The 144,179-nt window shown below is 42.0% G+C and overlaps 1 protein-coding gene and 1 long non-coding RNA gene across 2 annotated transcripts; one reads left to right on the forward strand and one right to left on the reverse strand.

Moving 5' to 3' along the window:
* Window positions 1-5,332: 5,332 nt before the first annotated feature.
* On the reverse strand, window positions 5,333-109,091 carry CLIC4 (chloride intracellular channel 4). Its single transcript, XM_056795529.1, has 6 exons — window positions 108,767-109,091; window positions 51,701-51,810; window positions 34,168-34,293; window positions 19,112-19,218; window positions 10,637-10,818; window positions 5,333-9,050 (listed from the first exon to the last, which is right to left on the reverse strand). Exons 1-6 carry the CDS (start codon window positions 108,836-108,838, stop codon window positions 8,886-8,888), a joined length of 762 nt encoding a protein of 253 aa, XP_056651507.1. The 5' UTR covers window positions 108,839-109,091; the 3' UTR covers window positions 5,333-8,885.
* On the forward strand, window positions 31,929-36,007 carry LOC107649042 (uncharacterized). Its single transcript, XR_001622392.2, has 3 exons — window positions 31,929-32,183; window positions 32,724-32,845; window positions 35,657-36,007. It is a non-coding gene; the product is annotated as an uncharacterized LOC107649042 (long non-coding RNA).
* Window positions 109,092-144,179: the final 35,088 nt, after the last annotated feature.

A 144,179-nucleotide genomic window follows, 5' to 3' on the forward strand; every position in this document is an offset into this window, starting at 1 on the left:
CTCATCATTGTCATTTTCTTCAATTAAATTATAAATTGTTTCTATGATTTGTTCTTTAATTGATTTTGGAGAATCATATTATTTAGTTTCCAATTAGTTTTTGGTTGGCCTCTCCATGTATGCTCAGTAATTATTATTTTTATTGCGTTATGATCTGAAAGGGTCACAGAGGGTTAATTCCAGTGACCATTTTGTACCTAGCTGAAGGAGGTAGCTGAGGTTCCCTGATCCAATCTTCGAGGTTCCTGTGAGCTAGAAGCGACATCTTTACCTGACAAACTGTATGCTGTTTCTATTCATTAAGAAGACCAGCTAGTTAGATTTAGGGAGAGAGGGGGAGAGGGAGGGGGAGAGGGAGAGGGAGAGGGAGAGAAGTTAGTATAGCCCCAACTTTGTTGAGGACCAAAGAGATCTTTGCATGTCAGATTGATTGGGTAGAGATAGATATTTTTTGATTCTAGGGAATCCTGCACCCTGACCCACTGGCCCATTCTATTTGAGAAATAAATCAAGTTACTTTTATAACATCAAGAGAGCAGTCAGATTGTGTTAATCTGTGAGATTGCTGATAGGCCTAACATTTGGGATCAACTACCTTTGGGGTTCAACACTGGTCCAAACTTATTTATAACAGTTCCCAAAATTACTTATTTCAAAACTTTCTGGGCATGACTCCAAATTGCTTTGTAGAATTCCTGGACCAGGTTATAGATCCACCAACATAACCTATATTCTTGATGCCCTTTCATCATTTTTCTTTCTTTTTGATCGACTTTGCCAACAAAATGGGTGTGAGGAACCTCAAATGTTTTGATTTGCCTTTATATAATTATTATTGATTTAGAACATTTTTTTCTATTTGTAACTTCTTATTCTTATGAATTGGAGAATGGCTCTTATTCATAAATTAATTACCCATGTATCTTCAAACGACTTTTACCAGAGAAACTTGATGCAGAGATTTTTCCTCCAGTTACCTTCTTCCTTTCTGATTTTAATTACATTGGTTTTGTGAAAACTCTTTTAATTATGTATCACCAAAACCGCCCATTTTATCTTTTGCAATCTTCTTCATCCTTTCTTTGGTCATGAATTCTCCCCCTATCCACAGATCTGAAAGGTATTTTTTCTTCCTTGTTCCTTTATGACATGAAATTTTATATCTAAGTTATGTATCCATTTGGAGCTTACCTTGGTATTCAGTGAAATGTAAGACAATATCCATTATCTGCCAGACTACTTTCCAGCTTTCCCAGCAACTTTTATTCTTACCCCAAGAGCTGAATTTACCCAATACTAGTCTTCTATGTTCATTTGCTTCAGTATGCTGTATATTTAATCTGCTCCTAATGCATCTATTTCTTAACCAGATTCAAATCCCTTTTAACTATGCTTTTGTGGTCTAATTTGAAAGCCAATATTAGATCTGTGCTCAATGGTACAATGGACAAAAACACTGGGCCTGAGATCCAAGTTTAAATCTTATCTCGAACCTAAGCTGTGTGTGACCTTAGACAAGTCAATTATATGCCTCAATTTCCTCATCTGTAAAGTTGGGATAATAATAGCACCTTCTTCTCAGCATTCTTGTGAAGATCAGCTGGGATATTTATAAAGCGCTTGACAAATATTGGTCCCTATAGAAAAACTAGCTATTATTATTTACTAGTAATACTATTACTACAATCATTTATATAGTAGAAAACAAAATTCTAGTAATACTATTACTACAATCATTTATATGATTGTAGTAATAGTATTACTAGAATTTTGTTTTCTAGCTCTATAACATATCCTTTGGTAGCTTGATTGGCATGGCAATGAATAAGTCAATTTCGGGAGTGGTCATTTTTACTATGTTGATATGGCCTATCTATAGGTGCCTGATATTTCTTCAGTTATTTTGATCTTTTATTTGTGTACAAAGCATTTTGTAGCCATTTTCATCTAGGACCCATTTTATCTTGGCAGGCAGCCTCCCAAGCCTCTGAACATTCAATGGCACTTCTTTCTGCTGGGGTTTTGCTTTTACTTGTCTTCTTTGTTGTTTCAACCCTCACTCCCACCCTAGAATGTAAACTCCTAGACAGTAGTAATGATTTCACTTTTGTCTTTGTATCTCCAGTGCAAGTGCTGTTTCAAAAAGTGCATGTTAATCGTAGTAAAAACAAGTGCTTTGAAGATCTCCAGCAATTACTCTCAGCAGTACAATGATCCAGGACAATTTGGAAGGACTTATGACATAGAATGCTCTCCACCTTCAGAGAAAGAACTGTTGGAGTCGGATGGATGCAGATCAAAGTATCGGATGTCTTCATGTTAGTTTATTTATGGTTTTATTTGGGGCTTTTGGTCTTATATGAGAATTATATTACAACAATGATCAATATGGAAATATGTTTTGCATGATAATACATTATAATCCAGATCAAATTGCTTACCATCTCCTAGAGAAGGGAGGGAAAGGAGGGAGTCTTGTAATTTTGGAAGACAGATGTTGAAAATTGTATTTGCATGTAATTGGGAAAATAAAACATCTTTGAATAAAAAATTAAAATGTAATTTTAAAAGTACATGGTAATTGTACTTAAAAAATACTTTGAAAATCTCCAGCATTACATGAATAGGAAACTATAGATCAAAGGCTAATTCATTACTTAATTACTGCTTATATTGGTTCACAAGACTTTTCTTAAAATGAAAGGAACCAATTAAAGTTTTTCTACCAGTTGCAGCAAAGGCTTCTGAGAGGGAGCAAGACAGAGAGACAGAAATAGAGACACAGAGAGAGACAGAGAGAGAGAAAGAGATAGAGTCAGAGAGAGGAAAGAGAGGCAGAGAAAATGCAGTTAGTAAGCCAGAAAGAAGCACTTCAAGAACAACATAACCATGTCCTAAAATTTATTGAAGGAAGTCCCTGACAACCAATCAAGTCTCACGAGAGTTAAGAGAAAAGGGATGTTCTAAGTCTTTGGGCCTTCATCTTAGAACGTGGCTCCACTATGTGAAAAGCTAGCTGTGATACTGAATCAACTCAGGGGATGCAGCAACAGTTAGCTTCTCAGACTTCCTTTTCATATAGGAAAGGTCTCCGATGGCCATGAGTGGTGTTTCACCAGTCTTCATTACTTCCCATAGCAGTCTTTAGTGGGGAAGCAAGGGATTACCTGTTCCCCTCTACACCACAGTTGCAACCTTTGAGGATTGTAACTAGAAGGAAGGATTCAGAAAAGAAAGCAGGGAGGGAGTCTGGTTCTTCCCATGGATGACTACATATTTATTGGGTCCATTCTTGTGGTCTTTGCTCAACTCTGAGAACAATTATTTGTAAATTTTCCAGATTCCAGAAACTTATCCTTTTTTAGAGGCAGTACATTAGGTAAAGGGTTCCAGAGAATCTAATATTAAAAGGGAAAAAAAGTACCATCAGGTTTATTCGTGGTCCAAATTTCTGATTTTAATTTTCCTGAATCAGTCTCCAAACTATAAAGCATGCTAAAGATGCAGCAGACAGGTGAACATTCACTCTAGGACATCTTCCCAGCTACCCAAGCCAAACCATTCTTTTACCATCATTCACACCAAGAACTTGGACTCTCCCATCCCCTCCTAGGAACTTCCTGGGCTCTGAAAAGTAACCCTGTTTTCTCTTGCCCAGAACCAAGCCTACAACCTCACTTCCCAGACACCAGCTCCAAACCATTCCACTGACCACCTCCCCATGCTGACCACCTCTTCCCTTGGCTTCTGTAAGGGTTAAATTAGGAGTTTTAACAAAATAAGAGAGCAGATTTTAATAATTTAAGTTTTAATGAGAATAGTAGAGTTGTAAATTAATATTATCCTTTAAAGTCAGAGAAAACTTCTAGCAGCTTTTAACAATTAACAATTTAGTTTAATTAAAATAGAGTCAAAGAATATAGTAAAATGAATATAGTAAAGGAGAGAAAAATAGGAAAGCGGTAGAGAGAGAAAAATTTCCTAATGTCTATACTAGTTATCCTTTAATTACCTATAATTCCTACCTAAAGCTGTCTATATCTACCTATAACTGCCGCTAATAACAACCACCCTACAAAATCCCAATGCAATCCAATCAAAACCAACCCAATCAATATTTAATCCAACCCCAATTAGGTCTGTCAACGAAGACCAGACACCTCCCAAAGTTCTAGGAAAAAAAAAAACATAACAGCCCAAACCAAAAGCCAAAATGCCCTCTAAAGGCTATAGCCAAAAGCCCTCTAAAGGCTAAAGCCAAAAAGCCATCTCAGTAAGCTCAGGCCCACCTTTATATTCCAGCAACTAAATGCCAACTACCAACTCAACACACTCCCAGCAGCCAACTTCCCCACAACTGCCAGCCCTGTTTGCAACTGACCCCCAACTGTCATTGGCCCCCTTTAAACCCATTTCCTACCTCACTTCCCATCTCTATGGTTCCTCCTTCTGTCTCTATGGTTTCTACTTCCTGTCACTATGGACTAATTAATCCCTACACATCTCTATGGTAAGAGGACCTTCAGGTCCCCCATTAAATTAAAAAAGGAATAAAGAATTCCTTTTTTACACTTCCTTCACTGTGCTGTCTTTCCCCACTAGAATATAAGTTCATGGAGGACAGGGGCTGGCCTGATTGCCTCTAGTTGCAGCCCCAGTACTTGGCACATTCAGGTGCTTTCTCCAGTGCTTCAGGGCAAAATCAGGGTGTTCTGCATCTATTAGATGGATCTGTAGACAATTACTGAGAGCTAGAATGCTTCACAATCCCATCCCTGCTATAGAAAAACCTGGGGGGCAGTTGGGTAGCTCAGTGGATTGAGAGCCAGGCCTAGAGACGGGAGGTCCCGGGTTCAAATCTGTCCTCAGATACTTCCTAGCTGGGTAACCCTGTGCAAGTCACTTAACCCCCATTGCCTAGCCCTTACCACTCTTCTGCCTTGGAACCAATACACAGAATTAATTCTAAGACAGAAGGTAAGGGTTAAAAAAAAAACCTGTTAGGGTTCATGCTTCACCCACTTCTTAAGACAAATGATGGCTTATTATCAGCTTGATTCTTATAATTGTGAATTGTGGAATGTTACTAGTTATTCCATATAATGTGGCAGATCCAATCCCAGGGGTAGGAGGGAACCTCAGACTATACTTAGCTGGTCTCTGTCATTTTACAGAACCACAGAAAGGTGACTGCACACTTAATTACAAATGGGCATCTTATACTTAAAGTGTATCTTAATCTCAGCTCCTTTAATCACTAAACAACACTTTGAAAGATTTAGGTGGTTTGTGGGGGGTTTTGCTCTTTGGCCAAGGAAAGAAGAAAAGAGGCTTTTCTGGTAGTGAAAATATAATTTTTATTTTTATTTTTTAAACAATAGCTGCCAGCAGGGTACTGGTCTATCTGTAAAAGAAGTTCCAGAGAGAAAGGAAGACAGAGGCGCACTACAATACATTTTTCATCAAACTTTTCAAGTAATTCTGCAGAAATGATTCCAATTCCATTCAATGCTATGGTTTCAGGAGCTGAGACTATTTCCACAGTGAAAAATAAAAGCCTAGATGCATGAGCCTTGCTTGGCCGGTGGAGGGGCCCAGACACGCACAATCTCCTGCAGTGCTACAAACTTGCCTATCTCTGAACAAAATGCTCATTATAAACAGGCCCAAGACCAAATGGGTATAAAACAAAATCGACTTCTATTTGCTTGAAATTCTGCTTTTTTTGGTTTTTTCTGATTTCTAAATGGATGTTAACTAAGTGAAATAAAAACTGTCCAACAACTGCATTTAGCCCTGGGGGAAGTTAGCAACAGCACAGAAAGAAGGACAAGGACAAGGACAAGGTCAACAGCTGCTGTGCTGAGAAGATAAGGAGGCCCCAGCTATGGGCGCCCAGGCCTGAAGAGCTTCAAGAGAAAGCTGACAAAGTGAAGGTAGTCAAGAAACATAAAGCCATCTTCAGGAAGCCGGTGGGCAGGCCGTCCAACCCGAGGACATTCCTCCTCCCCCATGTGCTGGCTGGGCCCAGGCTCTCTCTATATGGGCTTCCAGGAGGAGGCGGGCCGCTGGGTCAATCTGCACTGCCCCATGCCAGGAAGCCAATTTTCACTCAGGACCAATCCTTTTAATAGACATTTCAGAATAATCTACTAGGGAAAAGTTTGGGCCCAGTCAGCAATCCTCCTGGCATTTAGCCACAGACCTTTCGTGAACACAGAGATGGGCCAAAAGCATGGCACAAGGCTCATGGGCAGGACTAGAGATGACAGTCCAATAACTTTCTGTTTCTCAGCTTGAATTCATTTGCCATAATCTTAGCTTTCCTCAACTATTTAACACTCTTGTTTAGACAGAGAACTAAGCGATGAAACCTATGTTCTTATATAGAGAAATCTGGATTCAGCTGGATTCTGAAGTCAGTCGTGTTCAGTTAGCGGAGTTCTCATGACGAAAGGAGGATAAGAAGTGATGAAAAAAGTCTGGGATGGAGCCATTTAATCGAAATAATCAGGGGTCTCTCTTATAAGCAAGCTCCACGGAAGCCATACCCTCTTTCACTTGATGTGTTCCCTCATGCCTCATTTTGCAGAGCTCCGATTCAATCACGGGGATGACCCTGGGCTCTCCAAGGCTGTGCCTGGGGACACAAGCTCTGACTGGCTTCTCTAGGACCATATGCATCTGCTGTGCTTCAAGGGCAAGTTTATCAAAGGACGATAAAAAAAATTCACCACTTCTAGCCATGGCAACCTATGAAACCACTTATCTCTCTCCCTTTATCTTCTCCAGTATGGTGAGAAATAACATGGCTTTCTCCTCCTTCCAGTCTCTCTCCTAGTTCCCTTATGATTCATGCTGAGGGAAATGCCACACTTAGCAGGGAAGGTGATGCTGTGTGGAGATGCCTTGGTGCAGACACAGCCCTCTGACCAAGAGCCTAGGAAGGTCAGGGGTTCATTAGTCCTTGAGAACTGATCTGCAGTTTTTCCTTCTAGAACTACAAGAATCTTCACTGTGTGGTTTTTGAAACTGAAAAAAAAATTGATTTGCCAACATTGCTCTGCAATGGGGCTAACAATAAAGGCAAGACCAAGGCATCTTCCTGAGCCAACTGGACAAAAAAATAGGTCTTTTTTTTCATCTTCCTATACCGAGTTAGCTTCATCGTATGCAAAGAAGCCAAAACAATATTTTTAAAAGGCAAGATACTCTGAAGAGTCAGGCTGTTTCCATAAAGCCAATCCTTATGAAATGTTAGCATATAAAAGGGAGAGAGCATTGGCATCTTAAGCAGGGAATTTGAAAATTGCCACCATGCAGCCTATAAGAAATAGTGCTTCAAAATTTTATGAACTAGAAAAAGCTAATACCAAATCATTTCATAACCATAATCATATTCTCTGGAACAGCAACACTTGTGACAGCTTTGAGAAAAATAATTAGATTAATAAACACTGCAAATATTCCCCTTTCCCCAACCCACTTGCTTTTCATCCCTCAGGAAAACAAAAAGGACCCCTGGCTTAAAATAACATCCATTGTTTCAGGCTGGTGGTGGGTTTTAGAGCGGTAGGACTATTTGTCAGTGTGCTACAAGGGAATGAGCCACAATCACGAATACACTAGACTGCCATTTCCCTCTGTTCATGCTCACACACTGATGGTAGCTACCACGATGTCCCCAAAGGGTGACTAGGCCTCTCTCCTATCAATGAGCCTGAGCCAGGCTCATTTGAGATCGACAACATATCCTGAAATGGCAGGCAAGGCCACTGATACCCAACACACTCCCCAAACCAAACCAGAAGAAGAAACTTCCTTCGGGGTCCTTCTGGTGTTTCGCTTAAAGGTCCAGTCTCATGTTGCTTATCATTGCACTTCTATCACTACATATATTATCTACATTACCTAGATTCTAGTTTATGAGTGAATTTATTCACAAAAATTTTCATGAAAGACATAGAAAGAGTAAAGGTTCTTTGCCATCTCAAAAGAAGCCTGTTTCAATTCAAACCAAGGAGAAGACTTCAATACTGTTTCCAGACAAATGGCATTGGGCTCTACTGTTGGGACTAATAATGTAAAGTTAGATTTAGCTAGAGGACCTGATGCTCACAGGATGTTTCAGGAAGATCTCAACACCACTAGTCCTCCCTACAAACATTCTGTTTATACTATATTGTCAGGTAGGTTACAACTTGAATAAAGAAATTAATAAATGCTTTTGGGGGGGGGGAGAAAAAAGGTTCCACTACAAAACAAAACTGGGAAAAGCTGGTCTGTAAAAGGTTCTCTTCCTCTAGGAGCAAGGAAAGTCCTTTAATACATTTACAAGTAGACTAACTGGGTACAGCTGGATGTCGCTGGTGCAGTAGCAGCCCTTCTGCACAGTCTTGCTCATAATTAGGAATGCCCAAATCCATAGGTATCCCGTGTATCAAGAGTTCAACACTTTGGGGCTGACTTGTGAAGTTCCAATCACCACTTTAATAAAGGTAGATCCTATTCTTTGTAATTGTGTCACTGATAGGGCACAGACACAAGAGTGAATGTCCTGAAAAGGGGATAAACTCCTGGAGATGAAGACGTTGTTGTGACAGAGTGTCTCCATACTTAACAGAATTTGGAAGGAGCAGGAAAAAATGGGGTTAAAAATAAAAAAAAACCACACACACACTGAAAAAGACCATTTAAACACTTTGTAGGAGTATGTATTTCTGATAGCTACTGTACCTGGTCTATCCCTTCTCCTAATTTTGAGTAACTGCATAGCCACGCAGAATAAGAGGTCTGCTTTAGAGGAAGAGGAGCTGTCTGTTAAGAAGCGTGTTCTGTTAAAGGGAGGAGGGCGTGAAGGCGTCACTCTCCTCAGCGCTGCGTTACTACTTAGTGAGTCTTTTGGCCACATCGCTGTATGCGATTTCCACTTCCTTATCACTAGGACAGGTGTTGGTGAACTCATCCCTGCTGTACGCATTAGTTAAGTAGCGCCAGATGCCAGTCATGTCCTTCGGGATAACAAAGTTGCGGTATTTTTTGGCTACAACCTGAAACAGAAGAGAGAGAGATCACCCGTTAGCAGGTTTGCTCTTCCCACATCCTACAGGGCAGACCACTGACTTTCCCCTCCTATGACCCCTCACTGTGGCACGGAGGTGACCCTGGATTCCCTGAGGCCATGCCAGAGACACCAGCTGTAGCCCCACAGACCAAGTGAAGAAGGTGTTGAGAGCTGGTTGAACACCAGTGTAACTCGTGGGGAAAGGCTTGAAATCAGGGAGCTGGCCCCCAGAGCCTAACTTTTTTTTCACCCAGTGCACCCTATACAGACTGTTGACTAAAGGGTTGGGCTGTCTGGAACACACACTGATGAAAAGCTATATTCTTGAAGGACTCAAGTACCCAAGACAACCCACTTTCCTGTTGTTTCTCCACATCAAAGTATTAAGACTTGGTTCTGCTTGGAGAACTGAGATTCATTCTGGGCGAGCAGGAACCCCATGGAATCAGGGGCAAGCACAATGATTTCCCTCGAACATCTAACTGGGGTAAAGCAAATAGATAGGAAAATACATGTCTGGAATGGAGGGTTGTAATGATTTCATGGCTTTTTCCATTCAGAGTAGAGGCAAACACCTCAGAATAAAGATTTATTCCTGATGGTGATAGAATATCATGTAAAAATAACACATTTATGAAAAAAAATACTTAAAATGGACCTCAAAACTAACTTAGCTCATGTGTATTTGATGTGGGAGCCCAGGGAGACCTTAGAATACTGCCATCACCTTCAACCCCTCATTGGACAGTGGAGGAAACTAGGCCTGCTGGACGTTGAGTCAAGCCATGCCTAAAACCACTAGGCCAGTTAGGAGCGGGGCCAGGCCCCCAGCCTGTGCCCCATCCCTGAGGTCACCCCAGCACACATGCACGCAGTTTTGAAGATAGAAGGGTCCTTAGACAGGCCATCTAAACCATTCTCTACAGAGGATGGCCTGAAGTCCAGAAAGGTAAAGGACTTAGCCATGCCATAGCAGAGAAAGGATTTGAATCTAGGTCCTCCAATTCAAATTTCAGGGCCTTTTTTAATCTTGTGCCACAACTTAAACCCTCTGCATTCTGGCAGTAAACAGACTTATACTGGCCCTTCCTCTGGGGACCCATCCACCTGTGGCCAGGTCTCAGCATAGCTGGCAACAGCAGTAAGTACATGGGCCCATCTTCTAGTTCTCCATTGAATATCTGTGCAAAGCCAGGATGTTCTCCAGGGCCTCCTGACCAAGTGATCACCCCACTGTTCCCAGAGCTCCTCCAGGAAGGTGGGGAGGGCAGAGCAGTAATCCAGTGGGAAGGGCCTTCACTTATCCTGGAGTTGAAGGTCTCAGTCCTAGCTCTGGGCCAGTCATCCAACCTCTCTGCAACTTGGCTCTCTCAGCTATGAGATGGATAATAATCCCTGGACTTCAATGCTTTACTGCAACCATTAAGAGCATTCTTTCACACTTTTAGACACGGCTAACAAATAGGAGATTAGGAGTCACTCTCTGCGAGCCTGAGGTCTCCATTTAGGACAACATCTAACAGAGAGGCAGGAGGGTCTAGTCCAGTTCACTGGCAGATGGCCCAGGCTTACCTTGACAATGTGTAGTTTGGGCAGCAAGTTGCAATCAGCTAATGTCATCTCGTTGCCATCCAGGAATTTACGGGTGGAAAACTTAATGTCTTCCATGCTGTTCTCATCGATTTCATCCGGAAGGGGAGAATTCAGATAATCATCCAATTTCTGCAGAGTTTTCAAGAGTCCCCGTTCCAATGCTACAAGAAGAAAGGGATACTGGGCTTTTAGGAGAACACAGCAGACCCTAGCAACTTCTCTATAGAGAGACACATTGTGGCCTAATGCCATTAGTACTCAACATGGCAAAGGGCAATGCCAATACAGGAAGATAAAAAAGTAGGAATGAGTGGGACATGTGGCATCTAAGAGCATTCTAGGCTCATTGACAGTATGCAGGCCTTCTTTTTCCCCATTCCCACTTTGTGTTCCTCTCCTGAAATAAATGACTTTTTAAAAAAGCATATTAAAAATGTATGATGTTAAACAGAAACAAGCCTAATAAAAATGTAAAAATCAAAGAGTAGGATCATAGATTGGTAGAGCTGGAAGGGGTTAGAATCTACTCCAATTCCCCCATATTACAGAAGAACGTGGGGCTCAGGGGAGTCCAGTGGCTTTACCCACAGTCCCAGCACTTGAGGAATGCAGGTGGGCCTAGAACTCACCTCTCCTGACTCCTTGACAGTGCCACTCCCAAGAGGTTTGATTTGACCAATGGCACTGTCCATCCCCAAACTGGTCAAAAGGCTCACTGTACAATAAACACAAGATGACCTGAGTCAGCATTTGGATCGTCCAGTCATGATGGCCATTGGCAATACAGATGCTGCCTCACCTCTACAACTATGCAGCATTAGAGCTGGGAAAAGGTCTTAGAACAGATGAGGAAACTGAGGCCCCAGAGGGAGAGTAACTTGTCTAAGGCCACCCAAGCCTGGGCATCACAACCACAGCCTTAGAAAGATGCTAGGCACAGCCAGGAGCACAGCAAAGAAAAAGTCAACGTCTCCATGCTTCCTTCTTTCTCTCCCACTTCACCCCTGCCCCATTCCAGATGAGCATGACAGACCCTGGCCCTCAACCAGAAGGGCAGAGTTATGCCAGAAGGGCAGCACAACCCAGTGACCAGCTGAGCAAGCGGAAACAGCAAGCAACCCCTTTGATTTCTCCAGACAGTAAAATTCCAATGCAGCAGAGGGCACTAGAGATCACTAAATAAACCCGCCTTAGAAAAGACCTCCAAAAGGGGAAAGTGGCTCTCCTAGTAGTCAGACTGTCCTGCAAGCACAGAGGAACTGAACACCCTCCATGGCCTGGAGCTGCTCCTCCTTCACAAGAATCCCTGCCACACACCAGGTTGCAGCCATACTGACCTCCCGGCTGTCCCTGGCTCTCCTCTGACTTCTCCCCCCTCCCCCCATCTCTACAGTCACACAGGCCATCCTGGAGTTCTGTGGCACACCTCCCCCTCACACCAGATGAAATCTTTCTCTTCCAAAGCCCAGCCCGGGTGCCACCTGCACCAATCCATGGGCCACCTTGAGTCTCCCAGGGTTCTCCTGGGGCACTGAGACATTTCAGGGAATTGTCACTAGAGACATGAGTGGTCCTTGGCAATGGTAGGACACGCAGCAAAGGGACATTTTGTTAAGGAGGCAGTTGGGGGTGCGGGTGGAGGACAGTGTGGACCTGTGATCATGGGCACAGCAACTCCGTGGTAGAAATTCCCTTCACAAATCCAAGTCAACAACTTTCCTCTGGGAAATGCTCCCTTCTTTTCTAGTAGGACACAGCAGCTGAAAGACATTCTGGCTGGCTGTGTCACTTAAGCTGTTTTAACTTCTTAGAACCTGTAGGCAACTCTCGAAACAAACAAAGTATCGGCTCAGGGTTCGAGATTCCACCGTTCTGACCAGCAGGAGCAGAGTCCTGAGCAGTGACCGCTGACACAGACACTTCACCAATGTCTATGGAGTGAATGACGGACACTCTCCAGGGACAGTTATTTGAACTAGGTAGATAAAGCGAAAAGACCTCAAAACAGAGGGAAGAAAAGGAGCTTTGTACAGCGAGCACAGCGTGAAGGCTGTTTCCAGATGGGCATCAGAGGAAAGAGGATGCCAGGGCCCACGTGCGATTGGTCTGGGCTGGGGGCTCCCTCATCCCCCCGGGGCAGGGATGCTTCTGGCCGCAGCGGCAGCAGCAATGAGCAGCTGACAGAAGGGAGGCAGAGCTGTGGAAGAGAGTCCGCCCGGCTGGTCGAAGCCCAGCTAGGCAGGGGCTAACGTTTCATACCCTGGAACATAAGTAGCACGTCCCAGGCCGGCAGCTGTCGGCTATGCCAGGGATGCAGGGGACATGCCTGAATAAGAAAGCCCCGTGGCATGCTGCAGAGAGCCAGGGAAACCTATACCTTGGGCCTGCGCTCTGCCTCCTATGGCAGATGTGACCTTAGGCCAAGATGCTGAATCTCCCCTAGCCTCCATTTTCTCCTCAGCAAAATGGACTAATTGATTTCTGAAGTTTTTCCAGTTTATCTCCTCTGAGTCTAGGCTCCGCTTTTGACCAGTCTGGGGGCCTTCCCTTCACTTAGAATGAAAATTGGTCCTTATAACTCTCCAATTCAAAAAACAATTTAATCCCTTTGACTCCTTCTGTCCTCAACTCATATAAATCAAAAGGTGGATTCTATTGCGTGCTGGGTACTCCAGCAGATGGTTTTTATGACCAGTTACCAAGTCTGGTGCTCAGGACAGGCACCATGGAGACCCAGCTTGAATCAGACAACTCGAAGCTTGTGGGCTGTAGTGTGGCCTCCTGGAGAGAGCCCTAGAGGGGAATATGGAGTCCTGACCCCAGCACCCACCTGCCTTCCTGGCCCTCAGTTTCCCTGAGTATAAAATGCTTACAGGCCTCCACCCACTAGTCTTTAAAACAAAATGTTTGCGATATCAATCTCTTTTGCCCAGAGAAAAGCTCACAGTGACTTCAAGTATATTTTAGTTGACTATCAGAGGAAATGGCAAAAACACAGATGATGAGCTTTGGGGTGGACCAGGGAAATGGGGTTGGGGGAGAAGGAGAAGGGGGTCTAGACCTGTGATTCTCTCTTTATAAGGAACTCCCAGTGAAAAACCTCTTTAATTCGGAGGCATCAAACAGCCAGCCTATCCACTGACACTTCCCAGATCTTCCTGAACTAGATTAAAATGTCACTGGAAAATTTTTTTAAGAAGATAAATAAAAATACAATAAGACACATAATATTAAGACATGTTCTTTATATGCAGCCTGAGGCCTTACTTCTATGTGAGTGTGATGCTCCTGCACTAATCCATGGGCCACCTTGAGTCTCCCAGGGTTCTCCTGGGGCACTGAGACATTTCAGGGAATTGTCACTAGAGACAAGAGTGGTCCTTGGCAATGGTAGGACACGCAGCAAAGGGACATTTTGTTAAGGAGGCAGTTGGGGGTGCGGGTGGAGGACAGTGTGGACCTGTGATCATGGGCACAGCAACTCCATGGTAGAAATCCCCTTCACAAATCCAAGTCAACAACTCTATAATTTGAGACTTTAAGCAACTTGCCGACAGCTGCACAGCCAGGAGGATCTGAAGCAGGACTGGAACCCAAAGCTTCCTGACTCCGAGGGCAGCCTTCTCTCCCTGGTGGCGGCAGCACACTGCTTCACAAGGGCCCAAGTATATCATTTAAAGGTAGACCAGTGTAGGAAGACTGAAGAGTAAAGTGAAGATGTAACCACTAATGACTGTGAGCTGCTGGCTCTTGGATGGCCCTTGTAATCAGCCCAAAGCACAGCTGTTGCTGCCTCTCTGTAGCATCTCTGCTACAAGTCACAAAGGATAATGATCTGGGTGGGCAAGATAAAAGTCATTTAGGATATGCAGGTCTGGAATGGAGGCGGGAGATTCACACACAAAGGGAGGAAGGAGAACCAGCTGGAACAAGGCCTTGGTGTCCCCCAGAAAATAACGACAGCCCAAGCCTTTCAGTGTATCGAGTGGCTGCCTCGAGTGAGGCCAGATTTCAGGAAAGTCACAGCAGACTCCAATGGGATGGGAGGGCTCAGAGGGCTTTGGGCGACTAGGAGCAGAGATTTGCCCACTTTCTACAAGACCACCTTCCAACCGCCCCAACCCATGAGGATACGCACGGCTCCAGGTTAACAATAAACAGAAGCACTTAGCAGTGCATGGAAGCTGGCTCCCCTCCCTCACCCAGGCTTCTATCTGGTTTTGAAGAATGAAGGGTAAGGACGCAGCGCCTTCTGAAGGGCCAGGCGACGTGGGAACACTGGCAGTGCAGTCATGGGCCACTCTAAAAGCTGGGAGGGAAAGAAGGGTTGGCCCCTCCCAGCCAGGCTTCCATCCACTTCAGGCATCACAGAGCGCCATCAGACTTCCCGAGAAGTCACCACAACCTGGGACAGACCCGTCAGCTCCCTGTGGGCAGGTCCAGGCTCTGCCCTTCTTGGGGACCCCAGGGCTCAGCGTGGTCTGTTGGAGCGGCTGATGGGCAGCGTCTGAGGACGCGGGTATGAGTCCTGGCTCTGCCATTTACTCCGAGGGGCTTGGCCGAAGTCATTTTATCTTCTCTAGGCCGGCATCTCATCCATAAAATAAGGGAGCCCTGAATGAGCCCCCAGCACCTGTTCCTCAGACCTAGGGTATATCCCTTTGCTTCTAGGCAAGGACACTAAATCCAGCCCAGAGAGGGCAACTATCCACGTGTTCTTTAAACACTCCAGTAAGACTCCACAGTGTCTTGTTCCAGAACTCTTCTCCAACAAACATTTATGAAGCTCCCGGTGTGCACAAGGCATCAGACTAGGTGGTAGAGATACAAACACAACACTAAGGCTGTCCTTGCCTTCCAGGGGCTTGTGGGGACACAATGTGCATCCTGAAATGGACCACCCAAGGCTGAGAGAGACGAGGCAAAGGAGAGATCCATAAAAGCTGCTGTGAGACGTGTGGAGGCTGGAAGGAGGGGAGAGGCCAGGGAAGGCTGGACAAAGGCAACTATCAGAAGCTGAGCTGTGAGGAAAAAGAAGCATTTGGGAAATCTGAGATGAGGAAGAAGAGTTTTTAAGAACAATTCTGGGCAAAGGCAGGTGGTGAAATGTCAGGATGGGGCCACAGGCCCTAATTCACTTAGGCTGTCAGATAGAGAGCGTGAAAGGGAATCATGGCATAGGGCTAAAGGGGGAGGGGGGGATAATGGAAAGAAGGCCTTGAATGCCGGGCTCAGGAGAGTCAATGATTTTCCTTGAGGCAACAGGAAACAGCTCTTGCATGTAGGGAGCTTGTGTCAAGTCCCCATCACATCTGTTTTTGCCACACGAGCCTCCCAAGTCAGCAACCCTCCTGAGCTCTGCGATATCTACTCCATCCCTCAAACTTTGGGCCTAATTCGAGAAGGGCTATCCGGTGCCATCAGCAAGGGCCACGAGATCATGTGCTATAGAGGAACACGTCCCTGCCTTGGAGTCAGATCTAGGGTCCAGGCCTAGCTCTGCTATCTCCTGGGGACGACCAGGCAAAGCACTGCACACAAGCACCTCATCCTGGTCCAGAGGCCGAATGTCCCTCCAAGGCCCTCGAGGCCCACTCCCTCATTTCACAGATGCGGGCATCGAGTCTGAGAGGTGAGAGGGCTTGGGCCGGACCACAAGAGCCCCTGAGGAAAGAGCATTCGCAGTTTACAGGGTCATACAAAAGCAAGCCGTCTTTATTGGAAAACAGACGGGGCTCAATTGGTTCAGGTCTGACTGTTGTGCACCTTGTGGCCCTACAGGAACACCATCCTCTCTGACTGTTCTTGGTGTGCTGGGAATTCCTGGATTGTCCAGCTTAGGAAAGGGTTCTAATTGCGTTTCAGAGAGAGACCTTCAAACAAAAGTCCACCAGGGAGACCCGTTATGCTCCAGAGTGAGCGGGAAGATTGTTTCCTGAAGTCTCCCTGCAGTTAGCAGGTCCCTGTGGTGGGAGGTTACTTAGCAACTGTGTGCTCTTATTTACCGCTAGGTAATTTAATCTAAAGGTCTCTAAGTCCTGCACTGGGTGGCTCATTGTGCCGGTTCTTCCCCCTGGCTGTGGCAGTTTGAGGCCAGCCAAGGTGGGCTATCTACTTCAGGCAGCAGCAAATTAATAAGGGACAGGGGGAATAGAATATTGTAGAAAGTACAGTCACATGAGTCACTTCCTCCAAAGACATACAAAAAGGCAATTATTTTTAAAGGGGGAAAAGGCTTTCTTCTTTAATATCAGATGAAATTCAACTACCCTCCTAACCACAAACACCATTTTAACATTCCAGAAGTGAAAGTAATTAAAATGTAAAAAAAACAAAAAACAAAAAAAACTAAGGCTGAACAGTTGAGATTTTGAACAATAATGAATAGGAATCAGAGAATTTTTAGACTGAAGGGGATCTTACTGAAGGCTCCCCCTCCTTCCAGTTAGGAAGTCCCATGTCCATGGTCATGAAGTTGTGACGGTTCTGGGAATGAAACCTGGATCCCCTGTGTTAGAGTCTAACAGAGAAGAGAAAGGGCAGAGGGAGGGGGCTGAAGAAGACAGAAGCCACAGGAGGAAACAGCCCTGGGACTAATGGTAAATCTGTGTCAGGGGCCTGGCATCAAGGCAGGATGGTGGGTGAGAGCAGTGAGCCCAGGGTGTGGAAGGAGGGCTCCAAGAGATGGCGGCTGACTTGTCAGCACACAAACGAACTTCATCAGAGAGGTAGGTCAGTGTTAGTCAACAAACAAACAAATGACGCAAACTAAAGCCACTATTTGAGCAAGCTGAATAAGTGAGAGTCAGGCCTGGCCTCTAGAAGCTCTTTCCTAATTTCTTCTAATTGCAAGAAAACATTTCATGAAATAGATTTCTTAAAACCCAGATAAAAGGCTGAGCTTTGATCTCCCAATTGAGAAGTCCTCAAACGAATGAACACTACTTAATAATCAGGACAAGAACTGCCCGGCTCCCTTGGCCATCTGCCTGCCCAGTGAGTAGCCTAAGGCCCAATGGTGCCAAGTGGCAAAGCTGAGTTTCCTTTAAAAACCACCCCTCACTCCCTGTTGTTGCCTGTTGTCCCTCTTCAGTATCCTTGCTCCATTTATGGCCAGGAATAATGCCACAAGCTTGTATCGGAGAGGGCTCCTAACTAGCTCATCCTCTGGATGAAGTTGAGTGTTTAAAATCTAAGATGAAATGAGCTGATTTTATCCTGTCCTGACCAATAATTACATTTCCCATGCAGGGGTCTTGGAAAAGGAACTGAAGCTAAAACCATGAAAATGAGATTTAAAAAATGATGTATTGAAATGGGGTCTATTTTTTCAAATCATAGGTTTGAGAGATAGAAGGAACCTTAAAAATTAGCTGGTCCAACTCCCTCATTTCACAGCAGAAACAGAGGCTCTAGGGATTGGAGTGGCTCACCCAGGGCCCCATAGGTGAGCTGGGATTCTCTCCTCCATGTCCTGACTCCCAAGCCAATATCCTGCCCACTCTCCCACAGACTTCCTCGCACGCCTCATTAATATTGTCTAACCAAATTCTACTGACCCATTTTTAATCTTTCCCATAACACTGGTCCTATGGAACTAATGCTTTGGAAGAATCAGTTAACATGAGACAGAACAAAAAACAGCAGGGAAAAGAAGACAACAATGCTGGGGCATACTGGGCAAAGCCCTGGCCTGGGGGGTAGAAAGGCCCAGTGCTGTCCTCAAAGACTAGCAATGGGATTTTGGGCAAGGAGCCTCCCCTCTCCAGGCCTCAGTTTCCTCCTCTCAATGAAGGGGTTCCATATGAAGTTACCCAGACCCTTCTGGTTCTAACAGCCAACTTGCACATCCTAGAATTCTAGAACTTTCACTTACAAACCTTCTTAAAGGATAATATATTGGCATTTAGCCCCAAGAAACCATCATCATAAAAAAGAGGATCCTCAAAATTGTGACCTTTCGTGTGGGTGAGAAGTTCTATATCTTATGTGCACACTGAGGCAAGGCTTAATATCACTCAACCCACAAGCTGAGCAGGCCGACCGCTGGTCTGGCCGATCCCCATTCGGGCTGATGTTGGGTCTGCTCCAATTCAGTCAATAGCCTGAGCTGGGAGTTGAACCCCAGTGTCTACTGCCAGGAGGACAGTCACAACTGACTCAGTCTGTCAGCTGGCAATGCCCTAACAACGTTGATCATTCTAATTCGGGGGCTGCTGCTGAATTTTGTACAATCCACGAGCTAAGAACAGTTTTTACATTTTAAAATACAACCTAATTCAGGAGCTCTTTGACCTAGAAGGGTGCTAGGCCTGGTTCCCCAGCTGGGGGGGGGGGGGGGGCGGAGAGAAAGAGAGATCATCTTAGAAAACCAGCTTTTAATAAGCCATTAGACACTTTGGATACAAAGTATAATCATCAGCATTATCATAATAATTGGGGTTTTTTTTTTACCTTCATTAGCCTCTGGCCTTGAATTCTTAATAAATGCAGAAAATTTGGCAAAGATGTCCATTCCAGCAGTGTTTGATTCTGGGTGTTTTGGTGAAAGCTTTAAGTACCTATGTGGAAAAAAAAGCAGCATTTTTTGGTTAGCCTTGGGTGCTCTATTTCAGGTAATAATTTCATTTACAAACATAGCCCGTGCTCTCAGGCCTCTAATCACTTTTCTACCCAAACTATCTCTAAAGCAGCTCAAATATGTTCATTCTGAAGCTTTCCCTAATTCTCCAGCTGAAAGTGACCTTATTTGATTTTTTTAAAACTTTGAACTTAAACACCAAAAAAGAACATTTCTATATCCACAGAAAAATGCAACAGAGATTATATATTAAAGTGTGAATTCTCGTTTCATACTGCTTACTTTCTTTAAAAAGTATATAATTAATTGCATGTTACTTTCAAAACTGCCCTTCTTGCTATAGTTGGTGGTACAATGGATAGAGCACTAGCTAGGCCTGGAGTCAGGAAGCCCTGAGTTCAAATCTGTCCTCAGACATGGTAAGTAGTTAAATGGAATTGGGGTGTTAGTCACTTTTGGTTATCAGTAAGGAGCTTGCATCATTAGTAATAAACATTCCAACCCATCAAGGGTATCCCAAAAACTCTAAGGAGATGAAGGAAGCCTTTGCTCTAGGAGTCGAATGAGCTCAGATCATACTCACAACACTTAAAATAAGCAGAAAACTTCCCAGCAATTAGAGCTGATTGTCCACAGGTGGGAAAAGTATCTTAGAAGTACTATTTAAATGTGAATTGTTATCATCAAGGTAATAAGGTAATTATACCCTTTGTAAATTGGGTGAGGAAAAGGGATACTAAGAATTATAAGGGTCAAGTCCAATCCCATAATTTAAAAGAAATGGTGCAATTAAGGCCTTGAGAAGGTAAGTAACCTGTGTGAGACCATAAAAGACTTTTCCTACCTCAATTCTCCTTTCCTCTTTCTAGAATTCATTACCACCTCTGATAAATGTTATTTATCTATGTAGTGCCACTGAACCTAAGGCAAAGTGGTGAGTAGAAAGTGGGAAGGCGGAGGTAGAGAATACACATTTCTTAAACACCTATTATGTGCCAACATTGTGAATTATTATTTCATTTGATCCTCATAACCATCCTGAGAATAACTAGGTGTTATTATTTTTTTTAAACCTTTATCTTCTATCTTGGAATCAATACTGTGTATTGGTTCCAAGGCAGATGAATGGTAAGGACTAGGCAATGAGGGTAACGTGACTTGCCCAGGATCAGACAGCTAGGAAGTGTCTGAGGCCAGATTTGAACCCAGGACCTCCCATCTCTAGAGGTACTCTCTATCCACTTAGCCACCCAGCTGCCCCCATGTGCTATTATTATCCTCATTCAACAGTTGAGGAAATTGAGGCAGGCAGAGTTGTTAAGTCACTTGTCCAGGGTCACACAGCTACTAACTGTTTGAGACTAGATTTTAATTCAGGTCTTCCTGACTCCAGATCTAGGGCTTTGCCCATTGCACCACCTAACATCACCAGTTATAAGACCTGAATTCAAGCCCTTACTTTACTGTTTATTATGAGACTCTGGATAAGTCCCTTGGATAAGTCTACTTTATAAAATGGGCATATATAAGATACTCCTGAAGGACTTTTGTAAAAGGATGCTATCCACATTGAGAGAAAGAACTATGGGAATAGAAATGCAAACGCAAAACATATGACATCGTGTAGCACCTGTGTATATGGGGATGTGATTTGGGGTTTAGCCTTTAAAAGATTGCTCTATAGCAAAAATGGATAATATGGAAATAGGTATCAAGTAATATCATTTGTACAACTCAGTAGAATTACTTGTTGGCTCTGGAAGGGGAGAGGGAAGAGGGGAAGGAAAGAAAATGAACCATGTAAACATGGAAAAATATTCTAAAATGTTAAAAATTTTAAATTAAATAAAATGGGCACATGAATACTATCAAAGCCACCCACTTGGCTGGGTTAGATTTCTATAGTGTTATCCTTTAGTCCATGACATCAGTGGTACTATCAATCTTTTCATCCGCATTTTACCAAAAAAGACGTGGAGGCTCAAAAAGGATCAAGGGTCCTTTCCCATATTCACATACATCTGATGGGGGTTACAGGTGGGACTAGAACCCAGGGCTCTTTCTACTATGCCACGAGGCCCTGTTAATGGTCAGTGTGGACAGCTTGCACCTACTGAGAGGCGACCGGTGACGCCGTGGAAGTGAATGAGAAGCAAAGGCTAACAGTGGATACTGCAGAGGAGTCCATTTGTGTGAAAGGGCTCTGTGCCCACAAAGAAGGGCTATGATGCTGGCTGCCTAAGCGTGCTGACTCCGGACAACTCATCACAACACCAGGCTTTCTCCTGCACTTCTTCCCTGCCAGGCTAGAAGGAATCCTCACACTCTGTGTGGACACACTAAGAGGAGGACCACTCTCTGAGCATGGAACTGGCCGTGGCCACGGGATGGCTTGGCTGGCACCCAGGGCCTGAGCTTCATTCTCTGTCCCTGACCCCATGGCAGAGCTGGGCATGCAGCCACCCCAAGGAGTCCAGGCCAGTGAACTGGCAAATGCCCCCTTCTCAGACGGAGCAGCCCTAGAACCAGCCCAAACACTCTCCATTGACTCCAAAGACTTGGTCCTCTGGGGGCATGTGTGCAGGGAGCGCTGAGCCTTCCTGAATTGCCCAAGATGACAACCAACTTTTCTTTCCAATGACTACCAAAGAGATTATCCCGAGTCTCTTTAAGCATGATGGCCAGGAGCGTCTGAGAGTGCAGCTCTCATGTTAGGTGGGGCTTCAGCCTGGTTATCAGGAGAGCCACAGGAGGTCATGCCACGACCAGCTCGAGGGGGCTCCAGCTGGCCAACTCATTCTATCTCCAAGAACTGTTCCCCGTCTGAGCTCCCAGCTCCCCAAAGGTAAGCTCCCTACGGACAAGGAGGTCTGGTGTCTCTACCCCCTGTCGCTAGGAGAGTCGTGTAGGGATACAGGCAGTATTCAAAAATTCTTGCTGGCTTTAACTGACCCTTTCCCCTCGGATGTAAAACGGGGATACACATACGATACCTCTCAACCTCACAGCACTCTGGAAACACACATCTAGCACTAGAGAAAAATCAATTCTTGCTAATGAGACTTGTCCACAGTCCTTTTAATCTACTCAGGGGATTCTGGATTCTGCACAAGTCTCCTGACTCCTAACCCCAAGCTCGCTCTACTCCCTGCCTCTGAGAGATGCAATCGGGTCAGTCTTGGGAGATTCCTGCTCAGCTTTGGGTTAGATTAACCTTCCAATGCAGAGTCAATTTTATGTCAAAATTATGAGTCAATAAATCCTTAAATTCCTCGAGAGAAGAGACTTTTACTGCTGGGTTATGCAGCTGGCAAAGACATAATCAAGGAGTAAATTCAACAACTTCTTTTAGTGAGACCAGGCTACTAGAGGCCCTTCCTCTCCCGACAGATTGCTAAGGAAGAGAGGAGAGAGGAGAGGCAGAGGAAGCCATTCCAATTCTCTCAGACCATGAGGTCCCTATCTGCATAAAAAGCTGCCTTTCAGTTGAAATGCTCTGATCAATGACTCGACAATATAGTCACCGACTCATTTCAAGCGGGAAATGGCAGAGATGGCACCAAGGACGTGGGTGTGTCAACGTATTTTTAACTGTCTCTAGCCAAGCTTCCAAATCACTCCTCCTCCCCTTCCACCAGAATTTGCTCTTTAATTTTCTCCAATTGGCACGACTCGACTCATTCAGAATAATTGAGAAGGCAAGTCCGTTTGATAATATTAGCTGATACTTAATTCAAACATGTATTTTAAGTACTTCCTTTGTGTAGTACAGTGAGCTCACTCCTGGGAGAGTTACAAGGATATATTATGCATGATCAGTGCCTTTCACTGGCTCATAATCAAACAGCTTGAACACAAAATGGAACTTGATACGGGAACTGAGAAGGGCCATAGTGGAGCTGGGAAGGGATATATCGGTACTTAATAGATCTGAATACGTGACTCTTGAATTGATTCGTGGAGATGGCATCTGAGCTAGGCACCAACGGATAGGCAGGGATTTCAGCAGAAGTGTGCCTGGGCACCTAAGGTGGCCACAACTCCAAGCGGCCTGTCTCGGGATCTCATCTGAATGAGTGAACAAAACTGTTTCAGGAACACAGATACAAAACTGAGAGAGGCCCCAGAGCCCAAGCGCCTACCCAGCCTGCTCACATACAGAGCAGCAAACTGAGGCCCAGGGCAGCTAAATGGCCCTATGCCACCATGAGGGCAACGGGCATGAGAGGCAGAAGTGGAAGCCAGGTTCTCTGACTCCAGGGTTAGGATTTTTTTCAGTGTACAACTCTTCTCTATGAATCATACACTAAGAACCTACGCAAAGGAGTTCTTTGAATAATTGGGGGGGGGATAGAGAAGAGAATAAACGAAGGTGTAGGGCAGTGATGGCGAACCTTACACCACATGGAAGCCCCCACCCCACCCCAGACAGGGGAGGGAGGAAGTGCTCCCACTGGGCAGTGGGGCAGAGAAAGTGAGGAATGTCCTCAGTCGTGGTGGAGAGGGGGAGGGAACAGCCCCCTCTGGCATGTGTGTCATAGGTTTGCTAACACAGGTATAGGGTGATCCTTAAAAACAATGCCCACAGGGAGCAGCTAGGTGGTTCAGTGGATGGAGAGCCAGGCCTAGAGAGGGGAGGTCCTGGGTTCAAATATGGCCTCAGACACTTCCCAGCTGGGTGACCCTGGACAAGTCACTTCACCCCCATTGCCTAGCCCTTACCACTCTTCTGCCTTTGAACCAACTGATTCTAAGATGGAAGGTAAGGGTTTTTAAAAAAGAAGAAGAATGCAAAATCTAAAATGTTAGAGCTGGGCAGATGGGTAGCGCAATGGATAGAGAGCCAGGCCTACAGATGGGAGGTCCTGGGTTCAAATCTGGCCTCAGACACTTCCCAGCTATGTGACCCTGGGCAAGTCACTTGACCCCCATTGCCTAGCCCTTACCACTCTTCTGCCTTGGAACCAATACACAGTTGGCTCCAAGGTGGAAGGTAAGGATTTAAAAAAAAACACAATGCCCACAGAGCTAAGCACAAAGTCAAGCAGACATTAAGATGGAAAGGTTTCTTTCTTTTTTAAAAATTCTTACCTTCCATCTTAGAATCAATACTGCATATTAATTCCAAGGCAGAAGAGTGGTAAGATCTCAGCAATGGGGGTTAAGTGACTTGCCTAGGGTCATTCAGCTAGGAAGCATTTGAGGTCAGGTTTGAACCCAGGATCTCCCATCTCTAAGCCTGGCTCTCTATCCACTGAGCCACCTATCTGCCTCCAATGAGAAGGTTTCAATACAGATTACCTGCTTGGAGGTGTACTCTCTGTCTGTAAAACAAGGACTAGCTTAGCTAAGATTAGAGAGGCTTATAAGGAACTCATGAGGAAGATGTGCTAATAAGGCCTGGGAAGCTGCCATCTGCATTACTAGAAGAAATACCCACACCATGGAAATCATGGTTCTTTGGAGTACTAAAATATTTATTCATAGAATTTTAGAACTAGAAGAAACATTTGAGGTGATCTAAGCCAGGTCCCTCATTTTCTTTTTTCACTTAAAAATTTTTTTTAACTTTTCCAATAAACAAAAATTGATCTCCTGGTTCTGCTCCCTTGACTCTGCATCAGTGCATACAAATCTTTCCTAATTTCTCTAAAACCATTCCCTTTATCATTTGTATAGAACAATCCTTTTCTATAACACCCTACATTTTTTAAAAAACCCTGACCTTCCATCTTAGAATCAATACTGTATATTGATTCTAAGGCAGAAAAGAGGTAAGAACAAGGCAATGGGGGTTAAGTGACTTGCTCAGGGTCATACAGCTAGGAAGTGTCTAAGACTAGATTTGAACCCATGACCTCCCATCTCTAGGCCTAGCACTCTATCCACTGAGCCACCCACTTGCCCCCACACAACCTGTTGAGGAGATTGAGACCCTGAGAATAGGGTGACTAATTCAAGGAAACATACCTACTTAGAAACAGAACCAAGACCAGAACTGATGTCTTCTAATTCATAATACAGAGCTGGTTGTATTTGTTTTTTTTAGTATAGAGATTCTTAATCAGGGATCTACAAACTTTTTAAAAACACTCTTTTTAAATAGAATTCATTTCCTTTGTAATACCATATATTTTATACATTTAAAAACATTCCTTTATGAAGCAGTACAAAGGCTTCAGCAGACTGAACAAAAGAGGTGGCTGATGGTACACTGAACAGAGCACTGATCCTGGTGTCAGGAATACCTGAGTTCAAATTAGTCTCAGACAAAAGCTGGGTGACCCTGGACATGTCATTTCACCTTTGCCTGCCTCAGTTTCCTCAGGAGAAAGAAAGGAAGCATGATATTTTAATAATGGTTAGGAATCTCTGTTCTAGTACAATATTTTTCCTACTCTGACATACTCCTTTGCAGCCTCTTTTTGGAAGATTACAAAGTCTTAATATGTGGATAACAGAACATGCTGCTACTGCTTGACTATGGGAAGTCAGGTGGATAGCCTGTGTGAGGAGCACTTTTAGAAGCAAGGGGAATCTTTGGGGGTGGGGGAGACTCAGGGCAGAGAACAGAACAGAAACAGATCTAAATTCCAATGACAATCCACCACACACACACACACACACACACACACACACACACACACACACACACTGAAAATTGGGGGACAGGGTAAATGTTCGGTTAAGATGGGAGATTTGGGGGTTGGATCGGGCCAGGCCATCAGGGACGAACACAATAAAAAGAATCCTCACTTTGGAGCCAGAGGGTCTTCACTTGAACCCTGGCTCTGCCACTGACCTGTGTGGCCTTAGGCAAGTGACTCAATGAAAAACTCTGTTTCATCCTCTATAAAATGGAAGGGTTGGACCAGGCAGCCAAAATGTCCTCCTAGCTTAAAGTTCATAATCTATGGTCTCAGTTTCTGTACCAGAACAGACACTAGAACCCAAGCATTTCAGCACCCCCACAATGGAACCGCTATACCAGTGATGGTGAATCTATGGCATGGTACCAAAAAGGCACACAGAGCCCTCTCTGCGGGCATGCCTGCAGTCACCTGCCAGTCTTTGTTACTAGAAAGCTGGAGGGACTCAGGACAGGGGACATTCCTCACTTCTCCCACCCTTCTGCCCAGCAGCCAATGGGAACACAGCACTCTATCTCTAAAAGGTTTGCCATCGCTGCTCTATACCATTATGAATCATTAGCATTAGGTTGGCAAGACTTTCTTAGTCTTTTTTGTTTGCTAAAGGCCTAATACCACGAATTAGCATTCCTGGGAGAAATACTGAACACCTCAACCAGAATTGCTAATACAAGTGTCCTAGGGCTGACAGAAATTTTGAGGGGGTTAGTCAACTATTCTCATGGTCTTTTTGGAAAGGTCAAACAGTGGCTGGACTTGGAGTCAAAAGAAAGCGGCCAGAGGCTGTTCTGCCCCTCATTAGCTGGGCACCTTGAACAACTTGCTTCCCCTTCTCCATTTCTTCATCTGTAAAATGAGGAGATTAAACAAAGTGAGCTCTAAGGCCCCTTTCTATGATACTACTGGAGAGTTTTTCCTTTCTTAGTTTCTCACCAAAAAGGCTGGCAACGCAGCCTATAAAGCTGCCCTTGAACACTAGTGCCTGACATCCTGCTTCTATTTTCTTTATATCTACAGCTCCATCCCTCTTCTGATCTGGGCCTGCTACAATCCCACTCCAAAGCCACATCCCAAACTAGTCCTCTGAATCAGCAGGGAGAGAGAGCAGAGAACTCACTGCACTGACAAAGAGCTTGTAGTCAGATCTGTAATTACACAGGCAGGGAGAAGTCGGTGCTTTCACCAAGTGAAATCCTGATCCTTGTCTGAGCCTGCAGAGCGGTGTGATGGGAGCTTTTCATCTGTCTCTTAAATCCCTCCAGAGCAGTTGGCCTCCTGCACTGACCCTCTGTTGTCAGCGGTCATGATGAAACAGACAGGGCTGTGTCGAGCCCACTCTTCCGACTGTGCCCAAACCCTGGCTCAGTCAGAGGAAGGCCCCCTCCTCCCTCTGCCTCTCCCTTATCTCCAAAAATGAGACAGCACACAGGAAAGAAGAGCAATGGTTAAATCCAGGACAGGACAGGCCAGAGAAGGTGTGCTGTGGTGGTCCTGGAAAAGACTTTCTCTTCCTGCACCTTCTCTGAGGAGAAAGAGTTGGGCAGGTCAAAGATTATACACTGTTGGGTCAACTTTCCACCGCATGGCTGCAGACTAGCCAAAGGTAAAACATTCTCCACTCTAACATGCTTTACTTCAGTAGACAAATCTCATTTGGAAAGTTGGGCCCCCAGCCTGTCCCACCGCTTCCTTCTTCTTCACTATCCTCTATCTCTGAAATTCAGTTTAATTCAAACCAAACACTTCTTAAGTTCCCACTATGTTTAAGGGGGTCTCTGCTCATGAGTGGGCTGCAACAATGACCAAAGAAGACTACAGAGAAGGAACACGGTAAGGACAAGGAACACTGGGTTTGCAGGGAGAAGACCCAGCTCTGCTGCCAAGATGCAGGTCACCCTGGCCAAGTGACTGCCCTTCTTTGGGCCTCAGGCCCTCATCTTTATAGACAAGGCCCCTTCCAGCTCTGAATCTATGATGCTTTGATATCACAGAAACGTATGACTACCAAAGAAGGCAAGCAGGTGCCCAGTGACACAGACAGGCAGCACACATGTTCCCCAGGAGTCATGTTATGTTGAAAAGGCCAGAAAAGGCTCCCAATCTGCCCCACTGCAATGAGTCCCAAAATCAAGGGGGTCCTTGGAGCCTTATGGGACAAGCCCTGGAATCCTAACAAAGATGGGGCATTTAAAGGGCTGACATTCTCCTGGGAGAGGACAAGATGCAGGAATAGCCTATGATGGGCAGGGAAAGACTCTGAAAAAGAGGTAGTCCATGAGCTGGGCTTTGAATAATAATCATAAATGCAAATAATAATGCACATTTATATGGTGCTCAAAGATTTACAAAAGTAGGCTAATGAAAGTACTATTATCCCCATTTTAAAGATGAACAAACTGCCTTGCCTAGTGGGGTACACAGATAGTATTTTTCAGAGACAAGCACAGAATAATAAAAATTCTGACTCTAAGAAGTATTCTTATATAAACCACTATACCATGATGCCTCCCTTTGAAGAAAGAAGGAGGTATGGAGGGCTAGAGAAGTCTCCAAGAAGAAGGAGACTCCTTGGCTGTCCCTCAATTGAAGGGATGGAGACTGGCAGAGGAGGTAAAGGGAAGAAGGAAAGTGTGAGCTAATACTTGGAGATAAGACAGAGAAGCAAAACAAAAAATAGAGAAGAATTTAGTTTGGCTGGAAGAGAGAATATGTGAAGGGGAGCCATCTAAGACAAGCCTAGAAAGGCACAGAGGAACTAGAATATTAGACCTATCAATGCTAGGATCCTTTTATTTGGAAACCAACAAGAAGTTACTGAAATTTTCTGAGTGAAGGAGTGTAATCAAGAAAGAAAAGTAGTAGAATTTCTTGGGGCAGCACTAGGAAAGAGAAGCTAGAGAGGGGATTGATTACCTGGACTTCGAGCTTTGAGTCTATTACAATTGTCTGCATTAATGGTCTCCAAAATGTTTTTGACTGTACAACCTTATCAGTACAGAAAGATTTTAGTATACACTCCCAATACATGTGTATTTACAAATTATCTGTATGTATCACTTTATTAATATAGCTAATTATATTATAACCACATATAAAATACATGCAAAGTAGATATTTTAAAAGATGATAAAATATTTTTAATATTTATTTTATTGATGATACAAAAAGCCTTTTTGTTCTCACTAAAATGTTTTTAGTAATGAGAATGTGGCTGAATATACTTCATTTAATCCTTAAAATCCCAGAGTATTCTTGAGGGGATAAAGTAGGCTCATAAATAATAATAAATTGTTAGTTATTAATTCAATTGATTTGATTATTATTACTAGCCAAGCAAGTGAATATCTTTTAGATAAGTTACTGAAAGATGGGCAATATAACAATCAAGTAACAGGCCCTAACAATCTGGGCTCAGAACAGTTTTGTAGCAGGAGGCTGATTTCACCTAAGGTAGCTATTTACCATATACAATGCAAAAACAAGTCAAAATAAATTCTCTCTACTCTGAACTCTGCATAAAGTTGTCAATAAAAATCCCTTCCTCTTTATTTATGTGGCTCTGCTTCCATTTTATTGAGTAGGAAGGGGAGAACAGGAATTTCAGGTCCCCCCATCTCCTGGAAAACCTCACTGCTCCAGGGTAAACTCTGTGCCCCAAAGATCAGATCTTTTTATTTCAGGAGTCTTTTCTGGAACTGGTTTTAAAAAACTGAAAAGTCAGGGACAGGACAATGTCTACCTACTCTACAAGGCCTGCAACAGAAGTATACATGACATGTTCTGATCCTGGGAAACAGTTTTGAATTGGAGGTAGTTGTGAAGTGAATAGTTCTTTTTTTTTTAATTTGGAAAATTTTATTTAATTTAGAATATTTTTCCATGGCTAAAAGATTCATGTTCTTTCCCTCCCCTTCTTTCTCCCCCCTCCCATAGCCAATGAGCAATTCCACTGGGTTTTTACATGTGCCATTGATCAAGACCTATTTTCATATTATTGATATTTGCGCTAGGATGATCTTTTAGAGTCTCCATCTCCAATTGAAGTAAATAGTGCTAATGAGTAAATGTGGGGACTAGACTTCAGGTAGCACAATGTTCAGTCTAGAAATTGATCAGTGCACTAAAAGCCTGCATCTGTAGCCTCTGATCCACAATGCCATGACTAGGCCTGTGGCTAACCAGTCTCCCAAGAATCAAAGAAATCCATATAAACAAGAATAAGGCAGTTCTTTGTAGTGGCAAAGACCTAGAAATTAGGGAGGTACTCTTCTATTTGGAGAATGACTAAACAAACGATGGTACTAGAATGCCATGGAATCTTACTGCATTGTATGAAATGATGAAAGGGACAATTTCAGAGAAACCCAGGGAGATGTAGATTAGCTGAGGCAGAATGAAGTGAGTAGAAACAAGAAGAGCAATTTATACAATAGCAACATTGTGAACTCGAGAGATTCCATGTGAACTGGAAGAACCTCCAGGAATGATGCAGAGTGAGAGAAGCAGAACCAGGAGAACGTTGTACACAGAGACTGATACACTGTGGCATAATCAAATATAATGGACTTCTCTACTAGCAGCAATGCAATGATCCAAGACAATTCTGAGGGACATATGAGAAAGATGCTGTCCACATCCAGAGGAAGAACTGTGGGAGTAGAAACTCAGAAGAAAAACAACTGCTTGATCACATGGCTTGATGGGGATATGATTGAGGATGTAGACTCTAAACAATCACCCTAGTACAAATATCGATAATATGGAAATAAGTCTTAATCAATGACACATGTAAAACCCAGTGGAATTGTGTGTCAGATATGGGAGGAGGTTGAGGGGAAGGGAGGGAAAGAACATGATTTTTGTAATCCTGGAAAAATGCTCTAAATTAATCAATTAAATAAGATTTTAAAAAAACAATAGCAACATTGTAAAGACAAAAAAATTTGAAAGGCTCAGAACTCTTTTCATTGCAATCACCAATCACCATTCCAGAGGGCCAATGACAATAGCCACCTCTGGACAGAGAGAGATGGACTCAAAATGCAAAATAACCATATATTTAGACATGGTCAACATAAGAATTTGCTGCTCCTTTTTTTAAAGGCATCTATATTTGTTAAAAAGGGTTTTGTTTCTCTTTTACCAATGAGAACAAATGGAAAGGATAAAGAGAGAAACCACTTGTTTGTTCATTTAAAAACAATAAAATAAGATTTTTTAAAAGTCTAAGTAAGAGATAAATATGTAAAGAGCTGTTTCAGTTGAGGGATGAGATCAGGAGTCCCATGGCAAAAGATTGAGTGTCAAGTGAGGGGAAAAAAGTGAAGTAGTAAGTGGAGACAACTGATTAAGAAGGAGCTATAAGATAATAAATAACTTATGGACAAGGCAATGTCCTAGAGAACTTTTTTTTAAGGCTGGGGAGCCTGGCTTTTTGGAAGGCCTTAGAGAAGTCTCAGTTCATAGGGAGCTGGTGAAGAACACAGCCCCTGATCTTTCCCTTAAGCCCCACTCCCCCCATTTCCCTATTATTGAGAAGGGTAACTCCATCCTCCCCATCCCTCAGGTTCACAACCCAAGAGTCATCCTGGATTCCTCATTCAAGCTGCTGCCAAGGCCTATGGATTGTACCATCTCTCCAATAGGTTTCCCCCCTCCTCTGACACTGTCCCCCACCCTGGTACAGGCCCTCATCACCTCACACCAGGGCTTTTACAATAGCCTATTTGTTGGTGGGGGGTAGGTCAGCTTGCCCTCAGTCCATCTTCCATTCAGCCACTAAAGTGAAACTTTCTAAAGCACAGGTCTGATCCTGTCACACACCTATTTCCCACCCTCAACTCAATAAACTCCAGTGGCTCCCTATTGCCTCCAAATGTAAACACAAATGTTCTGTGTGGCATTCAAAGCCCTTCTTAACCTAGCCCCCTCCTACCTTTCCAGTCAGTCTTCTTATACCTCACTGCTATAGCAAGGGAATTGTGCAAAGATGACTGACAGCCTTCTAACCAAGATTCCACAGAGCTGGCTGGGTCAGCATTCTAAGGCAGTTGGGGAACTGGCAACTGATACTCTATCTCTGGGAAACAGACAGAGAGTGTGTCTGGAAGTGTCTTTCTGAAGGAAACCAACTTTGGAGCTGCCTGGGAATTGGATCAGTTTTTAAGGAGAGGTTGAGTGAGTGATCCCTCACACTGGTGGACAGCATGTGGGTGTGAACCTCTTCCCTTCCTAAACCTTGTGAGGACTATTCATCTTGATACTGCAGTTTGACCAAACCAAGGACTCTGGAGTTGTGAGAATCTGGGCCCTGTGGACTTTACTAACCCCTTTATCTTTTACTTCCCCTTTTATTTAGTTAGGTTAAGGTTATTTAAAAAGGCTAAGATTTTAATATCGGGGTGGGTTAGAAATAAGTTATTCCCTAATTCCCCTTCCAAATCCCTTGTCCCTTTAACTAATAAACCTGTTTTTATATATATTTTATTAGTGATCCCTTCTGTTTAACCTTCCCTAAAACCCTCCTTATTATACTGCCCACCATGTACTCTTCAATCCAGGGATACTGGCCTCCTGGCTGGTCTATGAACAAGGCCCTCCATCTCTCAACTCCAGGCGGCGTTCTGACTATCCCCCAAGCTTGGAACACTCTCCCTCCTCTGCTTCAAACTACTGATCTCCCTGGCTTTCTTTGGGCCCCAACTAAAATCCCATCTTTTACAAGAAACCTTCCTCAACCCCTCTTAATTCCAGTGCTTTCTCTCTGTTCCTCATTTTCTATTTATCCCATTTATAGCTTGTTTGTTTATATTTGTTTTCATGTTGTCTCCCCTAGTAAACTATGAGCTTCCTGAAACAAGGATCGACTTTCACAGTACCTGGCAGGCACTTAGTGATTGATTGAATGAAGAAGTAATCTGCTGGACAACATGGGAGAAAATGGGATGCAGCACATAGGTGAGGGATTGGCCTTATCAAGGAGAAGGGCCAATTCTATTACAAACTGGGAAAGGAAGATAAAAGTGGGACAGGGTGCTAAGGGATTCCGAAATAGAGAGAATAGGGAAGATGGGGGGAGGGGGGGGTCAGGTGGAACAGACTCAATTTTTCAGTAAAGTAATATATCCTTTACACCACCCCTTTCCTCCAGTTGAGGCCTTGGTCTCTTATTTCACTGAGGGCTTTAGGAAAGTTTGGGACCCCTCTAGCTCTGACTGTGTTCTAAAGGTTCTTCCAGCTCTGATGGTCCATGTTCTGAGGTCATTTCTAACATTCTTGGTCCCATGGTCCTAATCAATTCTTTTACTTTACAACTCTTACAGCCTGTGTATGTCCTCAGGCCCCTCCCAGCTCTGATTTTCTATGATTCTACTGGTTAGTAGCATTAATACAACTCTTGTTAGAGGACACCAAAACTATTGCCTAAATAAAAGTTTGAAATTATTTGATGATTTAAATTATTCAGCAGAACACTAAGTACTTTATAGTAGGCAGGGGAGATCAATCTTGATTCCTACCTCATCGAGTTTATAATCTGGTAGAGAGAAGAGAGGAATAAGATAATTCATGTTCACAAATAAATTCAAAATAGAATATAAGTGGGTTTATATGATAAAGTGCTAAAAAATTAGATGTGGAAAAGACCCCTTCCAGCTAGAGTGAATTATTCAATCAGAACTAACTACAAATATTGCTTCCTCAATTTCCTGATCTACAAAATAGGGATAACAATATTTGTATCACCCTATTAAGAGAAAGTGGTGGATAAAGCACTTTGTGAAGTTCAAAGCACTACAGAATTGTAAGTTATAACTGTTGTTTGACAGACATCATCTAATTGCCTGCCCACCCTAACTAGAAGAGATACCTTGGACATTGCTTGGATCATTGGCTAACTGTGGCATAGGTGCTCCTTTCCCCTTGGCTTCAGTTTTGAATCTACTTTTAACTCATTTTCCTCCATGTTCTTTCCTCACACATCACACTCCAAGGCTTCATGTGGCTCATCCTACCACTAAACCTCAACTCAGACAGTCTTTCAGTTATATTTAACAAAAAGTCAGTACTTTGGAAGGAAAAGCTCTTATTTGCTCTTAATAGAGCTGCTAATAAACTTAAAATAATTCGGTATTTACACACTAGCCAGATATAAGTCTGTTTGATGTATCAGGAAATAGGATTCTTTTTCAAAAATCAATTGTTGCATCTATACAGTCAAAAGAAAAGGGAAATCCAATAGTGGTACTAATACTATGCATCATTTTTACTTTGATACTCACTTAGGTGGGCACAAGACTTCCTCAAGGAATTCCTCAATCTTGTTCACATCTGTTTTGACTTCACTGTTAAAAGTTATAAATGGTGGGTGAGTCCCTGGAGCCAAGTTCTGCAGGTCTGCAGGTTTCCTAGAAGAAAAGAAAGAAAAAGAAAAAGTGTCAAATCCTAATTATTCCTTCTCTTAGTGGAAGAGTAAGAATAGTCTCCACCTCCCCTAAAAATGGTTCTTGCAAAGAAAATTGACTGAGTTATAGACAATGATAAGGTGAAATTTACTTCCTTAATTAATGAACTGTCCTCCAACTTCACTTGGATTAAAAACAAATTTACATTATGCTAAATAAAGTACAACATGAAGGTGTTATATTTTTCATAACAGTGAATTTTCAGGGCTGAATTGATAGTTCTAATGAATTACCCCAAAAGCAGTTTAATGCAGAGTCTAATATATAAACATTTCAAGTCCTATTTACCCTTCATCACTCTATCATTGTCTAGTCAGTGCTTAATCTTTGATAGTCATACCTTAGGAGGAAATGAAAAAGCAGTGAATTCAGTCCTCTACTTGGGCTATGCTGTCCATACTCCTTCAAATCAAGAACACAAATATCTTACAACAAATTTCTGTAAGAGAAAATTTGCAAAAGAGAAGAAGATGCAAAAGGAAGGAAATCTGATCCAGTAAAGCAAGAAGCAGCCCACATGGGGGAAGGGCAGAAAAGAAGGGACCCAGAATTCCAAAGGGAACAAGAGCTGAGAGAACTGAGAAGTTGCTACTTCAACTCTGACTCCTTCAGCTAAGCATCTCGTCTGACAAGAGGATCTCGGAGGCTGGAGACATCTCTCTGGATACCAATTACTTCCTATTGATCCCTCGAAGTCTTTTGCTCATTTCAACATAGTTGACTGGACTTTGGAAGGAGCCATCTACTGAAGAAATCCTTTCCAAGGATTTTCTCCATCTCTCTCTCCCCAATCTGTCCTGAACTCCATTAATTAACTAGATCAGCTCAGGAGTAGGAACAAATCAGCAGCTGACCAGAAAAGGAGAAAATTTTCTCTTACATTTCATTGTATCTAATCTTCAGGTACTTTTTTTTTAATTGAAAAATGTGGGGTAGCTAAGTAGCTCAGTGGATAGAAAGCCTAGAAAGGAGGGGACCTGGATTCAAATTTGATACTTATTAGCTGTGTGATTCTGGGCAAGTCACTTAAACCCAATTACCTAACCCTTACCACTCTTTTGCCTTGGAACTGATACTTGGTATCAATTCTATTAATTCTTAACCATAAGGTAAGGGTTTGTTTGTTTTTTATTGAAAATCATCATTTTCTTTTACTTTTTACAACTTCCTTCAACTATGACTTTTATTATGCATTGTTTTTATATAATGTGTGTATAAATGTATGTTTTAAAAGTATTAGAACACAAAATGTTTTAACTAAAAGGTGCCTCAGAAAGCTTCTGCTCTAAACTCCCTCTTTTTACAGATCAGGAAACTGAGGCCCATGGATATTAAATGAACTGCATATGGTCAAAGAGATAAGAAACCAGCAGAGGTGGTATGACAAGTTATATCTAATGAAATATATGAGAAAATAAGAATTTTGGATTTAGAAAAAAGACATGTCTTCCAGGATTTGGGAAGCAAATGTGAAATAAAGAAAGAATACTTGACTTGGTAGCTAGGAGACCTCAAGTATTCTATCCCCAAAACCTGCTCCTTAATATGGACAGTGATTTCATCTCTGATCCTAGGTTTCCTCACTGTGATATAATGGAAGAAACACTGGATTTGAAATTCGGAAGGAATGAAATAAAATAGGAATAATAATACACAACAGGATTTTTGTGAGCAAAGTGCCAGGAGTCATTTATTTTTCATCTAAATTATCTCTAAAAAAAAGTTCATTCTGGCTCTAAGCCTTCTTTTTCTAGGAAAATGGAGACTTATGCCAGCTACCTATAGGAGTTGTTGGATCAAATGACATAAGGTATGAGAAACACTTTGTAATAATAAAGCACCGCATAAATATAAACATACTCAAGAGGCAGGATAGAAAATGATAGGTACTCTAGAGAAGAATCATTTTGCTCCTGTTGGGGCATTTGTAGTCTGTTATTCCCTTTCACTTATCATCAAGACCACCTGCTTTCCCTTCCCTTGAGCACTAAAAGGTGACAGTGTGAAATTACAGCTCAAAGGGTTATGTACATGTCAGTTTCATCCCCACTGCCTCCCCCTCATATTTCTTCTCACTCAAAGCCCAGCTGTTTGTTACATTTGTATTACTTGTTTCCTCTTTGGCTTGGGAAGTGCTCAAGTACTAGTCAATAGTCTAGAAATTCAAATAATTTAAACTTCTAGTTTTTTTTTGTTCAATATTCAAAAGTGAGAAAATCTTTTTTTAAGAGGAAGGGAGTGATGATGAGAAAGGACAGTGGTGCTTGAATAAAACCAGGATGTTGTTCACAGTGTATCATTTCACTTAGAATAGCATACATTGAGGGCAGGAATCCCATTCATGGAGCTTGCTAATTATAGAATGGCCCAGGAAGTCTTGTTTTTTAATCCACTGGAGGAAGGCTAAGAACTTCTCACATACAAACTGGTATTACCTCAAAATCATTTATCATTACAAATATTCTAAACAAAAATCATAGCAAGTGATGTCTGCCCATAATTTTATGATAAATTGCAGATAAATGCATAATAAAACTTATAATACTTATATAAAGCTTATAAAATAAAATTAAACATATAAAAACTTATAATAAAACTTCAAAAGCCTTAAGGCAAACTAGGAAGCCAAATAATCCTTACAAATAATAACACCTAACAGCACTTTACATTTACCAAATTCTCTCCTCACATTAAGCTTCAAGGCAGGTAAATGCATACTTTATCCCTATTCTACAAAACTCAATTCATTATCTTTCCTCCCAAACTCTCCCGACCTCCAAACTTCCCTATTCCTTTGGAAGGCACATCCTCTCAGTTACCCAGGCTCAAAGCCTCCATGTGGTGTCATCCTCCACTTCTCATTCTCTCTCCCTTCTCATATCCAATCTGTTGCTAACACCTGTCAATTTTCCATCTTTAACATCTCGTGTCTATGTCTCCTTCTTTCCTATCACCCTGGATATCATTCTTCCGTCACTTTGGTGCAGGCCCTCAGCACCTTCTGCAGGGACTGCTGCAATAGCCTTCTGGTTGGCCTCCCTGATCCTCCCCATTCCATCCATCCTCTAATCCAATGACAACATAATCATGCTGAAGCCCAGAACTTATTATTGCCTCACTATTCAATAAACTCCTGTAGCTCTTTATCACTCTGGGATCAGATATAAAACCCTCTGGTTGGCTTTTAAGGCTTTTTGTATCCTTGCCCCCCCCCCATCCTTCCAATCTTCTTATATGTTCTTCTCCTCTAGGTACTTTCTGATCCAATAACACTGGCCTCCTAACTGTTCCTCAAACTAAAGCTAATTCATCTCTTGGCCCCAGGCATTTCCACTGGCTGTTCTCCATGTTTGGAATGTTCTTCTTCATTTCTCCTACCTTCATTCAAATCGTATCTTCTTTGAGAAGCTATTCAGGATAAACTGAAAATAATCCGTAGAAGGAATGCACTAGTGTTAAATAGGATCACAAATGGCCCCCTACCTTCTGTCTTAGAATCAATACTGTGTATTGATTCCAAGGCAGAAGAGCTGGAAGGGTTAGGCAATGAGGCATGGGGATTTTTTTTGCATTTCTTTGGGTCCTCAACACTTCATACTCCAACACATAGTATATGTCTAATAGATGATTCATGAATCACTGAGTGATGGTGGGATAGTGGGCAATTCACTGAAGAAGCCTGGGTTTTTTAATACTCTCAGAATAAGATATATAACCTCTTTGTTCATCCGTTTTGTCATCTACAAAATGAGAGTAATAATACCTATATTTGGCATGCAGTCATGAGAAGGACCTGGGAACAGTACTTAGTTAGACACAAAAATATTTCGTAAATTTGTAAGGAACTGGAGTGTCCATCATGTCCAAATCTCCACTATAGTATATGAATAATCATCCAGCCTCTGCTGAATATCTCCAATAAGATCACCATTACTTCTCAAGACAGCTTATTTCATTTTTAGATGTTGCTAATTTTTAGGAAATTTTTCCTGGCAGCTGAAGTCTAAATTGACCTCTCTACCTATTCCTTGTGTTCTGCTCTTTGGGGACAAAATAAACAAACTTAAGACCTCTTCTATGACAGCCTCAGATACTTTGAAATCAGCTCTTCTGCTGTCCTCATCAATCCATCAACCCTAAAGATCATCTTCTCCAGGTTAGATGTCCCCATACTTCTTATATAGGCATAGACTCAAGGCCATTCACTATCTTAGTTGCCCTGGCTACTCAGCTTCTAAATCAATGTCCTTTTTAAGCCATGACCGTTAGAACTGAATCCAATATAGTCCAGGTGTGGTCTGACCATGGTAGAGAGGCCACAACGGCTTTGTTTCTGGAAGCTGTCTGTGCCTCTCAGTGGAGCTTACTACAGGGCATGGCGTATGCACCGTAAACCAAGGTAAATCTGAATAGGAAATGCAATCACAAGTGGAAAATCAGAGAAAGCTTTATGGTAAAGGAGGTAGCCTCTAGAAGTGAGTCTTGAAGAAAGAAAGAAACAGAAATAAGTAGGGAATATATTCATTCCAGGCATAGAGGGCAGGCAGGAAACCAAGCTCCAAGTCTGAGAACTGGTTAATAGTGCAGATTAGCTGGAATGATGAGTGTGTAAAGGGGATAAGGTGAAATAAGAATGAGGCCAGACTAGGGGGAGGACCTTACACCTATGAGTTAAAAGAGGCTCTGAAGGTTTTTAAGCAGGAGAGGGAGATCTGGTCAGGCCTGTGACAAGGGAAGGTTATAATGAGGTCCATGAGGACAATATCCTTGTAATGGGAGAGGCTGGAAAGAAAGCCAATCAGGAAGCTGTTGGAAAAGACCCTTGGTGGCAAGTGATGCGGGCCTGAGGAGATGAATTCACCCAAGCTCCATGCAGATCAGCTAAAGTAACCAGGGATGTTCATTCTAGAGAAAACAAAGTTGGGGGAGGGAGAAGGTGTTCAAGCACCTGAAAGACTAGACTTGTTCTGCTTTGGCTCTAGGGCATAGAACTAGGAGGAATCAGTAGAAATTGAAGACAGTCAGATTTAGACTTAACATAAAGGGAAAACTTAGGTCATGAGGTTCTCCCATCATGGGGCAGGTATGAGAGGGGTGAGCTTCAAATGGCCACTTCTACAGCAGCTATTTCTAGGTAAATCCTGTTCAGGTACAGGTTACGCTAGGAGGCATCAGTTTCAAGTTAGAACTTTTCCAATTTTGAGATTCTGAACCCTAACAGGATTATTATCAGGGTCATGGGAAAAGTACTTTCTAATCCTTAAAGTGATATAGAAATGTGAGTTATTGTGATTAGTGTTGCAACCTTTCAAGGCACAGGGAGCAGAAATCAAGCCTTGAAGTATGACCTCTTTGTTTTTATTTTTTAAATCCCAGAAGAAGTAAATTATTCTTTTCCTTCTGGCTTGGTTCTTGAATAAAAGGAGAGATTGAGGATGAGGAAAGACAGAGGAAAGGTGGAAAAAGAGAATGGGGGAGGGAAGGGGAGTGAGGAAAGGGGAGGAGAGGGTAGCAATGAGATAGAAATTGGTCATTTAAGCAGCTTGACTTCAATTAAAACTTAGTTCAATATGTTTCTAATAATTACAGAAGTTGCTGTAGAGGTGGCACTCTTCCAGGTGTCTTGTTTCAACCAGTTCCATTTCAAGCTTTCTAAAGAAAACCTAGTTAGAGTTGATGAGTCCTCAAAATGAAGAAAAACAAGTACTTAACAACATAATGGTAATATTTTCAATCCTAAATCTTTCACATCTTAAAAGCAAATCCATTAAAACACTAGATAAACAAAATAAGAGTTACTACAATACTGGATTCAAAGACTAATGTGCAGGGGGCGGCCCCAGTGGATTGAGAGCAGGTAAGGGTTTAAATTTTTTTAATTAAAAAAAAAAGATTAATGTGCAAAAACATGCTATTTCTATTGTTTGAGTCACCGATCCAACATTCTGATTCTAGATGAGGGTGTTGGTAAGGGACTGTGCTGAAAAGAGGTCTGACTCTAAGTGGTGAAAATGTATTTTACATTTATCTGTTCCAAGATAATATCTAAAGGTGTTAATTGATGTTAACCAGATTCAGCACATTACTGAAGGTACATCTCTAAAGACTGAATTTAAACTCAATTCAACAAGTATTTATTAAAGGCCACTGTAAAGAGGAAAAGAATGACAGTTCTTGCTAAAAATCTTGGAATCTGTTGGGCCATGACCACAGATAAGCATGATACACTCTAAAATGTGATGAAAAAAGGCATCTGAATAAAAGGGACACAGGAAGAGGGAGATGATACTTCTGTTGGGAGGCAGGAAGGGGTCAGAGTAGGCATAATTCAGAGGTAACATCTATAGAAAAGGATCTCTATTGGCAGAAGAAGGGAGGAGGAACCTTCCAAGAAACCGAGAAGGGCACGAATGCAAAGACATAGAATGGGAGGAGAAAGTAAGTAGTCCAGTGTGACTGGAACATGGAGCATGTGAATGAAAATGAAGTGAAATAAAGCTAATGAGTCCTGACTCCAGAGGGCCCATCCCAGGTAAGAGATGCATGTGAGAGGAGGCAAATTTTCCCAGCACAGCTAACAGGATAATATGATTTATTTGATTCAACTTATTTGTAAAAAGAAGAAGAAGAAGAAGAAGGTTCTATTTGGGGGCAGAGTGGGAAGAAACAGGGATATTAAAAAAGAAAAGAGAATCAAGAAAGCATGAAAGAAAAAGCCTGGAATAGCAGGGTGGATCCCAACTATGGAGAGCCTTAAAGGCTGGGCTCAGAGTTTCCATTTTAACCTACAAAGAGAAAGTCAGGGAATGATTTAAAGCAGGGGAGTGACATGAGGCAGGAATGTGGCTTGGAGAGGAAAATGTCAGGAGACCGCTTAGGAGGCGACTGCATACTTGAGGCCAGATACCTCAGTCTCAGCACTAGTCTAGTATCTTAAAATAGCATCCAATACATTGTCAAATGAGCACAGCTGCTGTAGTTCTTAGTGGGTTTCAGTTATGTGTAAACTGACTGACAGCCTCAATGCTGTGGCCATCATGACGGTATTCACTAACTTCCAGCTTTCTACTTCAGAGACACACGGTAATATTTATTCAAGTGAACATCTTAGCATTACTGCTAAAAGACAAGACTATACACACACCCCCATCATGGCTGCAGGGGGTTAGACAGCAGGAACCCTTCCTGGCAGGGAGAAGGATTGTTCTATTAGGCTCCAGGAGGCAGAAACAGGAACAATAGGTGGAAATTGCAAAGGAGCCAATTAGGGATTGACCTCAAGAGAGACTTCCTCACCCAGAGAGCTATCCAAGAGTGGAAGGGGTTGCCTTGAGAAAGACTTATTCCCTTTCCTTGAATGCCTTCTGGATACCCGCTTGTCAAGCATGTTACTGTATGTAGGGCCTCCTTTCATGTATGGATGGAACTTGATTCCTTCCATCTCCAAAATTTTATAATCTTACTGGAGATGCCTTTGGCCAAATAGAGGAGCAATGTTATATATTGGATCTCACATCAGAAAGGAAATGTTCAGTTCCCAGCTCTGCTACTTCCTAGAAGAATAAATTGTCAAGCCATTTTACTTAAGACCCAGCTCCTCCTGGACTCCTTTTCTGTAAAATGAAGTACAAAATACTTACAGCACTTCTTTGTGTTAACAAAGAACTTGAAACTAAGGGGATGCCTATCAGTTAGGAAACAGCTGCATAAATTATGGTATATAAATATAATGAACTATTATCATGCTTTAAGAAATAATGAAAGGTGGGATGAGGTGGCTCAGTGGAGTGAGAACCAACCCTACAGGCCTACTGATGGGACGTCTTGGATTTAAATCTGGCCTAGCCCCTAAAATTAGAACCAATACACAATATTGATTCCAAGATGGAAGGAAAGCTTTTTTAAAAAAGAATGAATGAAAAGGGCAATTTTTGAAGAAACTACAAGGATATGTATGAATTGGTGCAGTGCAGTAAGCAGAGCTATAAAAGTTTAGACAATAAAAGCACTGCAAAGAAAAACAGCTCTGAAAAACCTAAGAACTCTGATCAGGACACTGGCCAACCACAACTTCAGAGAATGGTGACACTTGACCGAGAGATGAGAAACTCAAGATACAGAATGAGACATGGAGTTTGGGACATGGTCAGTATGGGAATATGTTTTGCTTGACTATGGGTTCTATTTTCTTTTTGTCCAGTTGGATGGAGGTATTGGCAGTGGAGTGGGAGAAAGAACCAGGATCAGGATAGGGACCCCTTCCCAAAGAGAGAAAAGAATAAAAAGAAGACCAAAGAGAAGTGGAGAAGCTCTTCTCATTTCTCAAGGTGATAATTCCACTTTTGGACAAAGCTATCCTGACTCTGTAGTTCCTTTTGATCTTCCATTGGTTTTTTTTCTCCTTTTTTTGAAGGGGGAAGGTAGTGAGAAGAAAAGCAAAATAATCACAACTTCATGTATAATCTCATTCTATAGTGAACATGAAATATTCATTTTATGTGGTTTTCAAGCTCAGAACTTAAGCAAATATATAAGAGGGTTAGCCTAAAAGATCTGTAACATCCCTTTCAGGTCTAACATTCTATGAAAATATGGCTAATTCAGAAACACTAACAAAAAACCCAAATCTCATAATGTAACAAGCCATACAAGAGGCAAAAGAAGACAAAAGATGTAGCTTTCAGAAGCTGTTTCTATTAGGTCCCTTTTTCAAACTGTTTCTCATGAACACAAACCAACTCCTGAATTCTAACTATACAACTACTATGTAGCTAAGAACTAATCCCTGTAAATTGGAACCAATTAACCATGGATGAGTTCATTGATCAGGGGCAACTACATTCAAAAGTAATATCTCAAATAGTATGAGGTTAGCTCTGCCAATGGGTTCCAAGTTCCATCAGGCCCCACACCAAGCTGGAAAGGATTTGTCACGGTCTTTGATGTGAAGACCAGCCTAGCCAAGTCAGAGAAGGCTGGCTACAGGAGGTGAAGACGGTTTGTATAGTATTATTGAAGGTACCCACACTGATGACCTCACACATCTTTCAAGTATGAACACTAAAACACTGCCATGAACATTTTCTGTTGCAAAATATGAGGAGCCTTCCGTATGGCAAAGGGAAACTGGCTGTATGCTTCCATATGCCAGGCCCCAGGTCATTTTGAGATGGTCCTAATCTTTGACAGGAAGACACAGTTCCAATCCTGTCAATCACAAGACAATGGAAACAAAGCACCATATCTAGCTTGAGAACCCAGTTCCTATTGACCTTTGTCTGAGTTGTCACAAGTCTACAAATGGCAGGCATTGCTGCCCCAAGGTGCCACCAGGGACAGGAAATGAGCTCTCTGGAGTCCAAGAGTCCCTGGATGTAATCAGAGAGAAGGCTGACAATTCACAATTCCCTGTCCTGATATCCACATACCCCCATGCTCCTGGTTCAGCTCATTTCATAATTCTGCGGTAAACTACACTTGTGTAAAACAGAGAGAACAGTCATTGCTATCTACACCAGAAATCCAGCTGTGAAGGCTTGTTGATACGTTGGGGAGTTGCGGAGTATCTTCTATGTGCTATTTCATTTCACCCTGGACTCCAAATAATCCTGTACTGTAGTTCAGGGATTATTAACCCCATTACAAAGAGGAGGAAAATAAGTCTCGGAAAATTAAGTGATGTATCTGGGGTCAGAGCTGGTACAAAGATCCCCAAGACCAGCATGCTCTTCCCTCTCCATCGCATTGGCTCCCTCCCAGACTCAGATGTACATGAAAAACTGTCCATTAAGGAAAAGAATTTGCTGAGGGCTCTCTCCCCCTCCCCCAGCACCCTGGCTACCTCTGCAGGACATGTGATTTGGAATAAGTACAAGCTACAGGATGGAGGAGCAGGTGAAAGCACAATGCAGACATTGTGAAAATAGGGCTATTTCCAATGCAGTTAGTAAGCATGTTTGCAAGGGATTTATGACTGCCCCAACAAGTGGTTCTCTCGCGCCTGAGAAGAATGGAGCCTGTGTTGCCAAGCTGCAGTTTCGCTGCAAGGTGGGCATGTTCTGTCTCACTGGCTCTGCCTGTAGGGTTCACACAAGAGACAGGAATGCCATGGGGTTTCCTACTTGTCCAAGAACTTCTGGGGAGTCTGAATCATTAATCAGCAGTATTTTTCAGTATTAATACTTTTCAGTATTAAACACTCACATCCTCCTCAATAAACCATGGGCTCTTGACCCTGGCATTCAAGGCCCTGCCAAACTGGATCCAATCTATCCTTCAGCCTTCTATGCTTACTCATACCTCATACTATTTCCCCTAATGAATTTTCTGTTCCAAACACATTGGAAATTCCGGGTCTTCTTTCCCTTCCTGTCTCTGCCCCTTTACTCATTCCCACTTCTGGAATGGAGTCCACTCTTCCCCACCCCTCACCCCAGTGAAAGGGATCCCTTGCTCCTGACACTTCACAGCTCCTTCCCTAGACCTTCCCCTACAATAACAATTACAATTATTGGCATACTTCTGTTCTGGTCCTCACTGCCACCATCAGACTGAATGCTCCTGGAGAGCAGGACCTAGTCTATCTTTGTACTCCTAGGAAATGGCTCAGAAGGTGCTTTGCAAAGGCTCAAATTGAAAATATCTTTCTTTGCACTCGGGCCAGGTGCTGCTTCTGCCCACCAGAGAGCACCAGATGGGATGGGAACAAACCCTAAGAGAAGCAGCTTAAATTAATTCATTGCCAGGCTAGGCCAAAGAACCTTCCAAACAAGCCAACCTGAACCTGCCCTCTACCAGAGAGACAACAGGCTAACAGGCTGGGGGCAACTGGTGTGTACACTGCTGAGTTACTAACGGGATGTTTATTTGGGAGAGGAAGGAAGTCAGAGGGTCAGCAAAGAGGATGAGATCACTTCTCCCTCCAGCCTCTCCCTCTGCACCATTTTTTTTTTGCACAGAGATAACACTGAAAGGGAATGTCTTTGTCAGCTTTGTTTCTGATTTTGCACCAAAAATAAATAAATAAGACAACCTTATTCCTTCTTTCCTTAATCCTGATTACTCTTGGACAACAGAAGTTATTTTCTCATTAGTGATGATGCACACATCAAGAATTCTAAAAAAGGATAGATTTCTTGTACATACAACTATGTAATCATCTCTCAAAACCAGTATACTTTATCCCAAAAGGCCATCTCTCCACCATGTTCTAGGGCCTCTTCTTTCTTCTATGCTAAGCCCTTTCCTTCTCCTCTACTTCTTCCTTCATCCCCTGGCCTTGGGAGTAAGAAAGCCTGAATACAAATCTAATTCTGCCTACTGTTAGCTCAGTGACCTTGAAAAAGTCATACTCTGCCTCTTGGGTTCTCAACCTCCTGGTACTCTCAAATGAGAATCATCCCTGCACTCTCTACCTATTGTAAGGGAAATACTTTGTAAACCAGAGATGCAAGGCAGCATTAGGATTTTCTTAAAATCAGATTCTTGGTTAGAAGGGGCCTATCCCAAACCCCTAACTAAATTAAGACTCCCTTCTGCTTTCCCTGCAGTTAAGTATAGTATCCAGATTTTGGTTGAAGTCTTCCAAGGAGAGGGAGTTCTCCACATCCTCATGCAGCTCATTTCATTACTGAACATTTTAAGTTTCAGGAATTTTCTCCCCTTTGATTTGCACCCCTGTAGCTTCTACCCACTGGTCCTAGTTCTTTCTCTTAAGTCTGTCAATGGTAGCCATATGTGACTTCTAGTGATACTAAAGATAATATAAACATCCTGGAAGGTGCTGTGTAAGGAGTTCAAGTCAGAATTTGACCACTGCCATGGACACTTGTCAGAGGAAAAGGAAAAGGAAAAGGAAAAGGAAAAGGAAAAGGAAAAGGAAAAGGAAAAGGGAAGGAGGGAGGGAGGGAGGGAGGGAGGGAGGGAGGGAGGGAGGGAGGGAAGGAAGGAAGGAAGGAAGGAAGGAAGGAAGGAAGGAAGGAAGGAAGGAAGGAAGGAAGGAAGGAAGGAAGGAAGGAAGGAAGGAAGGAAGGAAGGAAGGAAGGAAGGAAGGAAGGAAGGAAGGAAGGAAGGAAGGAAGGGAGGGAGGGAGGGAGGGAGGGAGGGAGGGAGGGAGGGAGGGAGGGAGGGAGGAAGGGAGGAAGGGAGGAAGGGAGGAAGGGAGGAAGGGAGGAAGGGAGGAAGGGAGGAAGGGAGGAAGGGAGGAAGGGAGGAAGGAAGGAAGGAAGGAAGGAAGGAAGGAAGGAAGGAAGGAAGGAAGGAAGGAAGGAAGGAAGGAAGGAAGGAAGGAAGGAAGGAAGGAAGGAAGGAAGGAAGGAAGGAAGGAAGGAAGGAAGGAAGGGAGGAAGGGAGGAAGGGAGGAAGGGAGGGAGGGAGGGAGGGAGGGAGGGAGGGAGGGAGGGAGACAATAAATATTAAACCTCTATCATGTGTGGGCACAGTACTAAAGACTTTATAGCTATTATGTCATTTGATAAGCAAAGATCAATCCTGTATATACCTTCTTCATGGACCATACAAATCTTTACACTTCTCATATCCCTGTTCTTTCTTGATAAATCCTCCAAAGGAGGTCCTGGGGGGCTCCTACTGGGCTATGGCACCAGCCCACCTGCTTTTCTCATCCTATGCTTCCTTAATGAAAGATTATCTGAACACCATTTTTCATACATAAATCCTCACTGGTAACATGCCACAGCCAAGCACACATATTGACCTTTTGAGTCATTCACAATTTGGATTCTTCTGAGATCACAGTGCTCTAAGACTTGCCATAGCCCATCAACCATGGGAGAATCTTGGGCTTGCAGCAGTAGAATGCTTGGTTTCCTTGGTTTCCTGAAAGAACTGTCCCTTTATCCTTTATCCATTAGTCAAGAGCAGTCCAAGTTTTGGGCCATGTCAATAGAACTCTAAATTCTTTTTGCTTCTGAAATCTGGCTTGTCTTTAAGTTCTCTAAATACAATATGTAACATGAACAGAAAATTAGGTTTAAATTTGACTTTTTCTTTTTTCATAGAAATAACTCCCACAAAAGCTCTCAAGGTACATTGCAATGTTTATACTGGCAATCAAATAAGGAAACTAATTCAAAGGCTCCTTAGAGTTCTATGAATACCAGCAGAGTTTTTAAGCATAGATGGTAACTTGAAAGCTGTCCCATGGTGCCAACCATAGCTGGGAAATGATTTGTTCTTATGGATAAAATGTTATGTGACAATCACTTTATCCACATGTAGAATGGGTTTCTAAGAGCCCCATTATTCCCCATTGGTCTCTTTAGGGGACTGTCTTTGTTTCAAACCCTCTAGAATTGAGCACTTATCCATAAAGGCAGAAAACTGAATACATGATAGGTTTTTTTCCACCCACACACAACCCAAAAAAATTGTAATTTTTTTTTAACCCAAGCTATTTTACAAAAGACTTTTAGGTTCTTTGTGCAACACTTTCAATAAAGCCAAACTCCTCGCTGATACAAAAGTTCATCTTTTAAAAACTTATATTTGCTGTTGGAAATACTACTATGACTGCAAATCATGGCCCACCATTATCTCAGAAAGCCAAAGGTACATATTTGTGACATTTTACCAATGCTATCTTGTACATAAGACATGATGTAAAGGGCATATCAAAAGCATGTCTATTCAAAAAAGGCTAGCTGTGTATTGAAAAGGAGGGGATACCAAAGAGATAATAAGGAAAAAATACATGTACAAGAATATTCATAGCTGTGCTCTTTTCGGTGGCAAAAAATTGGAAAATGAGAGGATGGCCTTCGATTGGGGAATGGCTGAACAAATTGTGGTATATGTTGGTGATGGAATGCTCTTGTGCTCAAAGAAATAATAAAGTGGAAGAATTCCATGGAGACTGTAATAACCTCCAGGAAGTGATGCAGAGTGAGAGGCTCAGAACCAGGAGAACATTATACACGGAGACTGATACACTGTGGTACAATGGAATGGAATGGACTTCTCCATTAGTGGCAATGCAGTGATCCTGAACAACTCAGAGGGATCTACAAGAAAGAACACTATCCACATTCAGAGGAAAAACTGTGGGAGTAAAAATACCGAAGAAAAACAATTGCTTGATTACATGGATTATGGGGGGATATGATTGGGGATGTAGACCTTAAATAAACATCCTAGTGCAAACATCAACAGCATGGAAATGGGTTCTGATCAAGGGTACATGTTAATACCCAGTGGAATGGGGTGTCGGTTATGGGAGGGGTAGGGGGAGGGATGGGAGGAATAGAAAATTATTTTTGTAACCAAGGAATAATGTTTGAAATTGACCAAATAAAAGAATGTCAAAAAAAAGGAAAAAGAAGAAAATGAGGGAATAATGGATAGGCAATTACAGTTTTCATCCCCAGAATATTAAGGAATGAGAAGGCCCAATAGACAGATAAGGACTAATAGAGGGGCATAGATGAGAACTGCAGAGGATAAGTACATACAGAGCAAGGAACCATAGGGATGAGCTCATGGACTCAATGATAAATTGGAGCATTTAAGGCTATTGGATATTTGTTTCTCTAATAATTTCACTGAATCTGGATTTTAAAAGCAATGCAGTGTGTGTACCAATTTTAGCTGCCTCTTCACTTTTCCTGTGGAGACCACACTGTACTTAGTAAGAGCTATTTTGTGAGTGTGTTGGGAAAAAGAAAGATTTCTAAAGCCAAGAATTGGGGGGGAGAAATGCTAGAAAGTTCTACTTCCTTCAATACACTGTTCTTTAGTGTTGGGAGTGTTTGTATAAATTCCTCAGCACACAAATATGCCTCTATTTTCATGTCAGCTAATATATCTGAGTGATGGAGAAAGTAGGGGCAAGTACAGCATTATTCCAATACCCTGGGCAGGTCCACGTCCTTTTTGGAAATTTCATAGCTCATTTTAGAATTCCTGGGTAAAGTATTACAATCAGGCACTGTACTGAGAAAAGCAATTCATTCACAGGACAGCCGACTCACTTGCTCCGAGCCAAAAATGGGATTGGAAAAAATGGAGTCTTTTCAGCTGCAGTAAGGGCGTGTGCCTGGCAGCCAGGTCTATTCTGGGGAATTATATATACTGGGATGTTTCCTTCTGAGGGTTGGGATCCATCCAGTTCTAACCTGGGTCTCCCTGAAGAGATGTGAACGTGTAGGAGAGATGTAAACGTGTAGGAAACTCACTGTAAAAAAAAAAAAGGTGGTCACATCAGGTTCTCCCCACCCCAGCCCCCAGCACATGGTTAATGCTTCATCTCCCACACTTGGTGTGGTGCACGCCCCATCACATGGAGCCTAGGCTAAGAGCTGCTCCTTGGAGCTGTGTGGCCCTGGCCAAATCCCTTCACCTCCCTGGAGGCTCCATTTTGCTCATGAATAAAACCAAGCTGATGGCAGCATCAGGGGCCCCCAAGGTTGTGAGGAGGAAAGTATTCTCTGAAGCAGAAAGCACTGAGTGAGTCTGAGCCATTTGCCACATTGCCTGCAGGTAGAGCCATGCCTTGAAGCTTTGAAGAGGGATGTGCTTCATTAGTTTTCCCTGACACACCTCCCAGCCTCCCCACTCTCACTCTGTAGCTGGCTTATAAAAGCCCCTGGGAATATCTCCATTGCTACAACCCAAGTCCACACATCTGCTTTCAGCGAAAGTAGAGATTTACTCCCAGGACTCCCAACAGCAGGATCAGAGAAGAACATCAGACAAGTCAGGGCACAGGGGCCACTAAAATCACACCCAGGAAAATAAATACCCACAAGGCACCCTCCCTCACCAGTCTTCTGGAAACAAGAAAGCAGGGAGAGGCAGATGTGTGGGAGAGCTTGATCATAGAACTTTTACAAACAAAGGCTCTGGATGACACCAATACAGTTGGGAATGAGAGAACCCACCTTCAGACAGCTCTAACTATAAAGCCCATTCTGAGAACACTTTAGGCTTCACAAAGCTAGGATAATACTGAACAAGACCGAAGCCACAGAGCAGCCCCAAAAGAACATGCCCACGTGGACACAGGCACAGGGACAAGGTCTCAGTGTGCATCCCTGCATTCACCATTTGCCATTCTTCAAAAAGATAACGACCGGAATGCAGTGCCCTGCATGATGGGCTCTCTGGAGGCAAGCCCTGATGGCCACAGTGGTCTGGGCTGATTTGAAACTGCCCTGGGTTTCTGCCACCTTCCCATTTCAGCTTGTTTGCCACAAAAGGTCATGCCAGGGCAAGACCACAGACCCACTGTTCCATGGGCTGCACGTAGCTCCTGACTATCTAAGCAGACCCCTCCTAGGAGGCTACAAATAGCTCCTTCCACACGAATGGTGAGCTCATGGATAAGGATTCTTATTTTAACATGACACATAAGCCAAACCTCTTTCAAGTCACAGGGCAGAAAATCCTGGCTATGCTCTGCCCAGTTCTCAGAAGCACCTCTTTTCTCCATCTGCACACTTTAGAAATGGAACCAACCCAAGGAATTCCTCAAGCCCCTTTCCCATTCTGCAGATGGGGGGTGGCATAGCCAAAGTCTCAGAGTGCCAATGAGCGGCAGGGTCAGGGCGTGTGAGACCCCAGGTGTCCGGTATTTTTCCTACCACACCAAATGGCTTCTGTTCCTTGGTAAATGGCTCAGGGAACACAACAGCAGTGTCCCAGAAGCCTTCAGCCTGTCTGGAGTGTCCAAACAGCCCAGCAACAAGGCAGCTTTCTCACAGGCTCCCTGCTATCCTTGGAAAGTATCCTTGAAAGACCTCATGGTCTTCAACAAACCCAGCCCAAAGAAGTCCCTCACTAAAACTATGGTCAACATGTAAAAATAGTCTAAATTAAATAATTAAATTAAAAATGGGGAAAAGCATATTATCTTTAACCTCAGTGTATTTATAGTTTTATTTGGGGGGTTGGGTTTTGTATGAGAGCACTCTTACAACAGTGGCCAATACAGAAGTGTGTTTTGCATGATGATGCATGCATGTATAGATCAAGTTGCTTACCATCTCTGAGTGGGGGCAAGGGAAGAGAGGAAGGAAGAGGGTTTGGATCTTATGATTTTGGAAAACTTATGTTGAAAATTATTATTATGAGTAAGTGGGAAAATAAAATATCTTTGAATGAAAATAAATAAAACTGCGGTAAAACTCGAGGAAGGTTGTAGCAAGAGAACTTGTAAAGGGTGCTATATAAGGGGCCAATCCAGGGGTCTGAATTGGGGTTGTGTCCAGGTGATTCCAACCCATCCAGAGGGTTCCTGTTGTGATGTTTACAAAGGAAGAAAAAAGTCCAGCAGTGCTTGGGCAATAACTCCGGAGAGTGGAGTTCAGTTGAGACAAGTGCCAATCTCCCTTACCTTTTCAGGTCTACAGTTGTGACGCTGAATACCACTCCTTTAAGCCAAAGGATCATGAAGAGCCTCTGGGAGAAGGGGCAGTTTCCTATGCTCTCACCATCACTGCCAGCCTGAAAAACACATGAGATCGAGGTTAGAAAAAAGGTCAAAAATGAACACAGGATTAAAGGGAAAAGAGATAGGGCATTCGGAGCAACAAAAATTTGGTTCAACTATTTATTCAGTCTACCATTGCTAGGTATCACAGTGGACAGTACCAGGCCTAGAGTCAGGGGGACCTGGGCTCAAATCTGGCCTTAGCCAATTCCTAGCTGTGTGACCCTGAGCAAATCACTTCATCTCAATTGCCTATCCCTTGCTGCTCTTCTTCTATCTTAGAACTGATTCTGAGAGAAGGTAAGAGTTTTTTTAAAAAGTGCATTCAAAGTACTGTGCTAGGTGCTAAAAAAGAAAACACAGGATCTCAAAATTCAAAGGAAGCTCAGGGGCTAGCTAGTCCAATCTATACCTGAACAAGGATTATGTCTACCCTATATCCTTGTCCCCATAAAGCTTCTACTCTCCCAGGGGAGATAACATTCGTGAGCACAGATAAAAGAGAGCACAAATTAGAAAATAATCAGCATTTAAATGGAGTGCAAAATGCCATGAGATTCTAAGGGTCAGATGAGGGAAAATTTACTGCCAGGGTTTTGGTAGAAGGGGCAAGCATGGAGAAGCTCTATGGAAATGATGGCATTGGAAATAGGTGTAATGCCAACAGGCAAAGATGGTGAGGGCAAGGGTCTGGGCAGAAGAGAGCATCCAGAGCTGAGATAAGGAGTAGCTTGGGCAAAGACAGAGAGAGGAAAAAGAATGACATGTAATCAGAAATCTCAAAATCAGAGAGTTAGGCTCTTAACCTGGGAATATGAATTTGTCTTTTTTAAAAAATATATATTCAATCACTGGATTTCAAGGAAATTATTTTTCTTTTTGATCCTATGTGCTTTATTTTGTGCATTAAAAAACATTATTCTGAGATGGGGTCCATTGGTTTCGCTAAACTGCCAAAAAGGTAATAAAAGGTTCAAAACCCCTGAATCAGGGGTAGAAAGGGAATTCAGAAAACACTTAGTCTAACTCTCTCATTTTACACTGACTGAGGTTCTAAGAGGTTAAGTGATTTGCCCTGGGTCATGACTACTTAGTGTCAGAGATAGGATTAAAACTTTGGTCTTAGACTCAGAATTCTAATTCCAGCATTCCAGTACATGAAAGGGAATAGTGTGGGTTAAGGCTAGAAAGGCAAAGAGGGCCTAGATTTCTAAAGGCTTTGAATTTGATGGACAGCAGAGAACAATGAAGATTTTGTTGTTTTTTTACAGATAGGGTAACATTAACATCCTTGAAGTCTAGGGAAGATCATTCCTATGGTTTTTTTGTATGGTACACAGGAAAGGAAAAGAAAGCAGAAGGAATAGTCTGTACAGGACAGGTAATAGGTTGCAAGATTTTGTTTTGTGATTTATAATTTCTTCTCTACAGGATGCTCAGGCAGGAAACTCAGTGCTGCTCAGAGCTTGCTTTATAGCTTCTAGCTTGAGAGAGCTGCACTGAGTAGTTGTGACTTATTCAGAGCCAAAGAAAAAATCTGTGTCAGCTAAGACTCAAACCTACATCTTCCTGACCCCCAAGACCAGCTTTCTCTCCATTATGCCACACCATGTTCCCTCTTGGAAAGAACCAATTGACTTTAGTCAAGTTTAAAGGAACAGCAGAAAACGGGGAAAGGAAGGAAGGAAGGAAGGAAGGAAGGAAGGAAGGAAGGAAGGAAGGAAGGAAGGAAGGAAGGAAGGATGGAAGGAAGGAAGGAAGGAAGGAAGGAAGGAAGGAAGGAAGGAAGGAAGGAAGGAAGGAAGGAAGGAAGGAAGGAAGGAAGGAAGGAAGGAAGGAAGGAAGGAAGGAAGGAAGGAAGGAAGGGAGGGAGGGAGGGAGGGAAAGAAAGAAGAATGCATGAAGCTTGCTCCACTATGATTTTTAGGAAATTTTCCCCAAGCCAGAGTCAAAAGAAAAAAATTAATCAATTAAATAAATTTTTTTAAAAAAGAAAAAAAATTACTCCTTAGCAGATTTCTTTCTCCCTATAAAGAAAGTGCAAAGGGTGACTGTGGCCATTGTTTTGGTCAGAATCAGTGTTGAAAACACCCCAGGGCCCCAAAGCAGTTCAGCTTCTTTCCACATCTTGTTATTCTTAGCAGTGAATTCAAGTCTTCCTAAAGCATATGACTGTGCTGGAGGCAACTTGAAAAAGCAAATTATTCATCTTAAAGGGGTTAAGTGAGAGGGAGTTACTGATTTATAAATACTTCATAGTCTTCTTTTGTACTTTCCCAAAGAGGCTATCTCCCAACTGGGCTAAGCTGGTTTTTAGAAGAAGAGACATACAGTCCATCCTAGGTCCATACTCAATGTTTCTGTAACCTGGTAGGAAATGCCAACTGCACTCTGATGCCATAGTCTTAGACAAAACAGTTACTATCACAACAAGAAAGTTATTGTTATTGGAAAGTGGTTTTAGGAGAAGGAAGTGTGTTTTATATGTTTAAAAGAAAAGAATATCTTCCAACGTGATTAATACGGAAATTTGTTTTGTATGATAGCACATGTATAACCAATATCAAATTGCTCACTGTCTGGGGGGGGAGGGGTGTGAATGTAAAATTCCAAATGTTAGAAAAAGAATGCCCAAAATTATTTTTACATGTAATTGGGGAAAAAATAAAACAGAAAGAAACAAAGAGTTGCTTCCACTGTATTGTTTTCTACCAAAGTTTTTTCCCCTCCAAATGACAAATATAAAGTATTCCCTAAGCTCCAAGCTCCATTAGTCTTTGAGGGCCAGGCCACAAACTAGTCACCATTTAGAATGTTGTTAATGAAAAAGTGTTCAGAATTCCAAATTCCTAACTTACAAATAAACTTTGAAAACCCAGTTCATCTGTCCTTTGGAACTGCCTATATAAATCATATTAGCCACAGGCAACACCAATGCAAAGTTCCATAGCACCATGCTCCAAAATCCTACCCTCTTGGCAATTTTCCTCTTATTGTCGAGGGCACCATCATCATCCTAAGTCACCCAAACTCACAACCAGTCACTCTTGATATCTCATTCTTACTTGCCCCAGATGTCCAATCTGTTGCCAAGTTTTGTCATTTTTACTTTCACAATATCTCTCTTGCACAACCCCTTTCCTCCATTCAAAAAGTCAATGCTCTTTTATAAGTCTTCATCCCTGGCTTAAACTATCATAAGAGCATTCTATGTAACCTATGCCAAAGGGCACTAAAAGACTGTCTGCCCTTTGATCTAGTCACACCACTGCTGGGTTTGTACCCCAAACAGATCATAAGGAAAACAACTTGTACAAAAATATTTATAGCTGAGTTCTCGGTGGTGGCCAAAAATTGGAAAATGAGGGGATGCCCTTCAATTGGGGAATGGCTGAACAAACTGTGGTATCTCTTGGTGATGAAATGATGAAATACTACTGTGCTCAAAGGAATAATAAACTGGAGGAATTCAGAAAGAACTGGAAAGACCTCCAGGAATTGATGCAGAGTGAGAGGAGCAGAACCAGGAGAACATTGTACACAGAGACTGATACACTGTGGCACAATCGAATGTAATGGACTTCTCTACTAGCAGCAATGCAATGATCCAGGACAATTCTGATGGACTTATGAGAAAGTTTGCTATCCACATCCACAGAAATAACTGTGGGAGCGGAAACACAGAAGAAAAACAACTGCTTGATCACATGGGTCAATGGGGATATGATTGGGGATGTAGACTCTAAGCAATCACCCTAGTGCAAGTATCAATAATATGGAAATAAGTCTTAATCAATGACACATGTAAAACCCAGTGGAATTGTGTTAGCTATGGGAGGGGGGTGGGAGGAGGGGAGGGAAAGAACATGAATCTTGTAACCATGGGAAAATACTCTAAATTAAGCAAAATTTAAAAAAAATAAGAGCCTTCCATGTGCCTCAGCTGCCTTCTCTTCTTGGAAGATCCCTCCACCTTTGAGGCCCCTGTCCTCTCCTTGATAAGTTCCTCCTCGAACATCCATGCTGAGGAAATGCCCAGGTCAGCCAAACTCATGCTCCTGACAATCCAGATTTCTTCACGATGGCAAGAGGACCTTCTCACCCCTCATCTCCCTGTGATGCTTCTTCTATTATAATGTAAGCCTCTTGAGAGCAGAGACCAGCTGTCTTTTTTATTAATTTTCATGCCCAGAAGTTAGTGCCAGTGCCAATCACATAGTAAATAGTAACCAAATGCTTGCAGACCTCTAACTGGTCTCCTCACCTTTCCCTATTCAATACATCCTCTGCTCCACTACCAAAGTGATCTTCCCAAAGCATGGGTCTCACTCTGGAACACCTGGCCCCATTCAATAAACTCCAGTGTCTCCCTATTACCTCCAGGATCAATAATACATCCTCAGTTTGCCACTTAAAGTCCTTCACAAGCAGGTCTCTGTCTACCTTTGTAATCTTATTATACCTAACTCCCTTGTACATGCTCTACAATGCAGTCATAGTGACCTGCTTAGAGCTTCTCCAACGTGTCATGCCATCTCCAGGCACCCTATCTTTGCCCTGGCTGGGTCCTTTGTCTGACATGCTCTCTCCTCTTCACCACTGGTTGGGGTTTTAAGACTCAGCTCACCTTCTGCTAGTGCTTTCTCTTTGCAACCTCCCATTTACAGAGACTATCTTGGATGGTGCCATCTTTTTCATCAGAGTGTAAACACCTTGAGGTCAGACACTGTTTTTGTCATTCTTCCTCTCCCCAGGGCTTGGTACAATACCTGGCACATATTAGGGACTTAATAAATGCCTGCAGACTGATTTGATCACATTTAACCAGTATTAAGGACCTACTTAGTGGCTGGGAATGTGCTAGACATTTGCTGTTTCATGAGGGCAGAGAATTTTTCCCTATGTTCATCAATGGCAGTGTCAAAATCCCATTTACACATACTCACAGCCTCAGCTATCTCTTGGCTCCTTCTCCTCCCTCATTAATAACCAAGTCCTGTCAATTCTACATAAACAATCTCTCTCTAATTTTTCCCTCCTTACCATTCCTACGTCACCACCTTAGCTCAGGACTTCATTCCCTCTCATAGGAACTATTACACAAGTCCTAGATCATGTCTCCTCCCACTCACCTTCAATCTGTTCTACTTAATCAAGTTTTCTCATTGCCTATATCTGGTCAACAAATATTAAAATAAAACTTGGGCATTTCATCTCCAAGTCTAGTGGGTTTTCCACCAAATCATGCTGGCACTTATGTATCTGTCTATATATCTGACTCTATCTGTTTATCTGTTTATTTTATATAGGAATGATTTCCCTAATAATGTAGATCGGGAACTAAACTGATAACCCTGAAACTGTTTATGGGGAGAGGAGAGTGTAATAGAGTGATAATTATAATAGAGAGATAATCTGTAATAGATAGATACTTCCTGAAGGTGTCGATTGATCAATACTGGATGACTAATGGATTAAGATTTTACCTACCCTCCTCTTGAGAGGATAGTCAAAAACTGTTAATTGGTTAATAAGGACCATCTCCCTTGCTTGGAGCTCAATTCTGTTTGACTAAGTAGCCATCCTGTGTAACAATCTACACCCAAGACAAGGCTCTCAAAGTTGGTGTTACCCATCTACCACAGGCAGTCCTAATGAGCAAAGTAATTTAATAAGGTAGGGAAAAGAGAAAGATGGTCACCCCGTTTTAGCAGGCTTTCCCAATAGACTTACAAAAATTACTCTCTGTGATGCAGGATACTCTCCTCAAGCAGTATTACTTAGTCACTGGTAGAAAAGGAACTGGATAATGTCAATTCTTGCTCAATAATTTTCCAGATAATGAAGTTATTACAACTTACATATGCAAATAATATCTGCCTGTTCCATATCATAATAGGGCATAAGAGGTTATTGGGAGGGGAAGAATTTGGAGGTGAGATTTAAATGAGGATCATAAAATTCAATTCCTCTCATTTTAGAGATGAGGAAACTGAGACCTGTCACACAACTGGGTAAATAGCAGAGCTGTTCCTATTCAGAATCAGGGATCTGATTCTCTAATTACTGTGTACTTGCACACATACCTCACAATGTCATAAGGATAAATGTGAAAGGACTTTAGGTGTAGAATATGGCAACCTTCCTACCCAATCCTATACATTTTACTCCACCTATAACACTCCTCCCATTTCGTCTATAATACAAACACACTCTAGTTCCCAAAAGAGAGTTGAAATTCTGATGCTATGAATGGACACAGTGTCCAAAGAATTAATCAGGATCATGACTGAAATGCTGCTTTGGACCAAATGCACTATCACCATGTGAGAGATCCCACAAAGGAGAAACAAAAATACCACAACATATGGGTGAAATCTGCTGACATCCACCCCAAGAAACTTAAAATTTTTCATTGAGGAGATGGTCACAGATTCAGAAAATCTAAACTCCAAAAGGTCTGACTGGTCTGTATTTGATCCAAAAGCATCTCTCAAAGTTTTTGGCTGAAAATGACAGACAATAATACAATAAAACAATGTTGTTTTAACAACAGCCAAAGCATTTTTCAAAACACAAATGCAGAACATTACCTCTCAACAAGTCAGTCTGGTACTTCTAAGCACTCTATAGAGTGCTTATCAACCTTGCTTCTGTTACATGGAAATTTCATATTTATTGATATTTCTTAAGTTTGTAAAAAATTAAAAATAAAACAAAATAACCTTGGAAACAAATTATCAAACCATATTCAATTTCAGAAAATGATTACAAAATAGAATTCATAGTTCAACCTTCACATAAATAAGAAAAAAATTTGTTAAAACAGCTCAAATATCTTGGTATTAAGATGATGAAATAAAAGGAAAAGAATTTACTGAGGGTTTTTATGTACCAGAACTATGAAAATGATAAGAACTATGTAACAGATAAGAAATGGACATCTGGGTCACATTATAAAGAGAGGAGACTGTGTGTCCATTTCCCTGCCCAAAATTTCTCAGGTTTTATTCAAAAGTCTTGGGCATGAAATATGACACATTTCCAGTACATATCAAATACCCTCTAAATTGTTGAGTGTACTTTGAGCAATCCGTTCTCTTTTTCCTATCATCCTTTATTCTGAGAGTGATCAAACTTCCCCAGGACTCTTCTAAATAAACTCCTTTCTAAAAGTAGCACTGTTGGGAGAAAAAGTGAATATTAGAAAAGAAACTCAGACAACATACTCAAACAGAAAGGTAGCTGGACAGGTCAGCCCTCTCTTCATATGTACACAGATGTCTAATAAAAACAAAACTAAAAGTGTGTCCTTGCTCACAAATACACACACACACACACACACACACATATACCATGTGACCACATAGCATCAATGTTTTTTTTAATGTATCTTTTCACCAGGAGATAACAAGCTCTCCAACAACTTTTTTGTTGATGTTGTACTAAAAAAGTACAAAACCCAGCAAAAAGATATCCTTGGTCCTTGTCAGCTTCTTGTATCTAAGTCAATACCTAGGAACCCTAGGGTTTCCCTATCTACTATGCAATGGTAACATTCTCTCATTTCATTAGGACTTTAAAAATTATAAAGTGCTTTTCCCACAATAACTCTGTGAGGTCAGGAATACAGGAGTAATTTGCAATCCCCATTTTGGGAATGAACAAACTGAGGCTCAGAGTAGGGAAGTCACAGAAGTGAGAAGGGTCTGGATCAGGATTCAAATCCAGGTCTCCAGGTCTCCTCAGCCCAGTCCAACACTCCTCCATTCTACCTCACTTCCCACCAGGAAAAGTGGTGAAGAGAAATGGACACGTGGACCAAGTATAAGTTCAGGCTGAGCCACTAAATAAACATTACTCACTCCTCCCCTCCTCTCCCTGGCTCCTGAAACCACTGTGCCAATTGTCAAGGGCCAGAGACACAAACTCACTATTCTTTTTTAGACCAGGAAACTAGTTTGAGAATAAGATGAGGTTAGACCATTTAGAAGAGAAAGGGCAGCAATATTCTTATCACACATAGGACAAGATCCCTTGGGAATTTGGAGGGATGAGCTAAATCCCTTCAGAAAACTTCTGTTCCCCTAAGAATGTAGAAGTCCCTCCTCTGAGCTCTGCTTAATTCAATGAGTTATCTATATTAACAACTTCTTTATTTAAAAGGATATTTTTCAGTTTACACATCCTCCAAAAAGCAGCCATGTGGCCAATTCAACTCATTAATATGCAATATTGACAACACAAATCCAGTCCAATTCTGAATTGTGCAATGCACTAATTAACAAATGTGTTGTATATGTTTGTGTCTGATATCTGAGACCTTTTTCAGAGAAATTTACTGCAAAGATTTTCCCCCAGCTTCCTGATTTTCTTCTAATTTTGCTGCGTTGGTTTTATTTGTGCAAAAGCTTTTTAATTTTTATGTAATCAAAATCATTAGTCTTTCTTCCTGTGAATCTTTCTCTCTTCTTAGTCATGAACTCTTTCCTCATCCAGAGATCTAGCAGGTAATTTCATCCATATTCCACTACACGTTTATGATGTCTCCCTTTATGTCTAAATCATGTACCCATTCTGAGCTTCTTGATATAGAGTGTGAGATGATGGTCTATACCTAATTTCTGCCAGACTACTAGTTTTTACTGAATAGTGAATTCTTGCCCCAATAACTGGAATCTCTGAGTTTATCAAACACTAGGTTACTGTGGGCATTTGCTTCTATATATCATGTACCTAATCTGTTCCACTTATCAACTTCTCTATTTCTTACCCACTACTAAAAAGTTTTGATGATTACAACATTATAGTATATTTTGAGATCTGGTACTGCTAGGCTTCCTTCCCTTTTTTTCCACTGGTATTCCTGAACTTTTGTTCCTCCAGATGAATTTTATTATTTTTTCTAGCTATGCAAAGCAATTTTTTGGTAGTTTTATTGGTAGGGTACTGAATAAAGGCTGGACTTACCCACAAGCAATTAATATTTCTCCACAGACACTTGACTGAATGAAATTTTATTGCATTTTGGTTGATAAAAGATACATTTAATATTTCTACTTTTCTATATTTGTTCATCAGGTTTTGAATGTCCTAATACATTATCAATTTTTGTGAATGTGTTGTGCTATATCTAGCATATTAAAATTTTCAAGCAGTCATTTTCTTCAGTAAGATTTTCTCTCTCTTTAACTAAGTTGTTAATTCTCTTTTCTTGCAAGAGAACAGGGGAGCTGGTCTCAGTTCCAGAGCCAAGAAGAGTGTTAGTGCTTAAGGTTGTAGGGAAGCAGGGACTGTTCCTTGGTAAAACCAGAGCACAGAACAGAAGAGCAATGACCACACCTAAGGAAGCACCAAAAACTTACAGATCTCCAGAATTAGTTCTGAAAGAAATAATGGGAAGAAATTGGAGATCATTGTGCATTGTAACAGTAATGTTGTAAAGCTTATTAATGTGAAAGATTTGGCTACTTTAATCAATTACAATGATCCATGACAATTCCAAAGGACACATGATGAAAAAATGCTACCACCTTCAGGAAGAGAACTGAGAAACTGAGTATAAACTGAAGTATCATTCTCTCTCCTTATTTTTAATTTGGGTGTGTATAATCTGGCTAATGTGGAAATCTGTTTTGCACGATTTCACATGTAGCATTGATACCATTCTGCTTGCCTTCTCAGTATACCTCAGGGAGAGGTATGTGGAAGGGTCAGAATTTGGAACTCAAAATTTAAAAAGAAAAGAATGTTAAACATAAATAATAAATATGTATTTTGTAAAACCAAGTAAGTAATAAGTCACAAAAGGATCTTCCCTCAACAGCCTGAGGGCTGATGTAGCATATCTGTCTGTTCTATGGGACTTTTTATTTATAAGGTTCACTGGTACCACACATCAACAAAGCAATCCTTACCAGATGCTTGCTGCTGAGCCCTGGAAATCATATTCTTAAACAAAAGCCTATATCACAAATGGTATTCATCGAAACAAAATTTTATCCATTTAACTATATGGGAAAGAAATCTATTAAGGGAACAACTGTGTTAAGAATTTGTAGAATAATTCTTTGGTGGCAACAGTCTGCTTTAGGAGAGTTCTAGCCCAAATAAACATCCATTTTCTGAAATGTTGCCCAGGTTCCAAAGTTCTATTTCCAAGCAACAGAAAGCCCTAAGAAGGGTCCTTGTTTTATAATTGGTTAAGGAAAAAACAACAAAATTTGGCAGTTGACTGGATATATAAGGGCAAAAAAAAATGAAGAGTCAAGATTGGCACCAAAGTGATAGGCCTGGTACATTAGAAAGATGGCAGTACCTTTGACAGAAATAGACATGTTGGAAAGGGAGAAGGTTTGGGAGGAAGGGAAATATTCAGTTCCATATATGCCGAATTTAAGAGGTTAATGGGACATCCGATTTGAAACAGTCAATAGGCAGTGAGACTGTAGAGGTGGGACTGTAGCTCAGAAGAGAGACTGGACCTGCATATGCAGATTTTTTTTTAAACCCTTACTTCTGTCTTAGAATCAATACCAAGTATAGGTTCCAAGGCAGAAGAAAAGTCAGGGCTAGGCAATAGAGGTTAAGTGACTTGCCCAGGGTCATACAACTGGGAAATGTATGAGGCCAAATTTGAACCCTGGACCCAGGTCCAACTCTCTCAGCACTGAGCCAGCTAGTTGTCTCTGGAGATACAGATTTGGGGGTTATCTTCATAGAGTTTATAAAAAAATTCATAAAAACTCATGAGGACATCAAGTAAAAAGTACAAATAGGATGGAAGAGGGCCCAAGGCAGAGCCTGGGGCAAGGAGGCATAATGAGCCAGCAAAAGAGACTGAGAGGGAGCTGTCAGACAGGAGGGAGAGTTAAGAGAGAGTAATGTGGTGAGAACTCAGAAATCCAGAATTAGAGAGTGGTTAACAGAGTCAAGTAGTACTACAGAAGGCTAAGAAGGATGAGGGCTGAGAAAAGCTTGTTGGATTTGGCATTTAAAGGATCAGTGGTAACTTTGGTGAAAGCAGTTTCAGTTGAATGGAAATTGAAATTGGGACACCAGCAAAGAGGTGAGGAGAGGAGAAGAAGAAAACCTGGATTCAAATTCATCTTTGGAAAATTTGACTCACTATATGACTACAAACAAATCATTTAACCTCTCATATGATCAGTTTCTTCATCTGCAAAATTGGAATGACACTTATCTCTTAGGATTGTGAGGAAGGCCCTGAAAACATTAAAGTACAATATAAATGGATCAGATTTACAATATAAACTGCTAGACAACAGTTTATGTAAAAAAGCCATTTTGTACTCTTGTACAAGTCCAATGAATCAAAAGTGTAGCAGAGCAAGTTTTTTAAAAAGCTAGTATTATCTTAGGGAAGGGAGGGAGAAAGAGAGGATGAGAGAGAGGGAGGAAAGGAGGGAGGGGAGACAATCTCTGACCTGATCAGACCATTATCTGGAATGCTGTGTTCAATTGTGGTCAATGACAAATGAGCTGATAGGGTGGGGTAGGGTGGTGTCCAGGGTAGGAAGAACTAGAAGCCATAACACAAGAATTATCTGCCACTCTTCTGCCTTATAACCAATATACAATAGTGATTCTAAGACAGAAAATAAGGGTTTTAAAAAAAAAAAGAAAAGACTACTTAGAAAGTTTTAGGAGAGTCAAAAAAAGGGTTTAGACTTGTGCAGTGAGAGGCCAGGAGAGAAATAGGTTTCAGATCTCCAAAAAGAAAACTTTCCTGACAATCACTACTATCAAGCATGGCATGGAGCATGCCTTTGAAGGTAACAGATTTCCCCATTACTAGAAGTCTTCATGGGGATGATAAACTCCTCATGATCAAGGATGTTGTCCAAGGCAGTCCTTTTCATATCCAGGATTAGATAACTTCTAAAGTCTCTTTCAACTCTGAGCTTCTCTTATTCTTTTATACTCCTGCTACTTAAAGAAAAGTTTCAATAATCTTTCCACATGTGCTTCATCATTGACACCCACTGTCAAGGTCACAGTCCAAACTGTAACCCAACCCCATTCTCCTAAAGATGTTGTAATGCCTACTCAAATTTGCACAATACTAGATTTTAACCAAAGGCTAATGGATTAACTCAAGCACAGCACAGAGTAGAGAGGGGGACACTAGTGGATGCCATAAATATTTTAATGTTTTACTCACTTGAAGCTAAGGAATTGCTTAGTTGGAAAACTGAGCTTAACTTTTTTTTTTTAACTCAAGGGGAAGAGGGGGAAGGAAGAAGGAAAAGAAAACAGAGGCTCAGGACCAGTCAGAAGAATGTAGTATCTCTGCTATGACATTGGTTTTCTCAAAAGAGGACAAGAGATCATGGGATTGTAGGATTTAGCATTGAAGGGACCTTAAAGACAAAACAATTGCAGATGAAAGTACAGAGTTCTAGAGTGGCAATGTGACTTGACCAAGATCACACAGGTAGAATCTTTTTTTTTAATATTCTATTCTATTGTAGTATAGTTTTAAAGGCGGGGAGGCAGTGACTTTAGCACCCAAATATCTGAGACCAAACCCTAGCTCTACCCTTAACCAATAGAGAGGTAACAAGTGACAGTAGTAAGATTACCAATGAGGCAAAGGCAGCTAAGTGAGTTAGTTATACATGCAGTGCTCCCATTTGGACTTTATATAACCTAGAAAAGCCAGTCTGCTCTGCTGACCAGGACCAAAAACCAAATGAGCTCTGTTCAGCTGCCAGTGAATAGAGTTCCAGTAAGGAAGATTTAGAATGGTCATAAGGAAAAGTTTCCTACTAATTTGAACCATCCAGAAGTGGAGGGAGCTACGGGGGGCATGGGAAATGGGAGGGAACCCCTACTTCCCTCTTATTTGAAGTCTTTGAACACATGATTGACTACTTGTCATGGTGAAGGAAATCCATCCTCAAGTCCAGGTTTTGGGTCCCTTATTTCTGAAATCTTGGCAGAAATTAGAATTTCAATCTTATAGGCTCCCCAAACTATTCACCTGCCACAGAGAATTCATTCCTGGAACAGGAGCTTCAGTTCCAGTCCACACTCATTAATTACATGTCATGGGTCAGAGATAAGGAGAGAACTAGCTGTGCAAACTCCAGGTCCTTTTCTTCCCTTATTTGACATATATCCTAGGTGCTCAATAAATGTCTCTTGTATTGAAAACTAAAAATTAAGTAGAATAAACTAAAAAGAATAGAATTTTTAAAACTGGGACACTGTGTTGAGAGAAAAAAAATCTCTCATGTGAGATTAACAAGTGCTATAAAGGAAGGAAAAAGTGGCCATCATCTTGGCTGGAACTGTATCCCTATCTGATATGAAGAAGGAATATTCTCTTGTCTTCTTACCATAAACAAAAGTATGAAAGTAACCAATAAATATTAAAGAATCAGAAAGCACAAATATAATGGAAGAATTAACATATCGACTTCTCCATTAGTGGCGGTGTAATGTCCCTGAACAATCTGCCGGGATCTAGGAGAAAAAACACTATTCATAAGCAGAGGACAAACTTTGGGAGTAGAAACACCCAGGAAAAGCAACTGCCTGAGCACAGCGGTTGAGGGGACAGGTCAGAGGAGAGACTCTAAACGAACACTCTAATGCAAATATTAACAACATGGCAATGGGTTCGAATCAAGAACACATGTGATACCCAGTGGAATCACACGTCGGCTACAGGGGGGTGGGGGTGAGGAAAAGAAAATGATCTTTGTCTTCAATGAATAATGCATGGAAATGATCAAATAAAATATTATAACATTTTTTAAAAAAGCAATATGAAGAAAAAAAAGAATTCCCATATCCCAGTCCTTGCCTGTGTAAATAATATTCAGCCAAGGGCAGGACACTGGAGAGCCTCGATACAACCATTTCCTTATTTAGCATACATTCCTGAAGCAGCCTGCCAGATGAGAGATGACACGGTGATAGGCGTTAAATCTGGGTTGGTTTTTTGACTGGTTTGGAATGACGTAGGAAAAACAGATCAGTATAGACAAATGCGACTTTAGTTTGCACTGACAGGAATCATGAGTAGCATGAAGATGTTCGATTAAGAGGTTAGCTCTCATTGATTCAAACCAAGTGAAAAGAGGGGGAACAAGGCAGCAGGAACATAAAGGTAGTCTTTCTTCCCAGCCTTTTAGTATTTGAAGGGCTACAACTAGAAACTGGGAATGGCCTTCTGCTGGGGCCCAGCCCACAGAACAAGGGATGACAAAGGGAAGAGGGGAAAACTCTCTAATTATTAGGAGCAACAGTAGAATGGGCTACTTGGGAGGCCCACGGCTCTCAAAGCTGCATGACCCTTGTTAAGTCTGAGATAGAGAAAATTCCTGTTGAGATGGGGGAATGACCCCTGAGATCTCTTCATCCATGTCAGAGATGTGTTTTGCAAATATAAACGTAGGGAAGAAAAATAACACCAATTTACATTTTATAATTTCCAAGAGCACTTTCCCCAAAAAACTCTGAGAAGAAACAGAGCGAAATTTGACTTGGCCTAGAATCCTGATTAGGAAAGAATAGGAGAAGAACATAACACTTGAGGTCAGAAACTCTCTTTTCCAGTCCCATCTCTACTAGTTAATGGCCATAGAACTTCAGGCAAGTGATATATCCACATTGAGACTCAGTTTCTTCATCTGTAAAATGAGACTGGAAGCCACAACTCTTACAAGGCTGTAGTGAAGAAAGTTCTTTGAAAACATTAAAGAATTACTTTTTAAAATGAATTAAAATGAATTACTTTTTTAATCATCATCGATATCCCCTGGAATCAAATGTGAACAAAGACTGAGGAACAACTAGGGATTCTCATTCATCAAACCCTCATTTGATGGCAGGTTCTGGGCCAGGTAGAAGGGACACAAGGACTAAGAGGAGCCCATCCATCCTGGCTCATCTAGGGTAGGGATGAAGCCCAAAGAGGAGGCTCTTGTTCACAACAGGACACAGTTAAGTAAACAGAATATATTTATAAAGTGAATAAAAATAAGTTGGGGAGGTAGAGAGGGTCCAACTAATTGGGGGAATCAGGAACAGCCCTTAAACCCCTTCAAGGGGAACCTTGAAGGAGACTAGGGATTTTCCTAGAGGTAAACGTAAAGACAGAACAAACTCCATACAGAGAACCAGCAAGCATGAGAAAAAGTCAGGTACTGAGAGCAGCAACCAAGATAATATTGCTGGAATTAAGAGCATGAAGGGAAGTAATGTCCAAGAGGTCCAGAAACTGGCTGTTAAGAACTTGAACTGCTTAGCAGAGGAGGTTTCAGAGAGCCCCTGAGCTCTAGAATATGTGGAAGAAAACTAGGAAAGGAGAGAGAGCGGTGAGGAAGGGCAAGAGCAGAAAGGAGTAGATTATCAGTGTAGAGTAGATTATCAGTGTGGAATACTCTCAAAAGGGATAGAAGCACATTTAAGGAAGAATATGACACAAATACTGCTAAAATGAGGTAGAGTTTACTCATTAACTCTGAATTCCTTGTGACACTGTTTGGACTCTGCCCTTTGTTGTCCAGTGACCTGAATATCTCCCTCCCTTCAAGGAAGCCCACATCAGTTTTTACAAGACTAAGGCAAGCCAGGAACAATCCAGCTAAATGCTAACTCCAGATATGAAGGCACTATATAGTCTGAGCCAGGACTAGGCAAGGAAAGCAGGGAGATGCCCAAGCAGCAACACACACAGGGGTTACACTAAGGAATACCTCTAAGAATTACCTTTAAAAAAAATATATCTTCTCCATAATATGTATGTAGGTATTTATTCTGTATGAGGTCAGGTTGTATTCTATGACAAAATTTTCCTCTAAAACGTCATTAATATGAAGAGGCAACGGGGTTTTCAAAAGGCTGTGCCAATGGAAGCCTTGTCCCTCCTCTGGACAAAGTAAGATAAATGTCCAATTTTACTGTCACCCTGAGGCATTCCCCTCAAACTGACACCACAGGCAAGAAGCTTTGAAAGTACAATTAACAGTCCTCAATACTGATCATCCTGTAAAGAGTTGACCACAACACACATGGCATCTCAGTAAATCCAGGAGGAACCCAGAGACCATTTACAGGCATGCAAAGGCATGATCATTCTCGGCTATGACTCCAAACAGTAGCAACACATGCTACTGTTAACATAATGTAAGAAGCCCAGCTAGGACAAAACCAGAAAAGAAGAGAGCCTCAGAAAAATACCCATATGGGGATAGGGGTGGGGGATGGTAAGGGCTCCCACCAACCCTGGATGTTCAACAGACTTGTAGTGTCATTTGGTGTGCTCTAAGGCAGCTACAAGTCAAGGTTTTAAAATTAAAACAAAAGCCAAAAAAGCCACGGTCTTAATTTAATTTGCTTATAAAAATGCTTTTAAACAAAGAGTATTATCAAATCTTAAGTCAATAGTCAAAGCTATCAGAAAAGAGATAATTTTCTGATATTTGCTTGATCACATGGTTCAATTGGGATATGATTGGGGATGTTGACTTTATTTAGATGATTGCTCTAATGCAAATATTAATAATACAGAAAAAGGTTTTAAACAATGATACATGTATAACCCGGTGGGATTGCTCTTTGGCTCTAGAAGGGTAGAGGGAGGAGAGGGAAGAACATGAATCATGTAACCATGGAACAGTATTCTAAATTAACTAATTAAATAAAAAATGAAAAAAGGAATATTTTCTAATCAAACATTACATTTGAGGTGGTATGTTATAATATTTTTTTCTAAAAAAGTTTTATAGACAGATCATGCCAAGCTATGAATTGTCTTAAGTAACCAGTCTTGTAAGGCTTCACAAAGATCTCAAATAAATATGGGGTTAAACAAACAGGATTATCTAAGATTATTATTAACACACACACACAAAAAAAAGAATAAAAGTATTTACTGGAAAGGTGGGGAAACTGAGGTGGTTCCAGGAGGTTTAAGCAATTTGCCAGAAATCATAGTAAGTAGCAAAGTCAAGATTTCAACCCAGGTCTTCTCATTCTAAATCCAACATTTTTTCCAAAGTACCACACTGAGTTCCTAAAAGAAATCTCAAACATGGGGCAGCTAGGTAGCACAGTAGATAGAGCACCAGGCCTGGAAGCAGGAGGAGCTGGGACTAAATCTGGCCTTAGAAGCTTCCTAGGGGCAAGTCACTTGACCCCAATTACCTCACCCTTGAAACTCTTATTTCTTAGATCTAATATTAAGACAGAAGGTAAGGGTTTAAAAAAGAAAGAAATATTGATGTGCTGTTAATATAAAACCTGATTCAATCAATACTTTCCAAATTTTAATTTAAATGTTACTCTCTAGCCTGGTGAAAATAAAGTAAGGAAACCAGGAGAAAGACATTAATATTGTTCTGAGTACTGCTTAATGAATGCCGACCACTGATGAAAATGAGGAATAAGAAAAATACTAAAAAAGTAGAACACCCCAACCAACTTCCCATCCCCGACCCCAAAACAGGTCATTTCTCCATGCAATCAATTCTGGCCACAATATAATTGCTTTCCTTTTAATGCCAGAAGACTCTGCTCCTTGATGTTTGTAGCATCAGCGATATTCCAAAGAAGCAAACTCCAAGGAGTGAACACGCTCCCCTCTTTCTTGTTCAAATACTGCTGTGGTCAGCTGGTCCCTGAACTTGGGGCCCTGCTACATGATGCTCCAGGCTGATGACTTGGCTTCTCATGGTTAATAAGCTAGCATTTTAACCTCGCACTGGCTAACTGGCACTCTTTCTTGAAGTTACCTGCAAAACACACACACACACACACACACACACACACACACACACACACGCAGGGCAGGCAGTCACCAGACTGAAGAGCAGAATCGGGTTCTCGGGTCTTGCCTCTGACTCCAAAGCTGCAGGGCCCCAGGCCAATCACTTAAGTTCTCACAGACCCAGGCAACTCATCTTCCCTGGCCTCTCTCAGATCTCCCTCATCTCTGCTTCTTGGCTCCCACAGCTTCCTCCACATCCCAGCTAAAATCTCACCTTATCCCAAAAGTCAATCCTAGGGGGCAGCTGGGTAGCTCAGTGGATTGAGAGCCAGGTCTAGAGAGGGGAGGTCCTGGGTTCAAGTCTGACCTCAGACACTGAACCTGGGCTGGTCACTTACCCCCACTGCCTAGCCCTCACCACTCTTCTGCCTTGGAACAAATACACAGTATTGATTCCAAAATGGAAGGTGAGAGTTTTAAAAAAAAGTCAATCCTGGTGTCCCTGAAGGCCAGCACCTTCCCTCTGCTGATCTCCACTCTACCCGGTCTGCAGCTAGTCTGTCCATAGCTGTTTGCACACTGCCCCCCATTAAGCGGCGAAGCCCTGGGGGACAGGGGCTGTTTCTGCCTCTCTTTCTGTCCCCAGGCCTTAGCACAAGGGTCTCCACACAATTTGATGCAGAATGACTCGGCCCAAGTTACAGTTCAGTCACAGATGTACTTAAGAAGAGAAAGTTTCCAAGGCAGGAGTTCCCCGCAGTAATAAAATCACAAGTCCAGACAAAACAAGAGGCCCGAGCCCCCACATTCTGTGCTTTATTACCTACTGTCTCTGTTTTCTTTATTATAATGTTAGTGCTGTGGGAGGACAGGAGCCACGTGGGATCTCTCCCTCTAGACCTTCCTGTTTTTCTACTTCTGTCCTAGCCCTACCACACTCCTGTGGCTGAGGCTGCCAGCTTTCTCCCTTGTCTTTCACATCTCATCAGTGGACAGGCCCTAATTAAGCTAAAGAATCCCCAACCTGTCTCCCTATCATCCTTAGCCCACCAGCCTGCATTTTTTTTCTAACTGAGGCTACCCTCAGTGCAGGTGCTTCTCTATTTCTGCCTCATGCCCTTAATGCCCACCTCCAAATACAGGACACTTCAAGGAATAAGAGCTTTTTTTGTTTTAAATAGTATTTGTTGAATGGCACTGAGCATCACTAACCGCTTTTGGAATAATGTTCAGCAGAAAGTAAACATTCAAGAAACACTTATTGGAATGGAAAGTTAATGACACAAGAGGCCAATTCCACTGAGAGCCTGAAAGCATTCTCTGGGGCAACATTTGGGGCAGATGCTAAAGGTCAAAACAACAAGAACCAGGTCCTCATTTAAAAAAATAACACCCTAACAGTCTGAAGGCTTTGACCAGGAGCATCTGTTAAAAGCAAAAATTCCAATTTGATTATAATTGAATTTGTAATAGAAATACCAGCAAGAACTGCAATCCACGAGGACCTAGCAGGGGACAAAAATCCCCTCCCTGATCTTTTCTAAGAAGGATACAGATCATGTGATCAAAATTCTCTATGGGCCAAGAAAAAAGCAGGCCTCCATTCCCCCAGCCCTCTTCCCATCCACCTCTACAAGCATGGCCCTTCCTTGAACAACTCTGCTTCACTTTAATCGAAATGTCTCGCACATAGTCTGGGAACCAGTTAGTATAAACCTGGAATGAGCCCTTGAGATTAAGGCTCCCTACATAACTCCCACATCTCCTGAGTAGAGCTGCTGGTTCTCAGGAAGGATCTCTAATCATTACAAATGCCTGAGAAGGAAACTGCTCTGAAGAGGAAAGTTCTCAAATTCTACATGCCCCTACATCAGTATTCTGCAAAAGAAAGGAACGAGAATAGACATATGGAGAAAAATAAATAGGGATAAAAAGGAATACACCTTCTTCTCAGCACCACATGGCACATTCACAAAAATTGACCATACATTAGGTCACAGAAACATAGCACACAAATGCAAAAAAGCAGAAATAATGAATGCAGCCTTCTCAGATCACAAGGCAATAAAAATAATGATTAGTAATGGTACATGGAAAACCAAATCTAAAACCAATTGGAAATTAAACAATATGATACTCCAAAACCGTTTAGCTAAAGAAGAAATCATAGAAACAATTAATAATTTCATCAAGGAAAATGACAATGGCGAAACATCCTTTCAAACCTTTTGGGATGCAGCCAAAGCGGTAATCAGAGGCAAATTCATATCCCTGAAAGCTCATATTAACAAACAAGGGAGAGCAGAGATCAATCAATTGGAAATGCAATTGAAAAAACTCGAAAGCGATCAAATTAAAAACCCCCAGCAGAAAACCAAATTAGAAATCCTAAAAATTAAGGGGGAAATTAATAAAATCGAAAGTGATAGAACTATTGATTTAATAAATAAGACAAGAAGCTGGTACTTTGAAAAAACAAACAAAATAGACAAAGTACTGGTCAATCTAATTAAAAAAAGGAAGGAAGAAAAGCAAATTCACAGCATTAAAGATGAAAAGGGGGACAGCACCTCCAATGAGGAGGAAATTAAGGCAATCATTAGAAATTACTTTGCCCAATTATATGGCAATAAATACACCAATCTAGGAGAAATGGATGAATATATACAAAAATACAAACTGCCTAGACTAACAGAAGAGGAAATAGAATTCTTAAATAATCCCATATCAGAAATTGAAATCCATCAAGCCATCAAAGAACTTCCTAAGAAAAAATCCCCAGGGCCTGATGGATTCACCTGTGAATTCTATCAAACATTCAGAGAACAGTTAACCCCAATACTATACAAACTATTTGACATAATAAGCAAAGAGGGAGTTCTACCAAACTCCTTTTACGACACAAACATGGTACTGATTCCAAAACCAGGCAGGTCAAAAACAGAGAAAGAAAACTATAGACCAATCTCCCTAATGAATATAGATGCAAAAATTTTAAATAGGATACTAGCAAAAAGACTCCAGCAAGTGATCAGAAAGATCATTCACCATGATCAAGTAGGATTCATACCAGGGATGCAGGGCTGGTTCAACATTAGGAAAACCATCCACATAATTGACCACATCAACAAGCAAACTAGCAAGAACCACATGATTATCTCAATAGATGCAGAAAAAGCCTTTGATAAAATACAACACCCATTCCTATTAAAAACACTAGAAAGCATAGGAATAGAAGGGTCATTCCTAAAAATAATAAACAGTATATATCTAAAACTAACAGCTAATATCATCTGCAATGGGGATAAACTAGATGCATTCCCAATAAGATCAGGAGTGAAACAAGGATGCCCATTATCACCTCTACTATTTGACATTGTACTAGAAACACTAGCAGTAGCAATTAGAGAAGATAAAGAAATTGAAGGTATCAGAATAGGCAAGGAGGAGACCAAGTTATCACTCTTTGCGGATGACATGATGGTCTACTTAAAGAATCCTAGAGATTCAACCAAAAAGCTAATTGAAATAATCAACAACTTTAGCAAAGTTGCAGGATACAAAATAAACCCACATAAATCATCAGCTTTTCTATATATCTCCAACACAGCTCAGCAGCAAGAACTAGAAAGAGAAATCCCATTCAAAATCACCTTAGACAAAATAAAATACCTAGGAATCTATCTCCCAAGACAAACACAGGAACTATATGAACACAACTACAAAACACTCGCCACACAACTAAAACTAGACTTGAACAATTGGAAAAACATTAACTGCTCATGGATAGGACGAGCCAATATAATAAAAATGACCATCCTACCCAAACTTATTTATCTATTTAGTGCCATACCCATTGAACTACCAAAATACTTCTTCACTGATTTAGAAAAAACCATAACAAAGTTCATTTGGAAGAACAAAAGATCAAGGATATCCAGGGAAATAATGAAAAAAAACACATATGATGGGGGCCTTGCAGTCCCAGACCTCAAACTATATTACAAAGCAGCAGTCATCAAAACAATTTGGTACTGGCTAAGAAACAGAAAGGAAGATCAGTGGAATAGACTGGGGGAAAACGACCTCAGCAAGACAGTATACGATAAACCCAAAGATCCCAGCTTTTGGGACAAAAATCCACTATTCGATAAAAACTGCTGGGAAAATTGGAAGACAGTGTGGGAGAGACTAGGAATAAATAGATCAACACCTCACACCCTACACCAAGATAAATTCAAAATGGGTGAGTGACTTAAACATAAAGAAGGAAACCATAAGTAAATTGGGTAAACACAGAATAGTATACATGTCAGACCTTTGGGAGGGGAAAGGCTTTAAAACCAAGCAAGATATAGAAAGAATCACAAAATGTAAAATAAATAATTTTGACTACATCAAACTAAAAAGCTTTTGTACAAACAAAACCAATATAACTAAAATCAGAAGGGAAACAACAAATTGGGAAAAAATCTTCATAGAAACCTCTGACAAAGGTTTAATTACTCATATTTATAATGAGCTAAATCAATTGTACAAAAAATCAAGCCATTCTCCAATTGATAAATGGGCAAGGGAAATGGATAGGCAGTTCTCAGATAAAGAAATCAAAACTATTAACAAGCACATGAAGAAGTGTTCTACATCTCTTATAATCAGAGAGATGCAAATCAAAACAACTCTGAGGTATCACCTCACACCTAGTAGATTGGCTAACATAACAGCAAAGGAAAGTAATGAATGCTGGAGGGGATGTGGCAAAGTAGGGACATTAATTCATTGCTGGTGGAGTTGTGAACTGATCCAACCATTCTGGAGGGCAATTTGGAACTATGCCCAAAGGGCGACAAAAGAATATCTACCCTTTGACCCAGCCATAGCACTGCTGGGTCTGTACCCCAAAGAGATAATGGACACAAAGACTTGTACAAAAATATTCATAGCTGCGCTCTTTGTGGTGGCCCAAAACTGGAAAACGAGGGGATGCCCATCAATTGGGGAATGGCTGAACAAACTGTGGTATATGTTGGTGATGGAATACTATTGTGCTCAAAGGAATAATAAAGTGGAGAAGTTCCATGGAGACTGGAACAACCTCCAGGAAGTGATGCAGAGCGAGAGGAGCAGAACCAGGACAACATTGTACACAGAGACTAATACACTGTGGTATAATCGAACGTAATGGACTTCTCCATTAGGGGCGGTGTAATGTCCCTGAACAACTTTCAGGGATCCAGGAGAAAAAAAACACCATTCATAAGCAAAGGATAAACTATGGGAGTGGAAACACCGAGAAAAAGCAACTGCCTGAATACAGAGGTTGAGGGGACATGACAGAGGATAGACTCTAAATGAACACTCTAATGCAAATACTATCAACAAAGCAATGGGTTCAAATCAAGAAAACATCTAATGCCCAGTGGACTTACGCGTCGGCTATGGGGGGTGGGGGGGAGGAAAAGAAAATGATCTATGTCTTTAACGAATAATGCTTGGAAATGATCAAATAAAATATATTTAAAAAAAAAAAAAGAAAGAAAGGAACGAGAATTCTTCAGTATACAGTACAATACAATAATACCTGACTGTTCTCCGAAAGACTTTATAAAGCATTCTAACCTAGCTAGAACAACCAAGGCCCTTTGAACAGCCAAACTGGATGTTAACAAAACTCAGAGACTAAAGTTCCTAAAAATCCTTTGAACCCTCATAATGTAGTTATTCTTTTTTTTTTAATCCTTACCTTCTGTCTTAGAATTGATTCTAAGTAACAGTTCCAAGGCAAAAGAGTGGTACAGGCTGGGCAACTGGGGTTAAGTGACTTATCCAAGGTCACATAGTTCAGTGTATTTTTTCTCAGTCTAGACACAATTCTAACAAGCTAGGGATTTGATTTTCCATCCCATAACTGATGAGAAATAATAAATTAAAACAAGAGGAAGAGGGATAAAAGGAGCTGATGCTAGAGAATGATACTGAAAACAGTGACCAAAAAGAAAAAAAAAAGAAAAATCTGATAGAACTCAAAAAGTTTAACACTTATCTTGTACCACATGATATAATAGTAATGCTGATCCTGAGTCATCAAGAAAAGCCCAAAAGATTGCTCTATTGCAAAAATGAATAATATGGAAATGAGTATCAAGTGATAACATTTGTATGACCCAGTGGAATTGTTTGTCAGCTTTGGGGAGGCGAGGGGGGGGGGGGCAGAAAATGAATCATGAAAGCATGGACAAATTTTTTAAAAAATAATAATAATAATTTAAAATGAAAAAAAGCCCAAAACTGTATTGGACTGCCTTATGGTTCAGGATGTCAGAAAAATGATGCAGAACTTAATTAAGAAAATGATCTTTGTCTTTAATGAATAATGCATGGAAATGATCAAATAAAATACTATTAAAAAAAAAAAGAAAATGGCTGAGTACCCTTTGTGTTGTACTGTTCTGACTGTCATCACAGCCTATGTGGGCCACAGTTGTTTACTATCCAGGCTTCATTCCTTAGATACTTGCTACCAAAGATAATGTTCTCACTAACTATCCAAGGGAATGTCTTCCCTTGCTTATTTCCTAAGGACAGACAAGCTAAGTTCTTGAGTGAGCCTCCCCAGCAGAAAAAATCCCAAGGTCAATTTTCTCTTCTTTTCTTTTCTCTAAATAGCCCATTTCTAACTGTTCATTTGTGTTAAGCAGGCCATGGAAAAAGATGCTGGGGTGGCAACAAACAAGGAGGCCTGCAGGCAACAGTGGCCATGAGCCATATCTGCAGCAGCTCCCAGATTTCGTGGGTAACCTGTTTCTCAGGAGACTCCATAAAAGTTCTAACTAGCAACTCTTCTGAGAGCCTTCCCTTCGAGGAGAGTTCAAGGTGGGCTCTTCCCTTTTCCCATAAGGGCTAAAAGAAGTCCAAACCTCAGACCCACCAGAAAATGTCTCACTATGTTCACTGGATTAACAACACCCTGCAAAAACATCTGTCTTGAGTGCTCATAAGGATACTCTTGTCAGGTAGAGGACAAAAGGGGTACAGGCAGATGGAAAGATCAGTAGATGTGAAAATCCTATGGACAAGAATCCAATAATCTTAGCTGGATTATGCCCAACTTTGGCACTTAGATTGGATTTTTCTATTTAGTATTTCAATTCATAGATCCCTTGAAACAAAATAAAGGCAAGTACTACTATAGTTTTTTTTTAATGTTTTAGAAATACCAGAATCATCCTTGAAATATCATACTGAAAAATATAACCATGTCTTCTAGGCAAAGTCTTGAAACAAATGGCCCCCAAATCCATTAACAAGTGACAATCGTGCTAACAAATTATATTTATCTCTAAACCAAAAAAACTAAGAAAGCTGAGGCCCAGAGGAGCCCCAGATCACCCGGCTACTAAGTAGTGGGGCCGAGCAAGCTTCCTGACTCCCAAGGCAGTCTCTTCTCACTATATCAGACTGCTTTATGTCAGTTTTGCTTTTGTACATAAATTAAAACAGCATCATTACATGATCATCTATTATCCAAAAGAAAGGCACATTACTCCACAGAACAGATGAGAAACTAAAGAGAGGGCAGTAATGATTGAAAGAAGCCTGCATTTCAGCCTCTAGTATCAATACACCATGGAGGCCACATGAGTGAAACCATTAATCATAAAAACCCAAATTCCATGGTTCCTAAAACCAATGCACTGGATTCTACTCCCTTCTTGGGCCCTAAACTGTTCAAAAGCCAGAAGGTTGAAATGAACAATTGCCAACACTCAACTCCTCCAGCTTTTAAAAATAACAATGGGACAATCAGAAACCACTACCATCCCCTCATCTCACATCCAATCAGTCACTCAACGAACATCTTTAAGCACCTGTAAACAAAGCACTGTGCCAAAGCCTTGGGAAGATGCTCCATCAAGTTTATATAAATTGGCCACAATAAAGTAAGGCACTTCCTAGAATGTCATTCACAGCTAACACTTGTCAGCACTCTAGAAACTGATTGACTGCCCAGTGCTTTCCTGGTAACACTGAGAGCAGAGAGTACATATCAAGCAATCAGAGTTGGAAGGGCCCTTTGAGAACCCTCTAAGTAAGGTAATGCCCTCACTTCATAGAAGAAGAGACAAACCCAGAAAAAAGACGACTGGCCCACCGTCCCACTCACTAGCCAATGGCAGAGAGCCAGGGGTCCTGCAGGATCCACCATATTCAACTGCTTGTCAGATATTCCAGCTAACTCCTACAGGTTCTAGCAAGTTTATAAAACACACGTGCTTTTGAGGGGCTTTATAACAAAATTAGTTGTTCAAAAAGCATACATGCTTCCTGAACCCAATCTGAAGGCTTTCTGCTCCAACAGAATTTCTCACTACAGTCAGTGAACCAACCAGTCACATCAGCAGAAGAACCCTGCTTCCACTTACCAATGAAAGTCTACTCCTGAGGTGGCTAAATCTGAACAACTCAAGAGCACAAGCAAGCAACAGAAAGGTTGCCTGCTCAAAACAGGAGAAGCCAGGCTGAGAGGGAACCAAGCTGCCAAGAAATCTAACAAAGCTAAAACAAACCTAGAACTAGTGGTGAACTGGTTATGACAGAGGGGAGTTCTGACTTGGAATCATGAAACTACTGGACCATGCCAATTATCCCAATACTCATGCATTTTACAAAGAAGGAACCAGTCTTTTATAAGGGAAGTGGCTTTGGGCAGGATCCCAATCATAAGTGATTAAGTGCCTGAATTGGCACCCAGGTCTCCAGTCTGACAGCCCAATAATCTTGCCCCTAGACCAAGCAGACTGGCAATTCCAAGGAAGTGGAAGCACTTAGTCTTTTCCCATCATTCTAAGCTGCTAAAATTTACTCTTGTGATTTCCTCTGTTCTGGTTCCTTTCTTTTATTCCCCCCAAATAAGGGACAAAAGGAATCAGACCCTAGGACGTGTCAGGTTAGGGATGTTTTCAATGAGTCAAAAGAAGCAGGGACAAAAATTTGAAGCTGACCCAAAAGTATCCACTGATCTATCTCATTAGCCAGGCTCAAAAAACTTTACAGATGTGACTTCACCCTGGATTACAATTCTATATTTAGTTTATACCTAATATGGACATTTAAAGTCCCAAACTGACAGGCATTTCCTCCATCCAAAAAAAGAAACTGCTTGGCTCTTTTTCAACAATAAAAGGATTAAGTTTGAGCTCCTCAGAAAAACCACTTTGCAGAGAAGATTGCCATTAATAAACAGGCAGTTCCCTCAGACAGCAAGACCCCCAAATCTCCAAATCAGACAGTCCCCTAACCACCAGATTAAAATCCCACACTCAAGGCAGAGGCTACTAGCCAGTCTCTTTATAAGTACTTAAAAGGCCTTTACAAAACCCTAATTAACCAGGCCTTGGGAACACAGAGGCAAAGTAATGGAATTTTACAGTTGGCTTCCTTTGCCACCAAAGAAGAACCAAACTTCTACGGCTCACTAGGCTCACATAAGCCAAAAGAATGCTTTAACACTATCCTTCCTTGTTTCCACAAAGGTCTTTTTGCTTTGTTTCTGTTTTTAATCTCCCCTAACATTCTCTTCTGATGCTTCACTACAGCAAAGTAGACTGTGGGTCCTTGAAAGCTCTGCTAGTTGGACACAAGTTCTCATGGTTCTGAAAAAGCTGGAAGAACCTTGCCCATAGATTTAATGAAGAATATGTATACATTGGCATTTAGCAGTCCAACAACTGAGTTCAGAAAGGCTCATCCCTAAGACTGGCCAAAGGAATTCTAGAAGAAATTTACCAACACAAACAGGGATTTATATTGGCAAAAGGAATACTTATACCAACAAAATCACAAATTCTCAAAGTACTTTTATCAATGATCCAGAAAGGGAAAGAAATTAAAAGAACACTAGTGAGGTAAAAATTTAACATTCAAATAAATATCTAGAGAATGACAATACACACAATAATTGGGGGGGGGGGGGGGACATGGACAATCCATTAATTCACAAGCACTGGTAGCTAGAACTATGCTCAGCGCTGGGGATGTAAAGACAAAAACAAGGAGCTGATATTACCCTCTCAGGGACAGATACATGGATATAGGTATGTAAATAAAAAGTCACAGAAGGATGAAGAGCAATCCTAACGATCACTAGAGTGGTCAGGAAAGGCTGGCCTGTCCTGAGTCAATCATAAACTGGAGAGTCCAAAAGTGGAGAGGACAGAAAGCATTCCAAAGATGGGCACAACCTGTGCAATGGTCCAGAGATAGAGTGTTGTGTGCTAGAAACAATCTAGTTTAGATGGTCTGAGTAGGCTGTAGAGCATATGCAAGGAAAGTAAAGGAAATTGGACTAACAATGTATGTGGGAAGTGGGCTGTTTAGGGTTTGAAATGTCAAGAACCAGTGAAGATTTCTGAAGATGATAATGGTGGCCAAGTATGGTCAGATCTTTGTTTTAGTAAGCTGTGGAGAAGATGGATTAGAAAAGGGAGAGATTGGAAGCAAGCTTACCAATTAGCAGATTATTAGAGTAGTGAGTGATGGGTAATAACTGTAGCAATAAAAAGAATGGGATAGATCCAAGAGATCTGGAGAGAAAGAATTGGCAAGACTTAACAATTGATAGTAATGGAAAGGGAAGAGTCAAGTATGGCAATCAGTTTGTAGATTTAAGTGCCTGGAAGTTAGCGACTTTGACAGAAATAGAAACATTTGGAAGCAGGATGGGATAGATGAATGAGAAATATGATTAATTGGGGATGTCCTTCAATTGGGGAATGGCTGAACAAATTGTGGTATCTATTGGTGATGGAATACTATTGTGCTCAAAGGAATAATAAAGTGGAAGAATTCCATGGGGACTGGAACAACCTCCAGGAAGTGATGCAGAGCGAAAGGAGCAGAACCAGGAAAACATTGTACACAGAGACTGAAACACTGTGGTACAATCGAAGGTGATGGACTTTTCTACTAGCAGCAATTAAATTATCCAGGACAATTCTTAAGGACTTATGAGAAAGATGCTATCCACGTTCAGAGGAAGAACTGTGGGAACAGAAACACAGAAGAAAAACAACTGCTTGATCACATGGGTTGAGGGGATATGATTGGGGATATAGACTCTAAAATGATCACACTAGTGCAAATAATTATATGGAAATAGGTCTTGATCAATGACACATGTAAAACCCAGTGGAATTGTTTGTTGGCTATGGGAGGGGGCTGGGAGGAGGTGAGAGAAAGAACATGAATCATGTAACCATGGAAAAATATTCTTAATTAAATAAACTTAATTTAAAAAACATGATGAATTCCACCTAAGACACAAGGAACGTTGGATGCTGATGAAACATCCATGTGGAGATTTCCAGCAGGCTACTGGTATTATTGAAATAGAATTAAGGGGGAGAATAAAAGACAGATATAGAGATCTGGGTAACTAAACAAAAGGTGCCAAGATGAAAAGAATGAAGAAAGATAGTAGAGGTTTCAGGGAGAGATCCTTAAGGGACACTCATACATAAGAAAAAAAAAGGTGATGAGACAGCAAAAAAAGAGAGAAGAAACAGATAAGTAGGAATATTCAAAATCCAGCTCTCACATGTGAAAGAAAAAATAATATATTTTAAATATACTATTAAAAATAAATAAAAATTATATTACTAAAAGTGGGAGGGGGGATTGAAGTACCAAGGAATTACAGCCAGGATCACACAAGACCTGTCAGCTTCTACAATAAATAAGAGGGAATCCTTGGATATAACATTCCAAAAAAGCCAAAAGATATAGGTTTATGTCTTACAAGCAAGAATAATTTACCTTCCAAAACTAAGAATAATCTTACAGGAGGGTAAATGGATTTCTAATGGAATCGAGCTACAGGCATTTCTGATAAAGAAAGGAAACAAGCATTTACAAAGTGCCTACTATGTGCCAGGCCTGATGCTAAGCACTTTACAAATATTATCTCATTTGATCCTAATAACAAAATTGGGAAGCAGATACTTATCCCCATTTCATATTTTAAGATCTCCATTTTACAATTGGGACTAACAAAGATGAGGTGATTTGTCCATGATCACACAGCCAGTAAGTGTCTGAAACTAGACCTGAACTCAAGCCTTTCTGATTCTAGGCACCACCTCCCTGCAGGAGGCCAGGAAAGGATGGGATCAATGCACAAATAAGGGCTGATCTTGACAAGGAAAAGGTTCACCTCTTCCAAAGAGGCTGGAGCAAAAGTGGGGGTGAAGTGGGGTGGAGGGAGTGAAGGAGAAAGCAAGCACATTAAAGAGGACTCTATTTTTTCATAAAGTAAGTCACAAGGTCCTGGGGGGAGAAACACTTGGCATAGCAGCAGTTGGAGAGTGCTATAAAGTCAGTCAGGGAGGAGCGAAGGACTGACCCACAACAATGAGGGACCGACCAACATCAAAAAAAGATATAACCGCCAAAGTCATCACTGTTGAGTGATGGGGATTCAGTAGCACAACAAATAAAAACAAGAGTCAGGGTGTGTAATTTTCTTTTTAAATATTCAGATGAGATGCCATTTGAAGCATATATATTAAATATTGATTTTATTTTACTTTCTGTGGTGCCTTTAAACATAATGTTTAACCCAATTTATTTATTTTAGTCATGTTTATTTTTTTCTGTTGTCTTGTTTGAGAACATCATTTCCACCTTTGCTATTTGGAATAAACCTGAATCACAGTTTAAAAAAAAAAAGAGTCAGGGTGGAATCAGTTAGGGATTGGGGAGGGCAGAGAGTGCTGAGCATAGCTGGGCAAGACCATAAGGGAGGAATGGAGAGAAGGGGAGGGATGATGGCCAAAAAGCACAGCCAGGTATGGTGGGACTAACATCATGGGGATGACAAAATGTAATTTTAGGAGAAAAGAGGCAGAGGAAGAAATGGAAAGATAAGAGGCTATGATCAGAAAGAGGAATTTCAGAAGGCCCAGGGGGAGCCCCAGACAAATCCAAATTATTACAATATACAAGTTATTACAATGTGATCTGCTCAGGGTCCTGGATAGATTCAATAGATTTCAGGCTTTTTATTGTCAGGGCTATCACCACCAGAGGGATACTCACTCATTTTTATATGGTGAGTGAAGATTCACAAACATTTTCCATGTATTGTCTCATTTGACCCTTCTAACAACCCTGTGAGGGAAGTCTGGCAAGGAGTTCACATAGTTGGACTGAGGAAACTGATGCCCAGAGAGGGCCCTAATAAATAAAAGACCTGGGACTCAAGGCTGTGTCAATGCCAGGGCTTCCAGAGCATCCCAATGTGCAGGGATATGGGGAAAAACAGATGGATGGGTTATTCCAGGGGAAACAGCATGCATGTCAGTGACATTGGCCTTGGAATCACTGCATCTTGGTTCAAGAGCTGGAGTCACTTCCCTTCTTAAAAACTTAGTTTCTCCCCCTGTAAAATGCACTGTTATTACCTCAGAAAGGGAACAGAAATGTTCTTTTGTGAGCTATTGAATCCTACAGAAATGTGAACTATTCTTCCTCCAACATGCTATAGTCAAAGCACCAGACAGGCCTGGACATGCCAGGTTTCTCTCTTTTGTTCTTTCCTTATGAGAAAACTGCTACTTGGCCTATTAAACTGCTTTTTAACAGTTGAGGAAGAAGCCATCGACACAACTGACCTAGATGGCCTAGACTGCAGAGTTCAATCTAACTCTGCACCAGATGGGTCAGCATTTATAAATCTCAGGTCAGCCATAGGTACAAGCCTAAACTAGGAATCTGTCTATCCTGAGCCTCCAGATCTGTTCGAATAGTGTATAGGAAGATCCCGTTTGTGTCCAGTCACAGCCCAAAAGAAACCACGGGGCTGGCAGAGGGCAACATCCTCTCTCCGGAGCCTTCCCAGGGTCCTCCTACATCTGGAGTGCAGGCAGTGAGTGCTGGCCATCACCCTGTGATACTCTCATGAATCATTACACAGTGCCAGATCCAGTCCACCACAGAAATTAACAATCATTAAGTTTGTTTAATAATTTTCAATATATGGCTAATATGACAGCAAAGGGAAGTAATGAATGTTGGAGGGGATGTGGCAAAGTTGGGACATTAATGCATTGCTGGTGGAGCTGTGAACTGATCCAACCATTCTGGAGGGCAATTGGAACTATGACCAAAGGGTGCTAAAAGACTGTCTGTCCTTTGACCCAGCCATAGCACTGCTGGGTTTGTACCCTGTAATATTTATAGGGAAAGATGGGTGGATAAGAAGAACAGGGGATACGAAAGGTTTGTAGCAGGGAATGGAGGAGTTGAAGGGAGAAAAGGAATATGGCTGCCAGTGAGGCAAAAGGAGAGAGATGCCCCCTGCCAAGAGGCTACTGAAGAACAAAATGGGGTGTTGAGAAATGGGCCACTTATGATAGCCTGCGGGGATGTCTTCTCTATGGATTGATGCCAAAGATGGCCCATAGCAGGTAAACATGGACTCTCCTGAGGGACAAGCCTTTCTCCAGACTTTGGTCACCCAGCAGGGGTCCAACAAGGACTATTTGTAGTTGAATGACTGAACTGAAGTTCGGCTCCCTCTATGCCCCCTGAAAAGATAGTCCTCTTATCTGACTGCAATATTCAAATAAGATAAATTTTAATAACCAGTTCATATTGGAGAGGTATCAGGGAAGAGGGATTTCTCTAGATAAATCCCCAAAGAGATAGTAAGGAAAAAGACCTGTACAAATATATTTATAGCAGTGCTCTTTGTGGTGGCAAAAAAATTGGAAAATGAGGGGATGCCCTTCATTGGGGAATGGCTGAACAAATTGTGGTATATGCTGGTGATGGAATACTATTGAGCTCAAAGGAATAATAAACTGGAGGAATTCCATGTGAACTGGAACAACCCCCAAGAAATGATGCAGAGCAAAAGGAGCAGAACCAGGAGAACATTATACACAGAGACTGATACACTGTGGTACAATCAAATATAATGAATTTCTCTACTAGCAGCAATGCAATGGTCCAGGACAATTCTGAGGGACATATGAGAAAGAACACTATCCACATCCTGAGGAAGAACTGTGGGAGCAGAAACACAGAAGAAAAGTAACTGTTCAATCACATGGTTCGATGGGGATAAGATTGGGGATGTAGACTCTAAATGATCACTCTATTGCAAATATCAATAATATGGAAATTGGTCTTGATCAATGGCATGTGCAAAACCTAGTGGAATTTCTCATAGGAGGGGATGGGAGAAGGGAAGGGAAAGAACATGAATCATGTAACCACAGAAAAAATATTCTAAATTACTTAATTAATTCAACTTAATTTTAAAAAATAAATACTTTTCAATATACATATCCCTAATCTGGACAATGTATAAGTACCTTTCACAGGGATCATAAACATTATTTCAAACCAGAAACACCTCTCTAGCTTCCAAATCTATCCCCAGCCCACTTGGAGAAAGCCACCAGGTGTTCAAACTCTAAACACACCTACCTGAGCTTCTATAGTCCAAAACCCATTCATTTAGCTTTTCTACTTTTCTCAATAGCAACCACATTTACCTGCTCATGTCTGCTGTATCTTTGACTCCTTCCCTTTCTCCATCTCCTACTCCAATCAGGACATGTTGATCACAACTTTTGAAACATTCTTCCCCCTCTTTTCTAGCTCCACTTAAGACTTCTGTTGTCCAGGCCTTTCTTACTACCCACCCATCAACTATCACAAAACTCTCCTGACTAGTCATCCTGCCCCCAAGTCTCTCTTTCACTCCAATTCAGGCCTCACACCTTCACTAGATTTGTTTCTTATTCTTATTTCTTAATAATAATAATAATATCTTAACTACATATTAGATCATCAATCACATCATTTTTCTGCTGAAAAAATATTAGTGGCCCTACAAAAGGGTCTAAACTCCTTAGCCACCATCTCGGGCTTTCTACAATCTGCTATCAGCTGCCTTGCCTGGTTTATCTCACTTGCCATCCCACTCTCTACACTATATCATGTTCTTCATGCTCCAGCTGAATGAACCACTTACTATTGGTCCCTAACACGGTCTGTACTTTCCTGCCACCAAAACTTTGCTTATATTACTAGTTTATGCCTACAATGTTCCCCCTTCCAATTCTATTAAATTGTATTCATTCTCTAAGACAACTCAACTGATAGGTCTTCCACGAAGAGAGGTCTGATTCCTTTCATTAAGAACAATTCTTTTAGAAATCATAGAGTGCTTTATTTGTACTTTTATTAAACAAAAATATTGGCATTCTTTGGTTGTTAGCCCTAAAAAAGCACTGACCATTCAGAGGAAGTTGTCATCACAGCCTGTTAAGAGGAAATGGTCAATACAATCCCTACCATCAGCAACAAGTCACAAATCTCAGAACTGGACACACACACTCATGCACACACACAAGTGCATGATAAGGAACTTCCAATGGTAGTCGCAGTCTACTTTTGGTCAGTTATAACTGTCATAAGGTGTTTCTCTTTTTTTACCCCTTCATTAGGCTTAAATTTGTTCCTCTACAACTCCCATTTATTATTCTAAGTTTTAACTTTTAGGGACAAGACAAGCCTAAATGAATTCTCTTTCTGAACCGCAGCTCTTCAAATTCCTGAAGAAAACAATCCTGTCTCTCTTTAAGTCTTCCTTTCCACAAGCTAAATAGGTATTTCAACAGATTCTATCTATACAGAGAATTTATATTATATTATGTTATGTTATATTATGTATTATATTGTATTATATTATATTTACAGCTCTAATGCTGTTTTAAGTGCTCTCCCAATTCCAGTAACCCCTTGCTAAAGCTGTTACTGTCTGTAATCTTTGTTCAAGTTTGACCAAGACCATCACCCCCTCATTCCATCCTACATTAATGCTGCTAACTTTGGGCTCTCCTGACATGGAGGAAATGGGAGGCAAGAATGGGCATGTTCACTGTCCACTCATATTCCTTCACCTCAAAGGTTGGATGATACCTGGATAACTAGAAAAGGAGATTCTCCTCTCCCCCCATAGGGCTAGAATCTCAGACCCATTAAGACAAACATTCTTTCATCATTTAAGCTGTACAAATCACCATGCAATTCCTGCTCAGCTATTTTCTTTGGCTTCAAATACAAAATGGAGTTAATGGGCACATTCAAGCAGTAATTCTCAAGCAACAATATGATTTCTCCCTTTTTGCCAACCCCCACTGAAATAACATCATCAAAGGAACTCTCAGCTCTATCCTCATTGTCTCATACTAGTCAGAAATGTTGTGAAAATATACAAGCTTAAGTGGAGTCCACCCATTCTAAATAAAGCAGGTAAGCTGGAGAAAAGATATTTCCCCTTTGAAACTTCCATCCAAAGTTTAGCGTACTAATGATTAATTGGCAAAAGTAAACCCAACCTGAAGTAGCATGATACAGTAGAAAGTACACTGGATATGGAGTCAAAGGGCCAACTGAGTCCACAATCTGGCTGTGATATTCTAAGGATATTATCTATGTGACCTTGGCCAAGACACTTTGGGTTTTCTGAGCCTCTGGCCCAGAACAGAGCCTAACAGGCTCACACCTCCTTAGTCAGAGATGGAATCTGCTCCTGCCCACCGTGGTAGCATTGGCAACCCCAGCACACCACTGACTCCACACTGGACCTGCGGGTCACTCAGATGGGCAGATCTTTTTCAGAAGATGTGCTGTCTATCTGTGTCTTCTCCATCTTATACTTGGAGCATTGGTTTTATGGATACAACTGTATATCTACATTGATCTCTATTAGGTTCGGCCCAATACAATCTGTTAAGACTTTGGAGCATCTTTTTTGTCTACGCATTTCATATCCACACACTGGTCATACTGAAAAAGGAATCTCTTGCTTGGAGTAGTAAGAGTGACAGAAGTTCTAAATTTGGCCCTAAGTGATTCTTAGTCCCACTGCCTATTTTTCTCCCAGCCTGTAACCCTCTTTATAGAAGCCAACAACAGCCATATATTGCTGGAAGCCATTTTGGATTTCTCTTTATTCCAGGAGATGACATGGACAAAGGAATCATCCAAGTGACTACCCTCCTGGTCAAACACCTCTTTGTACTTAGTAAGGCTGGTCTTTTGAAAACAGTCTGGTACCAAGCCTATACTCAAAGGGGCAACTGGGTGGCACAGTGAATAGAGCTCTAGTCCTAGAGTCGGGAAGATCTGAGTTCAAATTGAGCCTCAAACACTTACTGGCTTTGTAAGCCTGGAAATGTCATTTACAAATTTTCCATCAACCTTTTTGCCTCAGTTTCCTCAACTATAAAATGGAGATGATAATAATAATACTTATTTCACAAGATTGTTGTGAGAATCAAAGGCACTTAGCAGTGTCTGGCATATATATAATATGCACTATATAAATGCTTATCCCCTTCCCCTTCCAATGACAAAACCTATCAGAGCCTACATTCTGTTAGTACAACCCTCAATAACCCAAGTTAACCTCCAAACCACAAAGAGAAATTAGAGCTGGACTCTGTGAAGGTTTTGCTAATTTAGAAGAACTCAAAAGTTTATTTATTAGATCTGGGTCCCCATCACAAGTACCTTTCCCCTTTTCCAGTTTTCCTAAGATCACCAAGAGCAGATGATAGTAATTGCATCCTCTAGCTCTTTTTGTATAGTTCATCTGGGCCACATGACTTCAACTCTTCAAGGGCTCCTCTTCTCTCCTTACTTATCTTGGGTATAAAAATTGCCACTTAGTTATTTGTCTTCTTCTTTCTGGTCGAGAGATCATTCTCCTTGGCAAAGAAAGTGTACTCAGAATAAGAGGGCAGCAGCTGGGCCTCGCTTCTGTTGGCAGACATCTCCTCTTGGATTTCTGTGGTCCTCTCTGGACGATCCCTGTTGGTCATCCTAAGCGCTCCTCACTCACCTCAGCTCCTGCGCCACAGCAGCCCTCCTGACTCTCCGAGGGCTCATGCTCATGCTAGTTCTTGAGAGAAGTGCTGAGAGGGCAGAGACTGCTTTGTTATCACAGCATCCCTGGCGCCTGCCACAGTGTCTGGCATCTAAGTGTTCACCCAATTGAACTGTGTTCATCTTCTGTTCCCTGCCCTTGCTTCCCTCTTTGGTATGTGAACGTTTAGGTTTGAGTGGCTGGCAGAGTTCCCTGTGATCGCTAAGGTCTCTTCCACTCCCACAGACTTAGGACTCTAGCCCAACAGCAGGCTTCAGTATCCCTTAGGTAATGCTTGGGGCCAAGATAATAATGGCCACTTCTCCAAGGCTTCTGAAGCAAGTCTTGGTGTCTCCACTTATGTTAACTTGGGCCAGTTACTCTATTTCTTGGAGGTTCAAGTTCTACAATTGTAAAAAGGAGATAATATTTAAACTACCAGCCCCATAAAGCTGCGGGCCAGTCATCCAGGATCACCCAGCAAGTCTGGTGGACTTGTAGACTTATAGACAAATTCCTACATGTATCGAGTAAGCAAATCAGTTATCCTGCCCTCAGTTGGAGAGATCTGCTTTGCCTTTCTCAGGGACTGTTGTAGTGAAAGTACTATGGGAATCTAAAAGCAATATCTAATAGTTCACAATGATAATGGTGATAACTGCCAGTGCAAAGAGGGCAGGAAGTACAGGCACCAGAAACATCAGAAATCTCACATGCAGAGCCTGAGATAACATATCCACCAGATTCCTTTTACCCACGACCAAGTGTCATTTCTGAAGCGGGGAAAGACGTTATTCTTAGATTGTTCTTGGATGAAGAGCCCTCCCAGAGAAAAGGCCCTGTCATGTACTTCTCCCCTGATAAGCTTATCTTCAAGAGCAGAGCTTGGCACCGGCTCCAGGAGAAAGCTCAGAGGGTTTGGAAGGAGTCTTGGAGCAGCCGCCTAAGAGGAAGGGGTAATTAGGCCGTGCTTTCAAGAACACTTAAAGTTAATAAAGGAGTTCTGACTCTGTAGTAGTGAATGAACTGGACAGTTTTCAAATCAAGCAGCATCAAGTCAGAGCCTTGCCTCTGAAAAATGCTAAGAATACAGGGGATTCATTAGGCAGCAGTTTCCCTTCCTCTCCAGTTAATACTGAGCCTATAGCTTCACAATTCTGTTACCAACTATCTTTTGGGGGGGGGGGGTCCTTCAAAGCTGATCTAGATATTCATGATTCTTAGAATAGCTTAGTCACATTTCTCTTCAAACAATATTGCTGCTGTGGTATCCAACATCCTCTTGGTTCTGCTGGTTTCACTCCTCATTATTTCATGCAAGTCTTTCCATGCTTTTCTGAAACCAACCTGATCAGCATTTCCTACCACACAGTAGTATTCCATCACAATCGTATGTCACAACTTACTCAGTCATTCCTTAAACTGACTCAATTTCCAGTTCTCTGTCACCACAAAGAGAGCTACTATAAATATTTTTGGAACATGTAGAACATTCTTTTCCTTTTCCCCTGTCTCACCTTGAGAAACAAATCTAATAGTGGTATTGTTGGTATGTATAATTTTATAATTCTTTTCAGATTTTGTCATTTTCCTTTTCTATCACTTTAGACAATCTGGTAGGTGTGAAATGGTATTTCAAAGCTCTTTTATTTAATCTGTATTTCTCTAATTAATAATGATTTTGAATGTTTTTATTATGACTATATGTAGCTTTATTTTCTTCCTCCAAAAACTGTCTGTTCATATCTTTTAATCAACTGGAGAATGACTCATTTTCAAACAAATTTGACAAAGTTCTCTATATATTGAGATTTGAGGTCTTTATCTGAGAAACTGACTGTAAGATTCCCCTCCTTCCCCCACTATTTTCTCCTTTCTTTCTAATCTTGGCTATGGTGGTTTTCTTTGTTTAAAATTTTTTAAATATAATCAAAACTATCCATTTTACATCTCACAATGCAATTCCTTGTCTATTCAAATAAATTCTTCTCCTATCAAAAAATCTAATAGGTAATATGTTCCATGTTCTTCTAATTTACTTAAGATTTCTTCTTTCTTTATATCTAGGTCATGTAACCATTTTGACCTTATCGTGATAAATTTCTGCCAGATTACTTTCCAGTTTCCCAACAATTTTTACCAAAAGTGAATTCTTATCCCCAAAGCTTAAATCTTTATATTTATCAAATACAAGGTTACTATACTTATTTATTATTTTGTATTATATAGTTCCTGTATTCTACTGATCCTCTGTTTTCTTTCTTAGCTAGTACTAGTAGTTCTGATAATTATTATGTTAGAATATAGTTTAAGATCTGGTACTGCTAGACCTCCTTCCTTTACATTTTTTTCATTAATTACTTTAATATCCTTAATCTTTTGTCTTCTAAATAGTTATTATTTTTCTAGCTTAATAAAATTTTTTTCTTGGTAATTTAATTGGGATGACACCAACTACCTTAATTTAAGTAGAATTATCATTGTTGTTATCTGGCTTAGTCCATCTTCAAACAATTACTATTTCTACAATTATTTAAATCTGACTTTATCTGTATAAAAAGTGTTTTCTATCCATGTAGTTCCTGAGTTTGTACTTGACAGTATACTCCTAGGCATTTTATACTTTCTATGGTTATTTTAAATCTCTTTTACTATCTCTTCTTGCAGGTTTTTTTTTGGGGGGGTGATATATACAAATGCTGATGATTTGTGTGGATTTATTTTATATCCTACTACTTTGCTAAAACTATTAAACATTTCAACTAGTTTTTTTTTTTAATCTTTAGGATTTTCCATATATAGCATCATATTATCTGCAAAAAAAAAAAAGTCTCATTACCTCTTAGACCATTTTAATTCCTTCAATTTATTTTTTCTCTTATTGTCATTACTAGCATTTCTAGTACAATATAAAATAATTTGGGGATGATAGGCATCCCTGTTTCACTCTTGATCTAACTGGGAAGGCTTCTAGCTTATCCTCCTTACCTATAATGTTTGCTAATGGTTTTAGGTAGATGCTTCTTATCATTTTAAGAATAAAATAATTTAAACCTATGCTTTCAAGTGTTTTTAATAGGAATGAGTTCTGCATTTTGCCAAAGCTTTTTTTTGCACCTATTGTTATAATTATGGTCTTTGTTACTTTTGCACTGATACCATCGATTATGTTAATAGTTTTGCTTATATTGAACCAGACCTGCATTCCTGGTACAAATTCCATTTGGTGCAATATATATTCTTTATGATATATTGTTGTAGTCTCCTAGCTGGTATTTTATTTAAGATTTTTTCCATCAACATACATTAGTGAAATTGTTCTATAATTTTCTTTATATTTGCTCTTCTGGGCTCAGGTATCAGCACCATATTTGTTTCAAAAAAAGGAGTTTGGTAGGATTCCTTCTTTGTCTATTATTCTAAATTAATTTAATATTGAAATTAGTTGATCTTTAAGTGTTTGACAGAATCGTAAACCTTAAAATTTCTTAGACTTATGAATGTTAGAAATTTCCCCATTGGGAAATTTCATACTGGAAAAAATTTCCTACTGATAGTAAGAACTCTATTGGAATATGAAACTCCTTGGCATGGGAGGATCCTTCTCCTCCCTACTTAAGACTACTTTAGGACAGAAACCTTTTGCTAAACAATGGAAAGGGCTTTGACCTATGCTTAAGCATAGAACAGGAAGTTCTTTGAGTCATGATTGATTTTAGAATTGATACATTAGAGATACTTGTAATGACAGAACCAGGTCTTGGAAACTACAATCTCTACCCTACTCAGAGTAACAGGATTTAGGAAGGGCTGCAGCAAAGATCAAGATTTAATTATTTGAGAATATGACCTTCAACAGACATGTGCAAAGGGGAGAGACCTCTGGGTGGTCCTGGGTTAAGCTAGAGCCACCATTGGCACAGAGGAGACATCGACAGTGATTGGTAGATGTGAGAACTGAGGGGAGGGAACTTAGATTGTTTGAAAAAAGATATCGGGGTCTGAGGACTGAGAGGGAGGTTTGCTCTGAAGGAGGTCTGAGAGAAGGCTTGCTCTGAAGGAGGTCTAAGAGGAGAGAGGTCCTAGAGGAAGAGCTCCTGGAGAAGTCTTGAAGGAGGCTGTGAAAGGAGAATTCAGGAGGAGTCAGGAGGAGAATTCTCTGGAACATTTTTTGAAAGGAGGCTCTCTTGAAGGTGGAGCCTGAGGTTGGCATGAGAAGCCTTACCTAGAGAGATCTTGGGTGAGTGATAAAACCAACTGACTAATTTATCTCCTAGGACTGAGGTCTAGGCCTTATTGGCTTGAGGCCCTTCATTCTTATTCCTTTCTTACTTTCTCTCTTTTTCTATTGATTAATCAGTGTATTATAAATTAAATTTCTCTATAAACCCCAGTTGGCTTGGGCATATTCATAAATTGGGAATATATTCCCTGGCGACCATCTTATATTTATATAAAACCAAGACACAGTAGAAAACATATTTCAGCGGTCATAATTGTTATATATTTCCCTTGCTCCCAAACATTGTAATTATCACAGTTTATGGCTCCCACTCTCTTATCTACAACTATTTAACACTCAAAACTATTTTAAATCTAACAGAATTCACTTACAAATCCATTAGTCCTGAAGCCTTTTTCTTAGAAACCTCATGCTTGCTCAATTCCTTTTTCTAAAATAGGCTTATGTGGAAATTCTATTTCCTCTTCTTGTTATCTGGGAAGTTTACATTTTTGTATTCTTCCATTTCATTTAAGTTGTTAAATTAATGGCATTTAATGAGGCAAAATACCTCTAAATCATTACTTTAATTTCATTCTTTTGTTAGAGGTATATTCATCTTTTTCACTTTTTATACTAGGTATTTAATTTTCTTCTTTTTCATCATATTAGTCAATGGCTTATATATTTTATTGGGTTTTCCCCTAGTTTTATTTATTAATTCAATTATTTTCTCACTTTCAGTTTTATTAAACTATAATTTTCAAGATTTACATTTTGTTGTTTGAGGATTTTTAATTTGTTCTTTTTCCAGTTGTTTTAATTGCATACCCATTTCATTGATCTGATCTTTTTCTATTTTTGTTCATGTAACCATTTAGAGATATAAATTTTCCTCTGATGACTGCTTTTGTTTCACCCCATCAGTTTTGTTGCATTTGGTATATTGTCTCATTATCATTCTCTTATTTAAAAAATTGTTGTTTCTATTACTTGTTTTTTAACCCATTTGTTCTTTAAGATTAGTTTAGTCAATTTTAAATTTGTGTTTCCATGGCCCTTTATTAAATGAAATTTTTATTGCATTGTGATATGAAGAGGCACATTTAATATTGCTGCTTTTCTGCATTTATAAAGTTTTTATGCCCTGTAATGGAGGGAGAAGGAATGGAGTCTCCCACCACTAATTTCAGGACCAGTGTGGTAATGATGGAATGCACCCAAGGGTTGAAGGGAAAGGATAGATAGATTTCCTCCTCTCCTTCCCTGGTAAACCTCACTCTGGTTTCCTTCAGAATCACAGATTACTATTCCCTCATAGACTTGGTTGAAATAGAAGGGCAGACAGCTTCTTCCTCTCTGAGGAGAGAAGTATAATCTTCCTCCCCCCAGATTCTGAGTCTCTCTTCTTGACTACTATGAAGCAGGCACTTGATCTTATAAATAGTTATTTATTCTAAAAATATATATAAAAAGGTAAGGCAAGTGAGTTGTGGGATAAGGTGATTGGGAAGGAGGGAAATAGGAAGTCCCTAATAACAATTGAACCCCTCCCAAAATCCTAGAGGGTCAGGCTTTTTCTGCCTGAGTCCCACTGGGATTAATTGTGAGAGTTGTCCTGACTCTTAGCTATCCTAGCTATTATCAAAATCAAAGGACTGTCTAGAGGGATTTAGAGGATCTTCTTCTGGTGAACAGCTTTCAGGCAAAGTCCTGTTCACTCTAGTTTATCTTCACTGGATACTAGGGTCAGGTTTCACAGTAGGATGCTCCAGGCTCAGAGGTCTGCTCAGATCAATCTCTCTGGTAGGTTTCCCAAAGAGAAGTGAGTTCAACTGTCTGGATCTTCTCAGTTCCTCTCTTCTTCCTTTGAAATTCTCTCTCCTTCCTGCCCTTCCCCCCACTCAAGATGGTCTTCCAGTAGCAGAGTCAGCCTCAGATTACTCTCTTACAGCCCTAATATATGGTCAGTTTTGGTAAAGGTGCTGCATATTGCCTGAGAAAGGGTATATTCTTTTCTATTCCCATTCAATTCTCTCTAGATGTCTATCATATGTGGGTAGCTTCTACCCTATCCTCCCCTACACCGTAACAATTTTCCCATTCATGCCTCTTTTGAATGAGATAATTTGCTCCATTTTATCTCTCCACACCCAATTTTCTTTTTTAGGATTATTCCACCATACCACTATAGTCAACTCAACCCCAAGCCTTCTAGATAGAAGATATATCTATCAAGAAGATAGACAGATGTATACCTTTTGAACTATCCTAGTAATGATATTCTTAAGTTATAAATATCATTTTCATATATAAGAAATAAACAGTTTAACTTATGAAATCTCTTGAAATTAGTATTTCATGTATATCTTATGTTTCTCCTAATTCTTATAAGTCAAATTTTCTATTCAGTTCTGGTCTTTTCCACAAGAATTATTGAAAATTCTTTAATTCATTGAATATCAATCTTTCCCTTGCAGGATTATATTCAACTTTGTTGGATAGATTATTCTTGGTTGCAAATCCCTCTAAATCCACTAGTTCTTTCTCTGGAGAAAAGATGTATTTTTCATCACGAATTCTCTGAGATTGTCTTGGATCACTAGATTGCTGTGAATAGCTAGGTCATAGTATATTTATCATACAACAATTGCTGTTACTGTGTACAATGTTCTTCTGGTTCTGCTCACTTTACTTTGCATCAGTTAATATAAGTCTTCCTAGGTTTTTCTAAAACAGTTTGTCATTCCTTTTTTTAATTTAGAATATTTTTCCATGGTTGCATGATTCATGATTCCCCCTGCCCCTTCCTTCTCCGCTCCTGGAGCTGACAAGCAATTCCACTGAGTTATACATGTAACATTGTTCAAAATCTATTTCCATGTTATTCATATTTGCAGTAGAGTGATCCTTTAACATCAAAACCCTAGTCATATCCCTAATGAACTATGTGATCGATCATATGTTTTTCTTCTGCATTTCTGCTCCCACAGTTCTTTCTCTGGATGTGGATAACGTTCTTTCTCATAAGTCCCTCTGGTTTGTCATTGCATTGCTGCTAGTAGAAAAGTCTGTTATCGATTGTGCCGCAATGTATATTTGTCATACAACAATTGCTGTTACTGTGTACAATGATCTCCTGGTTCTGCTCCTTTCACTCTCTATCAATTCCTGGAAGTCTTTATAATTCACATGGAATTCCTCCAGTTCATTATTCCTTCCAGCACAATAATATTCCACCACTATCAGATACCACAATTTGTTCAGCCATTCCCCAATCAATGGACACCCCATAATTTTCCAATTTTCTGCCACCACAAAGAGTGTGATTATAAATATTTTTGTGCAAATCTTTCCTTATTATCTCCTTGGAGCTTATTTGTCATTTCTAATAGCACAATAGTATTCTAATTGGAATGTTTAAGGATTTGTTTTCTTCAGTAAGATTTTGGATCTTTTTCCAATTGGTTAGTTTTCTTTTTACAATTTGATTAATTTTTTTTTGCATTACTCATTTTATTTCCCAATTTTCCCTCAACTTCTTATTTGATTTTTAAAGTTTTTTTTTAAATTCTTCCAAGAATTTTCTTGTGCCTCTGACCCTTTTACATTTTTCTTTGAAGCTTTACAAGTAACTGTTTTGACTTTATTGTCTTCATTCTGAGTTTGAACCCTGATCTTCTCTAACATAATAGCAACAGCTATCTATAATCTGGTTCTTTCTCTGTTGTTTGCTGATTTTTTTAAAGAACTTATTTCTTGGCTATTAACTTTATATTAGGGTTGGTCTCACTTCCGGGATGAGAGGTAATATCGCAGGCTTATGCAATTGTTTTATGAACTCTATCTTAGGTGTCTTTAAATTGTTGATTCTTCCAACGTTCTATAATTCAAGGCAAGACATGGGCCCTAACCCTCCAGTTTGTATTTTTGTCTTTGAGTGGTCTCAAGTACTCTTCTTCCCCCTGAGCTGAAACCAGGCCCCACAGGTTGTGTGACTATCACCATAAATGCTCTTGCTCCCTGTGGTCCCTCAGGTAACTACATCATGTTACTTCTCTGCTCTGGAGCCAAAATCAGGGATACCCACAACCTAGGACCTCCTCTGGTCCATCTTCCTATTCAAATTATTTTTAAAAAACAAACTTCAGGACCACAGACATAGTGAACCCTTGCCCTAGAGCAGTGATGGTGAACCTTTTAGAGACTGAGTGCCCAAACTGTACCTCCCCCCTTTACCCCAGAGAGGGGAAGGAGGAAGCACTCCCATTGGGCTGCTGGGCAAAGGGGCGGGTGACTCAGGCTTGTGGAGAGGGGGAAGGGAGCAGCTTGGCCCTAAGTCCCTCTGGCTTTCTAATAATGAACTCTAGTTGGCAATAGCATGCATGCCCTCTCTGGCATACATGCCATAAGTTTATCACTAGATAGTCTAGAGGCTCAAACAGAAACACTTTTTTGAGTCTGCTCTTGCCCCAGGTCTCAGCAAAGGTTAGGGAAGTCTTTCTTTAACCTGTATCTTTTAATCCATTTGATGTTTTCCAGTTAGATTCCCCCATTAAGTTACCCATGTCCTTCACTGGCCCAGAGCACCTGCATGTGAAGAAAGAGGCAAGGATGGGCACAAAATCAGGAAAAATAAATGTGGGGATCCTTCCACAGATTCCCTAGAAATATAAAAATTAAGGATTAAACATCTCATCTAAGAATAAACAAGAGAGGAAAGAGATTTTAGCTACAGAGGGGAAAAAATGAGGTTTTCCCACTTTTTAGCTCAAGGAATCCCTAAAAAGGGTAAACAAGGTAGGTTGGCAACCTCAATATACATCAATAGTACCATATGGTAGTCAAAAGAACAAAGAAAAATTCAATTTCATTAAATGTTCATACCTCTGATTGAATCAATCTAGAAGTCAGAATACAACTTACAAAAGTTACAGAGTACATTCTTATAAAACTAAAAACAGAATCCAGAATGAAGGAAGGAGATAATGCTATATTCTGTCTTGTTCAGGTCCTCAAGTCAAAGGGCATCAACATGGTAGAATGTGTCTACATGAGGCACCTGGGAAAGAAAGAGGACTAAAGCCCAGATCATAAGAGTTATCAATTGAAGGAAATGGAGCTACCTAGCTTGAAGAAGAAAATAATTAGAGTGGAGGAGCAGGGCAGGGAATATCATCCAGTATTTGAAGAGCTGGCCTGCAGAAGAGGATGAATTCAATCTGTTCTCCTTGACTCAAGAGAGGAGAGCTAGAATCTAAGGGTATAAGAAAATTTTGACTCAAAACAAAAATTTTCTATTAGAAATGGTCACCATTCCAGGGATTTCCTCCCTCCTCACTTCCACACCTTGGGGCCCCTCTTAAAAGTCTCAGCTTAGATGCCAATTGTGACACAAAGTCTTTCCTGATCACCAGCTGCAATTACTTTCCACCAAAAAAGTTACTGTGTATTCACTCTGTATATACACTAAATGAGAGGGATCAGCTCTAGCTGGCCTCTGAGGCAGGAAGAAATGGGTTGAAATCCTGCCTCATATACAAACTAAGGTTGTAAACAGATTAACCTTTCAGTGCCAGAGGCAACTCTAGTTAAAAGCCAAAACCAAAATAAAAAAAGGCAAAAATAGTCCCTGCTTCCAAGGCCCTAATAGTATAAAGGCAGACACCATGGAAATAATTAGGTCATACAAGCTATAGAGGAGTAAATGGAAGGTGACCTCAGAAGGGATGGTCTCTTACAGAAGGTAGGATTTGAGCTAAGTCAAAAGGTTGGCCACCAAAAAAATTTGTTTTTGTTCTTTATTTTTGCTTTTTTATATGGCAACCTATGAAACAGATGCCTGGTCCACTGAAATGGGTTTAAACAAAAGTCAGTAGAGCCAGTAACTTGGCTGGGCATCATTTAAGTAAAGACTTCCAGCACTAAAATGAAGGGGTTGGGCTACATAGCTTTATGAAGTTCCTTCTAACCCAAAATCAGTAATCTTATAAAGCTGGGCATTTATGGTTGACATACTTGTACTATGTATGCCATGAGGTTGGGTTGAGTTGTTTGTTTTTTTTTTTGTAAGAATATTATGTGCTTTGTTTTTCATGGAGTGAAATTGTGCTGACCAAGGGGGAAAAAAGCATTTCTGTAAATGACTGGCTATGAAAAACTTAACTAAAAAGCAATACTTAACTACTTTAATTCTCCTTCTTCCTGAGGCAATGAAAAAAGACTTCATTCATCTTATAGGTTATTATCTCCATTTTCAGAGCCAGTTAAACTCTAGAAGAACAAGGTGTTTTAACTCAGTTGGAAGAAAACAGAGAACCAGGAGATCTTCAAACCAAAGTCAGATGATCATTTGTCAGGAATGTTGCAGAGGTCCCTGTCCAGATGGGCTGAGAAGGACTAAAAAGTTCCTTCCAACTCAAAGAGAGTGAGCCACACCTAAATCCCACAGAAGACTGAATTCTAATCCCAATCCCAACTGGAATTTAACTACACAATAATTTCATATACAGTCTTCATCTTTAAACAAGAGACCATTAGATTCTTAGTGGAATAATCACTTGATTTGATGAAAAAAAAAAAGAAAATGCCCTGTTAAAGTTTATATGTTATACTTGGGAAATGAGGCTTTTCCTCTCTTCATCAAGCCCCCAATTTCCTGTTCACTCAGTGAATTCTGTCTATAAATAATCAAGAAACATCTATTAAGCACCTACTGTGTTCCAGGTCTTAGGGTGCTCCTTGTGCTTGCTCCTACCATCACACAGATGTTCAAAATAAATTAAATACTTTTTAACACCCACAGTACATAACTAGACTGAGAAAACGAAGATGAAAATCATTGACAGTGCTTATTATAGCACAATCAGACAACTAAGATATGCACACACAAAATGATGAGAGCAAGTAGACAACTGGCATAAAAGAACACAAAATGGCAATTTGAGGAGAACCTCGGAAACTGTGAAACAAACATGCTGATTTCACTCTTACAGCAATCTCTGAATCTTAACTGAAGAACCTCGTTATCCACCCTTACACCCAAGCTGTGCTGGATGTTGCCAAATTTCAAATATAAATTTGCTCCATTCTTGAAAAGGTATAGGGCAGCTAGGTAGCTTAGGGGGTAGTGAGCCAGACGGGAGTCAGGAGGGCCTGGGTTCAAATTTGGATCTTAGATACTTCCTAGCTGTATGACCCTGAGTAAGTCACTTAATTCCAACTGTCTAACCTATATGACTTTTGCCTTGGAATCAATATTTTATGCTTTTGTTCAGAGAAGAGAAGAGAAGAGAAGAGAAGAGAAGAGAAGAGAAGAGAAGAGAAGAGAAGAGAAGAGAAGAGAAGAGAAGAGAAGAGAAGAGAAGAGAAGAGAAGAGAAGAGAAGAGAAGAGAAGAGAAGAGAAGAGAAGAGAAGAGAAGAGAAGAGAAGAGAAGAGCAAAGAGCAAAAAAGGTCAGTGGTCTTTCTGGCTTCATAGAACATCTAAACCTAGAAAATATTAGAGTCTATTTCATAAAACCCAAAATAATGGGGGGAGGAAAGGAGGAAGAACTCATTTCCTGAATGGTTTGATATGCCACATCTATTTGCATTCTTCACTCCTCTGTATACTCAGTACTTTCCTTCATTCATCCCCACATAGAGAAGCCTTCAAATATTTTGGGTAAATTCTCAATTAATAAACTGTACAACCATTCCCAGGCTACAAAGCAGAGGGGAATGTCATTATTTTTCCAGAGAAAGCCAGATATGAGGAACCAGTATGGAACTCACTAATTAAAAAGTGAGTTAGCCCAACTGTCAAAAGGCATTGAGAAGGTAGGAGGGCAGAGAAAATTGGCCTTCAATAATGGCTGTAGGACCTTGGGAAGGACACTTAACCTGATAGGAGTCTGAACCCTAAAGGCTCTTGAGCACTGACTGGAATAGCTAAATGTCTCTTATAGCAATGAAATCAAAGGGGGGAAAGGATTTTTAAAAATTAAAGTTTTCCATTATTAAGTTAAGAGGAAAAGAAACCAAAAAGGCTTTTTTGTTAAGGCTCACACCCAGATCTCTGGACTTCTAGGCCAGCTCTTTCTCCTTTGGTTAACACAGGGACGAAGGAGTGGGAGAAAAAAACCCATTATTAAGACTTTTGGTTTTTAATATGATCCAAACCAAACACATACTAAGTAAGCACTTATTATGGGACAGAGTCTGGAAATACAAGGACAAAAAAGTGGTCCCTGCTCTCAAGGAATATATTCCTACTCTAGCATTCTAGCAAAATTCCATATTACTCTTTCTCTCCTAATCTGTTCTCGAAAAGCAAATTACCCAAATCCCAGTTTTCTTCTTTGCTGATCCCATGACACTGGGAAATCACCAAAGCCCTGTAGACCTAAGGTTTTTCATCTTTAAATACCAGGGCTTGATTAAATGACCTTTTACTTCTAGCTCTCAATCCATGATCCTCCAATAGGTGTCACTTAAAAATATTTAATTACTCCAGCATTCATCTAATTATTTGATTTTACATTCACTGTTCAGACTCTTTCCCTCCTGCATTTTCTATACCACCCCAGTAACAGACAGCTCATACAACTGTGCTTCATGGTCTGAATTTCACAGAACTTTGGCATCTGGAGGGGCCTCAATGATCAGTGAGTACAAATCACCCCTGACTAAGAAGCCTCTAAGAATCCAGCCTCCACGGGAAGCCCTCAGGAAGGGAGGAGGCTGTGGAGGAGAGTGTAGAGAATATGTTGGTCCTGGAAAATCAGAATAATAATCATGGTGAAGACTTCTGTGGATTTTTAAGTTTGTTAAGAGCTTGAAAATATTTTCACCTTTGATCTTGACAACTCTGTGAGGCAGGTGCCATTGTTTTTCTGAAGGAAACTGAAGCTAGGAGAGGTTAAGTGACTTTGCCCACAGTTGCAAGGTTACAAGTGTCCAAATCAGGATACTAACATCTATACTACTTTCTCCCAGGAGTATTGAGAAGCAAACATTCTGTAAACCTAAAATGATTATCTCCTGAAGCTTCCCTGGGAAAGTACTTCCATATAATAATAGCTGACAGGGATCTCACATTTAAATACTGATTCCGTCATCTACTTCTCTGCCACTTCCACTTACCATTCCACCCACATATGCCCTCTATGGCCTCTAATGGACTTCATTTCTCCCTGTGAGTAGGTCAAAATATAACTTGACATTGGCAACTGTGTAGTCTGACACGATCAACAATTTGTGGAGAAGGAGAAGTAGGAGGAGAATAGCTAATGTTTGCCCCACAAATCCCAGATCAATATGCTGGCTTCATCTGTTTAGTGTCTATAACTGGGGGCAGCTAAGAAGGCAGCGTGGAAACCTTATGAATTCAATGGAGATGAATAAGGCTGCTGAGAAGGGGAGAGGTCCCAAGAGCTCCTTCCTCCCCAGGTTTGAAATGAATGTTATGAAAGGGGAGCCCTAGGAGCTGGGGCTGCTGCTCCACCTAGGCAGTCCAAGCCTGAGCTCTTCCTCTTAGCCTCTGGTATTGGAGCTTCCCTTCTCAGCAGGCTTCTTTGTCACTGCTGAACAGTGTCTCTCACAAGGCTGCAATTATGAGTTGTTCTTTAAAACAAATAAAAAAGAAGAAGAAGAAAAGGGGGGAGTAAAGAGAGAGCAGAAAGGGGAGCCAAATAGGGCTAACTGCTATTCCCACTATTAGGATCTGAGCCTGGGATCTGAAGCCAGTTAGAGCTAATTTTTGAATTTAAAAAATGAAGACAGGGGATAGCTGAATGACTCAGTGGATTGAGAGCCAAGCCTTGCCCTTACCACTCTTCTGCCTTGAAACCACTATACAGTGTCGATTCTAGACAGAAGGTAAGGATTTCAAAGAAATGAAGACAGAGTAAAAAGTTAGACTCAGGGTTCTGGCTAAATACACATACTATGGTTTATATGTAGGCTTTTATGTGATCATATATAGATAGTCTGTAGCTAGAAATCAAGGCTAACATGGTCTGGCTGCTATTTTCCATCAGCTCTTTCTATTCTTTACAAGGCTGCTTAGCAGTTCAGCTCTAAAATTGCCAAATCCATCATGACTTTCCCCCTACTTGGAAAAAATTTTTATTCATGCCTTAATCACTTCCTGTCCTGCCTAATGCAATTCCCTTTTATGGCCTTTCTAAGTCCCTCCTCAAGAAAATCCAAGCCACTGTGGCTCCAGAGCCTGACAGCACAGGAAGTGGAAAGATCTATCATCACCCTTACTGCCTCCTAAAGCCCCCTCCCTAGTCTAATTTAGCACAGTATACCCAGGTTTTCCTCTTACTTCTTTACCATAAATGTTCAATTAGATGTCAGTGGAAGAATTTTCCATTTATTATTTTGACTCTGAATTAACTTGCCACTTCAAGCAAGTTGCTGTCCTAACTATGGGTCTCAGTTTTGTCAACTATAAAACAAGAGCAAAACAGCATGGATGACCTCTAAAGATATTTTACAATAAGGACACCATTTGTGAATGGTTAAGACTAGATGACTTCAGCATCTAGGTCGCTCAGTGTATTGAGAGCCAGCCCTGTAAAGGGGAGGCCCTGAGTTCAAATGTGGCTTCAGACATTTCCCAGCTGTGTGACCCTGGGCAAGTCACTTAACCCCCATTGCCTAGCCCTTACCACTCTTCTGCCTTAGAACCAATGCCCAATATTGGTTCTAAGGCAGAAATTAAGGGTTTTTTAAAAAGGCCCATTGATAAGCCTTCAAAAGATAATCTAGGAAAAAATAATAAAGATTCTTGCCATTCCCATTAAGGAGCAAGAAATACAAAGCTTTTTAAAAGCCTGAATTTCCCCTCAAGAAGTTCAATAACAATTTGCCAAATTCTCTTGGGTCAAGATAATATTCTCTTAAATTGTCCTATTTGTTTCATCATAAATTGTCTTCTGTTCATTTATTTCAATTTGTCAACTTGTTCCAGGGGGTTCCTACCCCCTCGTCACTGAAATCAGGGATGATGTGCTCCGACTTTAGCCTGGTAAAGTAACTAAGTGGAACTTGTCTGCTCTGGCCACTTGTTCCTTCCTAGTGGCTATGGACCAGAAAGGCTGCCTCCTCTAGAATGGGGACACAGAGCTAGGGCAGGCTCTCCAAAGTTGAGGGAGGTTTTTCCAAGTCTCTCAGCATCACTCCTTTATAAATAGCTTGACTGGCCGGCACCACAAGTTTGAATCATTCCCATCCTAGGCTCTCTTCCTTCCAAGGCTATCAATCTAACAACTGTTTCCTGCCTCTAAATGATGTCAAAAACCAACACCCTTGCCATTCTTTGCTTTTCCTCTCTCTAGTGAATGGTTTGCCTCCTCCTCTCCTGTCAGTTCAATTTAGTTCAACAAATATCTATTAAGCACTGCATTACATATGTAATGCAGAGTGTTTATCACTGACAGAGTGTTTATAAAGACAAAAAAGGAAAGGCTCTAATCCCAAGAAGTTTATATCTTATTGATGGGAAAATAATATGGACAGAGAGAAGTGAATACAAGATAATTTGGGGAAGGATAGTGCACTACAATGGGGTATTGGGGTCCCAGACTGGTAGGGGAGGTGACAATAAGGAAAGGCTCCCCACAAGGGATGGTTTCTAGGCTGAGCCTTGAATGAAGGTACCACTTTTGGAAGGAAGTGAGGAGAAAATGCATTATAGGGGCAAAGGCAGCTGAAACAGAATGAGGAGTTTGGGGAACAACAATGAGGCTAGTTGGACCAGAATGCCGAATGTATGCAGGGGAAAATATGAAATAAATTTGGAGAGGTAGGCTGGAACCAGATTTGGAGAGCTCTCAGTGCCAAGCCAAGGAATCTGTCTTTTCTCCTAAGCACCATGGAGTCAACCCAGACTTCAGCGCAGAGCAGCGATATGGTAAAAGCAGTATCCTGGGAAAGTTATTTCGTGAAGGATAACTTGGGGAGCAGGGAGACCAATTAGGAGATTACTGTAATAGTTCTGTAAGAAAGAATGAGGACCTGAACTGGGTAATGGCCATATCAAGCGGTTGGATGCAAAAGATGTTACTGGGGAGAAGTGATGAGACATGAGAATTCCATGGCTCCAGGTGATAGAGATAGAAGATGACTCCAAAATACCTCCAAGTCTGCAAATCTGAGGTTGACAATTGAAAAGGTGGTTCTCGGGGGAAGGCCCCAAGAATCCCAGCTTAGCTTTTTATCAATAACCTGGATAGGGCCAGAAAGCAGGTGTTTCAAATCAGCAAATGACACAAAGTTGAGAATTACACTCAGCATCTAAAAAGTCAGGCTCAACAAATCAAGATGAAATTCAACAGGAGTAAATGTGAAATCTAAAATTCAGATTCAAGAACTTGATTCACAAGTAAAGAATGGGGAGACACATTTAGATAGCAGCTAATCTACAATTAAAGGGCTTGGAGATGGAAAGACCTGGGTTCAAATTTGTCCTCTGATACTTCCTGGCTATGTGACCCTGGGCAAATTACTTAATCCCAGTTGCCTAGTCCTTGCTGCTCTTCTGTCTTAGAATCAAAATTCAATATCAATTCTAAAACAGAAGGGTTTAAAAACAAACAAATACCACCACTCTGGCTATATTAAAAACAGCAACCTCTCTCTCTCTACCCTCCCTATCCTAAAAATTATTATATTGGCTTAAATATTCCCACTATCACAACCTCAGATATCACCCCAAATTAATTTGGAAAAGGGAATCAGAGAAAGTAACATTCCTTTCCTCCTGTTTTTTGAACTGCTGATTGCCCCTCATCTTTATCTCCAGATTTTCTACAAATCTCAGCTAAAGCCTTCTGCTAGAAGTCTTCTTAGACCTCCTTAATCTCAATGCCTTCCCTATGAGATTATCTGCCATCTTCCTGATATGTATATAACTTGTATCTACAGTTATTTGCATGTAGTCTCCCACCTTAGAATGTGAGCTCCTCGAAGGCAGGAATTGTTTTTTGCCTTTCTCTCTATTCCTGGTGCATAGGAGAGTACCCAACACATAATAAATGCTGGTTCACTGACAAAACAATTTAAGACAATTGGCTCTTATCAAGGTAATTCAAGGGTGATAGAGCTAGTCTCCCAATTTTATCCACCCCTTCTTCCCAGTGGATTCAAATTAAATGTGAATTTAATAGAGGCTGGCAAATTTCAGACTAGGTTTCAGGAACTTGAGGATATAAAAGGTTAAGAACTTGTCCTGGCCCTCCAAACAATCCCTTATCTTCTCATTTCCTTCTGAAGGAAAGACTTGCCACCCAAAATACCTTACAAAATCATGGAGGGACTTGGAGCTACTTGATTGACTACTCCTTCTCTAAACCAAAAAGTGAAACCCACATCTGACAGAAAATCTTCAATCTGCTATCTTTCCATATTACTGGAAAAAAAAAAACCCAGCACCCTCTCTCCCCTCCTCTCTCAGAAAGAAATAGGAATTCAAAATTTCAGATGATATTGCTACTGAAATGGCAATGGCCAGCCTTCCTAGCCTCTCTCTATAGCCATCCTCTCAAAGTAATGGATCTTGAATTTGTCATGTAATATCTATTGCAATGACCTGTGCTTATGGTTATGCCTTATGAGGCCAGAAACAGTTATCTAAATGTTTCATCTCCTTCATAAGATAGCTCAAAACACAGTTGAGTATACAGTTGGTCATTATTAAAAAAAGTTTATGGAATGAGTGAATGGTGAATTAATTGTTATTCATATCTAAATGAATCTCTGTTCTTTAACAGATCAAGCTAAGAATCTCGAAGACAATAAAGAGTTTGACCATAGATACAGACACTCATAATATTTCTTTCCCTCTCCCATTTCAGAGTGAAAAATATCAGGAACTTTAAAAAAAAGGAAAGATGGCAGGAATGATTATTGTGGTAGTCTAGAAACTGCAAAAATTATGAAAGCAATGGGAGAAAAAGACTGGTACTCTTAAACCCCCATCCACACTGACTATGGATGTTTTTGTCATCACAATTTCTCTGCTGAAACAAAAGACAACACACAATTGGTCCTGTGACAGCAACTCAGCTACAGAAGCCAAAATGTTGAATCATGCAAATACTTGATGTTTGAGAAAGAAGAAAACCAGATGGTCAAAGAATTAACTAGGAATGTTCTATTATCTTTTTCTAGAGGTTAGTGAATTGATCCATTTTTACAGCAATTTTCCTAAAAGTTATATTTTTCATCCCAGCCAGCCAGACAAAATTAGCTCGAGGAGAGAAGTACCAAAGCTACTAATTTTTTTTAATGCTATGAATCACAGCTTATATTTATATCACACTTTAAGGTCAACAAAACACTGAGAATACTTATTTGAGTCTCACAATAGGCCTATACAATAAGTAGATACTTGGGGTATCATTTATCACCATTTGACAGACTGAGGAAACTGAAGTTCAGAGAAGTTAAATAACTATGAACTCTGAGAGAAGCAAGATTAGAATTCAGCTCTCTCCTAACTCTAAATCCAGAAATCTTTCCACTAGACTATCATTTCCAGAAATGTTTTGCTCAAATTAGGAGTTCTCAAAAAATGTTTCTTTCCTCATAACTACCTTGGCTAAATATTAATAATCCTAGGTCTATCAAATATTGGATTCTGGGTCTCTCTTTTAGAGGGAAAACCCCTGGTTCAATTGCCAAAGAAATTGTTAATATATGGACAACACTTTGCCTTTGGTGACTTTCACTATAGCTGAGAAGCTGAGTGAGGCATGGTCTAATCAGAGGAAAAGGAGACAAACCATAGAAAAATTCTACATAGAAGGTTCTTGGGAAAGCAGAGGAGAAGAGAGAGAAGAAAGGAAACGCATCTATAAAGGGCCTTCTACATGCAGGGCACTATGTTAAAGTACTTTACAGAGATCTCATCTGAACTGAACACAACAACCCTGGAAAATGGGTACTGCTATTATCCCTATTTTACAGTTGAGCAGCATGAGGCAGACAGAGGTGAAGTGACTTGTCCCTGATTACACACCTTGTAAGTGTCTAAGGCTTGAAACCAGGGTCTTCCCTTCTAGAGAGGCTGGGAAGGGGAGAGACTGGAGGACAGTTTTATCACAGCAGCTTTTCATACTTCCATGGGGTACTCCTAAAAGAACGTCACCTTTAAGGCTCTAATTTGGAGCAAGGGAGAATCTCATCCACCCACAAACCTTCCAGAATTAGTGTCAAAAGACCAGAGTTCGATTCTCACCTTCACAGACTTTGGGAAAATCACTAATACCTCTGGTATATATATATATATATATATATATATATATATATATATATATATATATATATATATATATGGGAGGGTGGCGGGAGAGTAACAGGTTCTAATGGCTCTTCCATTTCTAACACTTAACTTCTAAAGTCTCTCACAGGTCTATCGTTTTCCCAAGTTCTTACTCAGCTCTGGTCTATGCTGCCAGCTTCCTGCCAGTTCCGGCTCCTAGCTTCAATGTGCTAGAGCCCTCCTTCCATCTCTTAAGTTCTATGTTCAAAAGACCACCCAAACTCTAATATTGTGTTCTAAGGACTTTCCCAGGTCTCATATCCCCCGTTCTAAGGTCCCTCTCTCAGCTCTAACATCGGCTGTTCTGAGGTCCCTCCCAGTTCTGCCATCCCGTGTTCTAACATCCTGGGTTCCAAGTCCCCACTTCAGACACCCTCTGCACTAACTGACTCTATCTCTCTCTCCCTCCCTCCCCCCCCTCTCTGTTCTAACAAAAGTTCCCGCCAGCCCACCAAAGCAGAAGTCCCGGGTGGTCCTTCGCCGGACCAGACACCTTAACGATGGTGGGTTTGCAGGACTCGGACCCGGAGCAGGCACTGCGGCCGACAGGATGCATGCTCCAAGGTGGGACGCGGGCCGGGGTGGGTCTCCCAGAATAGCGCCTTCCAGGCAGGCAAGCGGGCAGCCGTAAAGACAATGGGAAGGCTCCAAAAGGGCCGCCCCGGACCCCGCTTCCCTCCTCTGCTCCGTGCTCCCCACGGGTCCCTCAATTCCCATGCCTCCCGTTGTGCCCCGGGCGCTCCTTACCTTAACGAAGAGCTCGATGACGGGCTCTTTGTCCTCCTCCTTCAGCCCATTCACCGGCATCGACAGCGCCATGGCCGGGCTTGGGCTGCTCGGGCTCCGCGGGGTACTAGCTGCTGGTCCGGTCGCGCGCCTCCGCCTGCTCGACCTCCCGCGCTCGCACTAGCTCTCGCGTTCCCTCCGGCCCGCTCGGAATCCCTCCCGAACCAAAACTACTCAGCCTGCACAGCCGGACTGAGGGAGGCGGTGGCCGGCGCTCCAACCCACTCCAACGGCCGCTGGGGGCGGGGCCAGAACACCTCGTGCCGCCAGCCCCTCGGCCTATCCCCACCCCGAACTCCCTCCAATCCCCGCCCTATCCTCCTTCTGGCCATGCCACGCCCTCCGCCCTGCCCACATCCTTCTCCTAGAAGCGCATACCCCTCCTTCCCTCTTCCTCTCTCTTCTTTCCGCTCCATTTGCCCCGCTACCTCCCCTCCTCACCCTTCCCTTCCCCTATTCCCTTCTCTCTTCCCCTCCCTCATCTCCCCTCTCACCCCTTTGTCTCTCTTTCCATCCTCTTTCCCCAACCTCTCCACACCCCGCCCCCTACCATTTTCCCCTTACCCCCTTCATTACCTCCCCTTCATCTCTTTTCCTCAGTCAACCAGCTATAAGAGTTTACAATGGCCAGACACTGTGCTAAGCGCTGGGGATACTTACACGCGCACACGCTCCAAGAAAGCCCGGACCTACCCTCTTCTTCGTTCTCTCCCTCTTTCTCTTTACTTTCTTAGACCTCCTCTCCTGACAGCTGCTTTCTGAAAGAAGTTTTCCCCTTCTTTCAATGTTAGCGCCTTCCCTTTGAGACTTACTTGATTTACCTCTATCTTGCTTAAGCCAGGTGGTGTAGTGACAGAGCTCCTGGCCCGGAGTCAGGGAGTCTTTGAGTTCCTAGCTGTGTGACCCTGTCCAAGTCACTTAACCCCATCGGCCTCAGTTTCCTCATCTGTAAAACGAGCTGGAGAAAGCAGTGGCCAACCACTCCAATATCTTTGCCAAGAAAATTCCAAATGGCATTACGAAGGTCAGATATGACTGAACTACAACATTTTGTTTATGCATTGTTTTCCCCATTAGATTGGGAGTTCCTTAATATCAAAGACTGTTTTTTGCCTTTCTTTGGAGTCCCTTGGTTGGCACCATATCTGGCAAAAGTAGGCACTTAAGTGAGTTGCCTTCCTTAGCACAGTACCCGGCACATAGACTTTTTAAAACCCTTACCTTCTGTCTTAGAATTTATATATATATTGGTTCAAAGGCAGAAGAGTTGTAAGAGCTAGACAAACAGTCGGGTGACTTTGCCCAGGTAAGAAGTGTCTGAGGTCAAATTTGAACCCAGGACTTCCCTGGCTATCCATCTACTGAACCACCTAGATGCCCCCATTGAATAGACTCAATAAAACATTTGTGGACAGGCTGACAGGAGGGGATACAATTTATGCACTGCTAAATATAAATAGGGTGGGTGGGAGATATAAGGACAAAATGCTCCAGGAAAAGGGAGAAACCACTTTGGAGAGGGGGCTCTAGGAGAGAGATCCTCTGTTCCTCCACTACCCTCACCTTTCTTCCCTCAGTCCCTCCCCGCTCCCTCCTCCCTCAGAAGGGGCGTGGCCTCTCGGATCCTAGGCGGGAGCCCAAGCCGGTCCCTCTTCGCCCCATCCTCATCCCCATCCCAACTGGAAGAGAGGAAGGGGTGGGGCCGGCGCCCCAGCGCTATTGTTCTGCGGGGCCAAGAAGGCTCCTAGGAGCTGCCTGGAGCTTCTGTTCCGCTTCCCTTTCCTTGCGGGACTGGCCTCTCCTTAGGTGAGGCGGGGAAGCGGGGTGGCAGCGCTTGCCGGCTAGGAGGGGCAGCCTTTTAGGGCAATTCTTGGAGTCCCCCCTCCCTCCTCTCCCGCGGGAGTGGAAGGGAAATTCCCCAAACGGCCGGGAGCCTAACTCTGCCCTCAGCTTCAAGGCCCGCCCTCTTCCTTCGGCAGCTGCTGCTGGGGCTGTGCCCGGTGACCTCATGTCTGAAGAGGCCCCTCCCGGCCCGGGAAGGAGAAACCGTTCGCCCCCCACCCTCCCCCTTCCTTTCCTTCCGTCACCACCCGCTGGACCGCAGACCCTAGGAATTCTGGAAGCCCAGTCCCCCGCCCACCCCCTTCTCTTCCGCGGCTTTTTGCCTGAGAAGTCAGCACGCCCTTCCCCACCCTTCCTTTTTTCAGAGAATCGCCCTCGTCCAGCTAGCATTACCCTCGCTCCTCCTTCAGGATGGACAAGCGTCCTGGAGGAGAAAGGAAGCCAGATCGCTCGCGGGCTGTCATTCCCCCTGCCTAAAATGCGCTCACTCCCCATCTCTGCCTCTTAGACTACTTTGATTCCTTCAAAGTTCAGCTCAAGCATCACCTCCTCTCGGAAGCCTTTCCGGATTTCCCTCGTTAGTCATGCTCTCTCCCTGGCCTATTCTCTTCCTATCCTCCCTGCATTCCCTTCCTAAAATATCCTTTAGAGTTGGGACTGTGCAGGTTTGGTTTTAATCTTTGGATCCCCATCCTTGTAAGGAAGCTGCTTAATCAATGCTTGCTGAATTGGGAGTAAGAAGACTGATCCTTTGCTCTGGGGTTCCGTAGAGGAAATGTGGGCTCTGGGACATTGGACACTGATCTTTCTGGGATCCTTAAGATTAAGATTCAGTTCAGAAACATTTATCAGGACCTGCACGGGACAAGCCCATCACTGGGGCCACATAGACCAAAGCAAGGGCAGTCCCAGCCCTCAAGGCATGGAAAGGACTCCTCACATTCTACTGAGGGAAGAAGGGGGAATTAGAAGTCATGGGGCACCAGTGGATTTACTCGTCGGCTATGGGGGGTGGGGGGGAGGAAAAGAAAATGATCTATGTCTTTAATGAATAATGCTTGGAAATGATCAAATAAAATATTTTTTAAAATGCTTAAAAAAAAAAGAAGTCATGGGGCACGAATAGGACCTGGTCACAGCTAAGTCTAAGAAAGACAGAGAAAGAGTTTACTCTCTAACACTCATGAGTGTTGTTCTAAGGTCTCTCCCAGCTCTGACAGTCTCTGTTCTAAGGTCTCTCCCAGCTCTGACATTCTCTATTCTAAGGTCTCTCCCAGCTCTGACATTCTCTGTTCTAAGGTCTCTCCCAGCTCTGACATTCTCTGTTCTAAGGTCTCTCCCAGCTCTGACATTCTGTGTTCTAAGGTCTCTCCCAGCTCTGACATTCTGTGTTCTAAGGTCTCTCCCAGCTCTGACATTCTGTGTTCTAAGGTCTCTCCCAGCTCTGACATTCTGTGTTCTAAGCTCCCTCCCAGCTCTGACATTCTCTGTTCTAAGCTCCCTCCCAGCTCTGACATTCTCTGTTCTAAGCTCCCTCCCAGCTCTGACATTCTGTGTTCTAAGCTCCCTCCCAGCTCTGACATTCTGTGTTCTAAGCTCCCTCCCAGCTCTGACATTCTCTGTTCTAAGCTCTCTCCCAGCTCTGACATTCTCTGTTCTAAGCTCCCTCCCAGCTCTGACATTCTGTGTTCTAAGGTCTCTCCCAGCTCTGACATTCTGTGTTCTAAGGTCTCTCCCAGCTCTGACAGTCTCTGTTCTAAGGTCTCTCCCAGCTCTGACAGTCTCTGTTCTAAGGTCTCTCCCAGCTCTGACATTCTCTGTTCTAAGGTCTCTCCCAGCTCTGACATTCTCTGTTCTAAGGTCTCTCCCAGCTCTGACATTCTCTGTTCTAAGGTCTCTCCCAGCTCTGACATTCTCTGTTCTAAGCTCCCTCCCAGCTCTGACATTCTCTGTTCTAAGGTCTCTCCCAGCTCTGAGATTCTCTGTTCTAAGGTCTCTCCCAGCTCTGACATTCTGTATTCTAAAGCTCTTGATCCCTCTAACATCCTTTGTTTTAAGGCTCCTTCCAGCTCTGATGTTCTATATTCTAAAGTACCATCCAGTGCTGCAAATCTGATTCTTCAGAAAATTCTCAGGAAGGGAAAACTTCATACCTCTCAACAGTCTCTCCTTCCAAGAGTCTAACCTCTTAGTTTTCCTTGGGTGGGCCTCCTAAGTAGTCCTCTAGAAGTGGCTAGCTTGGGTCACACAACCATCCTCACCTTGGTTTAGTTTCCAGGCAGTAATGCGGGGTATCCAATTAAGAAGGCAAAATGCCTTTCAGATACTGTCCTGAACGAAAGTGAACTGTGAGCAAAAACAAAACAACCAAAAAAATCTCAGAATAAACTGCCCTAATTGACTAAGCCCTGAATTGACCTCCAATGTTAATTTTTTACTGAACCAAAGTTTAAAAAAAAAAAAAGGCAAACCAGTTCAGATTGGAACAAAGCCTTTCTATTTTCTTAAGCTAATTAGTTCAACGAGTATAGAGTGGCATAAGAGTCTTCCAAGTTGCTCTGTGCCTAAGTGATGCCTTTCCTATTGTCCAGCTTTAAAAGGGGGAGTGGGGGGGGGGGGGAGCCTGACTGACCCAGGTGTGCCTGAGGACTCATAGCAAATGAGTCTGAAAAGGTTACTTAAACATACCTTATCAATGAAGTAATCACAGGAATGCAGAGGATGCCCTGTCATTCCCCTCTAGACACAGTTTCCCTCCTCTCCCATCCTGCAGGTTTGCTCCAGAGTAACCCCAGGGGGCTTTTGGCTTCCAGAGCACCCTCCCATCAGAAGGGGATCTGGAGCCAGACTGGAGTCTTCCAATCCTAGCTGGAGTCACACACTGGTAGGTAGAAAACCTGACACAGATTGGTTTGGGACTTTTGAAATGATGAAACCTTATTCTGGGCCAAGTCTACTAGATTCTGAGTGTGCCAGAGCTTCTGGGAACCCTCCCTGATACCCCACCCTATACTGCTCGCTCGCTCTCTCTCTCTCTCTCTCTCTCTCTCTCTCTCTCTCTCTCTCTCTCTCTCTCTCTCTCTCCCCTCCCTCTCCCTCTCCTTCTCTCTCTCTCTCTCTCTCTCTCTCTCTCTCTCTCTCTCTCTCTCTCTCTCTCTCTCTCTCTCTCTCTCTCTCTCTCTCTCTCTCTCTCCCCTCCCTCTCCCTCTCCTTCTCTCTCTCTCTCTCTCTCCCTCTCCTCTCTCCCTCTCTCTCTCTCTCCCTCCCTCTCCTCTCTCTCTCTTCCCTCCCTCTCCCTCTTCTTCTCTCTCTTCCCTCCCTCTCCCTCTCTTTCTCTCTCTCCCTCCCTCTCTCTCTCCCGCTCCTTCTCTCTCTCTCCTTCTCTCTCTCTCTCTCTCCTTCTCTCTCTCTCTCTCTCTCTCTCTCTCCTCTCTCCTTCTCTCTCCTCTCTCTCTCTCTCTCTCTCTCTCTCTCTCTCTCTCTCTCTCTCTCTCTCTCTCTCTCTCTCTCTCTCTCTCTCTCTCTCTCTCTCTCTCTCTCTCTCCATGTCTGAAAGAGATTCATCTGCTTGTCTTTCTGTCTACCTGTTTATCTCATTTTCCCTGTCTTCTGAACTTTGTACATACTGATTGCAAGCTTCCTGGCACTTGAGGTGATATATTTAGGGATGAAAGGAACTCAAAAGTGATTTCCTCTTTTCCCATCTCTCCTCCCATTTAGAATCAAGCCAGGAGGGCAACTAGGTGGCTCAGTGGATTGAGAACCAGGCCTAGAGACTGGAGGTCCTACATTCAAATCTGACCTCAAACACTTCCCAGCTGTGTGATACTGGGAAAGTCACTTAACCCCTATTGTCTAAAAAAAAAAAGAAAAAGAATTGAGCCAGGTACTGTTTCATTTTCTTAGGGGTTCCCCCCCACCATCTTTATGTCTCCAGAGCCTAGTACAATCCTACCTGGCATCATAAGTGCTTGTTGAACTGAATTCAATCTAGTTCACCACTATTTTTAGAAATTTATTATTAATACCTTATGTTTTAACATAACTTAGATTTTCCAATATCTTGCCTTTTCCCTCTCCTAGAGAATTGCATAACAAAGAATTTTCCAAAGTAAAAGAAAAGAAGGAAATCATCAAACTGATCAATACATTGGAAAAAATCTGACACCATATGCAATGTTCTGCACTCATTCCCTGGGAATGTGCCAGAATTACCAGAATAATACCAGAATACCAGAAATACCAGAATAAGAGGGAGGAGTGCTAAATTTTTATTATGAATATTTCTGCTTTGGAAATTAGTAAACTACCCATCAATTATTATTAAATCATTTTTCTTGTTGATTATCTAAACTTAAGAAAATTATGTAGAGAATGTTAATTCAGATTAGACTTAAAAGTGTATTATGCCTTGTTCTTGTTCAGTTATTTTACAATGATGTTCAGCACTTTGTGATCCCATTTGGAGTTTTCTTAGCAAGGATACTGGAGTGATTTGCCATTTCCTCAGACAGATAAACAAATTGAGGCAAACAGCATTAAGTGACTTGCCTAGAATCACACAGTTAGGAATTATCATGCACAAATTTTTCCCTTACAAAAATCAGTTATTAAACATTTACCAGCACATTCTTGTGTGGCACTCCCACCTATGCAAAAGAGTAGAAAAGCATCTTCTCATAACTCTTTTCTGAGGCCAACTTTGTTATTTATAATTTTGCAATATTTATTTTAAATTTTGGAGTTGTTCTGTGCATAGATATTATGGTAGTCATAGTGTATGTTGTTTTTCTGGTCTACTCTTTTTTTTTTCCAGTTTTCATCAGTTCGTATCAGTCTTCCCATGCTTCTCAAAACTGATTATATTACATTCAGGTTCCACAATTTGTTCTCTAATCATTGGGCTTCTGCTTTGTTTCCAGTTCTTTGCTACTATAAAAAATATATATATAAATATATATATATAAAATATAAATATATATATAAAAAATGCTACTAGAAATATTTGGATATGAATACAGAGCTTTTCTCTTTTTTTCTTTCTTGTTTTATTTTTGGTCATTGACACTCTGAAGATATATGCCCAACAGTATTCCCTAAGACTGTTATGGCAAACCTATGACACATGTGCCAAAGATAGCACACAGAGGCCTCTCTACCAGCATGCTCAGGCATGCTGGGAAGCTGGCCCACCCCCCAAACTCAAAGAGTGGGGCATTCAAGCCTCTTTCCACTGTTAGAGGGGCCCCAGATGCAGCCTCTCCCCTTCTCCTCACCCCCAGGCTCCAGAGAGCTGAGCAGCTCAGGTAGCCATTCCCCTTAGATTGGCAATAGATTCTCCACACCTATCACCCTGCAAAAGATACAAAGTCCTTTTAGTCTTTGTGGACCCTTACTGGGTGATTAGAACAGGTAACAGTCCTGCTTTTGTAAACAAAGAACTGATTAGGTTCAGGCCCTCCTGATAACACTGACCCTAATTAAAATCATCCCCTGAGCAATTCTAGGACTGAGCCCCATTTACCAAGACTTAAGGGAATACCAAGCCCCAATTACCAAGACCAATGGTGGGGAAAAAAAGGCAGAAGAAATCCAGTGGTTTGCTGATATGAAAAACTACAAACAATTTTTCAGTGCCCTCAAGACTGTCTATGGGCCATTAAATATATTTTATTTGATCATTTCCAAGCATTATTCGTTAAAGACATAGATAATTTTCTTTTCCTCCCCCCCCCACCCCCCATAGCCAACGCGTAAGTCCACTGGGCATTAGATGTTTTCTTGATTTGAACCCATTGCTTTGTTGATAGTATTTGCATTAGAGTGTTCATTTAGAGTCCATCCTCTGTCATGTCCCCTCAACCTCTGTATTCAGGCAGTTGCTTTTTCTCGGCGTTTCCACTCCCATAGTTTATCCTTTCCTTATGAATGGTGTTTTTTTCTCCTGGATCCCTGCAAGTTGTTCAGGGACATTACACCGCCACTAATGGAGAAGTCCATTACGTTCGATTATACCACAGTGTATTAGTATCTGTGTACAATGTTCTCCTGGTTCTGCTCCTCTCGCTCTGCATCACTTCCTGGAGGTTGTTCGTCTATGGGCCATTAAAACTCACCACCACTCCCTTGCTATCCTCTGACGGTGAAACTCTCACAAAAGATAAAAAAGGCATCAGCAACAGGTGGAAAGAACATTTCAGTCAGCTTCTCAACTGACCCTCTTCAGTCGACCAAAGCTGACCAGATCCCCCAAAACCACTCCATTGAACAACTTGATGTCCCTCCTTCAATAGAGGAAGTCCAAAAAGCCATTAAACAAATGAGTGCAGGCAAGGCACCCAGTAAAGACGGGATCCCAACTGAGGTGTACAAGGCCTTAAATGGAAAGGCGCTCCAGGCATTCCACATAGTGCTGACCAGCATATGGGAAGAGGAAGACATGCCCCCAGAACTCAGAGATGCCTCCATCATAGCCCTATACAAGAACAAAGGCTCACGAGCAGCCTGTGACAACTACAGAGGCATCTCACTACTCTCCACTGCTGGAAAGATCCTCGTCCATGTTATACTCAACAGACTCCTGTCATCTGTTTCGGAGCAGAACCTGCCTGAATCACAATGTGACTTCCGACCATATCGCAGCACCATCGACATGGTCTTCACAGGGAGGCAAATGCAGGAAAAATGCCTTGAGCAGAACCTGAGTCTCTACATTGTCTTCATAGACCTGACAAAGGCATTCGACACAGTGAACAGGGACTCATTGTGGGTGATCCTTAACAAGCTCGGTTGCCCAGCAAAATTCGTCAAACTGATCCAGCTCTTTCATGTCGACATGACAGGGGAAGTCCTATCTGGTGGAGAGATTTCCAATCGCTTCAACATCTCCAATGGCATGAAACAAGGCTGTGTCCTCGCTCCAGTGCTATTCAACCTATTTTTCACCCAAGTATTATGACATGCTGTGATGGATCTAGACCTGGGCGTCTACATCAAATACCGACTGGATGGCTCACTATTCGACCTTCACCGCCTGACTGCAAAAACAAAGACAACAGAGAGACTCATCCTGGAAGCTCTCTTTGCAGATGACTGTGCTCTCATGGCCCACCAAGAAAATCATCTTCAAACCATTGTGGACAGGTTCTCCACTGCAATAAAACTGTTTGGCCTGACTATCAGCCTCAGCAAAACAGAGGTGCTGTTCCAACCTGCACCAGGGAGGCCAACGAACCAGCCGTGCATTACAGTCGATGGCACGCAGCTTTCTAACGTCAACACTCTCAAGTACCTGGGCAGCACCATCGCCAACGACGGGTCCCTAGACCACGAGATCAATGCCAGGATCCAAAAGGCCAGCCAGGCACTTGGGCGGCTGCGCTCCAAAGCCCTCCAACACAGTGGTGTAAGCACTGCGATGAAGCTCAAAGTCTATAACGCAGTGGTCCTCAGCTCGCTCCTGTACGGTTGCGAGACATGGACACTGTACCGGAAGCGCATGAAACAGCTGGAGCAATTCCACCAATGCTCTCTCCGGTTAGTCATGAGGATCCGATGGCAGGACCGAATCACCAATCAGGAAGTCCTCGACAGAGCCAACTCCACCAGCATCGAAGTCCTGGTCCTCCAAACCCAGCTACGATGGTCTGGACACGTCATCCGCATGGACCCACAGCAAATACCAAGACAGGTATTCTATGGTGAACTGTCAGCTGGACTCAGGAAACAAGGCCGACCAAAGAAAATATTCAAGGATCAGCTAAAGTCCAACTTGAAGTGGGCTGGCATGACACCAAAGCAACTAGAACTCGCTGCCTCTGTCAGAAGCAGCTGGCGAACCCACATTCACCATGCCGCCACCACCTTTGAAGATGAGCGATGTTGATGTCTTGCCGCTGCGCATGAACGCCGACACCAGGCCACAACCGCACCTCCCGTAACAACTGGCGTCCCAGGCCCCATGTGCCACAAACTGTGCGCCTCAGCCTTTGGACTCCAAAGCCACATGAGGGTACATCAATAGATGATAATGCACAAAGACAATCGTCATTCTTGGTCACCAAGAGACTAATACATATATATATATATGGGAATATGCTTATCAGATCTTTCCTAATCCTTCAAAGCAGGATGAAGAAATCACATACCCAGCCCAAACAGAGGGATCAAACCAGCTAACACCTTGATGGAGCCATCCTATCCACCCCCACCTCTGTAAAACTGGAAGGGCAAAATACATGAACTCAGGTCTCTCATACTTTATATATCCTTTATACCCAGAAACAGGTGGTGGTCTTCTCTTGGATTTTGAACTATACACACCCAACTACCTGGGCAGATAATTCCCTAATTCAATTAGCAGTAGCTAAAGTGGGTCCCTCAAAGTGAAGAAAATCCCTAGCCCCTGGTCTCTGTGCCTCAAAGGCCTACCAAATTCCTGAGGCATCCAGGGAATTTTCATCTACTCCAGTTCTAGGGGCAGACTTTCACTTTGAATATCCCCAGGCCCACCATATAAGTGCTTTGCTAAGGGTTTCACTGACCCTTTTCCTTTTAATAGGACTCATGCTCGGTATAGAAATTGCACTGGGACCCATGGAACTTCCAAAAATTTTTTTTACTGATTTAGAAAAAACCATAACAAAGTTCATTTGGAAGAACAAAAGATCAAGGATATCCAGGGAAATAATGAAAAAAAAATACAAAGGAAGGGGATCTTGCAGTCCCAGATCTTAGACTATATTACAAAGCAGCGGTCATCAAAACAATTTGGTACTGGCTAAGAGACAGAAAGGAGGATCAGTGGAATAGACTGGGGGTAAGCAACCTTAGCAAGACAGTATATGACAAACCCAAAGATCCCAGCTTTGGAGACAAAAATCCACTATTTCATGAAAACTGCTGGGAAAATTGGAGGACAGTGTGGGAAAGATTAGGCTTAGATCAACACCTCACACCCTACACCAAGATAAATTCAAAATGGGTGAATGACTTGAACATAAAGAAGGAAATTATAAGAAAATTAGGCGAACACAGAATAGTATACATGTCAGACCTTTGGGAAGGGAAATACTTCAAAACCAAGCAAGAATTAGAAAAAGTTACAAAATGCAAAATAAATAATCTGGATTACATCAAATTAAAAAGTTTTTGTACAAACAAAACCAATGTAACCAAAATCAGAAGGGTAGCAACAAATTGGGAAACAATCTTCATAAAAACCTCTGACAAAGGTTTAATTACTCAAATTTATAAAGAACTAAATCAATTGTACAAAAAATCAAGCCATTCTCCAATTGACAAATGGGCAAGGGACATGAAGAGGCAGTTCGCAGCCAAAGAAATCAAAACTATTAATAAGCACATGAAAAAGTGCTCTACATCTCTTATAATCAGAGAGATGCAAATCAAAACAACTCTGAGGTATCACCTCACACCTAGCAGATTGGCTAACATGACAGCTATGGAAAGTAATGAATGCTGGAGGGGATGTGGCAAAGTGGGGACATTAATTCATTGCTGGTGGAGTTGTGAATTGATCCAACCATTCTGGAGGGCAATTTATAACTATGCCCAAAGGGTGATAAAAGACTGCCTGCCCTTTCATCCAGCCATAGCACTGCTGGGTCTGTACCCCAAAGAGATAATGGACAAAAAGACTTGTACAAAAATATTCATAGCTGCACTCTTTGTGGTGGCCAAAAATTGGAAAATGAGGGGATGCCCTTCAATTGGGGAATGGCTGAACAAATTGTGGTATATGTTGGTGATGGAATACTATTGTGCTCAAAGGAATAATAAAGTGGAGGAATTCCATGGAGACTGGAACAACCTCCAGGAAGTGATGCAGAATGAAAGGAGCAGAACCAGGAAAACATTGTACACAGAGACTGATACATTGTGGTACAATCGAAGGTGATGGACTTCTCCATTAGTGGCAATGCAATGTCCCTGAACAATCTGCAGGGATCTAAAAAATACTATCCACAAGCAGAGGATAAACTGTGGGAGTAAAAACACCGCTGAAAAGCAACTGCTTGAGTACAGGGTTGGAGGAGATAAGACTGAGGAGAGACTCTAAATGAACACTATAATGCAAATTCCAACAACAGGGAAATGGGTTCGAGTCAAGAACACATGTGATAACCAGTGGAATCATGCGTTGGCTATGGGAGAGGGAAAGGCTGGGGGCGAGGGGAGGGGGGAGGGGAGGAAAAGAAAATTATCTTTGTTTCTAGTGAATAATGTATGAAAACGACCAAATAAAATAATGTTTAAAAATTAAAAAAAAAAAAAGAAATTGCACTGGGAACCCTGTCCCCTCCAGGAAGGGATTAATGATGTGTTCCACTAATTGTACATACTGGTATCCTCAGAGATAACATCCCTGCATGCAGTCATGCAACGTGGGGTGGGCTCCCACCTGAGAAATCATATGGCCCAGAAGAGATTAAGGGCAACATTTTTGGCATTAACTCCCAGAGTTAAGAGGGAGTGGAGAAGACTGGGGGATAAGACAGCACCAAACCTGACTATGGTTAACTCATCCGGTTCCTTAATCTCTCTTTGTTCATATCTCTGGTTTTTCCTCCTCTACACTTGCAGAGGAAGAAGGAAAGGGAAGAGCACAGTCTAATAGATTTCCAGACATAAGAACTATAGTCTTCAAATCACTTTGAATCTCCTTGTCAACCTGGGAGAAAATTCTGGCAATATCCCCCCTAGTTACAGTTCCTATATAAGTAACTGAGTATCTGTGTCCCTGGAATAGATGGTCAGATCCTAAATGCTCCTCTTGGAATCCCTGGTTTCCTTCTAGACCAGTGATGGCAAACCTTTTAGATATGGAATGCCAGGCCTCACCCCCACCCAAGTGCCATGCCTCTCCCCCTAGAGACTGCATGCTGCACCCCTTCCCTCCCCACCATACGCTAGGTATGCCCCATCCCCCTTACCCCAAAGAGAGGAAGGAGAAAGCTTTCCCATTAGCTGCTGGGCAGAGAGATGGGGTATATAAAAAAATGTCCTCAGGAATGGTGGAGGGGGGAGGGGAGTAGCTCCACCAGAGTCCCTCCACCTTTCTAGTAATGAGTTGGGGAGGGGAGGGGAGCAACAGCCACATGATCACAGAGAGCATTCTGTGTACCATCTATGGCACCTGTGCCATAAGTTTACCATCACTGTTCTAGACAATGTTTTTTCCTACCATGAAATGACTTTCTTATTTACATATATGTAAGATTTAAATTTAGGTTTTGACTCAATATGAGACTTATAAAAGTGGTCACCAATTAGAAAATATTAACCCCTAAGTCAAAATGACTGTTGGCAGCTTTTATTTACAACAAAGTAGAGATATTGAAAGTGGGAAATGTAGGAAGGAGACAAAGCCTGGTCTAGCCTACCAGCCCTAAGTGTTGTTCCTGAAGACCAGCTCATCCCCGAGCATGGGCTTCCCCAAGTCCTGATCTCCACGTGGATTTCCCAGTAGTCCTCAGCCAGAAGTTCCAGTGGTGTCTTCAGCTCTACTCACCAATGCAGAATCCAATGGAAAAATCTCTCCAAGAAACCAAAGAAGGAGAGTTCCTCCAGCCCCACACACCAAGGCAGAAAGAGAGCCTGAATTTTCTCCAAGTCACTTCCTGTCTCTCCTTCTCTTCACAGGAACCCATCACAGCCTCCCAATTTACCTAGCAATGCTCAGGGGAGGGCAGTGGTTGTGCTTTTTAGAGGTGTGAGCTAGTGATTTGTGAACTCTCCTACCTACTAACCTACAAGTGCTAAGTAGGGACACTTGATTTGATTAGCTAAACATAGACAAAAGGAGAGTTAATTCTATCTTCACAATCCACCCTGTGATTCTATTGGGAGACAAGCATGTTGAAATCTCCCAGATTTACATGTCTAGTCTCCCCAGTGAATCATTTCACATAACTAACATATCTCTAAAGATATTCTAGCTAAAGGTGCATACAATATTGCACTTTCAAAGAGGAAATTACAATAGTTGGAGATAAGAGAGAAATAAAAGAGAGAGAGCAAAACCTATATCCCAAAGTTCATTCTGGATCTTCTGATGCAGTGTAGGCTTCTTTATGGCACCTTCACCAAAAAGTCCATTTTCTTGATTCAAGGAGTTACCAAGCTTCTTTTCCTAAAATTTCTCTTAAAAATGTTTAAAGCTTGGATTTTACAAAAATTATACACATATATGTATATATAAAGTAAATATGTAAAGTAGATACATATAAAGTAAATGTATATATAAATATAAACATAAAGTAAATGTTTAGATATAAAGGAAATCTATATTTTTTCCACTCATTTTGTGAGTTTGTATTATTTACAAACATTTCATTTACTGTACCCATTATACATCCCTATCTCCTCCAGAATGTAAGCTCCAAGGGGCCAGTTTTGTCTTTATATCCTCAATCTTATTGAAAGCAGCTAGGTGACACAGTGGATATAGAGTGCTAAGTCTGGAGTCAGGAAGACTCATCTTCCTGAGTTCAAATCCAGCCTCAAAGATTTATTAGCTATGTGAGTCTGGACAAGTCACTTAACTCTATTGGCCTCAGTTTCCTCATCTGTAAAATGAGCTGGAAAAGCAAATCCCTATAGTATACTCACCAAGGAAATCCCAAATAGGGTCATGGAGAGTCAGACACGCCTGAACAAGAACACTTGTTGTATAGCTGGCACTTGATAAATGTCTGGTGAATGAATGATTTGCTTAATTAGTTAATAATTAAAACAAGTAGCAGGTAGTGGAGAGGCATACCAGGTATATTATGCAAAGGGATGACCAGCATCTCTATTTGGCTAGAACATAGAGTCTGAAATGACAAAATATAACATTAATATAATGTAATGTCATATATGATATGATATGATACAATATATGATACAACACAACACAATATAGTATATAACAATGTAATGTGATATATAGTGCAATATAAAACATGATATAATATAAACTGCTATATAATGTAATATAACATAATATAATACAAATGACAACATAATGTAACATAATATAATATGTATGATACTGTACCCAGAAGGCCTCAAATGACAAGGTAACAAGCTTGAGCTTTATTTGGGAAGGCTTCACTCGCTGCAATATCCAGGTGTTTGCTAGCCCTTGCTGCTTAAAATTGAGCTTGGAAAATAGCAGCTCTGCCCTATTTCTTTTCTTGGCTCTAGGAGGTATGAATTAGCCTCCCTTTGTTGCCATGTTAATTGTGGCTTAATGAAGGTCTGACTAATCTATAGCCTAAGAGCTGTTTCTACAAGGCAACTCCCAAAGTGGCCTGATCTGTGGAATAAAAATATCCACTGGTGAAATCTTGGGCCCTAGGTTTTTCTGGGTCCTTGAGATCATGGGAGCCTTGAGCTTCCCTAGATGAGTCAAGTCACCTGACCTAGAAAAATGACATTTTTGGAGATTGAAAGCATTGGTAGATTTGGTTGCTCAGCCATTGTCAGGATCTCTGAAAGCTACTGGAGGATGGAAAGGCTCTACACACAGGATTAGAAAAGAGCAGTTGTCCCCATTTTTCAAAAAAAGAACATAACAGGGTCTAAAGACTTTAGATTGGTAAGCTTGGCTTTAATTGGTGACAAAATCTAGACTATATCAACCTTCAACTGAAGATTTACACAATGAAATTCAGCAACAAAAAAGTCACTAATAGGCAGGTTAGTTAAAGAATTCCCCCTCCCCCTCACTTATCTTAATTCATGGCACCCCACTGAAGTTAAATAATATCAAGACCAACAAAAGAAAACGACTGACATGAACAAAGAAGTCACTGAGCAGGTAAGTTAAGTAATTAGTTTTTGGTTTATTAAATACAGTTATATATTACAATTATACATTTTTGTTATTTAAACCATAAATATTGTGAAATTATGGTGTTTTTTCTCAAAGTGACACACCACCCGAGTTATGCTCATTTTTTTGGTGAATTTTGACACACCAAGCTCAAAAGGTTGCCTATCACTGTAACAGTGAGGCCAGTCAGCAATTTATTAAGGGGTGTATGGGGTGCTCAGGGAGGGGTAGTATCTCTGGTATGGAGAGCTTGTCGTGCCCTCCTAGGGCAGCTCCCCAACCTCTGACCCCCACCTGACACCCAGCTCTCACTTGTGGCTCCCAGTAGCTGCTAGCATGCGGCAGCGGCCACACCCCGGACAACGGCTTCAACAGGCCGGCTAAACCTTGTGAGGGTAGCCATCGGGTCGTCATAGACCCCTAATGAACTAGGGCTTTGCTCACCCAGCATGTGAAGACTGCTTCGGCGGAGCAGGTGGAAGAAACCAACAAGAAGGTTCAGTGGCTGAGATGGCGACGCAGCAAAGCACTGTGGAGTGCTCAGGGCGTGTTGGAGCACAAAAGACAACACAGCCACCCAATGCAGCTGAGGAAGTCTCCAGATGTAACGACTTTTCGTGCCACTGGACCCAGGCTTCCAATGCCGAGAGAGTGGGACTGTCTCTGTGCATCGACTTTTCCACTTAAATCTTCATGCACAGGTGTCTTTGTGCACAAAAACACACAAAGTCAATCGTCATCCTCGGTTACCGAGAGACTACTACTACTACTACTATGTGCCAGACAGTGTGCTAAGTGCTGGAATTGGCTATGTGGCAAGGCTTCAAAAATAGATGGGTCAACTAATAAGAACATGGAAGATTTCTAGCGGTATATCTCAGAGATTCATATTTGGTCCAGTGTTGATTAGCATTTTTATCAATGACTTGCTCAAAGGTAAAGATGGCATAAATGTCAAATTGAGTTAGAAGACTCAAAGCTGGGAGGGATAATTAATATAAAATGGACAGCACTTGGGTTTCAGAATAATTTGGACAGGCTAAAACAGGTAGCTGCATCTGACAGTAAAATTTAATAGGCAATAAATGTAATGTACACTTTGGTTCAAAAAAAAAATCTATTTTCATATGGCCTCAGGCACTTCTCAGCTGTGTGACCCTGGGCAAGTCACTTGACCCCCATTGCCTAATCCTGACCACTCTTCTGCCTTGGAACCAATACACAGTATTGATTCCAAGATGGAGGTAAGGGTTTAAAAAAAAAAATCTATCTTACAATTCCAAGATGGGGTAAGTGGGAGTAAATAAAGAGCTCTCTGAAAAAGATCTTGAGGTCTTAATGGATTATGATTTCAATATAAGTCTAATTGAACAGCCAATAAAATTACTTTTAGAGGCATTGAGAGAATCATGATTCTCAGGACAAAGTAACAGCCTCCCCTGGTCAGACTAGCCTATTGTTCCCCTTAAGTAGAGACGAACCCACATTCACCATGCCACCACCACCTTTGAAGATGAACAACGTTGACGTCTTGCTGCTGCGCGTGAACGCCGACACCAGGCCACAACTGCACCTCCCGTAACAACTGGCGTCCCAGGCCCCATGTGCCACAAACTCTGCGCCTCAGCCTTTGGACTCCAAAGCCACATGAGGGTACATCAATAGATGATAATGCACAAAGACAATCGTCATTCTTGGTCACCGAGAGACTACCACTATAACCCCTTATAGCTTTATTGCCTCTTACATGAGGTCTTTTCTGATCCCCTCCAGTTATTAGGATTTTCCCCTTCTTAAATTCACTATATTTTACTTATCAGCGTACATATATCCTGGAGGATATAGCCCTGGGAGAAAGTATACGCCTTGAGTGTTTTGTATTTCTCTTTATCATTAAAGTGTCTTTTCTTTTTGTTCTTTCTTTTTCCTTTCTTTCTTTTTCTCTTTCTTTTTTTTTGGCCTGGTGATTTCATCTATGTGGGAAATTCCAATGTGTGGAAACTCCAGTCACTTGTATAAATGGACAAGTCTGGAAAATACAGTGTTAGAGAGTTGCCTTGGGGCACCCAGAAGTTGTGACTTGCCATGGAGTTAGTAATACCTTATAAACAGGACCTGAACCCACTGACTCCAAGGCCATCTCTCTGTCCATTACCCGTGTTGCCCTTCCTGCTTTACAGTAAGTAGGACCTTAATAAAAATTTGATTAAATGAGTTGGGTGAATGCAGTACACCCTCCTACCTCTTCCTGCCTTCATTGATGAGTCATCAGGCTTTGTGAGATACTGGGAAGTTCAACCTAAATCTGTGATTTTACACTCTAGGAAAAGGAGTGGCTAACCTCCTTGAGAAGGTTTCCACATCCTCTCAGTCTTCTTTATAGTCTGGACTCTGACTCCATCATTCAGTGGCTCTCCTCAAAGTTACCACTAGGCTCTTAAATGCCTAATTTAATGCCCTTTTCTCATTCTTCCTTCTTTTTGATCTCTACAATCTTTGACACTATCAATCACCTCTTTTCCTGGTCAATTGCTTTTCTCTAGTTTTTTAATTTTATTTCATCTACATTTTTAATCGAATTTTAATTTTCTCTAATTTCTTTTTCTTTGTTTTTATTATACAGATATTTTATTTTACCAGTTACATATAGTAACAAATTTCCACATGTTTTCCAAAGTTATATGATCCAAATTGTCTCCCTCCCAACTTTCCCTCCCCCTTCTCGGAGCTGGCAAGCTGTTCGATCTGAGTTGTGCATGTATCATAATGCAAAATGTATTTCCATGTTGTTTATTTTTGTAAGAGAACAAACATGTAAAACCAAAACCCCAAAATAAAATTCCAAATTAACTGAAGTGAAAAATCACATGCTTTGATCTACATTCCAACTCCAACAGTTCTTTCTGAGGAGGTGGAGAGCATTCTTTGTCAAAAGTTCCTCCCAGTTGTCCTGGATCATTGTACTGCTGAGAGCAGCTAAGTGTCACATTTGATTGTTCTATAATATTGCAGTTACTGTGTACAATGTTCTGCTGGTTCTGCGTCATTTCACAGAGGTCTTGGTCTTTTTGAAATCATGTTGTTCATCATTCCTTACAGTACATAATATTCCATCACCATCGTATACCACAATTTCTTCCGCCTTGCCCTAACTGATGGACATGCCTTCCATTTCCAATGCTTTGCCGCCACAAAAAGAGCCACTATAAATATTTATGTACAGGCAGGTTCTTCTCCCTTTTTTTTGGATCTCTTTGGGATACAGACCTCATAGCAGTATGACTGCATCAAAGAGTATGGATTATTTTATAGCTTATTAGATTTAGTTCCAAATCCCCCCCCCCCCAATGGTTGGATCAATTTACAACTCTACCCTTCATCTTTATTAAAAACAAATAAATGAATAAATAAGTAAACAAATAATGAATGAATGAATGAATGAATGAATGAATGAAACTTTCACCTTCTGTCTCAGTATCAGCTCTCCAAGAAAACAGTGGTGAGGGTTAGGCAATTGGGGCCACGTGATTTGCTCAGGATCATTCGGCTAGGAAGGAACTGAATTCAGATTTGAACCTAGATTCTCCTGATTCCTGGCCTGGAATTCTATCCATTGTGCGACCTCCCCTGTCCTCCTCTAGCTTTCATGACATCACTTTCCCGATTCTCTTCCCACCTGTCTGACTGCTTTCTCTGTCTCCTTTGCTTGATTTTTATCCAGGTCATCCCTTGGGTGCTCTCTAGGACTCAGTTCTGGGTTCTCTTCTCTCATCTTTATACTTTCACTTGGTGACCTCATCCATTCCCATGGATTCAATGATCATTTCTTTGTAGATAATTCTCAGATCTACTTATCCAGCCCTAACCTCTCTCTTGACATCTCCAGCTGTTTATTAAACTAAAACCAGATGTCCCAAAGACCTCTTCAATTCAACAGGTCCAATACTGATTTCATTACCTTTCTTCCCAGTTTCTCCTCTCTTCCTAATTTTCCTACTACTCTTGAAGGTACCACCATACTCCTGGTCACCCAGCGTCACATCTTGAGTGTCATCCTCAACCTCTCTCTCTCTCTCTCTCTCTCTCTCTCTCTCTCTCTCTCTCTCTCTCTCTCTCTCTCTCTCTCTCTCTCTCTCTCTCTCTCTCTCTCTCTCTCATCCCCTATATCACATTTGCTGCTGAGACCTCCTGATTTTGTGCCCCCTGGTCTCCTGAAGCTGCCCCCAGTCTGGCACATGCCCTCACACCTGAACTATTGCAGGAACCTGCTGGTGGGTCTCCATACCTCCAGCTTCTCCTCACTCTAGTACATCCTCCATTCAGCTGTGATTTTCCTAGAGCACGTCTGAACACATCACCCTGCTATTGGGAAAATCTCTGATTTGTTATCATCTCCAGGATCCAATATGAAAATCTCTGGTTTGTAAAACCCTTCCTAACTGAACTCCTTTCTACCTTCCCAGTCTTTACACATGCTACCCCCATCCAGATCCTGTCTCCAGTGACGTTGGCCCCATTGCTGTCTCTTGTGCAAGCAAGATATTCCACCTCCATCGTACTCAGCATTCTAACTGGCTATCTCCCATGCCTGGAACCCTCTTCCTCCTCGTCTCCACCTTCTGGCTTCCCTGGCTTCTTTCAGACCTAGCTAAAATCTTACCTTCTACAAGAAGCCTTTCCCAATCCCCCTTAATTCTAGTGCCTTCCTTCTGTGATTGCCTCCCAGTTGGGTTTATGTCTTGTTGGAAAAAGAGTTGTTTCATGCCATCTCCCTATTATTGGACTGTCCTTCACCCCTTTCTGTATTTCCACTGTTTAACACAGTTTCTGGACATATTAGGTGCTTAAATAAATTCTTGTTAACTGACTGATTAAATATAATCAATGCTGAATGACCTTTTGTGAAGGAGATGATTCTTGTTTAGTCATGGTTTGGACGAGATGGTCCTGAGACTCTGCCATCTCTTAGGATCTATATTTCTATGTCACAGGCCTTTTGCTGGAAAAGGGAATATCATAGAACAATGGGATGTTAGAAACAGGAGGGACAGAGAACCTAGGAGCTAAGAGGGACCTTAGAACATAGAATGTCAGATCTAGAAGGAGTCTTAGAACAAAGAATGTCAGGGTTAAGAGAAGCCTTACAACCCAGAATATCAGAGCTGGGGAAACTCTTAGAACCCAATTTTTCAGAACTAGGAGAGCCCTTAGAACATAGAATGTCAGAGCTAGAAGGATCCTTAGAACACAGAATGCCAGAGCTGGGGGAGATATTAGAACAGAGAATGTCAGAGCTGGGAGAGACCTTAGAACAGAGAATGTCAGAGCTGGGAGAGACCTTAGAACACAGACTTCAGAGGTGGGAGAGACCTTAGAACACAGACTTCAGAGCTGGGAGAGACCTTAGAACAGAGAATGTCAGAGCTAGGAGGGACCTTAGAACATAGAATGTCAGAGCTAGAAGGATCCTTAGAACACAGAATGCCAGAGCTAGGAGAAAGCTTAGAACAGAGAATGTCAGATCTAGAAGGATCCTTAGAACACAGAATAGCAAAGCTGAAAGGGCCCTTAGAACATGGAATGTCAGAGCTGGGAGGGTTCTTAGAACACAGGATGTCAGAACTAGAAGAAGCCTTAGAAAAGAGAATGTCAGATCTAGAAGGATCCTTAGAACACAGAATGTCAGGCCTGAGAAGGGAACTTAGAACACAGAATGTCAGAGCTGGGAGGGAACTTAGAAAGGAGAATGTCAGAGCTAGGAGGAAGCTTAGAACAGAGAATGTCAGAGCTGGGAGAGACCTTAGAATAGAGAATGTCAGAGCTGGGAGAGACCTTAGAACACAGAATGTCAGAGCTGGGAGGAAGCTTAGAACACAGACTTCAGAGGTGGGAGAGACCTTAGAACACAGACTTCAGAGCTGGGGGAGACCTTAGAACAGAGAATGTCAGAGCTAGGAGGGACCTTAGAACATAGAATGTCAGAGCTAGAAGGATCCTTAGAACACAGAATGCCAGAGCTAGGAGAAAGCTTAGAACAGAGAATGTCAGATCTAGAAGGATCCTTAGAACACAGAATAGCAAAGCTGAAAGGGCCCTTAGAACATGGAATGTCAGAGCTGGGAGGGTTCTTAGAACACAGGATGTCAGAACTAGAAGAAGCCTTAGAAAAGAGAATATTGGGGTTAGGAGAAGCCTTAGAACCCAGAATATCAGAGCTGGGAAGACTCTTAGAACTCAAATTTTCAGAACTGGGAGAGCCCTTAGAACATAGAATGTCAGAGCTAGAAGGATCCTTAGAACACAGAATGTCAGGCCTGAGAAGGGAACTTAGAACACAGAATGTCAGAGCTGGGAGGGAACTTAGAAGGGAGAATGTCAGAGCTAGGAGGAAGCTTAGAACAGAGAATGTCAGAGCTGGGAGAGACCTTAGAACAGAGAATGTCAGAGCTGGGAGAGACCTTAGAACAGAGAATGTCAGAGCTGGGAGACCTTAGAATAAAGAATGTCAGAGCTGGGAGAGACCTTAGAACACAGAATGTCAGAGCTGGGAGGAAGCTTAGAACAGAGAATGTCAGAGCTGGGAGAGAACTTAGAATAGAGAATGTCAGAGCTGGGAGAGCCCTTAGAACACAGAATGTCAGAGCTGGGAGAGAGCTTAGAACACAGAATGTCAGAGCTGGGAGAGACCTTAGAACACAGAAGGTCAGAGCTGGGAGAGTCCTTAGAACACAGAATGTCAGAGCTGGGAGGAAGCTTAGAACAGAGAATGTCAGAGCTGGGAGAGAACTTAGAATAGAGAATGTCAGAGCTGGGAGAGCCCTTAGAACACAGAATGTCAGAGCTGGGAGAGAGCTTAGAACACAGAATGTCAGAGCTGGGAGAGACCTTAGAACACAGAAGGTCAGAGCTGGGAGAGTCCTTAGAACACAGAATGTCAGAGCTGGGAGGAAGCTTAGAACACAGAATGTCAGAGCTGGGAGAGACCTTAGAATAAAGAATGTCAGAGCTGGGAGAGACCTTAGAACACAGAATGTCAGAGCTGGGAGGAAGCTTAGAACAGAGAATGTCAGAGCTGGGAGAGAACTTAGAATAGAGAATGTCAGAGCTGGGAGAGCCCTTAGAACACAGAATGTCAGAGCTGGGAGAGACCTTAGAACACAGAAGGTCAGAGCTGGGAGAAGCCTGAAAATACAGAATGTCAGGCCTGGGAGGGCTATTAAACACAGAATGTCAGAGCTAAAAGGGATCCCAGAATAGAGAATGTCAGAGCCAGGAGGGCCTTAGAGGCCAGCAACTCCAATACCGTCTTTTTACAAATGAGGAAACTGAGTCCCAGAGAGGTTACATGACTTACTCAGGGTCACACAGAGAGTGTCTGAAGTAGGGTTTGAACTCAGGAGACCTGTCCCAAATGTACAACAGTACTATCATGTGATAAATCAGAATAAATGGCAATAGAAAAGCAGTAGCATCAGTGATAGTAGTAATAGCTAACATTTCTAAAGCACTTTAAGGTTTGCAAAGTGTAATGATGCAAGCTCCATTCTTCAGTATGAAAGACTCCTCAGTGGCAACAAGAAGGGTCTCTTCCTTACCCTACCTCCAGAATAAACTAATGAAACCTGGTACTCCTAGCATCTTTCTGCCAGTCGGTTTGTGATCCAACCAGATACAATTTTCTGTGTGCCTCTGGCCTCTTCGGTCTCTTTCCCAAGCAACAGAGGGGGCCCAAAGGAGATCTGCTGAATGCAGGCTGACAGCCTGGCCTGGAGGAGACAAGTCCTGCCAGCCAGCTGCCACGGAGACTCCATCTGGAGGGCGGAGGGTGCAGGGAGGGGGTAGGGGAGCCCCTTCCCAGGCTCTGAGGAAGCATTGCCTAGCACGCTTAGTACTATTATAGTTATTAGAAGGGGGAGGCTCTAAAAATTGAGGGGATCCCCAAAGGCTTCTTTCTTACATCAGGGAACCCTCGAGCGGAGCCTGGAGGCTTCTAAAAGGCAGGAGAGCCCCGATGGCGCGGGTGACAGCCTTGTGCCAAGACATAGTCCAGAGAGGAGGATGACCCAGGAAGCAGCAAGGAGCCAACTCTAGGAAGAACAGTATTGTGAAGGCAGTCTGTTAAGACAGGTCTGGGCTGGGTGTTGCTGTCGCACAAGGGGAGAGCTCGTTGGATCCTAGACCAGGGCAGGCGTCTTGGCTTTTGGGGGGACGCAGACGCCTCGGGCTGTCCACGCTTTCTGTGGTTGGCTGCCCACGTTCATAATGGAAGGAAAAGTCAAATGTTGGCGGGAGTTAGTGGAAAGAAAGCCGCATTTTTTTCCCATCCCCATTTCCTATTCACAGATAGATCCTGAACTCCGTCTGTGGATCCCGGGTTAAGATCTCCTGCCAGAAATACCAAGGAGCCGCTCCAGGAGGACGATGATCATCGGACCTGTGCTTTAAGAGTATCACTATGGGCAGCTGTGCGGAGGATGCAGTAGAGAAGGGGAAGACAGGAGGGCCCGTTGGGTGGCTACTGCAAGAGTCCGGGTGAGGGGTGACGAGAGACTGATTCAGGGAGATGCCCAGCAGACAGTTGGTGCCACTGGTCCAGCACTGAGGCAAGTGGTATGGGCTGAATACGCAGACCCGGGAGTCACTGACATAGACCTCTTGGGATTTTAGAGCTAACAGGAAGGGATCTCAAAGGCCACTGAGTCAAAACCTTTCATTTTACAAATGAGGAACCTGAGGGGCAGCTGGGGGGCTCAGTGGATGGAGAGCCGGGCCTGTAGATGGGAGGTCCTGGGTTCTAATTAGACCTCAGACACTTCCCAGCTGGGTGACCCTGGGCAAGTCATTTGACCCCCATTGTCTAGCCCGTACCATTTTTCTGCCTTGGCAGAAGAATTCTTCTTCTTCAGAAGAATGGTAAGGGCTAGACAACTGTGGTTAAGTGGCTTGCCCAGGGTCACCCAGCTAGGAAGTGTCTGAGGTCAAATTTGAATCCAGGACCTCCCATCTACAGGCCCGGCTCTCTATCCTCTGAGCCCCCCAGCTGCCCCCTTCAATGTGCCTTGCTCTCTCCCTTCAAGTTCTCAGGAAGGGAACAGGGACACATTCACGCTGCTCCCTTGGGGCCCTGGCTCAGAGCCCTTGGTCTTTGCTGGAGGGGAGATCCTGGAAGGAAGCAAGACAGCCAGGAGACAAAGGCCGTTCCAGGTGCAGCTTGGCCAGGGGCCATCCTAGGCCCGGGTGCCTGTTCTCCAGGGGAAACAACTCCTTACCAGGAGGAGGCCTGGCCTCTTCTCGCAAGTCTCAGAGCAAGAGTAAAGGAGAGGACCCTGTGCTTACAGCTCTGTAGGGAGCAACGAAGTGGCTCAGTAATTGAGAGCCAGGCCTAGAGACAGGAGGTCCTGGGTTCAAATGTAGCCTCAGACACTTCCCAGCTGTGTGACCCTGGGCAAGTCACTTCACCCATTGCCCAGCTCTTACTGCTCTTCTGCCTTGGAACCAATACACAGTAGTGATTCTAAGACAGAGAGGAAGGGTTTAAATCAAATAAATAAATAAATGAAAATTTAAAATAAGATGAGTAAGACCGGAGGTCCTGGGTTCAAATATGGCCTCAGCCACTTCCCAGCTGTGTGACCCTGGGCAAGTCACTTGACCCCCATTGCCTAGCCCTCATCACTCTTCTGCTTGGAACCAATACACAGTATTTCACCTAAGACGGAAGGGAAGAGTTTTTAAAAAGAGGCTCCTGCCCTATGATGGGGCATCCAGGCAGAGGGCGGGCATGACCTGGGTCTCCCTTGCCCCAGCGGCTCCTGAGTCCAAACACTGTGGCTCTGCCGGTGGCGTGGCAGGAACAGAGGACTGCTGCGGCTTACCCGGCAGCCCCCAGTGATTCCTACACGGACTCCTCTCTGACTGACAGCCTGCCTCCTCCGTCCCCCTGCCGCTCCCCTCCTTCCCAGGGGGACTTCCGGCGAGGCCGCAGGGCCAGCAGTCCCTCTCCCCCTCCAGCCCCGCCCGCAGTGGGGCCACCCTGGCGCCCGGCCCAGATCCCCTCCCCCCCATTCCACCCCTGGAGATTCATCCTTCTGAAGCCTCCCAGCATCCCCGCTCTTGTTCCAGGGCGATCCTGCCCGCGGGGGAGGGGGAAAGCCGCTGCATCCCAGCCCGGCTGGCGTCGGGGAAAGAACAGGACATTTGGCCAGGACCCGGGTTCCAGGGCAGCTCTTCCATTTACCGCGAGGACACTGGGCTCCCCTTTGGGCTTCCAACGTAAATGAAGAGGTCTAAACTGGGGTTCTTCCGTCTTCCGGGGACTTGACAGCTCTCCACTTTTCCCAGCAGCCCCATCCAGCCCCCTCCATGAGGGTGGGAGCTGGGCTGATCCTGGAGAAGGGAGGGGTCACGTGGGAACCCGGGTCCCCAGCCCTAGCCCGGAGGAGAGCTCAGACATCATCTGCCCAGCCCCTTCCTTTGCAGATAAGAAAGCGGAATCATGGCGGTAGTCAGTGACTTGCCTAGGGTCCCACAGTCAGGAAGGGTTCCTGATTTTAAGTCAGTGCTCTATTCGTTTTGTTAACCCTCGCCTTCCGTCTTGGACTCAGTACTGTGTATGGGTTCCAAGGCAGAAGAGTGGTCAGGGCTAGCCCATGGGGGTCAAGTGACTTGCCCAGGGTCACCCAGCTGGGAAGTGGATAAGGGAGGGCATTTAATTTTTTAAAATAATCATTCCTACTTTCCAGCTTAGAATCCTTATAAATGTTGGTTCCAAGGCAGAAGAGCTGTAAGGGCTAGATAAGGAGGTTTAAGGGACTTATGCAGGGTCACACAGCTACGAAGTATCAATGGCCACATTTGCCCTATTCATTTTACTAGACCACTGTTGAGTCTGGATGCTACAATTTTTGGGGGGAAAAAAAGCATTGATGGGGTATACCACATCCAGAGGGAGGTAGCGAGGATTTTTAGAGGAATTTGAAACTAGACCAAGTAGAGACTGAATGAAGAGTTTAAAATAATTAGTCTGTTTTTCTTTTATTGATTTGAAAATTTTTATTTAATTCATTTATTTATTTAGAATATTTTTCCATGGTTACTTGAGTCATATTCTTTCCCTCCCCTCTTCCCCCTCCTCCCATAGCCAACGTAAAAAAAATAAAATAAAATAAAGATAATTGGTCTGGAGGGGAGAGGACCTGAAGAAGGTGGTCCTGTAAATGAGGAGCTGCCATGTTGAACAATGAACATTTAGCATCTATTGGATGTCCAGCACTGTGCTAGGCAAGTCCCCCATTTGGTAAGGCCATAAGGACCAAACACAAGGGAGCAGCTGTGTGGCTCAGTGGATAGAGAGCCAGGCCCAGAGACAAGAGGCCCTGGGTTCAAATCTGACCTCAGACACTTCCTAGCTGGCTGACCCTGGGCCAGTCACTTGACCCCCATTGACTAAGCCCTTACCACTCTTCTGCCTTGGAACCAATACATAGTATTGATTCTAATATGGGAGGTAAGGGCTAAAAAAAATGAACCAAACACAACTGTGATATTAAATTATAAAGGCTTTAGAGAGCTCCAACAGCGCCGAGGTCTGAGGAAGGTCATCATCAATGGAGATTAGAGAAGACCTCCACAAGGAAGGGGTCATTGACATGGAGAGGGCATAAGGCAAAGAGCCCCTAGAAAGGGCACAGTGGGAGCAAGGGCATAGACATGGCCAGCCTTGGAATGGGGAGGAGAGGCAGAGGGCTCTCCAGTTTGACTAAAGCATGGTGTGTGAGAAGAGAGCTCTATAGAAAAGAAAGCTCAAAAGAGGCATCAGTGCCTCATGGCAGGAGGACATGAGTGCCAAAGCCTTCCCTGGCAGTAAATTTCAGTCCTCGGCCATCGGGGATCCCAGAGGAGTGAGTGACCCCAGCAGCTTTGGTGTGAAGGATGAATGAAGGGCGTGGAGGGAAGGGGAGAGCCGGAGACCACACATGCCTTTCTGGGGGACCCAATTCTCTGCTGCTAAAGTCGAGATTTGTGCTACCGATTTGGTCTCAGGGAAATCCTACCTCCAGAAGGATGAAAGAGAGTGGAGAAACGACCTGTCCTAATCATGTGGACCCTAATCAGGAAATAAGGAAAGCCCTGCTTTGGGGGGTTCGTTGGGGTTTTTTCTTTTGGTTTTGTTTTCATTTTTAACTTGGTTAGATAAAGTGTGTCTTTCTTTCAGGCCTCCAGGCGTTTTTATGTACTTTTCAATGTTTGTAAACTTTGACCAATAACTCGTGTGATTGCTTTCTGGTATGTAATAACCATCATTACTAGGTTATAACAAAATTTCTTTAATTCTGAAAAGTAATGAGAGATCATCCTGGAGTAGTAGCAGTGGGATTAGGAAAGATAATACAGCATCCAACGATGTAGGATCTGCAGGATTTGCTGAAAGGGGGAATTCTATTTGCTCACTGGGCCCCAGGAGACAGAACAGGAACCATGTCTCTTCATACCTGCCATCTTCTTGTCACCTACCCAGACTCAAAATCTTATTAGGGGTGTGACCCTGAGCAAGTCACTTCACCTATTTGCCTCAGTTTCCCCATCTGTAAAATGATCCTGGTCAAGTCACTTAACTCTATTTGCCTCAATTTCCCCATATGTAAAATAAACCTGGGCAAGTCACTTAATCTATTTGCCTCAGACTCCTTATCTGTAAAATGAGTGGGATATGGCAAACCATTCCTGTGATTTTGGCCAAAAGGGGATGTGAAGAGTCTGACTGTCTGGTATAATTTTTTTTTTATTTAAATAAAGATAAATTTTAATAACAAGTTTGGATTGGGGAGGTATCAGGGAAGAGGGAAGAGGGATTTCCCTAGATGAGGTTTGAGTCTCTCTCAGCTTTTGAGCTGAGGCCAGGCCTCACAGGCTGGTGGAGGGTTTCTTTATTCCTGTCTATGCTACTCTGTACTAATTTTCTTAAGTTCAAAGTCTTAGCAGTAGATAGCAAGAGGAAGAAAAGTTCTAACTTTCAGAACTGGTTGGGCCTGTCTCTTCAGGCTGACACCACTAAAGACTGGCCTTACAATCCAAACTGCTTCCCTTAAGTCCTTTTGTCCAAAGAACATGATCATAGGGATCCAGGTAGAGCACACGGTTGGGAATTCAGGAATAGAGGCACTTTTATCCAGAGACAGGGAGAGAGGCTCCTTCCAGTTCCAGGACCAGGAAGCAAGTCCTCCTCACAAGACCAACTGCCACTCCCAGTTGCCCCTCCCCCATCAACTGTCATTCTTGTCAATATCTTCTCTATAACATTCAAACTGTTGTTTGTTCCACCTGATTGGCAGAAAGTCCAAAACCTGCTTTAGTTTTCCTTTCCATAATCATCCCCTTTTTTCATTGTGACCTTCCCAAGGTCACTTATTTTTATTATAGTTACCAATCTACTAAATCTAATTTCTAACTACTTCCCCCAAAATAATAAACTTCCCTCAATTACTCTATCACTATCTTATGCTAACTTTATCTACTCTAAGGAATTCTATGCAGGAAAGTTTGGGTAAGGCTAGTTTTGGGGTTTTACAATAAATTCAGTACAATAAACATTTGAACAAAAAACCATTACAAAGAAAATTGAATCTTAGTGCTAATACTACTTACTCTTGCTAAGTTAAACTAAAACACAGTTTTCCGTGTTTTAATTATCTATAATTGTTTGCAAACTATTTTATCCATATATATTTTCATTAAACACAATTTCAGCATCAGCTTTACAATAAGCAATTTTAAAAAATTTACTAACTATCTGCAAATGCAGCTTAAGTCTATTCCTATGTATAACTATCTTTGCTATGCTTTACTTAACTTACTCCTAATCTATTCTCTATTTATTATAACTATTCGGTAAGTTCCTAGTCTAATCTATAACCTAATCTTATGTACAACATATAGACATGCTATGCTAAATATTTACAGGCACTATCACCATGTTACTTACCTAAATATAGTACATACATTATTTATAGAGATTATTTACCTATAATACAATAATATATATAGTTCCTTAATCTTGATGTCAGTCAAATAGAAATATCTATTGATCTTTCTACTTGCCAAAGACCTTATAGAACTAACAATATACATATTTACATTTTGAATAAATACAATTTCAGACACTTGCTTATTTAAACAAGGTCTCCCAATATGTCAGTTTGTGATTTTGTGTTTTGTGTCTAATAGTGTTGTGTTGAATTAATACTTATCAAGTTTCTTCAGATTTCCACTTCTCATGTTGACTGATGGATCTCTTCTTTCTTCCAAGTTATGCAGTGATGCATGCTATTTCCCTAATATGTGAAATTAATTTTGTTTTATGTTTTTGACACACTCAGTCTTACATATAAATATCGTTTTCCATCTGTCCTCTTCTTGTATAAACCCATTTGCAAAGTTCAATGTCTTAGCTGTCCATTTCAACTTTTTTGTTGATGTTGTTTCTTCTCTCTAGCAGCTTTTCTTGATGCTTTTCCTCTGGGCTGGTTCAAAATCTTTTCCTCAGTGATGCTTTTCCTCTGGGATGCTTTTCTTCTGGACAAGAAAGTTGTCTTCGCTTTGTGGCATGCTTGACTGCTGGGATCTTGCTATGGATAAAATAGTTTGCAAACAATTATAGATAATTAAAACACGGAAAACTGTGTTTTAGTTTAACTTAGCAAGAGTAAGTAGTATTAGCACTAAGATTCAATTTTCTTTGTAATGGTTTTTTGTTCAAATGTTTATTGTACTGAATTTATTGTAAAACCCCAAAACTAGCCTTACCCAAACTTTCCTGCATAGAATTCCTTAGAGTAGATAAAGTTAGCATAAGATAGTGATAGAGTAATTGAGGGAAGTTTATTATTTTGGGGGAAGTAGTTAGAAATTAGATTTAGTAGATTGGTAACTATAATAAAAATAAGTGACCTTGGGAAGGTCACAATGAAAAAAGGGGATGATTATGGAAAGGAAAACTAAAGCAGGTTTTGGACTTTCTGCCAATCAGGTGGAACAAACAACAGTTTGAATGTTATAGAGAAGATATTGACAAGAATGACAGTTGATGGGTGGAGGGGCAACTGGGAGTGGCAGTTTTGGCCAACAGGGGGATGCAAAGAGTCTGACTGTCTGGTATGTGTTATCTTCCCCATTAAAATGAAATTTCCTTGAAGGCCAGCCCTCTTTGGTTTTATATTTGTATCTCCAGAGTTTAGCAAGTGCTTGACTTGTTGTAAGTGTGTAATAATTTTAGAAATTCATTCCTTCATTCATTGACTAATGGGTGAAAGTTGCAGAGAAGTAATTTGCCCTGTGTAAGAAAAGCCTTCTTAACAATAAGGGCTAACAATAATAATATCTAGCATTTAGATAGCAGGCAGCTGGTTGGCACAGGCAAGAAAGTGCCAAGACTGGAGTCAGGAAGACTTCTCTTCATGGGTTAGAATCCAACTATAGACTTACTAGCTGTATGACCCTGGGCAAATCACTTTACCCTCTTTGCCTCAGTTTCCTCATCTGTCAGATGAGCTGGAGAAGGAAATGGCAAACTATTCCAGTATTTTTGTCATTGAAATCCCAAATGGGGTCCCAAGGAGTCAGACACAACTGAAAAACACCTGATTTTTCTAAGGCTCTTTAAGGTGTGCTAAGCACTTTGCAAATATTATCTCACAACAACCCTGAGAGGGAGGTGCTATCATGATCCTTATTCCACAGATGAGGACACTGAAGCAGACAAACAAGTTAAGTGACCTTTTCCAGGGTCCTGAGCTAATAAATGCCTGAGGCTGGATTTGAACTCTTTGCCCTAATTGTTCTTGGAGAAATTGTTTCCCATTATGGAATATCTTCAGGTAGAGGCTGGATGCCCCCTTGTCAGGAATCCTGATGGTTCAGTTAACTCTGGGGCTGGATGGCCCCTGAAGTCCCTCCAGCTCTAATATCTCATGAGTCAGGGTAAGAAACATGTGGAAGGTTATTCTTCAAATCAGTGGCAGAAGCAGGAATTGAACCCAGATCTCCTGACTGCCCAGGGCTCTGTTTCTTTTTCCTCTCAAACCCACTTTTGTCCTAGATAGGAGGGACAGAGAAGCCAGAACCAGCACTGGAGCCTGGGGTAGGCTGGAAGGAAGGGGGGGTGGGGGGTGGAGAGAAGTTACTGAGGAAGTTACCTTGCCAAGACACTTTGCCAGCAGAGGACTCCAGCTGGCTCCTGGAAAAAATTCAAGAGTTTCTCAGCTGTAAACAGTCCCATCCTGCCTCCCTCTTTCTCTTTCTCAGCATCTACTCCTTGACTCCCCTCTAAGGAAGATTCTGGGGAAGCCTGGAAACAGGCTTGGGCTCCGAAAGGTTCTGGCCAGGCTAGGTAAGGTCATGAGACACTTTCTAGCGGCTGCTGGCCAGCATTAAGTTCCCCAGGCTTGTGAAAATGCCAACTTTGGCTGAATTCAGAGCCCTGGAGATTCTAGCCCTTTTCCACAGCCCCACAGGCTCCAGAGAGGGAGGGAGGGTGTGAGGATGGGGGAAGGTGTCTGTCTGTCTGTCTGTCTGTCTGTCTCTCTTTCTTCCTCCAGGCTGGTGAATGGGATGACTTCACTCCAAGTCTAGGCTCATCCCTCTCCTCTGCTGAAATAGCCTCAGTGGCATCTGACAGGGTCAGTGGGTTGTAGGAGCCCGAAGGAGATGAAAAAAAAAAAGAAGAGGAAGATAGAAGGAGAGATAGAGAGAGCAGGAGAAAAGATCCAGAAAGGAGGACAAGAGGATAGAAATGGCAATATTAGAGGAGACAGAACAGAGTAGTTTATAAAAGGAATAAGAAAGGGCAAGGATGGGTATGGAATGGAGAGAACAAGAGAGAAAGGAAGAGAGGAAAAGAGTGAGGGAGGAGAGAGAAGAGACGGAAGAGAGAGAAAGAAGAGGGAGAGGAGAGGAGGGGAGAGAGAGAGAGAGAGAGAGAGAGAGAGAGAGAGAGAGAGAGAGAGAGAGAGAGAGAGAGAGAGAGAGAGAGAGAGAATGAGCACAAATTTCCAGAAAGAAGCAGAAAAGATCCAGAAGGGAGGACAAGAGAATAGAGAGAAACAATAGAGAGGGAGACAGAACAGAATGGTTTATAAAAGGAATAGGAAAGGGCAAGGATGGATATGGAATGGAGAGAACAAGAGAGAAAGGAAGAGAAAAAAGAGAAAGTGAGGAGAGAGAAGAGAAGGAAGAGAGAGAAAGAAGGGGGAGAGAAGAGAGGGGAAGCAGAGAGGGAACAGAAGCCCCTTCCCTCACTCAGGGAGTGGAGCGGATGATCCCTAGGACCTCATGAAACTGTAACGCGATTTTCTGCTTCCCCTCTCAGGCAAGGCAGAAATATAGCAGCATCCGTCCCCAGAGCCAGCCTGCTCCAGTCCCCGCAGCCTTGGCCCAGGGAGACTTCTGAAGTTCTGTTGGCTCCCTTGGAGAACGCTTAGAGCTGACCGGGTGGCCTGGCCTCTGCCCCCTGGCCCTGCCGGCACTCCCGCCCTACTGATCTCACAATAGCTCGATTCACCAAGCAGAGATCCCGGCTTTCCCTGGGCTCTGCAGGGTATTGCCACGGACCTCAGTGGGGAGGTGGCATGGGGGGAGGGAGGAGGATACTCAAAGAAAACGGGCACGAACCCCCAGCATCTGTTGCCCAGATCTGGAGGAAAGAATTCCCATTTCCCTGGGAGAAAGGATGGGGCGGTGGAAGGGAGTGGGACAGTCTAAGCTACTGGAATGGGTCGGATTCCTAGCAGGCTTTTGGGGGCGGGAACGATAGGAAGGGGTTAGTCATGGGTTGGTTGGTGATGAGTGAGTTGGTGGCCCTCAACCCACGTTCTCTGAAGCAATCCTCATAGCAATCCAGTGATGTGATCCTCAACGGGACCAGCCCCCTGAAGAAACAACTTGCCCTCCCTCACTCCTTCCCACACACGGGCTTCTCCATCTCTGCTCAAGGGCTGAGAAGGGAGGTCTTGTGGTTGGGATTCTCCACTCAAGCCAAGAAGAGCCATCCAGTCTAAAGCCCTCCCTCAAGTCTTTGGGGGCCTCAGTTTACTCAAATGTCTTCAGGTGGAGGCTGGATGGCCCCATTGTTGGGAATACTGATGGTTCAGTTAACTCTGGAACTGAATGGCTTTGAGTAAACTGAGGCCCCCAAAAACAAAGAAACAAAATGCCACACAGGTCGTGAGTATCTGAGTTAGGGTTTGAACCCAGGACCTCTGATTCCAGAGTTAGGAGGGAAGGGAAGAAAGTAAGCATTTATTCAGTGCCTACTGTGTGCTAGGCAATGTATTAATCACTTTATATTATCTCATTTGATTCTCACAATAAACCCTGGAAGGTAGATTCTGTCATTGTCTCTAGTTAAGGGAAATAGAGCAGAAAGAAGTGAAGGGATGTGTTCAGCATTACTCAGCTAGTGTCTAAGGCCAGGTCTGAACTCTAGTCATTTTTAGGCTATTTTCTAACTCTAGTCAATTTTAGGCTATGTTCTATCCCTTGGGCCACTTTGCTTTAAGGTAGACTGAGTTAAAAAAAAGGGCAAAAAGGTAGGATAAAGTATCAGGCCTGGAGTCAGGAAGACTCATCTTTCTGAGTTGAAATCTAGCCTTAGACACTTACTAGCTGTGTGACCCTGGGCAAGTCACTTAACCCTGTTTGCCTCAGTTTCCTCATCTGTAAAATAAGCTGGAAAAGGAAATGACAAATCACTCCAGTATCTTTGCTCAAGAAATCCCAAATAGGGTTAAAAATAGTCAGATATAACTAAAAAACACCCAAATGGGGGTAGCTAGGTGGCTCTGTGGACTGAGAGCCAGGCCTAGAAATAGGAGGATCAAATGTGGTCTCAGACACTTCCCAGTTGTGTGGCCCAGTGCAAGTCACTTAACATTGCCTAGCCCTTCCCACTCTTCTGCCTTAAAATCAATAGGAGGAAATATCTGAGGCCAAATCTGAACCTGGGATCTCCAGTCTCCAGATCTGGCTCTCTAACCACTGAACCACCTAGCTGCCTCTCTAATCAATAGTTATTTAGAGCATTTTTTCCTATGACTATAGATAACTTTGGTTTCTTTTTCTGAAAACTGCCTGTTCATATACTTTGCTTCTTTGTCAATAGGGGAATCATTTGTATTCTTACAAATTTGACTCCATTATATATTTAAGAAATGAGGCCTTTATCAGAGAAATTTGTTGTCAAATATTTTTCACAGTTAAGAATACTGTGTATTTCTCTCCATCCTATTTTTCCTGTTTCCTCTTTTCACCTTGCTCCTCCTCAAAAGTGTTTTACTTCTGGCCACCACCTCCTCCCATTTGCCAAACTTTGGTCAACCCACCTTTCTTATCTCCTTCCTCTCCTACTTTCCTGCAAGGTTTCTATATCCTTCTAAATCTGTATGTTATTCTGTCTTGAAGCCCATTCCAATGAGAATAAAGTTCAAGCAGTTTTCCAACACCCTCATCTTCCCCTCTATTATAACAGCTTTTTCATGCCTCTTTTATGTGAGATAATTTACTCCATGCTACCTCTTCCTTCCTCCTTCTTCCAGTGCATCCCTCTTGTTCACTCCATAATTTTTTTAGATATCATCCCATCATAGTCATTCCTCTTTCTCACCCCTTAATTTTATTTTTAAGGTATTGTCCCATCAT

The sequence above is a fragment of the Monodelphis domestica genome, chromosome 4 (genome assembly GCF_027887165.1).
Source record: "Monodelphis domestica isolate mMonDom1 chromosome 4, mMonDom1.pri, whole genome shotgun sequence".
NCBI lineage: Eukaryota > Metazoa > Chordata > Mammalia > Didelphimorphia > Didelphidae > Monodelphis > Monodelphis domestica.

Coding starts and splice junctions, on each gene's coding strand:
- CLIC4 (XM_056795529.1), bottom strand. CDS start 108,838: ATGGCGCTGTCGATGCCGGTGAATGGGCTGAAGGAGGAGGACAAAGAG. Junction 34,294..51,700: donor ACAACTGTAGACCTGAAAAG/GTAAGGGAGATT, acceptor CTTTTCTTCTAG/GAAACCTGCAGACCTGCAGA. Junction 9,051..10,636: donor CCAAACTACACATTGTCAAG/GTAAGCCTGGGC, acceptor CTTCTGTTTCAG/GTTGTAGCCAAAAAATACCG.